At 43.8% G+C, this 144,179-nt stretch overlaps 3 protein-coding genes across 13 annotated transcripts; 2 read left to right on the forward strand and 1 right to left on the reverse strand.

The window, feature by feature from the left end:
• Positions 1 to 6,040: 6,040 nt before the first annotated feature.
• sulf1 (sulfatase 1) lies at positions 6,041 to 49,890 on the forward strand (the record flags this gene model as incomplete). Of its 8 annotated transcripts, none has more annotated exons than XM_080418033.1 (20): positions 6,041 to 6,342; positions 22,028 to 22,313; positions 22,985 to 23,224; positions 24,512 to 24,663; positions 27,726 to 27,895; positions 31,538 to 31,688; positions 32,637 to 32,812; positions 33,112 to 33,240; positions 33,937 to 33,993; positions 36,364 to 36,490; positions 38,777 to 38,993; positions 40,497 to 40,743; positions 41,179 to 41,275; positions 41,682 to 41,776; positions 41,970 to 42,041; positions 42,984 to 43,159; positions 43,317 to 43,459; positions 43,825 to 43,948; positions 45,919 to 45,952; positions 47,945 to 48,118. In XM_080418033.1, exons 2-20 carry the CDS (start codon positions 22,139 to 22,141, stop codon positions 47,976 to 47,978), a joined length of 2,616 nt encoding a protein of 871 aa, XP_080274159.1. In that variant the 5' UTR covers positions 6,041 to 6,342; positions 22,028 to 22,138. The 8 variants fall into 8 exon arrangements, with proteins under 8 accessions (XP_080274159.1, XP_080274160.1, XP_080274155.1 ...); XM_080418034.1 differs by having other exon boundaries at positions 42,987 to 43,159; XM_080418029.1 differs by lacking the exon at positions 45,919 to 45,952 and having other exon boundaries at positions 47,945 to 49,890.
• A 17,691-nt stretch (positions 49,891 to 67,581) lies between these two features.
• slco5a1 (solute carrier organic anion transporter family member 5A1) lies at positions 67,582 to 118,735 on the reverse strand. Its single transcript, XM_080417857.1, has 10 exons — positions 118,683 to 118,735; positions 116,636 to 118,149; positions 87,467 to 87,599; positions 86,616 to 86,836; positions 81,405 to 81,569; positions 76,967 to 77,165; positions 73,077 to 73,236; positions 71,990 to 72,231; positions 70,818 to 70,882; positions 67,582 to 68,274 (listed from the first exon to the last, which is right to left on the reverse strand). The coding sequence occupies exons 2-10, from the start codon at positions 117,603 to 117,605 to the stop codon at positions 67,802 to 67,804; spliced, it is 2,628 nt and encodes an 875-aa protein (XP_080273983.1). The 5' UTR covers positions 117,606 to 118,149; positions 118,683 to 118,735; the 3' UTR covers positions 67,582 to 67,801.
• Positions 118,736 to 130,494: 11,759 nt separating this feature from the next.
• On the forward strand, positions 130,495 to 141,530 carry LOC308076842 (uncharacterized protein). Of its 4 annotated transcripts, XM_080417349.1 has the most exons (10): positions 130,495 to 130,693; positions 132,050 to 132,083; positions 132,439 to 132,842; positions 133,180 to 133,306; positions 133,848 to 133,895; positions 134,041 to 134,137; positions 134,268 to 134,396; positions 134,701 to 134,796; positions 135,002 to 135,198; positions 140,775 to 141,530. In XM_080417349.1, exons 6-10 carry the CDS (start codon positions 134,059 to 134,061, stop codon positions 140,802 to 140,804), a joined length of 531 nt encoding a protein of 176 aa, XP_080273475.1. In that variant the 5' UTR covers positions 130,495 to 130,693; positions 132,050 to 132,083; positions 132,439 to 132,842; positions 133,180 to 133,306; positions 133,848 to 133,895; positions 134,041 to 134,058; the 3' UTR covers positions 140,805 to 141,530. The 4 variants fall into 4 exon arrangements, with proteins under 4 accessions (XP_080273475.1, XP_080273472.1, XP_080273474.1 ...); XM_080417346.1 differs by lacking the exon at positions 140,775 to 141,530 and having other exon boundaries at positions 135,002 to 135,338; XM_080417348.1 differs by lacking the exons at positions 132,050 to 132,083; positions 140,775 to 141,530 and having other exon boundaries at positions 135,002 to 135,338.
• Positions 141,531 to 144,179: the final 2,649 nt, after the last annotated feature.

A 144,179-nucleotide genomic window follows, 5' to 3' on the forward strand; every position in this document is an offset into this window, starting at 1 on the left:
AGGCTACGCTTTAGATAATTTCCGGCATCCTGTGACTCGCGAGATCAGCCGAACGATAATATTTCTCGCGCTATTTATAACTGGCTTCATTAGAAATCCTGCTTGGAATATGTCAATATTGCCTTAAAATGACTCCACTACGGGGGGTCTAAAGGATTCCAAGACAAGTAGATGTATTCTTTTCATTCGGAACGTAACATTTTCAGGCATTTGATGCATTGCCGTGGTGATGGCTGGAGGTGGCGGAGGAATTGGAATGGCTGGGAGGAGAGATAGCCTTGAGAAATGGGTTCCTTGATCCATTTGAAGGCAGCACTGGATATTGGGCCCACAGTTACTGCAATACAGACAGTGTTTGAAGTTCTTGATCAATAAGGGTGTCAGTGTGTTCTTTGTTTGCTGCCTCTGGCAGTCACAAAGGGCCAGTGGATCACAGTGCTGTGACAGTTGTTGTTGTTATTTGGCAAATCTGGATGCACTTATATTTTTTCCGTGCCAATAATCATTTGCTCCAGGCTGCATTCTTCCCCAGCTTGATGTGTGCAAGTGAGTTCCTCATTTGCACCTGTGTAGAATTACCGATGCCGTACAACACATTGTCATTTGATATTTGCGTGGAAATCAGTTCAGTATTTTCCTCTGAACAACAACAGTGACCAGCAAAATAAAAGGATTTAGTTGACACTAGAGTTGGGGTGTGTCTACAGGAAGACATCTGTTATTTCCACACAAGTGACAGGGTCACTTATGGAACCAATTTGCATTCAATGAAGCACATCCCCTGTTGCGCTTTAATGAAACGGAAAGAGGGAGATATGCAGATTGCCACTGCAGTAATGACATGTTGATAACACTTTGATAACCTTTTGTTAACACGTTAACACTTGCTTAAATGACCCGAGATTAAATTAGTTCGGTATCATCTTGGGCTGCTAATGGAAATGGGTTTCCCTTTTTCTGCAGATAAACAAAGCTGATAGTGGTAAACATCCACCAGCTTTCCTCTCACAGGGTTATAACACCTCTGGCTTTTGACTGAAGGCCATTGATGGATGTCTACAACTACAACCCTCTAATCCTATCATCGCTGTCTAACATGTTGCCTCTATTTTCTTTTTGATGGGTCCATTATGTGTTGGTGTATTTCATTTGTTTTGTGTATCTGCCTGTTAGCTTAGAAAACAGAGGGTTTTCCACAATAATTCTCAGCCATCATTTTTTAATCAGTGAACAAATGTCAACTTGTATGGGAGAAAAAACAAATACATACTGTAATATAATGCACAGTAAAATCCTCGTGTTCTTTTTTTTTAACTCTGAGAGTGTAAAAATGGACCGTTACGGGTCAGAGTTGTATTGACACTGAGGATTTTTATTTTGTGTTCTTTGTGTGTCCTGTATACTGTCATTTGAAAGGATCCACACTTATAGAGCACAGGCATAGCGAATTGGCCCTATTCAGGCCATTGTGACAGATGCTGCCGTGCGCGTCTGCTGCGCACGTTGCTTCATGCGTGCTAAGCCACGTGCGTGTGTGGTGTGGTGCAAGAAAGCGAGGGCACATGCGTGCCACAGCAGGAGGTATGGCGTGAGCAGAGCTCCCTCCACATGCGTGTTCTACGTGTTCAGCTGTCACAGAGCCACCAGGGGACGCCAGGAATTTCATGACCCCCGCTCTCTCTCTCTCTCTCTCCCCCTCTCTCCTCCCACACTCCTCCCACATTCCCCCCTTCCTTCTATATTGTCTTCTATATTTTTCCCTCTTATTGTCCCTCATCCCTGTCATCCCATTTTCCTCCCTTCTCCTCCCATTCATTTCTCCTCCTGCTCTCTGACCTTTTCTGTGTGGTACAATCCCAACTAACTGACCCCCCACTCCTTCTACCCCCATCACCCTCTCCACCCATCCCAATACCCCCATTTCTTTCAGCTGTGCCTGCCTGGCATGAACTTGAGATGCTGGTGGTTTGGCCCCCTGGTGTCTGAAGGGTCCTGGGAACCAGCAGCAGAGGGGCCGAGGCTTGATAAACACAGTGACCAGTAAGGGTCCCTCCTGGCTACCATACTGTCAATGACACATGGGCTTAGCTGCAGAATTCACCATAATTCACAGGGCAGCCGCTTTACTCCTACGTGGCGGTATTACCTCCCGTGTGTGATGTCACAACTCAAGGAGCCCGCTGGCAGCTGGCACCTTCAAAGCATTGATCCCTGTGCCGCTCATCTGACATTGGGCAGCCAGCGCCATGTCAGGGAGAGAGCGAGGGGATGGAGGGGGTTAGCATGGCATTAGCCATGTGGTTAGTATTCAGCCTGTGGTGTAGGACAAGACAGGCCAATGTCACCCCAAGGTCTGCATTCCCCCTGCATCGCAGCAGCATTCTCCAGCTCCTGCTCTCTCCACTGACCCAGAGGCAGGATCACAGCTATGACACCTCTCTGTATCTCATTCAGACGGAGAGAATGGGGCAAGTGAACCGAGTAGCCCCCCAACACTGGCCCCTGCCTGCACCTGCGAGCCCTGCTGATGAGTAGCAAGAGAGGAAGGGGAGAATGGGTTCTGAAGATCCTTATTTAAAGGATAAAGCTTGGACTTGGGGCAAGTGTGTTGAAGTGTGAGGGGTTGTTGCAGGGGAGAGCTGTTTGAGGAAACCGATTAGATGTCCGTTATGGTAGGTTATTAATTTCTGAAGGAGGAGGGGGGTGGAAAGGACGTGGGGAGACATCAAGAAAGAGAGCGTATGAGAGAGTGAATGGGGGTTACCACCACTGACCCCCTGCAGGTCATTCAGTCATTCATAGGATGAGGCCATTTTATAGGGCTCCTTCTTCCCTGCCTTTGTTGCTATTCTCCCCATCAGCGGAAGAGAATTTGGAAATCAGAAGATAAGTCTCGTCATGGGAAATGAATGAGGTGTCTGTCAGCAGAGGAGGGGAGGTAACCAGTAGCTATCTCTGAAAAGATTTGGGGGTTACGTTCTCAAAGGCCTTCTACGGGTCCTCGCTTGATAAGACTGCCATCCTTTTTCCTCGAAGAAACCGCAGAGCCTGATAAACCGTTCTGTCTGCGTGGATGTATGATGTTTACAGATGTGCTCAGCTCCTGGGAAAAAAACAGTCCCTCTTCCCTACCGGGGCGGCCATCTTTAATCCGGTAAAGAGCAGGGGGATTTGGTCGCCCCTGGCCTGCCTGACGGCCCTTTGGAAATCTCTCGCCCGTGAGAATGGGGGCTTGGGGGACGGAGGTGTGGGCTGGGGTGTGTGCGTAGCCATGCAGGAGGGGACAGTCTTTGTGAATTTAGTTAATCTAATTTGAGCTTTTTCCCCCGAAGGCTCTCTCTTTCCCTGGCCCCTGCCCCTGTTCCAGACCTCAACCCAAGAAGGCCAAAGTTTCACGTTGTCCTGGTGAAAATAGGCTTTGTTTTGTTTAATCCAATATCCTTATGCAGTAAACCTGGGGTGAGAAAGTCTGATGAAAAGGTGGATGTATCCTTTTACTGTGTGTGCACGGGGCACTCAGATCTGATTGTCAGATTGGAAAGCTGATACACAGTGGAGATTAGAGGGATACACTCAAATAAACATATTTAGCACAACACAGGAAGTGTGGCCTCTCTGCTGCTCTGTAAATAAAGTTTGAATGCAACAACACTTTGATTATTATTTAGCAGGATTAGTGTGACACAGAAATGGAAAGAACTCATCCGATCTCCAAATATCTTAAAATATGTTTTCATACAAACTCCTGCAGAAACCTTTTGTGCTATCTTGTTTATATATCCATACACCACATGGACTGTATCGCTGAATAAAGGCAAGCCCCCTTTCCACTGCAGCTTAAGCACCACACCACACCACACAACACCACACCGCATCAAAATATCTACCGTTTCCATAACACAAAAGTACCCCCTCTCAAATCCACAGGTATGAGTAGCAGACTCCGGTCATTGACACTCATTTGTTATGTAAACATAGATGGAGGTCATTGCTTTTTGTCTAACAATGTAATGTAAATGAGTGGCCAACTGTCCTGTATACAAATGCAAATCACCTGTGCACGTGCGGGTGAACCATTTGGTTCGGTATGAACCAAATGGATCCTTATAATAACTGTGATTATAATACAATATAAATTATAATGTATACACCTATGCGAATTATAATACACTATAATGGATTATAACTGATTATAATACAATGTAAATTATTATAATTTATTACAACTATGGTAATTATAACACACTATAATAGATTACAACTGTGATCATAATACACTATAAAGTAGTATAATGTTTTACAACTATGATAATTATAACACACTATAATAGATTACAACTGTGATCATAATACACTATAAAGTAGTATAATTTATTACAACTATGATAATCATAATACACTATAATAGATTATAACTGTGATTATAATACACTATAAATTATTATAATGTTTTACAACTATGATAATTATAACACACTAGAATAGATTTTAACTGTGATTATAATAATCTATAAAGTATTATAATGTTTTACAACTATATCCTGTTCTAAATAAAAAGTTGGTGAGTGATCAGTCATTATGAAGTGTTTGGCCCTGTTTGGCCTAGCTCAGACCTACCCAGGACTGGGTACTTTATAGGCACCAGTTTAGTACCACCTACACACCACTCTACCCACTTCATTGTAGTGGAAACCGAGGCACAAGTGGACGGTGTGGTGTGGGGTAGGGTGAGGCCATGCATATGGAAAGCCGCCTTAATGGGACATAGCACTGAGTATCAACAAACTTGAGACAGGTGACCATGGTGTGAAAATGTCTTACAAAATGCAAATGCACACATTTAAAAGCATTTCTCTGGTGTTTCACACCTCTGGTGAATACACTGTGATGCTGTTTAGCTGTGAGATGTGTATTCACACATTACACTGGGCCTTTTGATGTTGGCGTGTTGGATATCATCAAGGTCCCGTAATCCATTTGTAATGGTTCAGTGGATGGGGACAGTTTTTTGATTAATGGGCCAGGCTTTGTCACCTAATTGTCCCAGTGTTTAGCGTGAATGAGTGAGTTTGTACATTCATTTGCTCTCACATCAATGGTATCATTGCATTGCATTGAGTAAATAGGAAATGGCCCATTAGAAGTGTTGATGTTGGAACAAGTCTCGCTGATAGCAACTGTTTGTGTATTCATGTAGGCTTTGTATCTTTTCTGTCTCCCTTTTTTGCTCTCTCTCTCTCTCTCTAGCTTCCTCTTCCCTTAGCTATGCAATTTTTAGTGTCTGCTGCACTGCCCTCCTTTTTTAACTTAAGGCAATAGATGGCGAAGGGCAAGAATGCAGCTGTGTTGGATTGCAAGGATTTGTCACACTGGGGTGTGAGGGCTGCTGCCTGCGCTGCTGCCCCTGTAGATGTAACAGTTTAGTGCCAATGGCACTCCCACTGTGGAGCCATTACAGAGGTTTATTGCTTTATTAGTTTGATTCTGCAGACCACATTATTCTGTGGCCACTGTTATACGGATGGGGGGGGGGGGGGTGGTCAGAGAAATAAAGGAATATACTCTGTAAACCTGTGTGTTAAGTAGCATTACCGGTCAATTTGGCATAGTCTGTCCCCTCGGTCTCTCTCTCTCTCTCTCTGTCTGTACTCTCTTTCTGTGCTCTCTCCCCACCCTGCCTCTCAGTCATGCACTCTCTTTGCGCTCTCCTTCTCTCTTTCTCCTCCCATTCCCTCTCTTTTCCCCCTCCTTTCTCTCTCCCTCTCTCCCTTTCTCCCTCTCTGGCTCTCAAGTTACGTTGGACTGGGGGTTTTCTTGCTTGCATCCTATAGAGTGTCGTGTGTGCGTGTGTGTGTGTGTGTGTGTGTGTGTGTGTGTGTGTGTGTGAGTGTGTGTCTCCCCCTGCGCTGTGCCGTGTCCTTGTCCCTGCCTCCTGGCAGCAAGGAGCCACCCAGCAGCCGGGCTGTGATTGGCCAGGGGGAGTGGGGTTTCTTGACACACAGCTCATACGGTGCCGACTCGCACACACCGCTCCCGGGGACGTGTTTCAACAGATGGTCGAGGTTAGAGAGTGTCATCACATCGGAGAGAGGATTAGAGGAGAGAGGTTGTCTTCCAGGAGCTGTGTGGTCCCACAGTCTATAGACCCCCCCCTCTCTATACTCTTCAATCCCAAGCAACCCTCACACCGAAGACGCACTCACTCAACCCCCCCCTCTCCATGAGTGGAGGCAGAAGACTTGCTGCAGAAGAGAAGAGAAGAGTCAAACTCCAAGAGAGAGAGAGAGAGGAATCCTAGCCTTTCCTCTCACCCTGCCAGCGCTCTGCTCTCCTGCCCTCCAGGTACTTTTTTTTTTGTGTGTGCAACTTTCCTTTTCTTTCACTATTTTCTGTTTCTTTTGCTTTGCATTACTGTGAACTGTCCTACTGCTTTTTTTGCCTCTTACACGTCTGCCTGGTGTGGCGTTACACAGAATTAAGAGTGTGGTTTTGACAGCGTGGAGATAAGAGTGCTGTGTGGAGTATCTCTCAGCAGTGATTTGTGGTGTTGCTGTGTTTCTGCACACTTCCAACTGTGTGTGTGTGTGTGTGTGTGTGTGGGGTGTGTGTGTGTGTGTGTGTGTGTGTGTGTGTGTGTGTGTGTGTGTGTGTGTGTGTGTGAGTGTGAGTGTGAGTGAGTGTGTTGCCTGTACACAGCACAGCAGCCCTCTGTGTGCAGAAGTTTTACCCCCTTGAATGACAGGAATTCTCCCCGTCACAAATTCCTCTGTCTCCGGGGATTAGAAGGCAGTACATTCCATTAATCTCATTTTGTTTTGCCTCCTCTGCCCATAAGCAACCACTGAATTTCTCTTGTCTTCTGTTTTTTTTTTTTGTTGTTGTTTTTTTGCTTGGATGTTTTTTGGGCTTGAACACTAATGGTATCAGAGAATCATGCTGTTGACCCCTCTGAAAAGTTAAGTACATGAGCGACTGTGGTGTCAGTCGTGGTTCTCCTACCCATTCTGATGGCTTTACCCAAGCCGTCTGCATGTGACGAATCATATTTACAGTACACCAAGAAGTACACATTTGTGGTAAAAAAAAAATCGTCAGTTTTCAGACTTAAAATAATGGCTTTTTCTCGCATGACCTGAAGAAAACGATTCAGGCTTCTCCTCCTTCATTTTTTATTAGTTTCTTCGAGGGTGCCTAAAATAGAAAACCAAAAACCACTGGTTTGGTTAATGTCCATTCCCCAAACTCAGTGTAGCATTTAACACCCCTTCACATCAGTCCAGTTAAGACTTTTCATAAATCTAATTCAGAGTGCACTCTTGGCAGACGGTGTCAGTGTAGCCTAAATGGATGGGCTGTTGAAGAGCATTTTCCGCACAAACTGTCAGAGCTGCACCAGAGAGAGAGAGAGAGAGAGAGAGAGAGAGAGAGAGAGAGAGAGAGAGAGAGAGAGAGAGAGAGAGAGAGAGAGAGAGACGCAGCGAATGTACGCCTCACTTCAGCTATTTAGCTCAACTCAAGTGAGAAGGGAAACTTGCCAATGGAGTGGGAATATGATGTATAGTATTTATACCCAGCTCCAGGCACTGTGTGTGTGTAGTGTGCGTGCCGTGCATGTATGTGAACCTGTGTGTGTGTGTGTGTGTGTGTGAGTGTGTGTATGTGTGTATTAGGTGTTTGCGAATGGAGATTGTGCAGCTGTGAAAGACTGTGAACAGCAGCGGGACTGAGGAGTGAGGAGGTTGTATGGGTGAAAGCTGCTGTTGTGTGAATATGTGTTTACCTTAGTAAATCAGCCATAGCTACACTTCCTGCCTGTTACTTGAAGAATTTAACGAAACCACTGGTAGATTCTGATAGCTGCTGCTCTTTAGCAAGTGTGTGTGTGTGTGTGTGTGCCTGCGCGTGTGTTGTGATGGTTTGCATGAGCAGGGTAATGACAAATTAATTATAATTTAGCTGATAATGGATAGTAAATAATTATGCTTTTAAGTGATGCTAGACCACTTTCATCCCAGCCCTTCAGCTGGAAAGCGTTTCACCTCCACTTGATATGCGACTAGTGTTTGTTGCAGGAGTCACTGAGTTCAGCCTCAGTTGTTAAAGTCCCGCTGTTATGGAGATCCATGCGAGTGACTTCTCACTGTTCGCATGTGTTGTATGGGCTCTCTGTGCGTACCTACCGGCCCATACGAACTGCACAATCTCTCCCTCTGACCTAGTTTCCCTCCTAAATGGCGAGCTTATGCTGTGGTCGTGTTCAAAGGCTACCGCCAATTGGTTGTACCGGGCACAATTAGCGTAAAACGGAACGGGAATGGTTCAGATTTCCACGCATTGCCAGACCCTGACTCTGCAAAGGTTTTGCAGAGGATCGACAGGCTCTGTGCGCTTTAAGACCTGAACTGAGTCAATCTTTACGTTCTGTATCGTTGAACCTCCCCCCAACCCACCCCACCCGCCTGTCTTGTCTGTCCATCCAAACCCACTGGCACAGGCCAGTTCCAGCCAGCAGTGTTTCAGTGTTTTTTCTGATAGGAGGGCATCGACTTTAAGAACAGCGCCAACTGGTCCTAGAGGGAAGGGAGGTCCTTTCAAGCGTCACTGTGCTGCAAACAACGTGAGCAGCTGGTGCAAATAACGTGAGGGTCCAGGGGGCAGAGGCTTGCCAAGACAAACGTTTTCCCAGTAGCTGCTTTGCCGTCATTCGAATCTACTGAGCTGTGTGTGTGTGTGTGTGTGTGAGTGTGTGTCTGTGTGTCTGTGTGCATGCAAGAGTGTGTTTGAACGCAAAGGCTGGCGTAATAACATTGTTCTGATAGATATGGCATGAGGGAAGAGGTGGAATTTGCGGCCACGTTGTGCAATGCTAAGTGTTATTCCTACAAATGGAAAAGTGTGTGTGTGTGCCTGTGCGAGCGCGCTGGCGCGTGCATGCGTGCGTGTGTGTGTATGTGAATGCCAACCACAGTGAATCAGAGTTCTCAGACATCCTGAATGACCTCATAGGTGCTGACTGATGAACAAGAGCAAAGAAATGTATCTCAAAATAGTCAGACTAAATAAGCTCTATGAGAGGGACATAAAACACAGAGAGTCTATAAGTCTGCATCATGTCAATGCCTGAGTTCTAATATGTATAACTGTCAGAAATACTACAAGCAGATTGATTTAGTACTAAGAGTGTCCTGTGTGCGTGAGCTGGCTAGCGGCGCAGTTCTTCGGAGCAGGCTTAGGAGGCACATATGTAAAGTATTTTACCTCCCCACATCTTTCTCCTTTATGAACTCCAAATCAGGAACATGTTTGACGCGGCACTGCCCTCTTTTTCCATAAGGTTTTCTTCTTTTTCTGCTTCTGCTTCTTCAAGTCACAATTTGATCTTTACAGAATGCCCCTTATGCTCTGCTGTGAGAGATGCCACATATCTAGCATCAGATCCCTGCTCCAGGGTCTCTGTTGGATGCAGTGTAATGGGAAGTCTTTCAAATGACTTTCCATATTCCTGGGAGACTGGAGGGAAAGTGGTGGTCTATAAAAAGCAGAAGAAGAAGTCTGGGGATGTGATGCAGAAATGTTGAAAAAGAGGCACTGATGAATATGCGATGTCAAAACGTTAGTCTTACATTGAGCAATCTTTTGCCACAATTTGTGCTCTGCTCAAACTCAAGTTTACTAATTGTCTTTTTTTCCCCTCTCACTTTTTTGGTTTTGTGAAAGTTTAGTGCGTTTGGGCTTTGTTTTTTGTTTTTTATTTGACATCAGTTGGCGCAAGAGAATATGAATTATGCAAAGCTTTGTGCAAATCATTGTGCAAATCCAAACATGATTCTGTTTATCTTTTAACCACCAGTATCGTGTGTGTGTGTGTGTGTGTGTGTGTGTGTGTGTGTGTGTGTGTGTGTGTGTGTGTGTGTGTGTGTGTGTGTGTGTGTGTGTGTGTGTGTGTGTGTGTGTGTGTGTGTGTGTGTGTGTGTGTGTGTGTGTGTGTGTGTGTGTGTGTGTCACTCTCACCTCACGCATGGAAGAGTGCGTTAAGAAAAGGTTTCCTAAACCACCCTCTGCTCAAAGCTCTTGTTTATCTCAAGGGCTTAATGATAGTGTTGCTCACACAGGACTGATTGCATGGTAGCACTCAGGCAGAATACACAGTCCTATCTCTGCAAATGACCAGTATTTGAGCACTGAGCTCATGGCATGCTTTATTTATGTGGGATCCGGAGAGGCTATCTTTAGATGAGTCAGCCACTTTCTCGGTTGCCTCACTGTGCCTCGCTGTTCAAACAGTGATATGGAGTTAAGATATGCTTCCAAATGCAGGCTGACATAGAGACGAGCGTCCTCTGCTTTTACCAGCACGGCTCAAGGGAAATCTACCTTGCACGCATGAATGCCCACAAGCATGTGCTTTACGCATGTGCACGCGCACATTTACACACAAAGACACACACACGGGCACGCTCGCACTGCAGGGAGCTATTTTGGGGGTGTTTGGGAACTCACAATAGCACCCCCAAGTGTTTGTTCAGTCTCTGTTGGATGCGGTGGAGGTCAGGGCAGGCAAACATCACATCCACCTCATCGCTGGGAGGAATTTGCTAATCCTCCAACACACCTTCACGTGTTAACTAAATGGAGCGAAGTGAGCACACGGCCACTACGTTCTCCCGTGCCAGCATTTCCTCTCTTTTCTACAGCATCAGATCATGGCCAGTTAAGACACACACGCCTGTGTTCTGGAACTCTGGATGGTAGCTCAACCTATGAAGGAACCGGCAACCGTCTTCCAAACGTGCACCCCCAGATCCTTCTTATTCTTATTTCATTTATTTTTTATTTATTAATGGATGGAGTGGAGAAAGTGCAGGAGAGTGGGTGAGAGTGCATGAAATCAAAGAAGAAAACAAAGAGAGAGCAAGTGAGTCTTATTTTCACGGGGTCCGGAGCAGCTCTCATTCAAAGATCACTGCACGTGGATGCAGCATGGGCTGCAAGGGGCGGGGGGCAGAGATGAGAGGAGAGAGAAGGAGGAAAAAAGGGGGAGATGTGAACAAGGAATCGAGGGGGGCTTGGGTGGAGGAGGGAGTGGTAGGAGAGGGAGAGAAAGGGAGAGAGAGAGAGAGGACTCATTGGAGTGCAGTTGCTTACCCAAGTGGTGGTGAGTCAGAGAACGAGCAGGCTTTACTTTCCACACATACTGTCTCGTCACACTCACGTCTCGACACACACACACACACACACACACACACACACACACACACACACACACACACACACACACACACACACACACACACACACACACACACACACACACACACACAGTGTGCTTGAAACGCATGCAATCTCAGTATATTATAATCTTCCTTGCGGCGCAGGCATGCACACGAGAGAGCAACGTAGCAAAACGTGTGTGTGTGTGTGTGTACACACATACACAAAGTATCCCCCCACCCCGGAGGGCTGCACTGTCCCTGCTTTGTCATCCCTCTTGTCCAATAATCCGCTCCCCGGGGAGAAGCAATCTGTTTTAGATTTGAAAGAGAAAGGAGCCCTGCCTGGATCACGTACAATTAAGCAGCCGTCAGAATGCATCGTCCTGAGGTTTGAGGGAGAAGTGCTGCCCCTGGGGGGGGAATGGGGGGGGGGGGGGTCCTCGTCCCTTTCATCTGCCGCTCCCTCCAGAATGGAGATAATGGGGAGGGAGGGATGGAGGGATAGAAAGGGTTTTAGAAGGGGAGGGTTGGGAGGAATGAATAAGTTTCTTCCTCACCCCATCCATCCCCATGCTCCGCGGCTCCGCTAATAGAAGCCAGCATGCGTTTGTTTCAGCTCCTCTGCGCCTTTTCTTCCACCTCTCCCCCGGAGCGGGCAAACACATTCAGCCTCTGCCAAGCTCTCCCCTCCACTGTCTGTCTCTCTGTGCGCGCATGTGTGTGTGTGTGTGTGTGTGTGTGTGTGTGTGTGTGTGTGTGTGTGTGCCTGTGGCCATGTGGTACTAAGAACTACTAAGAACTATAGGAACTAGTAGCCTCTGGTCCTGTTTTTTCTTCTTGACCAGAGCAGTCTCTTTCTCTGTGCGGCGTGGATGCGGCATAATCGTATCTTTGACCGGCTGTTTACTAGTGAGTCGCTGAGCAACTCTCAAGGCAGTTTGTTTATCCTGCCAAGGTCCAGCTTGATGTGTTATCTCTGCTTTGTTTGCCCTGAAATGCCCGCGGTTAGTTCAGCTGAGTTACACTTGTGTTTTCTGGTGCCTCTTGAATATACCGCGGTGCTATATTGACTGCATTCCTCCCAGCTTTGCGTTGGAATGGCAGCATTTTGGAGAGGTAAGCTAAGCTGCATATTTGATGCTTTGTGTAATATATGGGAGCTCTCTAGTAGTCATCAGTTTTTTTTAAGATGTAGAGGAAGGAGCCAGAACTTTTGCCAGGAAAGATAAAGTTAATTGAATTACAAATTACGTTATTGCACGCTTTGGAAAGCCACACACATTGAGCCAAGGGCAATGGAATGAGAGCCCCCTTGAGTACAAATTACAGGTTAGGGATGTCTGTCTGTCTGACTGTGTGTGTGTGTGTGTGTGTGTGTGTGTGTGTGTGTGTGTGTGTGTGTGTGTGTGTGTGTGTGTGTGTGTGTGTGTGTGTGTGTGTGTGTGTCTTACACTTGCATGTTTGTCAGAGAGAGTGAAAGACTCCTATAGGCTAGCATGTACGACATACAGTACACAAGGAGGGCAGGTGCAATCGGTTGGACGCATTTTATGAGCGGTATCATGTGTTGGTGTATGTCACACTCATGGAAGAGTTTGTTTATGGCATCCAGGGTCACACAGCCTAGGTTCTCATGCTCTATGTGTGTCTATGGTTTCCAGAGAATAGGCCTGCACATGCTCTACATTTCGTTGGTGTAGCATTTCACGCTCCAGCTGCGGCAGTACTCTCGCCTGGGGTTTCTGCTGACTGAACTGCTGTCTTCTTTCGCCCGTCGACTGAAAATGCACATCGTTACACACAAACTCACGAAAGAACTCAAACTCTGTCAAGAACGCAATACAAACTTGCTCAAAGCTTCTCTCTGGAACATGAATCAATTGTCTTTTTCAGTCTTTATGTTAAAATTGTCCCCTTTGTGTTTGACTTCAGTCTCTGAAAGCTTTTTTTGCCTTAAGCACCATGTTAGAGTTACAAGAACCCAGTTGAACTTCATTTTTGTGGTATTCGTGGTGTAGTAAGGTGATGTAAACACGCTTCCAGTATACGACTTTTAAAAATGTAACCATATCAGGTTGTCTGTTAAAGACTCACTTTTACACACACACACACACACAAACACACACACACACACACACACACACACACACACACACACACACACACACACACACACACACACACACACACCCTCTCTCTCTCCCAACACACTGGAAGAAACCAAATTTGCTGCATTGTACATGAAAACAATTGCCCTGCCTTTGACAAATCTGTTCAACAAGTGGCCTTAAAGAAGGCCACATTAATCATTGCACCATCCGTGTTGGCCATTAATTCTCTAAACTAATACAGATTGAGTCATCTCTTGTGTTCATTGTCAATGAGTAACCCGGGCCTACAGGCATGCAAGGACCCTGTTTCTTCCTAATGGCTCATTACGGTTTAGGCCTTAAATGCAAAACACAGACCCCCTCCTCTCTGCCTCGAGAAAGAACGTCATGTTGTACATGAAAGGGGATTGAAATGTTGATGCAATGCCACTCTGCCACTCTTTTCAAGTCGGTAGTTGGTATGAAAACATTCCAGGACTATTGAAGTGGGTTAGAACACTGAGCCTGAACCAAAAATAAAAAGATAAATAAAGCAAATCCCCCAAACCCGTTGCACTCGCTCTGTGCTGCTGATTTCATGGAAAAAAAAGAAAAAGTCAATCTCTTTATTCTTGACAATTACCTCAGTGGAAACCCATTGAAGCAATTTGCCATAGTTCTCTTTTGTGGCTGAAAGAATATTTTATCCGCACCATATTTGACATGTGGCAGAGAGACGAGAAAGCCACCCGTGAGCGAGCAGTTCTTTCTCTCTCTCTCTCTCTCTCTCTTCCCCTCCTCTCTCTTTCTTGCCCTGATAGAGTGTTTTCTGATGGGAGTGTGGGGTTCGACAAGAGGGGAGCAGCAGGAATATTAATGACCTGTATTTTATTCATCTCAGGTCCCCTATCTCTAATCGTTTCCATTCATGGCTCAGAATAGAATAGAAACGCTGAGATGTTGGTTCATTCCATTTTTCCATGGCTGCTGTTCCTCAGATTGCGATTCCAGTTATGTCTGTGGTATCACACAGTGAATTGAAATGTCACGTCGCTGGGTGGGTTTCCTTCTCGTTCATCCTTTGATGTGATAAATATGTTTTCCCAACTTGTCAATCCACCTTAAATAATGTAATCAGTCTGCGGCGATACTCTATCATAGAACAAAGAAATAAAGAGATCTGAAAGGTGATGTTGAGGCAATGAGCCGAAGGATAACGCGCCAACTTTATACGTAATACATCACTGTTTTGACTTTACCATCACATGATTTAGCATTAATCCCCATTGGTAAAAGATGCAAACGTGAAAGCTTGTGGTTAGAGGTACCATGTAAAACATGCACGCACACGCACACACACACATACATACAGCCTTTCTGAAATGTGTGTTTTAATTATTTCCCTCTTAGCGTTCCCGAGAAGCCCCTCATGATTCCCAGCAGACCACCTGGTAACCCACAAGCCACTCTTAACTTTGAAGTCTGTGGGACCAGGATTCATTTAATTATATATTTACATGCATCCATAATTAATGATGGCGTGGCCTGGCAGCCTTGGCACTACAAAGGGTTTCTTACCCGCTCAGGGGAGATGGACAAGGGGTTTAACTCAGGGCAAGGCGTGCCCCCGGGCCAGGTTCACATTTCACTGAATCGACGCCATTCTTCTAGCGGCGGAGTGACCACTGGTAAGCACCCAAATCAAGAACCACAGGTCATGGGATCATGATCGCCGTGACGTTTTAATTTTCTGAGGTTGCTTGTTTGAGACATGCAAAGCTTAAGGTTAAGACTCAGATATATGGCCGTCAAATTGAAGAGCAGTGTGTGTGTGTGTGTGTGTGTGTGTGTGTGTGTGTTGCTATGTTTTTTCATATTTTTTTCAGTAAACATCCCCGAAAACAAAGACTCATTGATCTCTCCCTCCCACCACTCCACACTCGCGCTTGAATTTCTCGCTGGAATTTAGTCCGAGTGCCTACACCAATTTGGCCATTTTTTTGGTCAAACAAATCAACGACCTTAAGAGTCTGAAAACACCAAGGTATGAGACCGTTCCCAGTGTGTACACGCGGGCAAGTGAGTGTATCGGGACAGTGCTCTCCTTCAGTGAGCGCGGCGAGGCTGACAGGCGGGTCTTGGCGGGCACATGCGTTCTGCCCCTGGCCTGCCGGGCACGGCGGGTCGCAACACAGGCGCTCCTCAGTGTAAAGGGCCCTCATCAGGTCCCGTGGCGGCAGAGAGGCCAAATTCCCTCGGATTAGAGAAACATTTGGACTAACCTCAATATTAACCTAAGGCCGCTTCGTAATCATTTTTTTTCTCCCTTAGAAATCGAACGAGAGTAATCAGGCCTTAAGCTTCACTTGCCATGAAAACCTTTAGCACTGGTTTGAGGCTAAATCAGGATACCTACACTTGTTTTCCCCACTGCGCCGCATACTTCTACCTCTTCCAACAGTGTTTTCTTTGTCTCTCATTTTACATTCATGCATGTACCCCTCTTTTACCTTTGTCGCTCTTTCTCGCATGACAAAAGGATCTTTGCTGTTACTGGTGGTCTGCTAAACTATAGACTCAGAACAGCCAATAGAATTTGAACTATGCCATCAGGCTTTAATACCCCTCTCATCGCCATTGTTCCTCTGTGACTTGGCCGCCCCGTAGATGGACCGAACAAACAGTGGGAGCGAGAGAGAGAACGAGGGGGAAAGAAAAGAGAGGGGATTTGAGGTGCTTTGAAATGGCCATTGTCCTTAATGGCGAGGGTCTTTATGTATGACTGATTTACTTTAGAGGTCCATTGACCATATTCTGTTTTGGGTTTTGACTAGCATCTTCTTTTAGGAATGTGAAACCCTCTCACATACCAAACCTCAACAAGAACCAATGTCCACAGGCAGAACCATGTACACGGTTGAGGAATTCTACTGCCACCGCAGTTTTCTTTGAGGGTACATACACATTGACATGTGGCCATCAGTCGGTGTTGTTTTACAGAAGAATTCCTCTGGTGTCATCCCTTTACAGCATGTCTCTATTGTTCTTCAACTATGATTGATAATCGCAAAGGACGTGGCGCTGAGCAAACAGCACCCAAAGCCAAAATGCTGTCTTTGTTTGTCGTGTTGCGCACCGTGGCCAGAGAAAAATGCTTCCGTAAAAATTACCCACCTTGCTTTTTAATTGTTGCCCTCCTCTCTCTCTCTCTCTCTCTCTCTCTCTCTCTCTCTCTCTCACTCTCTTTCTGATCCCCCACTATTTTTCTACCCCTGTAGCCCCCCTCTCCCCTCTTAACCCCTGTGTGTGGGTATCCCCAGGTGGCTGAGGTTAGGCTAAACTAGCCACCATCAAAGCCACATTACCACGCGGGTCAGAGGACGGTCAGGGTGCAGAAGGGTGTGTGGTTGGAGGCCCTAACCGCAGGGCACAACCACCAACCAGCCCTGTTCTGAGTGGGTTACACCAACAGCAACTCCTCCTGACTCCAGCATGTTTGATGTTGCAGTACAAGCAAGGCACAGCTGTCAGCATGGCCACACCAAACGACTTTGAGCCCTGCTGTCACGTGCTGCAAGGGAGCCAGTGAATGGGCTTAGAGAGAGAAAACCCCATGAAAGTACCGTAAAGATTACAGGGGTGTTGAGGTGCGCTAAAGGTCGCTTGTTTTTGATGGCCATTAATCTGAAAATTGCGCATTTTTTACCTCTCTGGCAGCTGTGTGTAAGACTGAAAAGTCCATAGTGCCCTTTTTGTTTGGTTCCTTTGAACCCCCCGAGCCCTTTTCTTTCCTCTCGTCCGTCCCCAATATTCTCCCCCCAGCTTAAGCCTGATGAGTACAGTAAGAGCTCATTTAAAGGGTCATTAGCGCTAATCCTCCGAAACAATGAGGAATGAGGAACACTGTGCACCCTAGTCCTCTGACTTGGGCCTCTTGGGCCTCTTGTCTGTTCTCCAGATGTATAGAGGGCTGTTCTGCTGCCATCAAGCTGGATGCTATGAATAAATTCAGCTAAAGAGAATGACCCCAAAATATGAAAAAAATAAATCATGAAAAGACTCTTGAAGTTATTCAGAATTTATTGTTTCTTGCTGTAAAATAAAACTTTGTGTTTAACATTGGGAGCTCTATTTAACTCATCTTTATTGTCACATCACAATGTCACATGTTACAGGTGTCTTTTATTTTTTTTATAAAACAGAAAAACTGATCAGATATCAACATGGCACTGTGAAATAAAATATAAGGTGCATGATATACATAAGATGCTTGTTACAAAATAGCAGTGGGATGAGGCAGTAAAAAAATAGGAGATGTAATGACGCATGCATGGTTTAGTCATATACTGTGTATGCGGTATACACAGAAAAGGCAACAATAGCGTGTGTGTGTGTGTGTGTGTGTGTGTGTGTAATAGCTATCTCTTGTGTCTGACGTCCCTGGCTGAGCCAAAATGCGAGATGCTAGAGGTAAAGTCTTTGACTTTATTGTGTTTTTATCGTTGATGTGTTCTTTTATGTGAAAAGCATGCATACCATGTACTTTTCGTTTAATTATGACGTCTAAATAAATCAAATCAAATGAACATATATGATAGATAGTATAACACTGTCACTCTGTTAATCATACTGTAAGAAATTTATAATCTAAAACCTCTCCTTTACTCGTAGATTTGGGCAAAATCTGTTCCCTAATCTTCATAGTTCATGATATGTCATGATATAGACTGTTTTACAGCCCCCCTCCCCCTCAAAAGGATTTTAGCCAAACGCCAGTAGACCTCTGTCTACTTTAAAGCAGTCACAGTCTGATTGCGATATTTCATCCATACCGGATATGATACGGCTGCTGGTTTTGTGTTGAAGAGACTGTGTTATCCCATAAGTTGTGTGAGCTCCAGAATACCACGGACCATAGCACTCCTGACTGACACATTCTACACCAACCCTCCAGCCAGTGGGATGCTGGCGAAGATATTTGCCTGCATGAGGCAGAGAACGGTCTGGTATGTCAGTCCACTCTGATACCAGGGCACTGCTTTAGGAGGTCCACTGTGTTTAAATATTTGTGCCAGCTCACAATGTGTTGCGACACATTGTTTGCTTGTAGATCAGCTATCTTTGTGTATTAAGTAAGTAAGTAACCGAGTTCATGAAACGAATGGATTACTTGAAATTCTGTAGTTACTGTAAAATAATATTATGTACTTGTAAAAGTAAGCTAGAGATGCTACGGTGAATGAGTAGTGGCATCACCTTGTTGTGTATAATAGCGTACCTGATAGCTGTTGACAATGTAGGTGTACCTTTTCAGGCACGTGTCAGAGAGAGTTTGGGTCAAAGACGAACTTTAGGCGACCCAGAGAGGAAAGTGGAAGAGGATCAGGTCAAATTGAATTAGAACAGGAGACGACCTAGAGGACAGGGAGGCCACAGCTGTATCACTTTGCCTTCGTCACTTCAGCCCATATCACATGGGTCACTCCTTATTTTATTAACCCAGCTATCCAAGTCATTTAAGACAGTGTCACTATTGATATCACTGAGGCTAACCCCATTAGCACCACAAGGTTTGTATCAAATGGCACAATGAAACTCCTTGTCTGTTTTCTCAATTCCACGAGTCACATGAAAAGGCTATTGCTGGGAATCATTGGCATGTCAAATTGAATGTGTGCTGGGTGCTAATATTACACAGGCTGCCTGGCTGACCAGCTTTCCATTGGTTTTAAGGTCTTCCACAGCTTGTCAACGAGAGAGGGAGAGAGAGAGAGACAGATTATGAACTTTTAGTTTCAGTGAGTGGGAATTGTTCAGAGTTATGTAGGAGGAGTCGGCAATGCTCGCTGGCTCACAGCGGGAGTGCGTGTTTTTTTGGGGGGAGTGAGTGGAAGTACAGCCTGCGCATATGTGCGTGTGTGTGTCAGTGTGTGTCAGTGTGTGCCTCGGTGTGTTTGTACAGTAGGTTGTGTAGGATGGGTGTATGTAGGGTGTGTGTTATCCGGTGTGAAGGTCTGTGCACTCTGCCACCCTGTGCTGGAAGGGAGGGGGTTTGGGGGGGGAGTGGAGGGGGTTTGTCCAAACAGCGCCAGTGTTTGCACTGGGCTGTCAGGATGACTGGGCAGGCTGGCCCGGACACTGCCTGTCTGCAAAACTCTCCAAAAAAGCTCTTAAAGCTCCATTTGAAGCAATGCTTATCACGAGAACCCATCAAACTGGAGGAAAAGGTAAAGATAAGAAATGGGAGAGTCTCGTATCTAAGACATGATTTTTCTCACCTAATTTTCATTTTTATATTTGTTTTGGAAGGGTGCCATACGTTTGGGGTGTTCTCACCTGTCATCTCATGACAGGTCCATCTGTTAGACGCATCACTGAGAGCAGGTGTTGCAGGGTTTGCCGATGTAAGCTGCGTCTGTTTAGGGTGTGTGTGTGTGTGTGTGTTGGGACAGACGTTAGACATGTGGAAACGCCAGGACCAGCCCCCTGGTCATGATCTCACTGCCCTTTGCCTTCTGTACAATTTCATTGGCCGTAGCAAATTACCCGTGACCTCATCCATCTTTGCGTGTCTTCCTCAACAGCTTGTTTGAAACAACCTCGTTTTAGTGAAGAAAATAAACCGTTTCATATATATCCAGATTATACTATATTTAAATTATAGAATGATCGACAAATGACATTATATTAAATGTTATACTTTTAAAATGTGTTTTACTTCAGCTGATGCTCTTTTCCAGAATGTCTTAGACATTTGGCGTAGAGTTTGCATAGACAGCAGTATAGTGTAATAAAAGAGCATATTCTGTATTTGTTTAAAATGCAACCTGATGGGTTCCATGTATTCTTATTTTGCATTTGCCAACAAATCAGTCGGGCACCATCCCCTGTGTGCTCAACTTGGACGGAAAGAAAGGGCGGAGGCCGGTCTCAGGTGTTCGTTTTCCATGCCATTAACTCACAATGGAGAAGCGGCATGGTGCCACTGAGTGAGACCACAGCCCATAAGGCACTCATGCAGTAGTCATTAGTACAGTGTGGTTCATCATCCACCCACATGCCACGCTCTGAGATACTCAATAATGTCGTAAACTTTTAATATTGTATGTAATTACTTGTCCTATTTCACCCCGGTCAGAAAACATTTGATACGTGTATAGAGCAATATGGGGGCTAGCATCACCCAAGCATCCCTGCTCCTTATTTCCTTATATCAGCGTTGCCTATTTAGATAGATGCTGGTTTTGATATCCTGATGTACGTTGTTTACTCGTTCATAGATGCTGAGCATATAGATACAGTAGATACATGCTAGGTTTGATGTCTACCTGCTATCATAGTTGCTTTGTAGCACGTGGTTGTTTTCTTGGCATTCTATTTACTTGACCGCTTACCCTGTTGATGGTTTACCAGAGGTCAGGCTGTTTATTTCCATCTTGTAAATTGTAAATTGGCTAAATTAGGTTAAATACAAAAAAATATGGCATGGAGGACTCTGTCTTGGGATCACTATTAAAAAAAAGAGTCTCCTCTTTCTATAGTGAGCTGTGTGTTGAGCCTTGGGTTATTTAGACTTTTTATGACAAGGCATGACATTGAGATGTTGTCCACTGTCCTTGGCTGGCTGGCTATCTCTCTCTCTCTCTCTCTCTCTCTCTCTCTCTGTGCGTGTGTGCGCGCGTGCGTGCGTGCGTCCAAGTGAGGAGAGGGGCCACGAAGGGCTAGGATGACTCAGTGTAAACCTGTGATTGGCGACAGTGGCATGGGGTTAATGTAGCGGAACCCCTCCCTCCCCTGGGACGCCCATCTCCCTTGTCCCCCAACTGTGGTCCCATCCTCCCCACAGGCCCTCTGTCACGCTTGACTCGCCAGGGGGTGACGTTTGAGTGACAGGTGGTGGGCGGACCGCGATTGGCTCTCTCGTGGGTGTTTTGAGTGTGGGCCAGCCAATGGCGTGGCCTCGGCACAAGTTGGGCCCCAAACAAGAGCTCTGCGGTTGATATGATGGGCAGTTGGAGTTAACGTGCACTACTGTGTGGTTGGTTGGTTGTGTGTGTGTGTGTGTGTCTGTGTTTGTGTGTGTCTGTTATCTCGCACAGGAAGAGAGAGTCAGACTCTTGCCTGTCTAGGGTGAATGCGTGCTCATAGAGGAATAATACACAGGAAAGTTGCAACATGAGACTCGTGGAATCCTCCAGGGTGAGATCGGTTTCTTTCTAGACCTTCGTTGCGCTCTGCTGTTTATTGTGTGGAAGTCGGTTTTGATGGTTTGCTGTGGTTTACTTGTTAGTTCAGACTAGGACAGGAGAGTCGAAGATGAGAGATAGTTTTTCGAGTGGCGAGTGTAATTCAGTCAACATGCAACACATGTTGGATACGTTAAGAGACATATTTCTTGGTGGACTTTTAAGGGTCTCTTAACTCGAGGGGGAAACCCTCCCTTTGGTTTCTCTGCTGATTGATATTGTTGAGTTTGAGGGTGATTTGTGAGAAGACGTCATTATTGTCATTGAAGTAAATACGCTGACATACTCTCAGAGGGAATCTGGGAATCTTTTTTACTCCCACTTATAGTTTGATGTTTCCTTTCTTGCTCTTTATTTCCTCTTTGTACCATGCCCCCATCGCACGCAAACCTCTCAACTGCAGAGCTCTGATCTGGATGTGTGGCTCTGACCCGTACTCACCCCCTCCACCCCCGATTCCTCTCCTCTGTCTCCTCAGACGCGGCCGTAAGAGCTCCACCGGCGTGAGCGAGCAACCCTCCATCCAGTCCTCCTCCTCTCCGCTCCATCTTACCATCTGCCTGTGTCCCGCCCTCGGTCTTAGGCCATCATGCTGCTGCAGTGTGTGGCCTGGCTGGTCCTCCTGTCCCTGGACTGGGCCCCAGGCAGTTCGGCCTTCACCACCACCAGAGCCCAGGGCCTGAGGGGTCGCATCCAGAGGGACCGCCGGAACATACGGCCCAACATCATTCTCATCATGACTGACGACCAAGATGTTGAGCTGGGTAAGAGTCACATCTCTGGAACTGGTTTATAAATGTTACATTTTTACATTCTTGCCTCTCTCTCTCTCTCTCTCTCTCTCTCTCTCTCTCTCTCTCTCTCTCTCTCTCTCTCTCTCTCTCTCTCTCTCTCTCTCTCTCTCTCTCTCTCTCTCTCTCCTCTCTTCTCTTCTCTCTCTCTCTCTCTCTCTCTCTCTCATTATCTTCTGTGGGATTCACTCCAAGATTTATGAACGTGTTGTAGCCTTCTTCTGCACATGAAATATTAAATGGAAGCCATAAGCTGGAGCAGAAGGGCCATCTGGGCCTCAGCATAGCTTTATCTGTGTTTACTTCATTCATAATGGATTGTGATTATGTTTACTGCTGTCTATTTTAAGATGCTTTGAGAAAACGTCACCTAGTCGGTGTTTTTTTTCCACAGGAGAATAAAATAAACAGTGTTTCATTTTTAGAAGATTCTTTCCTGTTGAAAAAATACCACAGACAGTAACATTTGGCACAGGGTGCTACGTGTTGGCATATTATCTGGTTTAATTTTGCGGTATTAGTCACAGCTGTGTGGCGAAACTCAAAACAGAAATTCTGCAGAACATTCAAAGCGTTTCCCCAGCGTCAACCTCACTCTCCCCTCTCTCTTTCTCTCTCTCTCTCTCACTCTCTCCAAAACGCAGGTTCTCTTCAGGTGATGAATAAAACTCGCAAGATCATGGAGGACGGGGGCACGAGTTTCACCAACGCTTTCGTCACCACACCCATGTGCTGCCCGTCGCGCTCTTCCATGCTGACGGGGAAGTACGTCCACAACCACAACACCTACACCAACAACGAGAACTGCTCGTCCCCAGCCTGGCAGGCCCAAAACGAGCCACGCTCCTTCGCCGTGTACCTCAACAACACCGGCTACAGGACGGGTAGGTAGACACGCAATGGGAAGACAAAAGCCCCGTATTTTGGTCAGCATATTAAACAATGCATTGAAGGATAGCCCCTTGAGATGAATCATCTCATTTTCAAGGGGTTCCACAAAATACACACAAATGCACACAAGTACAGGCACAATCACATACAAAATACAGTACAACATACACAAAGGCTATTATTTACCCATCCACCTACCCACTCACTCACAGATCACTTCCAATAAACCCACATCACCCACATAAAATAAACACAATAAATTGAGTAAAGACATATAAAGGTAAATAATTGAAGGCCTTACAGGCCAGAAGAGTTGATAAACTAACTAAATAAATAGATAAATAAATAAATGAGGAAATAAATGGCAATTAAATAAATAAGTGACAACAATGTAATAATACAAAAATGATAATAAAACAATAATAATAAATAGTCATTACGAGACTAGAACAAATAACATGATGTTTAAACATCTTTGATAATATCACAAGAAACCAGTTGTAAGAAGTGGCAAAGTCATAATGCGGTTGTGACAGGAAAATAATCCTAATGTAAGGATAGACAAATGCCAGTAGAGTAAGGATGATACAATACGTGACTGAGAAGGAAGAGAGGGTAGGGAGGGAGGGAGACCCTTGAAAAGATGAATTTTCAGGTTATAACAGGTCATCCCACGTTGAACCCCATGTTCCCTTTTTCCACCAGGGTTCCATCAGTCAATGCTGCAGTCGCTCAAATGGCCTGCTTGGCCCACTTATATATACATAAGTAAGTAAGTAGGTCGGAGAGGCTTACTAACAGGACTATTAGTCAATGCAGATTTTTACGGGAAGCCTAGAGAGTCTGCCCTGCCCGCCCTGCCCTGTTCTGCCCGCTGCCCGCCTGTCTGCTGTGAGAAATGCAAACACGGCCAGGGTGCCAGGTCCCTGTCGTGGCTCATCAGCCAGTGTCTGCATGAGTGATGGGCAAGCGCTGGCCTGGGCAGCTCAATGGGGTGCTGTGGGTTGCAGCGTGGCCTGCGGTTTTCGAGCTGATGTGTTAGTCTACAATTAGCCTTCTCCTGGACTGGCTGGCTTCGAGCCCAGCGTACTGGGAAGGGTTGTGTAGTAAAGACCGAGGGGGGGGGACATTATACTCATGCACACAAGTATACCCACACAGCAACATAAAATAAAAAGTGATTGTATGGATAGATGGCACAATGTGCCAAAACCCAGCACACATCGATGTTGACCTTTCTCGAAGCTCTGTTTTTAAAACTTTCCTCTTCTCCTCTGCAGCGTTCTTCGGCAAGTATCTCAACGAATACAACGGCAGCTACATCCCGCCCGGGTGGCGCGAGTGGGTCGGACTGATCAAAAATTCTCGCTTCTATAATTACACCGTCTGTCGAAACGGCTTCAAGGAGAAGCACGGTGCCGATTATGCCAAGGTATGTGCCCGCCGGTGTGTTCCCACAACCCCTTACAAAGGGAGCCGTTAACTCAATCACGTTTTTGTTTTTTACCTTTATGACCCAATGTCAGGTCTTCTCCTGACTAATTGCAGGGTCCCCCCCCCCCCCCCGACTCCCCTGCACTTATAAAAATAGAAATCACAGCCGCTTGGCTTATAAGAGTGTTATGATCCAGACTGGAATTCTCAGGGGAGGATGAAAGGGGAGGTGTTGATATGAAGTGGCGTCTACTTGTTCTGCAGTGCATTAAAGTGTCTCTTTATTACGGTGTGGCTTACCACAACATTTAGACACCTTTATGTTTATAGGGGACCCGAGCTGCATGTGGAAATTACCACCTTGCACCTTGTTACTGTCTCTCTCTCTCTCTCTCTCTCTTTCCACTGTCTCTCTCACTCTCCTCTGCACTATGAGAGTGGCAGAGCGATTCCGTGCTGCCATGGCAGGAAGATGTAGGAGGAAAAGTTCATTTTGCCATTCCAGTGTCAGAGTCCGGGTATGAGCGATGGGATGGCTACGTGTTTGCACTGCAGGGCTTCGCATGGCATCGGGCATCCATCTTCCCGCAATGTTTTTGGAGGAGCTGTCAGGTTCTTTTCCCAGCTCTGTGCCAATGTCCTCCCAGGTAGCGTAGTCCTGGGGGCATGAGGAATGCGCGAGGGGGGGTTTCATGGTTTGGGCACATGTCAAGTCGAGTTTTTAAATGGTCTGCCTGAAGGATGGGCAAACAAATGTTTGGACTGGTACTCCCATGCCAAATGACTTGCTTGTTGAGTTAGACCGAGGTGTAAAGTTACCCACAAGCTGAGGGCAAGGTGTTTACGAGACGTGGGCCCAGTAAGCAGGTTGTGGTTTGAGACCAAATGGACCCACTATGAGCACTCGCCTGCCAGAACCCATTAACCTACCACTAGAATGATGGCTCCCCTTCTCCACACCCGAGTCCCACAGGGTGAGGAGTTCAGCGTGTCACGGTGAGTGCAGTTGGCTCACCGGGTCATTGTGATGTGATGTGGCTGCTCACCCAGTGAGATGATTTCATCCAACTCCATCTAGTTCTCCACCTGTGAGGAGGCTGAGATATTTGAGGTTAGGGTCCTCGCCATAATGCACTGTGTAATGGTTTAGCAGCCTCTCTCCACTTCTAAAGCATTCCTCTCATTCCATGACAGCAGGGAGATGAAACGAAAATCCAGCATGCTAGCATTATCAATGTCAGCGATAACAATTTATTCTTATCAATTTTAAATCCATATGCTTAGTATAAGCAGACAAGGCAATAAATAATATAATTAAGTTAAAACCACTATCTGAATGATGAATGTTGACGGTCAAACATTTAGATAAATGTTTGCGGCATAAATCAGACTGAGAACGTTAAACTGGAAGTGATGAGTTGCTACGTGCTCACCGTAAGTATCCCTTACAGTACTACCAATCATCTACAAATGACGCATGTTTTACTTGGCCAGCCATTGTTTCTCCTCACTCTCACTTCCATTTGCCCTGCCAGAGCCCTTAGCGGCAATGAGTCAGATTATGGCGCATTGGCAGTCCACAGGAAACCAGTATGGCAATGCTTCTTTGCCATGTGCATGTGATACACCAGCCTGTGTGTTGTGTGTGTGTGTGTGTGTTAGTGTGTGCAGCCAGGCCATTAAGGACGGTCATAAAAATGACTATTAATAGACACGGGCTAAATCATCCAAACCCACTCCTGACATTTCAGGGAAATCACCCCCTTTCCCCATTGTCGGTGTCAGCTGTGTGCCAACGTGCAGGTAGAACGCCTAATCAGCCGGTGGAATCTTGGCGAGTGCCGCGTGATTTTAGCCGAGGGTGTAACCCTGTGCAAGTCAAATACTCCTACAGTGCTCCTGGCATCAGGCTTTGATAGGAAGGCAGTCATAAGACAATGCCAAACTTCCTGAGTCTAAGCTCCCCAGAGTTGCCCATAATTCCCAGGTCATACACAAACGTAAACCCAAATGTGACTGTAGTCCTCTCATAATATGGTGTTTTCTGTTTCTTCGAAATGGCCGTAGTGTGGGCATGGCCATTTTACCCTGTATTTACATCATACTGTAGGGGTTGGGTAGCCTGACACTCAGCCTGAATTTTCATTTCGTTTCACTCCATTATTCAGTCTGAAAACCCTCTCAGTGCAGACGTTTTCTGAGGTGGGGGCGTGGCCAAAGTTTGACTCTTTAGCGATTGGTTCATACTGTATTATCCCGATCCCGATTCGTCGTACAGATTTTCAACCGAGAAACCCCCGCCTTCGACACCGTCACCAGACCCTGAATGCGAGGCAAGCGATTCAGGGGGTGGAGCCAGGCTAGGGGTTGGGTGGTTCTCACCCACACTACCGAGTACGACGTAAGAGCAAAGTGGCAGCCATGGGAATGTGGTCAATAGAAATGTACTGTGGGGTCACAGAGACTGCATGCCTTTCTCGTCATCTGCTCTCCTTCTCTCTCCCCACCCCTGGTAAACTCTGAGGCTATTCTAATTAATACATTCCTTCATCTCCCATGCTGGTGCATACAAGAAAGAGAGAGAGATAGAGAGAGAGAGAGAGAGAGCGACATGGTGCAATAGCATGAAGGGAGAGGAGGGGAATGGATAGCATAGATGGAGAGAAGTGGAGGGAGAGATTGTGGTCATAACAGCATACCAGTTGAAAGAGCACCAGACTCCCCCTCGCCATCGAATGGTGTCACATCCAATCCTGCACAGTCACTGATGAGGCAGCAGTTTGCTCATACACATGCACACACACACGTAAGCACACACACACACACACACACACACACACACACACACACACACACACACACACACACACACACACACACACACACACACACACACACACACACACACACACACACACACACACACACACACACGCAAGGCAGATTGGTGCTGTAGTGTACTCAATGGTCCCTCATATCCTTATCAGCCCCTCGTCCATACTAATCTTTTAAGCTAAGCTGTTCTATTTAGTGTTGATCTAGCTCTTTTTGTCCTTCCAGGACTATTTCACAGATCTGATCACCAACGACAGCATCAACTACTTCCGCATGTCCAAGAGGATGTTCCCGCACCGTCCTGTGATGATGGTCATCAGCCACGCTGCCCCGCATGGCCCGGAGGACTCGGCGCCACAGTACTCTGAATTCTTCCCCAATGCCTCACAACACATGTAAGTTACACACAAAACACTTTATGACCCCTGATATGTGTATTTAAGTGTTTATACTGTATGTCTTGACATTTTTTTTACCATCACGATATAAATGGGTTTTAATGTTGAAAGCTCTACACATACAGCACATTTTTAGATCTTGTAGAGTCATTTTCAGTTACAGTGTGTAGGCCTTGTTCCTCTCATAGAGAGTGTAGAACAACATTTAACCCTGCGACACAATGCAGAAGCGTGGGCCTGTAAATTATACACACAGAAATACCCGTTGGACCAGACATTTCACGGAATCTGTCTGGCAACGGTTATGTCTGTTGCTGTTGGGGAATTTTTCTCACTTAAATGCCAATTTGCCTACTTTTATGATTTTGGTGCGCTGCACATCAGGTCTCCATTTTAAGAACGCAGTTACAAGCGTGAAAGCCCCCCATCCGACAAGTGCAGAGGAGCCGCTGGGGAAGACGACTCGGCGAGCGTGAAATCAAAAATGATTTATCATCTAAGAATAGCTATGGGCACACACACCAGGGAGACCATCACGGATGTTTTTGTGTGTGTGTGTGTTATATTTTTTATGGAGCGATGCTCCCATGCCAAGCCCACAGTGGCCTCCCACATCTCTCAACGCCAAGCTGTGGCAGCGTTCCGATGCTGTGGGTCGTTCCATGGCAACGCGCCTTATAGCCCATCCCTACGTCGGCACCTCTACCCCCCGTCTCCCTGGAATCCCTGAGGCCACTGGCTGGGGGGTGGGTGGGGTTGGTGGGAGAAGGGGGAATGGAGTTCAGGAAGGGGGGGGGCCATATGCTCTCACCGCTCCTCTCCGTGTCTCTCTCCGCTTTGCTTATCTTTCCGAGTGTCTTCCTCTTCTTCTCTGTCCTCGCCGTCCGTATCTATTCGCCCCCTTCTCCGTCTTTTTCCTCCGTCTCCTCGTCCCCTTCCTCCTCCCGTTCTCCCCCAAACCCCCCCCCCCCCCATCCTCCTATGTAATTCCCAGAGGACTTCCTGACCCTGTACATATCAATCAGTGGTCTCTCCCTGCGGCTCCCGGGATGTGAGGAATGCATTGTGTGCTCTGGAACACCCTTTGTGACATTATTAATTTATTTTTAGCGCAAGCCTCCGGGCAGAGATGGGTGGAGCCAGGGGCCTTGGGGTGAATGGAGGGCTGCCCCCACTGATCGCTTGCATTTGTACCGTAGGTGCAGTGTGGGTCTGTAAAATGTGGTGCCACCTGAGTGGCAAGACAGATGGCATGGCATGGCAGGTTTACAGGCATAGTTGCTGACTGTGCAGTTTATAACCAAATATGGTGCAAAACTCTTTTCATGGAGAGATGTAATTGGAGCACAGTTTCTGTTTTAAGCACCATTCTATTTGGGGCACTGTTCCATTTCGAGTTAACGTTGGTCCAGGGAGGCTTGGTAACACCCTACAGAAGCCAACCGTGTGCCAGATAAGGTCATCCGCTACCTAACCCCCCAGGTAATGGAAAATTACGATTGGAAGCTCTGTGTGCTCTGTGTCACTTTTCCTCTTGGCTGTAGAAGCTATAATACAAACTAATCTGTAATGCATGTATTTGGGAGGAGGCTGTGTGGCTGTAAAACGGGAGCCAGCTTGTAAATCAAAAAGGCGTCTGTACTTTTGACGGGGAGCAATAGCAGGGGGAGGGTTTGATGTTAATGTCATTAACATTCCTCGCCCCAAAGGTTTTTTTACCAGGTCTACTCAGACGCAAAGGGTAGCTGCTCCACAGTTTTGCTTGGTCAGGCCTCCCTGCAAAGACACTGAATCTTAAATTATATCCTGGATACAGCTGAATGTGTAGCTTTTGGGAAAGGCGGTGAGCCATGTTGAGCGGGAGACCATAACCGCAGCTCTGCCTATCGCTCAAAGTAGTCAGGAGACATTTGTGAAGCGAACACAGGGCCCTCGAGGGTAGAAATCCGTGGCTAATTCCACAAAACGCCAGCCTTATATGCGACAGGTGGCAGGTGTGACCTCCCCCCTATATGGGACTGGCTTCATTCCAGTGACCCCTGCATTCCTGGTTCCCTGGTGCCCGGGACTCCATACCTTGGTGGCCCAGTGCCCAGAGACGGGTCCCTTTGTGGGGCTTATTAGACCGCCCGGTTGGCTGGGTGAAGAGTTCACCCCTTTGCACAATGAGGGCCTGAGCAGCGGAGGGTAGGAAAGGCAGCTCACTCAATCAGATCAGAGCAGCTCCCATAGCAAGTCTTCATTAACCCATTCAATCCGGCAACGCATCTGTGTCGTTTTAGATTTCTTTGGGCTATTCAAAAATAGCAGATGTACAAGCTCATAGATCTACGAGCTTGTAGATCTGCTATTTTCGAAAATGTTTGAAAATTGGTGCAAATCTTTGAATATATATATTGTTTTAAAGCAAGCATTTTTAACTCAAATCTCAGAAGCAAAGATTTGAGTTACAAATGTTCGCTTTAGAAAATATACATTCAACGATTTAAAAAGAAAAATAGCAGATCTGCAAGCTCATAGCGCGGGCACTCGGAGCTTGTATATCTGCAATTTTTGGAATAGCCAAAGTAATGACACAGATGCGTTCCCGGTCTTAATGGGTTAAGTACCTAAGCCTGGGTATGCTGTCTAGAGGTCTGCCACTACAGGGGTGGAATCTGAAGAGCCCACTCCTTTTAATTCATGCATTGTGCTAAGGCCGTGTTTCTAAAAATAAAAAAACGATGTGAATAATTTGCCAGCATTGTAGCATTATTCTAGGAACACTTAAGAAAGCTCTGTGGGTCTAATCTAGATTTGGACTTTGGAACATGCACTATTCATCATTGTATTCCATGACCCGGGAACTGCAGAGCACTTCCAGGCACAAAAGGCAAATTATACTCATGCTGTCTTTTCTGGTCTATGTGGCCCTTCTGGTCCTGACGACCAATACCACAGCAGACAGGTGAACAGCGTCTCTCAGCCACAACTCCACAAACAACACCCTCTCTCCCTCCCACTCGCTGTTTACCCAGCCTTTTTATTCCCTCACTTCAAATGACCATGACTTATTGAGTTTTCGGTCCAGGGGTTGTTGCAAACTTGACTTTGGGGGCCTATTATTTTCTTAAGCATGTGCCAACCCTCAAACGACTCGTCCATGCCAAGAGCGCAGCGGAGCGGGGAGACTCTCGTCTCTGTGCGAGCTGAGAGATGACCGGAGGGAGGCGCGCGGAAAAACAGCTAGCGTGCCGGGCCGCCTGTCCGAGCATTAGGACATTTCCCTCAGCAAACAGGCCCGGTTATTGATGCTTGTCAAACACACCCGACAGCAGGTTAGAAGAACCCACAGGCACCTGTTGCTGAAAAATGGCAGACAGGTGCCCGTTGACATGTTTTAAATGGGTTCTTTATGTCTGTTAGGTGGCATGATGTCTCCCGTGTTTTTGAGAGCGTTCCAGTGAGATAGTTCTTTCTTGCCTGCATGCGACTGTCGGGCACATGGTACATGCTCTGTCAGTTCCAACACTGGCGCCATGACGGCACACATTCTACCACTGCAAACATGCCTCTAGCGTGTTTTCCTAGGGTGAAAGTTGGAATAACGCCAATTTGTACATTCTAATATCTCTCCCCGTCTGTCTTGTTTCTCCCTAGCACCCCTAGCTACAACTACGCCCCCAACATGGACAAACACTGGATCATGCAGTACACAGGGCCGATGAGACCCATACACATGGAGTTTACTAACTTCCTCCACAGGAAACGGCTGCAGACGCTCATGTCCGTGGATGACTCAGTGCAGAAGGTAAATTGTTTTCTTAGTGGAATCGAGTAAATTAGAATCTTGTCCACGCATGTGGAAATTTGCCTTTGGCTTCACCTTGGCAGGGATATCCATGTGTCTTGTCGATGCCAGCCTCACACAACACTTGGATCAGTAATTTTGGATGAGACGCCATGAGCTATCAGCGGTGCCTATTATAGCATGTAGTCCTTCATCGGAATAGCACAGATTTTCCTCTGGAAGGCTCTTGCGTACAGTGATTGAGTTGAAATGCTTCTGTTACAAGTAAAAGTCTTGTATCCAAAATTAAAGTACAAAGTAAAAGTACAAAAGTATTTAAATGTTTATTTAAGTACCGGTATGTTTAAATATACCGGTACTTAAATTACCAAAAGTAAAAGTAGTCACATATGAACTAAAGAGGATTTCCAAAGAAGTACTGCTTGCCAAAAAAGGTGTGAAATGCAGACTTGCAAAGAAAAGAATTCCAAGGTCTCAAGTGAAAAAATACATACATTTATTTAGAGCAAGGCAATTGAGTATGACCGAGTAAAAGTAGTCATTTTGTAGAATGTCCCATTTTACATGTTTTCAAATGTATAAAATGTATTAAAATCTTTTGAACATTTCTCACATGCGACGCATTCCTAGCTTGTAGATCGGCTATTTTCAAATAGCCAAAGTTTAAGGGCTGAAGTTATGTATGTTTTGTAATCTAAATCTACAAAGTACCTAGTAACTAAAGTGGTCAAATAATTGTAGTGGAGTAAAAGTATAATATTTGCCTCTGAGATGTAGTGGAGTAGAAGTAAAAGTATTGAAAATTGGAAATACTCAAGTAAACTTAAGTAAACAAGTAAAGATACCTCAACATTGTACCTAAGTACAGTACTTGAGTACATGTACTTAGTGTCTTTCCATCACTGGTACCTCAGGCTTTCTCAGACATGCTTCTTCGTTATTTTCCAGGTTTATGAGATGCTAGTGGAAACCGGAGAGCTGGACAACACTTACATCATATACACAGCAGACCACGGCTACCACATCGGTCAGTTTGGGCTCGTGAAGGGCAAATCCATGCCTTACGACTTTGACATCCGAGTGCCATTCTTCCTGAGAGGCCCCAATGTGGAACCGGGAGCAGTGTAAGACCATCCAGTCATATTATGTTCATGTAGTCACCAGCAGGTGACATTGTTTCCATGGAGAGCAAACGTGTCCGTTTATGAAAACTTTGGAGCATTGTTGGAGTTACAAGGTTTATTCCAGGACACTGGCAATGTTCCTACAGCGCTCATTAGAGCGGCTCAGTCAATGATTCTGATTAATCCCACATGGTGCTGTCAGTATACTTGTTTTAAATAGCTTTTTGCCACACTACATCATGTGCTATTCAGAGGATGATGTTTAGTTTAATTTGGTGTGTGTGCGTGTGTGTCTTTAGGAACCCTCATCTGGTGCTGAACATTGACCTCGCTCCCACTATTCTTCACATTGCTGGACTGGACACCCCCCCAGACATGGATGGAAAGTCCATCCTTAAGCTGCTGGAACAGGAGAAGACTGGCAACAGGTTTGTCTAGGGGCCAATAATACCATTTTATAATCCAAAACTTTATATACAATAAGAGTTTATTGTGTACCATATGTTACACTCCCATGTATAAGCCCCCTATTTCAGCAAGGTGACTGCTTCAGGTCCAGCTTTGTGGGGAGTATCCAATTGCAAGTTGAACGGATTGCTTTCAGCTTTGAGCTTTGACCGAGATACTTATAAGCTCTAATGAAGTTTCCTGTAGTTAAATTAACTATGTTGAATCGTGCATTTCCCCAGCAACTCATTACCAATGGAAGGTGTTATTAGAACGTCAGACCATTATTCATGTAACATTAGTGATCCACTATTGATTAAAATAACATGCATACTGTGATATAGTACATCACACCAGAATGACTGTAAACAATTTAACTAAGGCATGAGATACTCTCCAATGTTCCTGACCATAAGCATTAGATTGGTATCATAACACAAATAAAAAAATGTTAGATCCTATTGGAAGAGACTGAGAGCAACAGAGAGGACAGAGATATTGACTTTCAAGCTCCAAAAGCAGAGTTTTCAACACATTTTGTTCCCCCATGGTCCATAGCCATACTTGACCCTGCAAAGCTCGCTGTGATCAACTTGCATAATGCTGACTTGTCTTTCTGTCGGCGAGTGCAACAGGCCATATGAATTCTATAAACCTTGTGCGTTTTGTTTTCCCAGATTCAAACCCAACCGGAAACCCAAAGTCTGGAGGGACACATTCCTTGTGGAGCGAGGGTAAACTGGCATTCTTTATTCCCTTTCCACCCCTCAGGCACACATCTCTGTCACTTCAGAACGTGGCTGTGTCGCACAAGCCCGACAGAACTTTACGCTGAACCCGAGACGTGTGAGGCCCAGTGGGTGCTCCCTCACGCAGAATCCCAGCCTCTCTCCCCAGTTATTTGTTATCTGACAGACATTTCCTGACCACAGTCGGCTTGGAAGGCAGCGACGGCATAGGGCGGTTAGAAATATCCTCGGGTTTTTGCTTTTTTCAGTGTGGCTATAAACGGCTGGCACACTGTGACAGTTCACGCAAGAGGCGCTGACACAATGTGTAGCAGGGCATTCTGCCGGTTGCGGGGGAAAAACAAGCCGAGCCTTTGTCCTCCGCGGGGGCCCCCTTCGCTGCATATTCAGCACGCCACCGAGACGCTAAACTTGACATAGCCTGTGCTGTCCTTGCTCTGCCGCAGACAGCCAGAGGATACATTACAGCAACACTGTGGAGCTAGACACGCAGAAAATAAACAAGGGCTGGCCAGGCTCAGGATGATGTTACCTGAGGAATGGCAGGAAGGCTCACACTCGATCCGCTCACAGGACGTGTCACCGTCCCTGCCTCCCCCCACCCCACCCCCCGGTGCGGAATGCATCAGCCGAGCTATCGGCGGCACCTGCCTGTTTCTTCATGACCTGTTTTCTCTAATAGATCATGGCTCTCTCACTATAGCACATCTGTAAACCCGGCAAGTTCCTTTACTTAACCTTTCTTTTGCAGCCATCGGATATCTTTACATGCTTCAAGAACATGACATGTCACATTTCAGCAGCCTCTTTTTTTCACTCAACATGGTAAGCTGCGCTAACCCTAGGAGTGAAATGTGTAAAAAACCTGGCTGCACAAAGAAATTAACTTCTTCATCTGGGTCATTCCGATTGAAAGAGAGGGCAAAGGAGGGCATGTCTCCTATCACTGGTTACGTCCCAGGATGTACTGGCAATGGGCGTAATGATACTGTATATTACGTCTCAGAGAGATACAACCTCAGATAGCTCCTGTTTTCCCATACCCTCCTTTCCTCACAAAGCCATTTTGCTTGCTTGATGCTCCGCCATGATTCCCTTCTCCCTTCCCACATTTTTTTCTTTTTTTCAATGGGTTAGGGTTCACCAGCGCATGAGCAAAGAGCTCATGCACTGGTGAACGCGTCAGCATCTCCAGACACGTGTCCAGGAGGTTAACTGGAGAACCGGTTAGCTCTGCTGCTGCTGCTGGTGATCAGTCTCCCTGCTGGCTTATGTTTGTGTGACAGAGGAAATATCCGGCCCGTGGACTGCTGTGTACGAAATGAAAAGTCCATGACCCTTGACCTGTCGGGGCTTTAGCTTGCTTTAATCCAACCTTCCATTAATCCACAATGTTTATGAAGGCTGTCCACCGGGGCTCCGTTCTCCAAGTGCTGAGATTAGCCTCCGCGGACCTTCCACTCTGTTACTTAGACGCACGCAGAGGTAACGGCAGCATGCAGTGCTCTGCGTCACATGCGGTAGCTAAAGTATTATTTTATCACTCTGTCATCGGCCACGTGCTTGACAGAATCTGTTTTTAATGTCCTCCAGTTACCTTCCAGTGCCGTACAGTCTCAATCAGGCACTGGCTGACAGCTGGGGCCTTGCTCTGCTATTTGAGGAACCAATCATATCTGCATGCAGGGAAAAAAAACAGAAGTGGGCGAGTTAATTCAGTTGCGCAGCCGCTAATGCAGCCGTCGGGGAGTTACACAGAAAACAACTGTTAGCTGTTTAATCACCCTTGGCTGGAAGCTAGAGAAAACAACCAGCCAGTGTGTGAACACTGGCTGGTTTCCCTTTGGCCCAGTGTGTCAGACAGGATGGGACAGGACAGCGGCTCTACTCTTGAAGGGGACAGCTTGTTCTTGTCGTGGTCGTCGCTCTGTCTGTGGGTCTTGAACAGCCAGGACACTTTGGCAGAGAGCTGGCAAGTCTCTGTGTGGTGGGTGGGGAGTTGGCGTGGGATTTACCATAGACTTGGCTGGACCCGGTGGTGAAGGGGGCCAATGTGGTGCCAAGGCGAGGTCAAACAGCTTGGCCTTGGACTTGCACCGGTGAGAGGCTGAGCTGGGCTCCCGGCCTTAGGGGCTGGCACACACAGGCACTGCATAGCCACTCACAGGCTATTATCATGAGAAACACACACACACACACACACACACACACACAACCTATCGTCACGAAACATAGACCTTAGGCCTACTCCTTAGAGTAGACTGCTCAGTATTGTGTAATATGTAATATACAAGCCCCTGATTTAAGTTCATTGTGTCATCACTGATTTCGATTTTTCGCTGTTGTGTTGTGCAGAAAGATCTTGAGAAAGAAGGATGACTCGACGAACACACAGCACACCAACAGTCTTCCCAAATACAAGAAGGTTAAAGAAACCTGCCAACAGGCTGAATTCCAGACGCCCTGTGAGCAGCCAGGACAGGTAAAACAAACAGACAAACTCTCTCTCTCTGTCTATCTCTCTCTCTCTATCTCACACACACACACACACACACACACACACACACACACACACACACACACACACACACACACACACACACACACACACACACACACACACACACACACACACACACACACCTATTTCCTCAAACCTTTGGTAGCCTTTTGTGAAGGGAAGGGAGTTGCCTTCATATCCACCAAGTCAAATTTCCTTGCTTTCTTTTCCAATGGCAGAGAGGTGCAAATCAATCATCCCAAATGTTGGCTTGTTAGCAGCCTGGTGGACCAGCGGTCTACACAACCACAAGTCAAATAGCCACTTACATCAATTGGTCCATAATTGGGCATTTTTGCACTGTTGTGTTGTAGACTAATTTGTTGGGCCTTCCTTTCATCTCTGCCCATTAATTTTGAAACCAGCATTAAGTGGTATGTGGCCAGGGAGCAGGCAGACCTGAACAATACAAATTGTTACAATCTTCAGGTAGCATTAAACGGCACACAGAGGGTGTTTGAGGAGCTAACTAATGCGAACCAGATCCTTTTTATTGCCACGTGCGTGTGTGTACATAACACTCAATCACTTATTAAATGCTACTAAAGTGGCGATTCTAGCTGTGTGTGTGTGTGTGTGTGTGTGTGTGTGTGTGTGTGTGTGTGTGTGTGTGTGTGTGTGTGTGTGTGTGTGTGTGTGTGTGTGTGTGTGTGTGTGTGTGTGTGTGTGTGTGTGTGTGTGTGTGTGTGCTATAAATGATGTAGTGTACTTGTGTACAGTACACACATTAATGTGTTGCTGCATAACATGGGGGTGGGGATTTGGTCATAAAAAGTATTTCTGGCATGATTTAACAGAACCTCCTAGTGAGCAGGCCTAAACTGCAGTCAAGTGTTCCTTACACACACACACACACACACACACACACACACACACACACACACACACACACACACACACACACACACACACACACACACACACACACACACACGGCCAGAAGAGAGGGATGGGGATGTCAGAGAGGTGTGTCTAGGGGTGTGTGTGTGTGTGGGGGGGGGGGGTCAGAAGCGTCCCTCCTTTTGCTCGTACAGTTCCCGTCCCCCCTCGCCCCCGTGTGTGTACGTACATGCGCTCATCTTTGCCAATACCATCTCTTTGCCTGTTTTGCTCGTTTTCTCTCCCTATCTCTCTCCATGTATTACCTCCCTCCATGCAACCCTGACCCATGTTGATATAACAGCTCTGTTGGATCCACAAGTCGTTTGTCAGTGTGTGTGTGTGAGTGTGTGTGTGTGAGAGAGTTACACAGGAAACCCGATCTGCCTTATGGCCTTTTGTTTGGAGCCCTGTTCCCACACTCAACTCACTGATCATCTGCGTCTGGTCCGTTTAAAACTAGCAGCGCTGCTCACAGTAATTAAGCTCCAGTGAGGTTTTTGTTTTTCTATTTTTTTGGGTGGGAATGCACAGTGAGAGGGGGGCAGAGAAGAATGTTACAACAGTGCACGGATGTACATGTACAGAATTACGCTGGTGACGCACTTGGCATCGACGCATCCAGCAGATCAGTGAGAGTGAGAGGGGGTGTGCGTGTGTAGGGGGGTTCCACGTTGTTTACAGACACCAGACAGATCCAATTCATCTCGTGCGGTGGTTTTGGTTTATCTTTCTCACCACTCTTGGAGGCCATTCTTTCCCACAGCCCCGTCTGGGACTAGCCTGATGTGTCTTGTCAAAAGCCCTTTTGTCTCTGGGAGTCAAATCAGAATCCGTGCAAAACAGAGGCCTTGTGATTTGGAAACCTTAGATTGTTTTTTTCCTCTAATATGAGTTACATTCATAGTGCTTTACTGGCTGGTCAAAATATTGTTCATGACCAAACTAGGATAGGTGAATACATTTCTCAAAAGGAGCACTGATTTAACTACTTAAACCATATATACTTCGTTGACCGGGGTCCCTCTTGGTTCTGTACTCGGCCCCCTCTTTTTTCCCCTCTACACCAAATCTCTTGAACCAAAAATAGGCAACCTATAAACGCGACGTGTTCTGAGCTCATAGATCTGATATTTTCACCAAATGAATGCCCAGAATAGGGACACTGCGGTTCACGTGGGTAATGACTCAATTTCAATTCCGAAGGTTTTTGACTTTCCTAGAAATCTACACTTTAAAACAACGGGGCGCACACACATACAACATACAACACACAATATGCACGTGTTCCCCACTGTGCATCAATGCTTTTTGTTTGTGTTTTGACAGAAGTGGCACTGCATAGAGGAGATCACAGGGAAGTGGAGGATCCAGAAGTGTAAGGGCAGTGGCCTGAAGGAGAGCTCCAGGAAACGTGTCCGCAGCCTGAGGCCCCGCAGCAGCTACGACAGCCGGGACGGGGACTGCGACTGCGGGGACGCACTCTACAAGCCTCCCAGGGCCGGTCGCCGCGGCCACCGCCAGTTCGGGCCTTCCTCCGGTCAGCGTAAGTGAAACGCAGAAACTTCAACGCTGCATAAACAAAAATACCAAAAATGCAGAAACCTCTCGCGTTGCAGACAAAAAATGTGTGGGGATGATTGGTCTCTGTGCTTGGTGAAATCTTGATCTTTTGTTGGCTGCCTTTAGCAAATAAACTCCCATGACGTCAATGCAAGGGCTGCGTGAACACAGGTGTGGAATGAAGAATAAAGCCTGTGGTTTTGGTTCAAAGGTACTGCACAGGCCAAGGGGCTTAGGAAGCACTCAATTCGGTATCAAACGTCTAAATCAACCATTCGAATCCAAATGCTCTCAAATCCCTTATCAAATATTTTAAAGATGATTGGTGATGAAAAGAATCTGAATAGTTTTCATTACACTCAGTGTCTAAACGGTAAACCAGTCCAGACTCTTTGGCTGAACTTAAAATACATTTAAATAAAGCCGACATGCAGAAGATTGAATGTGTTTACCCAATGCGTGACTTTTTAAATTATTTTTTTGACTATTTTGTATCCATGTATTATAATTTGTTGTGACAACCTAGTATAGTATGCCATTTTTATAACTATGACTTGAAATTACAACCCAGTATAGTACTATACTGATGACATGGTCTGGCTTTTTGCTGACATATATACATAGTATAGTATGACATTTATTATATTGCGCCTTTTGATAACATAGCATAGGTCTATTTTATTTCTATAGTAGATTTTTATTCTATAGTGTGTTTTTTTGCAACAGTATACTATACTAATATACTGTAATATAGTGTAGTATTTCTTTTTGTAAAAAAAACTTTTATTTTGGATGATTATAGTACAATATATTATTTATTCATTATGATTCTAATGGCCTTTAAAAACAATTTTGATGACATAATATAATTTATTTAATTTTTTTACTGGGTTACAGAGCGTTTATTATTGCACTTTTGGATAACATTGTATAGTATGATACTTGCTTGTTTGACAATTTTGTTTTTAATGCCATATTATAGTATAGTATAGTTCTTTATTTAAATATAGTATAATACAAAGTTATTTTTATATTGTATGGTACGTCTTTCCCCCTTTTTTATTTACATAGAATAAAGTAATGCCATTCGGACAATAAATAGGTATTGCATTTTCCTTAAAGTTTAGTGTAGTATAGACAACAGCTGCATGGGGGGGGGGGATAATTGCATTCTTCTCTTTTGTGGACGTTGGTGTGGTCAAGCTGTATTTTGGTGTGATTGATGCTTTAACGCCATCTAGTGTAGCTTTTAAGTATTGCAACCGAACTACAAGTATCTGACTGAACTTGAACTGAGAATGTTTTTCTCTATGGAGCTTCAGTTGGGTAGGGTTTAGGTCAGGACAATTGAAATAGTGTCAGAAAAGTAATTAACCACATGAACCCTAGCGTCTAGGCTCTTGTTGTAAATGTCCTACTGTATGTCCCATCTTGCACCAAACAATTAATACTTAATCTGTATATATTTCTTAACCTTCTTTTACAGGTTATCGGCCTCGTTTTGTCCATACCAGGCCTGCCCGGTCTTTGTCTGTGGAGTTTGAAGGTCAGATATATGATATCGACCTGCAGGCGGATGACCAGACGGCTGTCCGGCGCCGTGTCATCACAAAGCGCCACTATGAGCCAGAGGACCCAGAATTTGGCCTGGGGACAGATGATGGCTCAGAGGAAATGCTGGCGGATGACACCAATGCTGTGGGATACCCCAACTCAGTCAAGGTCACCCACAAGTAAGATCTCCCTCTCTGTTTAACTCCGATTATACAAATGTCTTCTAAATCCTAACAGTTTTAAGATTTCTATATCAGTGGTTCTCAAACTTTTTCATGTCAAGGACCCCCAAAATTATATGTATTTGGGCGTGGACCCCCATCTCAAACTATTTTGTTCCAGGGACCCCTAGAAGCAAAGATTTGAGTTAAAAAAATATATAATGTAAGTTTCAAAGATTTACACACATTTTCAAGATTTTTCAAAAATAGCAGATCTACTTCGTGCCGCTATGAGCTTGTATATCTGCTATTTTTGAAAGATCGTGACACACACTAAAATGACACAGGTGCTTTCTCGGTCTTGTTGGGTTAACTGCCTTCAGTAGCGATTAAATATTGCTCGATTCTGTCCAGAGAGCTGTGTATTAACAAGCGTGCATGTCTCCATCGCAGGTGCTACATACTGATGAATGACACGGTCCATTGTGAAAGAGAGATCTACCAGTCCTCCAAAGCCTGGAAAGACCATAAGAGCTACGTAGACCAAGAGGTGAGTGAAGCGAACCCAAACCCATTTGCTGCTGTAACGTCACCGAAAGATACACCGCCTCTGGCTGGGCACCGTGGTTTTAGCCCATGCATGCCTTAACCATTGGTTGCTTGTACTTTCCTAATTTAAGTTAGGATTTTCAGATTGATTTGCCTTACATTCACTCCAACTTCCTCTTCAAAGAGCATCCGCTAAATGCTTGAAATGTCAAGCTGTCATTTTGATTACAAAAAGATCTGATTACGTGGAATGAATGGAACAATATAATTCAAACAAGGGTACTTTTACGAGAACTTCAAACAGAATAAATCGAATCAAAGAGACAGGGAGAAGAAATAAGTAGAAAAATCTGTCCTCCTAACTCCTACATGTATAATTATCCTGTTTGTTTCATACTCAATTCCAGATTGAAGCACTTCAAGACAAAATCAAAAACCTCCGCGAAGTAAGAGGACACTTAAAGAGGAGAAGACCAGACGAATGTAACTGTGACAAGAAAAGGTCAGTCATCTACATTGACCTCAGACAAACTCAGTACTTCCCCCACTTCTTCCTATGTGATTTTCTCACAGTATTCCAACTTATTTCGATCTATAGCTTATTTCAGGCCTTGCGCCAGACCCTTTTTAGAGTCCATGATAGATGAAGGTTTTCTCTCGGGACCTTAGTGTCTTTCTCTGTTTATTAAAACCAGCTACTATAGCAAAGGAGAGAGAAACAAGGCAGAGAGATTGAAGAACAAGAATCACCAACTACACCCCTTTAAGTGAGTTCCTTTTCCCCTACAAGTGTTGGTTTGCCCCCGTTCATCGTTGTTCCCCTTCCATGTTAACCACTCTGACCTTCCTGACCGGCTGACCCATAGTAAACACGCGTCACACACCCATCTAATATTCTAACAGCGTCTGACTGTTCCTTCCTGGCTGTAACATTATGTTAACGAGATGACGTGCGATGCCAGTCATACTTTTGCATGGTCAGCGTATGCCGATTTATTCCCCTGTCATCTTGTAAATGTCGTAACTAAACCTCACTTTTGTTTGGATGACCTTGCAGATCCCAGTTTACCTGACTGGTGTAGCGTGTGCGTGTGCGTGTGCGTGTGCATGTGTGTGTGTGCGTGTGTGTGTGTGTGGTGATGTATGAGGTAATGTGCTCTCGGGTAATAAAACTAATTTCTGAAACGCACACGTCGCCCGCAAGTTTACCATGAGCGCCTGTGTCCTCCAGTGGGGCATAAATGCCAAAGCAACCACATAAACGTCCTTGTTGTTTACCTAACCTTTGTATGTGTGTGTTGTGCGCAACGTGACGTGTGCATGTCTGGAAATGATCGGCTGAGCCGCATGGAAAAGACAGAATGAGGGGAAGTCAGTCAAAATGAAGCCCTCAAACATAGTGATCAGCTTGCACTGTGAAACATTGGGAACGGATTATGCCAATACAAAGCAGCTGTTCAAATGCTGTCTCTGGTGTGTTCAGGCAGTGAGGAAGAGGGGACAGTGGCTCGAATGTCAACCCGGAGAACATTGGACATTAGTAAGAGCTTAAACATGAAGTAAACACGCTGTCATGTGCTGGCACACACTTCTGCCTTCTGGAAGTTCCCCCTCCACAAGGTCTGTCTGTGGCTGTGGTTACTGGCATCGCAGGGCATGAGGAAATGATGTCAACATGTTCGGTGATTAGGCCTCCTTCTTCTGTCCAGCAGGGAGGCGGTGCAGGAAGTAGACGGCAAGGCTCAGCTGTACAACGAGATCCGCAGGAAGAAGAAAGAGAGGAAGGAGCGGAAGAGGCAGAAGAAGGGAGACGACTGCAGTCTGCCCGGCCTCACTTGCTTCACCCACAACAATGACCACTGGCAGACTGCCCCCTTCTGGAACTGTACGTAGCTACACTGCACACACTGTCTGAGGCCTGTTTTTAATGTATTAGTGTATACTATAGAATGTAAAACAAAATATGAACTATTAAATTATAATTAAAATACAATGAGCAGTAGGATTTGACAGCAGTGGCTGACCTTTGTTTTTTCCTGCAGTGGGTGGGTTCTGTGCATGCACCAGCTCCAACAACAACACCTACTGGTGCTTGAGGACCATCAATGAGACTCACAACACACTGTTCTGTGAGTTCGCCACCGGCTTCCTGGAGTACTTTGACCTCAACAATGACCCCTACCAGGTGAGACAATTCTTTGATTATCTGTCTTTCTTTCTGTCTGTCTGTCTTGTTCTTGTATCAATACAACATTTTAAGTATTTTTGAAATCTTGTTTGAAATTACCTAAAGATGCAAGTTTCTGAACTTGTCCACAGCCCTCCTTTTAGACAAAGACTGAATAGGCAGAAACGGTACCATCTTATAATGAGCTTTAGTGAGAGGTTAGGTTGAAAATTGGTGAAGTGGTCCCTTAAGAGGTTGGCCTGAGATGGCAGCGGTGTGCCTCCATCCTGTTTTGGTATTTTGACATATTCTGTACAGGTCTGACATGTGTGAGCCTAATCAAACATATATGTGTCCTGTTTGTGTGCGTTGTACATTTGCAGCTGACCAACGCTGTGTACGCAGTCGATCGGGACGTCCTCAACACCCTTCACGCTCAGCTGATGGAGATGAGAAGTTGTCAAGGCCACAAGCAGTGTAACCCTCGTCCTAAAGGCCTGGATACAGGTACAAAATTAACACCTCTTGACTTTTCTGGCTTCCTCCTGTAACCTGCCCTCAAATACACATCCAGACAGGTGGACTCAAAACTCCTGATTATTGTGGTTGTTGTGTAAACTCTCAAGACAGCAAAGACTGAAACGGGTTTAAGAAACAACAAATATAAGTGTTATATAATTACAAAAGAATTCTGGTTAAAAAAGAGAGACATGCTCTGCAGTAATATGAACGTCATAGATATAATGTGCATTGGTCACACATTGGGCATGTAATAATGGTTTGTGTGACGTCAGTGTGGTTTGGTGTGGTACGTTTCCAATCTGGTTCAGTCTATGCAGTGTGTGTTTGCATGCTGCATGTGAATGGGTGTTGTCCACTCAAATGATGTTATGCTGACATTTCAGGTGGAGGTCAAGGGATCATCATTGAGATGTGTGTTTCCCCGGTGTGTCGATGTGTTTGACCCCAACACTCACACACACAATAGAAACACACACACACACACACACGCACACGCACACGCACACGCGCACACACACACACACACACACACACACACACGCACACACACAAACTCATGATTTTACTTTCTCAGCTCTCATTCTAGCACCACCTGATCTCCTGTGACCTGTTGCCTGTCTGCACCACACACACACACGCACAACACACACACACACACGCACAACACACACGCACACACATGCGCGTGCACACATATTTTGAACTGAATTGCACTACACTTTTCCACACAGAGAATCTCCCGAGACAACTTCAAATGTACTGGTGTATGTTATAAAACAAGCGCCTGCTTAGCCCTCGTTATACCATTGTGTGTGTTTGCAGCCGAACCCCCTTCCCCCCACGCTATGACTCACAAGTGTGATGTGATGTTATTTGGAGGTCGCTGTCCACACAGCTATTGAGGCTGTCATTACACATGAGCATCATCGCGTTGATCAGCCACATTATTATTTATTTCTTTAACCGCCATGAGGAACAAGATATCACGCGCCAACAGCGGCAGACCTGTTAATAAGTAACGTTGCCGTGGTGATCTAAACCTGTAAGGCTGAGTGCTGGTGTGTGTGTGTGTGTGTGTGTGTGTGTGTGTGTGTGTGTGTGTGTGTGTGTGTGTGTGTGTGTGTGTGTGTGTGTGTGTGTGTGTGTGTGTGTGTGTGTGTGTGTGTGTGTGTGTGTGTGTGTGTGTGTGTGTGTGTGTGCAGCAAGAGCTGGTGGTCTTGTTTATGTCCAGAGGACCAAAAAAAACCTCCATGTCAGTAATTACGAGCTGGAGAGTGGACAATCGTAGTGGCCAAGCATGTCTCTCAGAGAGACGGCGTGTGTTTGAACACTGGCATGTCGTTTCACGAAACGCTGCCAGCAACGACTCACACGCGGCGGCCCTGAAATCTGTTACCAGCACTGGCTGCGTCTTTGCCTGGGTCACCTGCCAACAACTCCCCCGAACCCATGAAATTGTTATTGCGGTTATACACAGCAGTGTTTTCATTGGAAGGGGAGATTGTCAGAAAGTGAAACGGTCTGGTTGAATTGGATCCAGCAATAACTTCCATCTATTCGTGGCGTGTGACTCACGCACTGGACATCATGGTCACCTGATTGAATAACCCTGTACTTTCTGCCTTCAAGGGAACACCCCCCACACAGTTGAACCTTTCACTGCTCCGATCACTCCCGTCTGATATACGACCTCATCTTTCTGTCCAACCCAATCAAATGAGACTTCATTGTTTCCTCCGTGCAGCCGTATCTCTCTCTCCCTCGCATCCTTATGCCCGTCTCACGCCCTCTCTTCATCCAATAATTGCATTTCTCCGTAGGGAATTGCAGCTGTGCATGACGGAATCCTCAATGTGAATGTCGTATCCTATACCTGCCAACCCCTCCCCCCTGACCACCCACTATCTCTTAGATTCGAAGCATTAACATTCAATTGCTTTTATTTTCCTGATCAGGAGGTAAAGATGGAGGAAGCTATGAGCCACACAGGTATCCAAACCTTTTATATCTCTCTTCAGTGGCTTTCTTTAACACATGCATGGGCCAAGCCTGCCTCACATTCCCACTAATATCCATCCGTTGGAGTTGCCGGCGCTTTTGATCTGTGGCTGCATGCTGGGGACGCACCGCTAACAAATCATAACTGACCTGTTTTGATTCTGTTTTTCTTGTTTGATTGAAGCAGCTTCCATTGTTGCCATTTCTACAGGCATTTTATATCTGCTCTCTTGTGGCAAAGGTTTATTTGAGTCCACTGCAACAGGCAGTACACTCATATCAGCTGGTTCTTTTGTACAGTAAACTCATTCACTACTGCTTTTTATTTATGTATTAATTGCATCGCGGCTCAAGGGAGCCTAGTGTGGACTCAGTAGGGCCTGTGTCGTGGTTTTGGCTAATGTCTGTATAGCATGACTGAAAAATAATAATATATATATATATATCCAGATAAAGTTGCTCTGAAAATGTGCTTTCACCTGAGCGCCACCCTAAACCTAAAATGCACGTGAATGCAAATGCATGGAATCATGGCATCATCTCCGTCATCATCTCCGCATCATTCCACAATTCACACATTGGTCTTTAACATCACCCTTAATGCCAGCCATATCCACAGAACATACATAGCCATCACCATCAACCATCAGAATGACCCTTCATATATTTTTTACTCATGGCATCAGCTAGTGGTAGTACTATGGACACCTGAGTTGCTGTGACCTCTCTGTCCTACCGCTGACCTTTGCCCTTTTGACCTTTGTTTCTGGCACCTGCTTGCCAGGCAACAGCAGCATCGAAAATGGTCAAAGAGGAGACCGAGCTTCTCCTATCTGTGAGTCTCTTGAGTCTATGTCAAACCCTCTCCACTCCTCTTCGTTTTACACTAGACCAGTGGTTCTCAAACTTTTTTTAATTTCAAGGACCTGCATAACTCTGAGAGTGTACATATTTGTACGCTCTCAGAGTTACAGACCCGTAACAGTCCATTTAGAACCCCTCAAGGTAACCTGAGGGTCCCTGGACCCCACTTTGAGAACCACTATATTAGACACTAAAGTAGTTGCAGTAGTTACAAGAACATTGATCAGCCAAGAGACAACATCAGCATTGATTCTCTGTGAGATATATTTTTCCTCTATTGGCTGCTAATCTATTGACATCCAATGTGACTCTAATTTAGCCTTTTGCTTTAATTTTGTTTTAATTTGCCTTCCTCAATATAATTTAGTGTTTGTCTTTTGTTCTTGGGATGAACCACTCAGCAGCCGACATTCTCTTATTTCTCCTGAAAATTCTCCTTTTTTTTGCAGAAGTTCATCATGTTTTTCCCCTTTACTCCCTTTTTGATTCTTTAATTTCAGGTTGCCTAGATGTTTATTTCATTCCTCAGGCCAATAATTGTTACTCATGCCATTACGTGTTCTGTTCTGAAATCGTGCAGCAACACAAAATAACTTGATGGGAAATGGATAATTTTTTTCTGGCTTGATGTTTCTACGGCAGCATGCGTTTGTTGCACTACTCTCGGCTTTGCCATAGTGTGGGTGCTGTGTTTAACTAGTAATGCTGCTTCAAAGTGTGCAAGTATGTGTTAACGTGTGTGTGTGTGTGTGTGTGTGTGTGTGTGTGTGTGTGTGTGTGTGTGTGTGTGTGTGTGTGTGTGTGTGTGTGTGTGTGTGTGTGTGTGTGTGTGTGTGTGTGTGTGTGTGTGTGTGTGTGTGTGTGTGTGTGTGTGTGTGTGTGTGTGTGTGTGTGTGTGTGGTGGGTGTGTTTTTGTGTGTGTGGGTGTGTTTTTGTGTGTGTGTGTGTGTGTGTGTGCGCGCGCATGCATGCCTGTTGGAAGCTGGCTGCCATAGTGAAAGCCAGGAGCTGGACATGACTGCATGCCGTCTGAGCAGACTTTAAAACCAGCTCCCTGTTGTATACTGGTGTACTCTCCCTAACCCTAACTGGTTCTCTGCCATCTCCCTCTCTCCCCAGCACACAGCCAATATGGGACGGACGACAAGGTTAAGCTTCCTAACTTGACGGAGGAGGAGGTGGATTGGCAGGGACTGGAGGATCTGTATAGCATCAACGAGAGCCTATACGAGTACAGGCCCGACTACGGCCCCAACCCGGAAGACTGGGTCAACTTCCAGATGGATATAGATCATATGTTTGCACTGCGACACATTTTAAACAAACTCAACCGAACCCATACGCTTGTCGACGACCCCTCCCTGGCAGAGCTGGGCTCCGGGGCCGGGGGTGGGGGTGGGGGCCTGGAGGAGGGCAGCGGAGGAGGGGAGTGGACCACAGTGAAGGAGGCGTGGCCAGGGACGGTCAGACCAAACCAGGCGAGTGCCGAAGCTGGCCGCACCACCCCCACTCCCAGCACGCCACCGCCAGCCACACCCAGGCCCACACCCACGTCGGAGAGGAGACTGGCATCTGCTGTGAACGACCTTCCCGAGAAGCCGATAGGCAGGCTCGGAGCGTCCGCGGCGACATCGGCACCCAGGAGGGGAGGGGCCGCTGCCGCTCGCGGCGACACGTGGACCCAGCAGCTGGAGGAGATGGACGGAGAGGAAGGGGATTTCAGCGGGAACGGGATGACGGAGCTGGAGACACGGCACGATGGCGTGCTGCGTGCCGCTCACAGCGGCATGCACGACCAGCTGCTGCATCACAGCCTGGAGGCTGAGGATGACGAAGACATATTCCAGTCCCAAGGCTACCTCCCTCTCTCCCCACAGACACTTAGGCCTGAGGTGCCGGCCAGCGCCAACACCCACACACAGACTAGAACCCCACAGAGCGCAGGGGAGACACTGCCCTTGACCCCGGACTATGAGGGCAGTGGCTCCCAGCCTCAGCCCTCCAATCAGACCCTGTGAGGCAGACGCATTGCAGCCATTGGCTGCTCGTCACAGAGACACAGAGACACAGGAATTGGGAGACGAGCTCGCCAAGAGTGACGGCGAGTGATGTCACTCAGTCAAAAGTCAAAGCTGTATAATGAGTATTAAAGTTATTATTGTTTATTTTTTTACAGGCGCTTTCATTCATTAGTAAAAGAACAGTGTTATGTTTTTTCTTCCAAATATATATTTAGAAAAGACAAAAGCCTTAACGCAGCTACAGTACAGATTAAATATTGGAAGTTATTTTAATTCCAGATGGATTACGGCAGTTGCATTATACTGTATATACTGTATACAGTATGTCTGTTATATATGTATGCCATATATACAATGTATATATATGTGTATATACTGTATATAAATATACTGTGTGTGTTTGTGTGTATATATGTATATACCGAACCCTCCCTGGCAGAGGGATATATATATATAGTACACACACACACTGTATATTAGAATGGTGAAACCATTTCAGCATCTGAATGGATAGCATTAGCCTATGTCAGGTACATGTAGCCTTGGAACAGACTATTCATAAATTATATATAAATGTAACCACTCACCATTCAGATGCCAACAGTTGGCCCCCAAATGCACTTTTGAACATTTTGGCTTTCCACGGTGACACTACCCCTTCCACTGTGGCTTATTAATAAAGGTGCCCACTGATTTTTTTGAAATTATTACAATACTATTATTATTACTTTTAACACTAAGAGTAAAACTGGACTGTTTGAAAAACGTTACAAAATGCACAAAAATGTGGAGCATTTATGATTGATTAATATAATACACATTTCCCTTTGTTCACATGGTTTTGTTTGTGCCTGTTTCCTGTCTGAACTAGTATCTGCAAATAGTAATTCTTGGCCTTTCTTCTAATCTGCTTTGAATAATCTGCTTTGAATAATTTCAGACACTCATAGCAAAGTATGTCATTTTAATGTACATTTTGATTGGCAGCCCCCCTGACTCTATTCGAATTGTCCAAATTCTGTAAGCACAGCCCATCAGGGTTAAGAATAAAGGTGTGAGTGCAACAGCACCTTCTTGTTCTGTACGTTTCCATCAGTTATATTTCAATTGAACACATTAACAGATTAGCAGACCTATGCAACCACCACAGTTGAGAAGATACATTGTGTAACTTTTTTTTAATCAGTATTGTGCTGTATGTTGTAGTGCTTTGATAATCAAAAGTAAGATGTTGTTGCACGTGGCCAATTCACTTTGAATGTAAAGGTACAGTATATTTGCATAAACATGTACAGCTTTGTCTATTCGAACATAGCAACTACAGTATATACACAGTGGGAATTGCATGAAACAAAATATTCCAACATTCATCTACTATCGGCTTTCGGTCCTTAATTGTTGCACCATGAACCTGGGGCCTATTACACGAAAGGAGAATTAAACTAGAAAAAGTGCTCCTCGGAGCACAGGTCTCCGCCAGGTCAGGTAGGTTATTGTGGGGCAGCAATGTTCAGAATTTGCCAATCAGGATGGAATATGAAAAATCGGACAGAGCCATCTTGATCACTTGACTATAGAGATAATGGGTACCGATTTGCATGATTGGACAACATTTGTAGGAGTAATATAAAAAAGAAAAGTGTTGCAAAAATCGGACTCCTGGTGGCGCTATAATAGGGCAATGTTAAAAGAGTGTTATTTGTTCTTCAACGTAGTGCGAATGTGCGTGCAAAGTGTCACCGCAATCGGACGCTGCGTTCATGATTTGTGGCATTTTGTTCAAAACGGGCCACTCCTGCAAACTTTAGATGTCAATGTTAGCCAATCAGGATGGAATATGAAAAATCCAGATCCAGCTTGATCACATGACTATAGAGATCATTCGTATCGCTTTGCGTGAAATTTGGATACATTCTGAAGGATTAAATCAAAATATTTGTTTTACATATGTCGGCCTCCTGGTGGCGCTACAAAAGGCAAATGTGAAAAAAGCAGGGCAGATGTTTTTCCTTGGCCTCTAGGGAGTGTGCGTGCAAAGTTTCACGCAGATCGGTGCAGCTATAGTTCAAAACACAAATCGGCCTTTTATAGCGCCACCATGAGGCTGATTTGAAATATTTCAAGTGGCATTTATTCCTCGGCCTAGTGGGAATGTGCGTGTGAAATCTCACAGAAATCGCAAGCTGCGTTCATGATCTGAGGCATTTTGTTTTGCAAAAAGCTACCTCCTGGTGGCGCTATAACAGGCCCATGTGAAAAAATTGGGGCAGAGGTTCTGCTCTGGCATCCAGGGAGTGTGTGTGCACAGTTTCTCTGCGATCAAGCCAACGGTGCCAGAGATAAGCTGTACACAAAATGACAGAATGACGGACGGACACACAGACACACGGACGGACGGACAGGGGGTAAAACATACTCTCGCCATGCCTTTCGGCCTGGCGGAGACAATAAAACAAAAACAAAAAACCACAGGAGAAAGTAAAATCAACTATTAGGAGATAATGATGGAAGAACGTCAAAGAAATTACCACAGATTTTCTGATATATTGCAGGTTTTCTTCTTACATTATAAAATATCTTTTCTGGTGTGCAATAAGATGAAAGTTCATTTAGACAATGTCTCTGTGAAGGCGAATTTTCAGATTTCCAGTTAACTAGAATAACTTTCTTCGCGGCTGCGGCGAGCGACACAACATATTTTTTATTAAAGTTTACATTGAGCAGATTGACGTCCCCCAGTAACCATATTCTTGGGTCATGTGGAATGTCAAATTCTACGACCTCCGAGACACTGGACAAGATGAACTTCCAATAATCATCTAAGTAATGTATGCGCAGCTCCATAACATATGAACCAGGTTACCTTCTGATATTTTACATCTTTGGCACAGAGCAGAAATATTCCCATCAATCTTGTTCAGTCTGAGTGGGGTAAAGTAAGTTCTATGAAAAATGTTAAATTGCATCTGTCTATGTTTTGTAGAAATCAACACTCTCTGAGATCTTTCTAGAATGTTTTGCCAATCCACATCATCATAAGTGCATCCCAAGTCTGTCTCCCATTTATGTTTAAAAGTCATTGCATTATAAATCGGCAGATTTTTGTTTAGAATACTATAAATGGAGGATGTTAGACCTTTGGTAGAGGTAACAAGTGCACTAACCATGTGATCTTCCAAAGGGGATTTATTTGGAAAGTCTTTAGATTTTTCTTGAATCCAATGTCTAATGAACATTGTACTCATTCTAACAAAGTGAATTGGGTCAGTTTGAGGAGTTAGACCCTCAGGAAGTTACATTTTGTGTGGCCATCACTGAAGCACGGGTAATGGATAAAACCACTCAATGTTACAGGACAAGCACTAAGATTGGAGAATTGTATAATTTAATTCAGATAATAATGATCACATCTACATATCGTAGTTTTGTTTATAGAGCGGCATAATGGATATCATTTGTTATACTATTACCTCTACAAGTCTTGATCCAGGTATTTTACCAGGGGGTCCTTACTAAAATGTGTTAATAGCCATCAACATAACTTTAACCACCATAAACCTATACATATTGGCTATTTGAAAATAGTGGAACGTTTATGTGCTTTAAAAAAGTCTAGAAAAAATGTGAAACAAGCCAAATAAATATATATGCACAAGTTGGCGGACATTGACATGAAAAGGTTTGAGGGGTGGGGGCTGGAAGCCCAGGGAGCCCTGGGCTATCCTATCCCCCTCTCCACTTCACTTCAGAGAGATTATGCTGTTGTTAGTTTGGACTCTCTCCTGTGACCAAAACCAGTGTGGTTAAACCTATCATGGTCAACCGCCACCAGCATAGGACCCAGGGTCACTGAATCACTAAGCCTCTCCACCACGGCAAGGTCACAGCAAAAGGAGAGGAAGGTGGTCCTTAAAAGGACCGTTGGGGGGGGGGGGTGCAGGGTCTTGAGATCTCACATGAGGGAATAGAGTTTTGCCAAAGCAGACTCCTCCCATTCCTCCATCTCCACCTTCTCTTCCTCAATGGCCTCCCATTCATCCACCAGAGTCTCTTGCAGCAGAGTCTCCTTCTCCACCTTCCGGAGAGAAAAGAAGTCAGCCTTAAGAGACTCCAATGCCTCCATCCTCTCCTCCTTCTCTTTCTGAATGGCCTCCCACTCATCCTCCTTGATTCTCCACTCCTCTTCCCTGCGCTCCTCCATCTCCACCAGGTCTGACCACAACAGTGTAACTACAGCCATAATAATGGATGAGTCGTCTTCTCTGCTGCTTGGGTTCTGTTCTTTCTCTATGACAAGAAAGAAGGAATGAACTTTTAAGGTACTGTAGACGCTTTATATACTGTTGGCTGCCCGTTGCCCATTGGCTGATGCTTTCTGCACGCGCAACATTAAACACTGGGCTTGCGTATAAATGTGTTGTCATGGCGACATCTCCATACGGCTGTGTTGTTTCTGTTGATAATCTGCAATGACGTCACGTGTTGTCAACGGTCAACCCCCTATGTAACAGTGGCCTATTATTTCCCCTCTTTCTTTCTTTCTTTTTTTCTTTCTTCCTTTCTTTCTTTTTTCTTTCTTTCTTTCTTTCCTTCTTTCTTTCTTTCACACACACACACACACACACACACACACACACACACACACAGAACATGCAGTCCTGCGAGGCGCACCTTTGCAACACATGCGCCACTTAAAGACATGCACACACACACACAGACTGGCCCGCACGTGTGCACACACCCACACACACACACACACACACACACACACACACACACACACACACACACACACACACACACACACACACACACTAAAACGACCGATCTACAATGTGAGTAAAAATTATTGAAAGTAAATAAAGTGAGTACAAATATTTAAAAGTAAATAAAGTGAGTACAAATATTTAAAAGTAAATACCTTGAGTAAAAATACTTCAGAGTACTTAAATTGAGTAAAAATACTTAAAAGTACTCAAAATGAGTAAAAATACTTAAAAGTTGAAAAAAAGAGTAAAAATACTTAAAAGTTGATAAAAAGAGTAAAAATACTTAAAAGTTGTAAAAATGAGTGAAAAATACATTAAAGTTAATAAAGTGATTAAAAATACTTTCAAGTAAATACATTGAGTAACAATACTTAAGAGTACTTAAATTGAGTAAAAATACTCAGTAGTACTTCAAATGAGTAAAATACTTAAACATGGTTAAAATGAATATAAATACTTAAAAGTCGATCAAAAAAGTACAAACACTCTTTTAGTACCGCCTCAATACCAGTCTGAATGCCAGCGACCACACATCAAATAGATTTGTACCAACTGAATGACAGCACACACTCATCAAACAGAGTAGGAACCGCTCACAAACACTGGGTGTGATTTTTTTGTAATGATTTATTTATTGACAATGCACAATGTACATATCATTATCATATTTCTTTTTTTTCTTTTTTGTAAACAAGACATAATAAAAAAGACAAAGAATAAAGGAAAAGACACGATACACAAAAACAGTCCTCCCAGACCCTCCCCCCACCCCTTTCCCAGAATGGTACACTATTTAACCCTCAAGAGTCTCTTATTTTTCTTTTTTCACAACAACTTTCAGACAATATCAAATATAACTAGAAAAAGTGCTCCTCGGAGCACAGGTCTCCGCCAGGTCAGGTAGGTTATTGTGGGGCAGCAATGTTCAGAATTTGCCAATCAGGATGGAATATGAAAAATCGGACAGAGCCATCTTGATCACTTGACTATAGAGATAATGGGTACCGTTTTGCATGATTGGACAACATTTGTAGGAGTAATATAAAAAAGAAAAGTGTTGCAAAAATCGGCCTCCTGGTGGCGCTATAATAGGGCAATGTTAAAAGAGTGTTATTTGTTCTTCAACGTAGTGCGAATGTGTGTGCAAAGTGTCACCGCAATCGGACGCTGCATTCATGATTTGTGGCATTTTGTTCAAAACGGGCCACTCCTGCAAACTTTAGATGTCAATGTTAGCCAATCAGGATGGAATATGAAAAATTAAACAGATCCAGCTTGATCACATGACTATACAGATCATTCGTACCGCTTTGCGTGAAATTTGGATACATTCTGAAGGATTAAATCAAAATATTTGTTTTACATATGTCGGCCTCCTGGTGGCGCTACAAAAGGCAAATGTGAAAAAAGCAGGGCAGATGTTTTTCCTTGGCCTCTAGGGGGTGTGCGTGCAAAGTTTCACGCAGATCGGTGCAGCTATAGTTCAAAACACAAATCGGCCTTTTATAGCGCCACCATGAGGCTGATTTGAAATATTTCAAGTGGCATTTATTCCTCGGCCTAGTGGGAATGTGCGTGTGAAATCTCACAGAAATCGCAAGCTGCGTTCATGATCTGAGGCATTTTGTTGAAAACGGAGCAATCCTGCAAACTTTGGAAGCCAACCTTAGACAATCAGGATAGAATATGGAAAATTGGACAGATCCGTGTTGATCACATGACTATAGAGATACTGTGTACTGAATTGTGTGATGTTTGGATAAAATCTGTAGGAGTACTGTCAAAAAATGTGTTTTGCAAAAAGCGGCCTCCTGGTGGCGCTATAACAGGCCCATGTGAAAAATTTGGGGCAGAGGTTCTGCTCTGGCATCCAGGGAGTGTGTGTGCAGTGAGTGTCTTGTGCAGTCCCAAGACTCAAGACCCAAAATAATCTTGAGTCAAGACCCAGGCTCCCGGGGAGACATCAAATCTCTCTTTTGGGTCTTGAGTCCCAAGACTTGGGTCTTGAGTCCCAAGATTTGATGTCTCCCCGGAATCATACGAGGAAGTAAAATGTATAATTAGCAAGAAAGGAAACACGGCCGCAATAAATGGATCCAGGGAGAAAGCGTGGCAAAGTATTGCCGACAAATTAAATGCACAAGTCGTCCAAAAATATATACAATTTATATACAAGTCCATAAATATATAATTCAGTTAGGCTTAAACATGAGGAGTGTATAGTGAATATTGCAATTATCGCCTACTAATCTACAATGCATAGCCTATTATATGCGCCATGCATCCAACCAATATGTCTGAGTCTGTGATCAGGAATGTGTCAAAAACGAAAAAAATCGACATGAATTCAAGGCTTCATGGAGTGTGTAATTGATAGAAAATAAGTATTTTTGGGGTGAACTAGTCTTTTAAGTGTCTTGTTCAGGGACATTTTAACACGTAGCTGAGGCCTGGGATCGAACCTGGGATGCATAGCATCCCAGGCAGGCTCTGGGATGCTATGCAGGCAGGCTCTCTAACCATTCAGCTATGCCCACATCATCAGTGACGATTCTAAGGCAGTTCTACTCTGTAACAGTAAAAGGTTTTCAGGGGAAACCAGCAAAATGAGGAATAATATAATAAAAGTCTTAGTAAAGCGTCATGTCTCTCATTTTTGGGCAGTGAAACCGCCCCTATAAGTGAGGTTTGGAAATTTGTACAATTATTGGAAATTTGTACAATTATCCTGCGCTGTGATTGGCCAAAAAGTACCCCGCCTAACCCTGCACCGTGATTGGCCAATCACAGTCTATTCAGGACTGTGATTGGCCAGTGTCACATGACACATGTGCATAGCCCTATATAAGAAACCATAACTTGAAAAAAAACATAAGTTGGTTTTTTTCAAGTTATGGTTTCGTCCATCATAAAGAGTGTTTCAATAAATGTATTTATCTTTTGTACATGATTGGTTGACTCCATTCAGTATTGTGATTAGCTAGCAAGACACCGCCCACTTCACACAGGGTGTGATTTTTTACAATGTATTTGATATTACCTTTATATTATTTAATAAATTATGCATTTCATCCTCTATATATTGTCCAGCAACCTTTATGATAAAGGCGAGAAAATATAGTAGACCCGTGGGAGCCAGATTGCTCAGATGCCAAGGTTCCTGTGCTGGGATTCGATGCCATGATCTTGTGAGAGCTCTTCCGACTGAGCTAAAGTTTGGGAACATTGGACTGTAAGGGGGGGGGTGAAGAAGGTGGGAAGAAGAAAAAGGAGAGACATTTGGGGGAAAAGGAAGGGAATGGATGCAATTCTAACTCAGCTTCATGTAAAATCCTGCTGCAAGTAATTATGTATCCGAATATTTTTCAAAAAGCACTGAAATGTTAAAACTAGCGTTTCTAAGAAGGGGAAGTATGGATCCCAAGGTCGCCAGTTCGATCCCCACTTTGACCAAAAGTAACCTGACACTAACAAGTGCTCATGCTGTCTTGCTGTGTTTTAGATAATTTTACACAATGACAAATGTAAATAAGTGTAGAGGGCTGTCCCTCCACACAAAGAACGATAACTGTAAATGGTTCTATGGCTATAGAGTCTATACCACAACTAATGGTAATGACAGTAGACAAGCACACTAAGCTTTGTACATTGACATTACATGAACGTGATGGGTTATTCCCATGTCCCCCCATGTCCATTGCCGCATTGACAATGCATTGGGCGCTTAAAGTTAAATATTTCAAAAACTACAAATCATTTCAAAGTAAAACATCTCAAGGATGCATGTCCACAGTAAGGTGGAATTTCTGAACTGTGAATGGAGTTTCTAGGTGAAAGTGTTTTTTTGAGGTCCCAAAATCTTCCATCGGCCTCCATTATAAATCTCTGAACTTTTAAAGGAGTACAATTCTAAAACTATGAAACATTTCAAAGATTCCTTTTCAGGCAAACATGTCCACATTAAGATGAACATTTTAAAGTTTGAATGGGGGTTCTAGGTGTAAGTACTGTATGTAGGACTAGTAGCCTGCCAAAGTTTGTACGACTTCCAAGCTTCCTTGCGTCGTATCCGGACGTTGTGTGGACGTCTGGGGCCTATTTCACGAAAGCAGAATTAGGGGTCAAGCCTGGATTTAACACCTATCCTGGCATAATTTAGCCAGGATTAGCGATGAATCGGTTTCATGAAAGCTGAATTATCTTGCCAGATTAGCTAAGCCAGAGCACCCTGGATAAGTTTATCTATGACTCGATTTCACGAAAGAAAATTTACGCAATCCTACCTTAGTTACCATGGAAATGTATCTGTGAAGTTAGCCTGGTAGGGACCAGGCTAACAGCCAAGCTTACTTAATCCAGTGCCTTGTTCTTGAAGTTTTTCCACAGTTAATTCAACACATGTGTTTGTATGTGGACTCATTTTAATGACCCTGCATTCAAATAAAATGAAATAAATAGGCTACAATAAGATATAATCAATTTAATCATATTACTGAAATAAATTGTGACCACAATCTGCATAAGAGACAGTGAGAGATGGTGTAATGGGATAGCGATCGGACTCTCTACACAGAGGTTCCATGTTCGAATCACAGTCATCCCATATTTCAATGTTGTAGCACTTTGAAATTTTCAAGGCCAAAATACAAAAAAGCAAGTCAAAACCACTAGAAGACACCTGCTGAGGGCCCAAAGGTGCGTTGACGCAGTGGTGTGGTGTGCTTGACCATTTGCCTTTGCACCAGACAGTTTGCAAGTTCAAGTCCCATGCCATCAACGTACACAGAGGACCTTCGTCCCTGTTTGCTGAGTTAAAGGTTGGGGGTTATAACTGAAAGAACTCTTCCAAGCTGAGGTTTTACTAATTAATTAGTATTAGCTTTATCAGCTAATTAAAGCAGACACACAGGGTTATTGTAATTTCAAGGTGTCCCTGAGCAAGACACCCAACCCCTAACTGCTCCTGTTAATTAATAATACATTTAAATTTGTATGAGGTCATATCATTTATAATAATATAATATAATATAATATAATATAATATAATATAATATAATATAATATAATATAACATAACATAACATAACATAACATAACATAACATAACATAACATAACATAACGTAATGTAATGTAATATAATATAATATAATATAATATAATATAATATAATATAATATAATATAATATAATATAATATAATATAACATAATATAACATAATAAGTATAAAAACACATTAGTTGTAAAAGACGTGTCTTTTCAACAGATATGTCTTTACCCACTGGGCACACACAATACAACGCCCATACGCCGTGCATACGCCGTCCATACGACGTCCGAGTCAGACCTCAGTCAGAAGCTGTTTTGAAAAAAATACGTTGAAACGACGTCGACACACGTCTGACTCGGACCTCGTATGGACAGCGTATGCACAGCGTTTGCGTTTGGTCGTTGTTGTATTGTGTGCCCAGTGTGTAGAGACGTCTGTTGAAAAGACACGTCTTTGTGCAACTTGAATTATGGATTTTTGATTGCATTTTAAGTTTTAGATGGCTTTTCCCAACCCCGTAGCCTAAGTGAACAGTGAACACCAGTGATATTGTAAGTTTATTAAGTGGAATTCATAATTGCCAATTATTGTTTCCCCCCTTTGCCCTTCCTATAAATGTAAGGCAAGTTTTAGATTCATCACGCACAAACCTTACATTTCCCCACCAACATAGGCTGGAAAGAATGCTATCAGTAATTTATCTACATAATGTATACATAATGTATATACATTTTGCTGGGGACCCCCTGGAACCAAATCATTAAATCATTTCTACTTTGGTACTTGGTACTTTTCTTTGAAAAAAAAACAAGACTCACGCAACAAAAATCGGCAAGACACACCATCTCTGGTTAGTTCCCGTCATAGACGCCGGAGGCGGGGTCACACGGTCCTCTGTGTCCCCCCACTTTTCAGCTATCGACTTATTTTTTTATATATATATATATATATTTTTTTTTAAAAGTCTTTTTTTTCTCTACCGGCGCTATAGCAGTAGCTCCGCAGCCTCCGTCCACCCCACCGTTCGCATTGTCAAGCGGCCCCAGCCAGACATGCTAATTCCCTCTAATAAACAAGTCGTGATCTCTGTGGCTGTGCTAAACATGTTCTGCAGGTTTTGGCTCTGCCGTCTGCCCTTATTGAAATGAAGGGTCGCTATGCTGTGTCCCTCGACTCCCTCGTCCTGTGTGCACTAACAATCACTCACTGCATGCACTGAATACCAGTGGTGGAAAAAGTACTCAAATGTTTTACTTAAACAAAAGTATCAATTCTGCGATGTAAAAATACTCTTTTACAAGTAAAAGTAAGGTATTCAAAATGTACTTGAGTAAAAGTAGGAAGGTATTGGTATCAAAATGTATTTAAAGTACCAAAAGTAAAAGTACTCATTATGCAGAAGGTCCCATTTCACAAGTTTTCAAATGTGTAAAATGTATAAAAGTTATTTGAAAATAGCAGATCTACAAGCTCACAACGCGTCGCAAATCTGCTATTTTCAAATTGCCAAAGTATATATACTGTATAAGTAGTTTTGTAATAATAATCAAAATCTACAAAGCAACTATAGTAAATAAAGTTATCAAATAATTGTAGTGGAGTAAAAGTACAATATTTGTCTATATGTTGTGGAGTAGAAGTAAAAGTATTGAAAATTGGAAATACTCCAGTAAAGTAAAAGTACCTCAATTCTTGTATAGGTATTTTATTATTAGGCTATAATATTATTGCAGTTTGTCCAGCTGTGCACAGTTATTTTTTGTATTATTATTAACGCATGGGACACACTGAAGGATGGGTAGAGTGTTGTTAATGTTGTTTTATGGTCATTTAATTAATTAATTAAGCAAAAAAAAAATCGCGCGCGCTTCGCGGATACGGGAACTTCCCGTATCTGCATAGTCTCGCGTCTCGCGTAGATATATCTGCGTGAAGTGGGCGGACGCCTTTTTATGAGACCGGAAGCAAGTTGGCGTCCGGAGATGGTGTGTCTTGCCAAATTATGTTGCGCAAGTCTTGTTTTTTTTGTTCATATGCTGTTTTTGCTATTTTAGAATGTTTATGCTGAAAAGTAACAGTTTTGGCCATAATGAGGTTCCCGCCCGACAGACAATATATTTATATTGTACATGCAAAATTGCTGCTATATACGAAAACGTATTGTTACTGCACTGTTTCTTATTTTTATTTTCATTTGTAATAAAATGTCACTGACATCACAAGGTATTCTTCATTTTGTATGGTCCAGTATATTATTAATTCATATCAGTCACTGTATTCCAGTGGGGCAAGGCAGCCTACTGTAAGTCTTAAACAAAATATATAAAATATAACCCTAACCCTCAACAGTGGGATAAAATCAATATGGTGACGTCTTATGCAAATGAGCCATGCGGTCGAATGTAAACAAATCGCTAGTGCAGTCTGGATCTATCATGACCATCATGGATGAACTTCAACCTGGTGTTTGCACTTTCTCCATTTTTGACCCGTTCATTCCAAGCCCCCAGAACCCAGTGGTTTCATTGAAGCCAAATGGACATGGTGGCCATTCATGGTAGTGCAGGCGCGTGCAGGCCTGGGGCCTCAACACATGAACGCGAAAACGGTTTCGACCAATGGGCTCGACTCACGAGCATGCGCACGAGCTTGCGCACGGGGCTGCGCGCTTCTGTGACGCAAAACGCGTCACAGAAGTGACGCGTTCGGAGCCCCAAATAGGCCGCGCCCACCAAATTTCCAACCCGGAAGAAGGGTTCAATAGAGCGTCGCAGTTCCCGCCCACTTCCTGTTTTTTTTGGTGCCGGAAGAAAAAACTCAATGCATTTTTCCATTGACATTTACAAAAATATTTATATCTATTAATTTAAGCCTCGAATCAAGCCATCACGAGATGACATGAATCATGACCATAAAACGTTTTTTTCTGTGATTTTTTTTTATTTTATATTTAATTATATGATATACTATATTTAATAAATACCCTTTGTTTTGCCGTTTTCAACAAAAAAAAAATCACAGAATCAAACGTTTATGGTCATGATTCATGTCATGTCATGATGGCTTGATTCGAGGCTTAAATTAATAGATATAAATATTTTTGGAAATGTCAATGGAAAAATGCATTGAGTTTTTTCTTCCGGCACCAAAAAAAACAGGAAGTGGGCGGGAACTGCGACGCTCTATTGAGCCCATGCGCTGGGTGAGCAACTCAATGCAAGTGGATGGGAGGAGATTTCTGGTGCCCTCTCTATTATTTTTAACTCTATGGTTCATTCATCTACATAAACGTTCGAATTTCAAATATATAGTTTTTGACCCTGGCGAGGGTGGGAGTTGAAGATGTGACTTCTGCTTATAATGTGGCTGCTCTATCCATAGCTCAGTCGGTAGAACTCTTGACTTCAGACCACAAGATCACGGGTTCGATTCCCAGCACAGGAACCTTGGCATCTGAGCAATCTGGCTCCCACGGGTCTACTATCTTTTTTCGCCTTTATCATAAAGGTTGCTGGACAATATATAGAGGATGAAATGCATAATGTATTAAATAATATAAAGGTAATATCAAATACATTGTAAAAAATTAGAGACATGCCGCTTTATTAGCAAGACAGTCTTTTATTATATTATTCCTCATTTTGCTGGTTTCCCCTGAAACCCCTTTACTGTTACAGAGTAGAAATGCCTTAGAATCTCTGTAGCTGATGATGTGGCCATAGCTGAATGGTTAGAGAGCCTGCCTGGCAAGCGATTCATTCCAAGTTCGATCCCAGGCCTCAACAATGTGTCAAAGTGTCCCTGAATAAGACACTTTAAAGAATAGTTCACCCCAAAAATACTTATTTTCTATCAATTACACACTCCATGAAGCCTTGAATTCATGGAGATTTCTTTGACACATATCTGAGCACAGACATATTGGTTGGATGTATGGCGCATATAATAGGCTATCGCATTGTAGATTAGTAGGCGATAATTCCAATATTCACTATACACTCCTCATGTTTAAGCCTAATTGTATTATATATTTTTGGACGACTTGTGCATTTAATTTGTCGGCAATACTTTGCCACGCTTTCTCCCTGGATCCATTTATTGCGGCCGTGTTTCCTTTCTTGCTTATTATACATTTTACTTCCTTGTATGATTCCGGGGAGACATCAAATTTCTCTTTTGGGTCTTGAGTTAAGACCCCGGCTCCCGGGGAGACATCAAACCATTTCCACTTTTCAATATACTCCTTCATTGCCTCTTTTGCTGGACAATATAGAGGATGAAATGCATAATGTATTAAATAATATAAAGGTAATATCAAATACATTGTCAAAAATGAGAGACAGTGACAGTTTTATTATGATATTAATATTCCTCATTTTGCTGGGGAAACCCCTTTACTGTTACAGAGAACAACTGCCTTAGAGTATCTGATGATGGGGCGGCCATAACTGAATGGTTAGAGAGCCCGCCTGGGAAGCCATAAGTCCCAGGTTCGATCCCAGGCCTCAGCAATGTGTCAAAGTGTCCCTGAGCAAGACACTTAACCCCTAAATCCTCCCAGAGCCAGAGGTGCTGCCCTCGTAGCACCCACTGCTCCTGTTACTTAGGATGGGTTAAATGCAGATGCAGATATTTCATTGTGTATGCAAATATATAGAGATAATATCTATCACTATTATAACACTATACGATTTTCAGGCCAAGGACCCTTTAGCTGACAGAGCGATAAAGCAGGGACCCCAAACTTGCAGATATCGTAGACCACATTGTGTGCTGGCTTGTAGGTAGGTTATTTTTGGTGCAGGACAAGTATAAATCGAGGGCTGGTCGGGCGTCGGGGTAACATTGTCTGGAAGAAATGGTTTTATTGTGATGGACACTTTTCTCCTGCCTCTTCACTTTTTTTCTCTCTTCTTTTCTCTTTTCACGCTTTGTTGTGGTTTGTGTTGTGAAGCATATGTGAACTAGCTTTTACATTTATTTTCTACATCTCCTTATACCAATGGTGTAAGGAGCTCTGCATCCATCACATAGATAGGAGTCCTTCATTCCTCATAGGAATACACAAGAAATGAACCTGTCGACTTCTTATTGGCATAAGAGGTTCGACAGCATCATATCTCTCATAGTGTGTGTTCTTTTATCATATTAGTACAGAGTTGTTGCACAAAAGGAAAAGAGAACCAAGCACCAAGCCCAACTCCGTGGAGTCTGCCTGTAATGTCTGTACATTCTTCAGCGGGGAAAAAAACAACAAGTCAGAATAGTTTTTTCCATTTTTAATGACAAATATCAAGTATTCAAGGCATTTGTAAACCAAGTGTTCACAAACATTGTTTAGACTTCTGCTCCTGAGGAACACAAAGCAAAGTAGAGCTCGACCTTCAGAATACAGCTTCAGTCCATGAAATGAATACACTTTCAGTTCAAAGTTACAAGAAGAAGACGTTAAAGCAAATCTACGGTCTACCTGCAGTTGTCTGTATCAGAGCAATAGTAGTCCAGGCATTTGGATAGTGGGGCATTTAAGTCCCAGTTTGTATACAGTACAGGGGAAGGAACCCTTAACCCTAGGAACACATCAACCCCTGCCCCTCGCGTATCCGACCAGGGCAGACACGCCAAGTCAATCACCCTCAAGCCGGATTTATACTTAAGTTATCCATCTGTATCACGCACCGAGAATATTTACATAGACATTTTCGGTGTACGACACCATGCGCAACAAAGTATATCAAGCCCTTCACTGTCAAATAAGTGTGCTGTTCAATGTTTATGGTTCTCTACCCTTCGCTACCAATTGTGCACTTTTTGTCCAGTTCATTTTTGAATCACTGTTTAGCTGCTCTGTGGTGCTGCAGAGGTCCATTCCCTAGCTGTAGTACACGAGTTTTCCATGAGGTGCAGTGAATGCTTCTTTGAGTACGTTGCCTGATTTATGCTTTGTCGACAAAAATAAAGTGTCGAGTCAACTAGCCTCCTGCAGTTGAAAATACCTGACACTGTCGCGGAGGCATACATCAGGCATTAGGCCTTCCAGTCAGGATTTAAGCAGTCCCTGATCAGTGCTAACTTGTTTAAATAATGGGGCAGTGAAAAGGGTAGAGAATCATGACAAATTGAGATAAGGGCATTCTGCGTAGCATTACTAGATCAATCAACTCAAATGTAGTCCTCTTAAAGAAAAAAAAAGACATTTCAGTAAAAACAACTCCCCCATTTCATGAGTTGAGCACAACCCTTCCAATGCAAATACTGTTCAGGCACAGAGAAAAGAAATACAGTTTCCTTGATTTTTGTAGTTTTAAATCTTGATTTCTATTTATTCTCTTGTTGACTACAATGTTACTGGTTAATTCATAAATAGGCTTCTAACTAAGTGTGAGCTCTATAATATGCTTCAGTTTCTGTCATTATTTACATCATTTAGGAATATGTAATTTGAGGTACTCATTAAAGATAATACTAAGATTGAATCCCATAATTTGGCATTATTCACCCAAACGCCATATGGTAATCTTTATCTGGCATGATACTGTGAAAGCTATTGACAAAGAAGTTAACCGTTGAAACTTAATCACTGCATACAAATGTCAATTTCTTAAAACAATGGCCGTCGGAATGTCATGTGTATCATTTTGACAGCCCAGTTCTTTCCATATTCCAAGTCTGTGAATCATTACATGATCCTGTCTCACTTCATCACAGATAATTACCATTCCGCAAAATAAAGTAGTCCGCAGTAATAAATGTAGCTACTGTATAGGACAGCGGAAGACGTTTATAACTGTGGTATAAGACAGTATATGAAAGCCCCTGGCACCTCATACCTAAAAATATTTCAGCTCCATTATTTTGTGTACCTAAATCGGTAAACAAAATTTTGATGAAGCTGGACCTCAAGGCTTGAAAATTATTCAAACAAGCTTTAATTCTGCTTAATTTCCTCCACTGTTGTACAAACCTTGCTCTCTTTGGTAACTAACTGAGAACAATTTTCAAGTAAGCAATGTTTCAATAAATTATGTATCACCTATCATGTAATGGTCACGCCAGCAGTTATAACATACTTCTATATGGGCTGAGTAGAGAAAAAACGAGAGAAATTCCAGACTCACAATAATTCTTTTTTAAATACCTATTGGTCTACAATGTAATGATAACTTGTGCTTTGTTTTGATGATTTTGTAAATATGATAACATCTTGCAGTAGACTTAAATTCATAGCAGTGATTAAGTTTAATAATTAACCTTTAACCAACAGCTCCATAGTACTGTCGGTCTGCTTACCACAACATTCACTGGCCTTCTCACAATTACAGTTTGTGTCCACTAGAGGCCCTCAAACACCCATAAAACGAATAATCAAAATGGATTACTCTCTTGATAAAATGGGTTTCATCATTTACATGCTTGCTGCACTAATTCTTAAAAGCCTAAATGCCTAATATTATAAGTACTATGTACATCTGATGACCAATAGTATGTAGCAGCCATTACAATACAAAGCCAAAATGATGCGTGCTTTGACCGGTTGATTAATGTAATGGATCAGATCAAATCACTTTACTTTCAAGAAATCTAAAGAAACAACAAATGTTGCCACATTTGTTAGAATACAGCAGTGTTCAAACATTACAGTACTTCTTGTGTCCAAGAGTTTAGATTCACTTTTCTTGCGTCTCCTTGGTCGTTCCCGTTTCAGGTGTGTGCTGACAACCTTTTAGGACTAAAGCCTAAAGCCTATACGTCATCAAACGGTAATGGTAGTTTGAGTGCAGACTCAAGACAAGGCGCCTCGCTGCTTGGCTAATTCTGTGGCACAGCATACTGAGAAAGAGATTTCTTATTCATTGACTACATTGATCTTTCTTTTTTTGTACAATACATCACCAATAGGAGGCTTCAAGATCGGTGGAGGCTGTTCCCGAAAAGAGAAGAGCAGAATTGTGTCTCTCAACTGAGCAGACAGCGGATTGGCTATTGGGTAGCTAGCTATATACTGGACTGGCCAAGACGGCCCGAGAGGCACTGTTACGAAAAAAGGAGTAAGAGGAGGTTCGCAGGACAAAAACAAATGTACTTTTGTCCATATTGAAGATATACAAACAACACGAGATCTTAGCCAGAGACCTACACCGACAAGAACGACACAAAGAACTGGTGGAACGGCTCATAATGTACAACTTAGAGGGCCCGCCATGTTCACACCTCTTCCAACTGTATGGGAAAGTAGGATTTGCAGCTATTAACATTCAATGAGGTTGGTGTGCCCGACCATGACCGTTGGTGGCATGGATGGTGAATGAACACGGGGTACAGTAAGGGTACATAATACGGAACACATACAGTGAGCTGTACAGTACTGAGGAGGACAGAGGAGCTGTACACTTGGATCTTGCATAGTACAGGTTGGTCAGTTGTGCTTTTGACGCAGTGTTTGACGAGTCCTTTTTGTCTTTTTCCCACTGGTCAGTTATAGAGATTATAATGCCCCGTCCCTTTTACAGTAGCACCATGTAACGTTCACACACACCTTGAAATGCAGAGCTGACCTTCTGTGATGTTGTGTGGCTGCAGCGCATGATATGCAGATCAAAAAAACAAACTAAAAAAACAAGTCTGCCGGAGCATCTGACAGTCCCCCTCCTCATTGACCATGACGGCCAGCCCTTTTTTTCCTTTTCTTCTTTTTTAACCCATTAATACCTGGAACGCATCTGTGTCACTTTTAGATTTCTTTAGGCTATTCAAAAATAGCAGATATACAAGCTCATAGCGCGGCACCGAGTGCCGCGCTACGAGCTTGTAGATCTGCTATTTTTGAAAAATCGTGAATTTTTTTTTTTACATTTTTTTCAGAAAAACTGTTAGGATCTAGAAAATGTTTAGAAGCGGCCTCAGGTCTTAATGGGTTAAGTATGGCGGACGTGCTTGTGAGTGTGTCGGCCTCGCAGCCTCTCAGGTCAAGAGCTTCAGACCGCTGCTCTGAAAGCAGCGCCTGGTTGTTTTTTTTGTCGTGTGATAAAAGCACACACGGTGTGGCGGCGTGGTGCTGAAACAAGGGTGCAGGAAGGCACGTGTCACTGTGGAAACCCCCCCCCTGACAGGAGGTCGCGCGGGGAGGCCTTTCGCTTAGACGTGGGCGGAGCCTCCGTGTTGCTGCGGCAACAGGAGGGGCGGGGTTATTGCTTTGAGGCCGTTGCCGCCGGGGCAACTGAGACTGCTGTGCCCGCGGTTGAGCAGCAGGGCGGCGGGCGGCTCGGCGGCGCGCGGCGGGATGAACACGGGGCAGGAGCGCGTGCGGGCGTGGCTCTTCTGACCGCCCACGTGGCATATGAGCTCGCTGACGGTGCCCGTCAGCGGCGGCGGCAGCCGCCGCTGGCGCCAGAGCTCGGCGCGGTCCTCCTTGTGCTTGATGGAGTACCAGGTGAGGAAGATGAAGACGAAGCCCACGAACTTGAGGCTGGCGGCCAGGCCGAAGTAGACGAAGCGGAAGGAGGTGACGTCGTACTCCCAGCAGGAGCCGTGGACGCCGCAGTCCTGCTGCCACAGCATGCACGTGGTGTCGATCACGGCGCCGAAGTAGATGGGCGTGGGGATGTAGGCTGAGGAGGGAGAGACATTATTACAGGATGTTAAGTAGATGGGCGTGGGGATGTAAGGCCGAGGAGAGTGAGACATTATTACAGGCTGTTAGGTCGGTGATTCTCCACCTTTTATACTTCAATGACGCCCCAGTTTGATATGCATTAGGCCAGTGATTCCCAAAACGTTTAGCTCGAGACTCAAAACTGAAATTTGATGTCTCCCCAGGACCTAAACTAGTGAAAATAGCTGATCTAAAAGCTCACAACGCACCACAATGTGACCCGTTGAGAGATTGAACATCTACTTTTTTTCTGAAATTCTTGCAAATGTTTGCATTTGTTTTTAATTTATGAAAAAAATTGTAATTCAAAACAAAATGTAGGAAACGAAAAATAAAGGGATATTTATCTGGGACCCAACCTAGAGTTTGGGAACCACTGCATTAGGCCAGTGGTTTTCCAACTTCAGTTTCAAGGACCCCCACAACTCTGAAAGTGTACAAATGGAACCAAATAGACCCTTTGGGATCCATTAAGTCACTGATGAATCAAGGCGCATAAAAAAAACATGCTTGTTTTACTGGTCTTTTTCCTGTCTTCGACTTCCTGACTTGTACCTTTACACATTTTCTATTGCATTGAATTCAATTAGCTGGTAAGATAGCAGCTAATTGAGTACACCACCACTGCACTGGGTGGCACCATACATTTAGAATTGGAAAGGAGCCAGCACTGCCAAGGTGGCAGGAAACAAAGCTTGCTATTTATGCAGCGGTACAGCTGACTTTAACACCTGGTTACATACGTATGTACTTCACAAAGAACGCTTCAGAACGACCTCAATTTAACATGCACTCCTAAGCATGCACAAACACAAGCAGAGGCATGCAGGATCCTGAGGTTTTATGGGAAAGGTGACATCGTCGCCGTCAGGCAGAGAAACCTTGTATCTCTCAACATTTCATTTTTCATTAATGCCCTACTTTGCTGTACGAGAGTGTCAAGCAAAAGTGGCGAAAACAACGATCTGCAAGCTCACTATATGATTCATAGCGACGCAGTGTGTGCTATTTTTGAAGAATTTTAGTGTAAGTGGTGAAGGGTATCTGTAGGTTTCATAAATATTGAACCAATGAAAAGTACTAATAATGAAGAGCTTGTGACAAAATAACCTGGATCCATTGGAACACAGGTTATTTTTTTCCATTTAGTAAACATACAAGGACATACAAGGTTTCCACCCGACAGCGACGATACGATGGTTAGACTGTGTGCTCCCATAACCAAACCAAGAAGGTCAGAGGCATGTTGGGGCAAAGCCGCATGTAACCTTTAAGCCTGCTCTACCCCCATCTGAAATAAATCCAACAGAAACGCACTTCTCTGCTATAATTCCATTTCTGGACAGAAGGGCGGTAGAGGAGAGAAAAGAGAACAGAGGGCTGAGAGGACAGGGAAATACAACAGCCTTAAAAAGGTTCAAGACAGGGTTCCCAAAAAAAAAATTAACAATGACTTTTCAAAACTTTTCCATAACTTCCATAAGTATTCTACCCCATTTCCAGGCCTATAGCAATAATATGGTGCAATAATGAGGCTATACACCAGTGTTCTATCAATGCCCCAAGACAGACTTGAGCAAAGGTGTCAATTGACAAAAAGAACAGATCTACAAGCGAATAACGGATCACGGTGCAACATGTTGTTAGCTTGTAGATCTATTATTTTTGTCACGTGACTCCCTGTATACATTAAGCCACACGTATATCACGTAACGCTAAACACGTTTTGTTACATGTTTTTTTTTATGAACAAAATTAATAGCCAAACACTATGTAAATTATATCCAAACAATTTTTCAAAAACATTTGATTAATTTCAAACATTTTCCAGGCCTGGAAAACAGTTTTTGGAATTGCTAAATATTTCCAGGAATTTCATGACCGTGGGAACCCTGTAAAGAAGTGGGCCTTCGACAGGATCACATCCCCAAAGCAGATGGCAAAATAAAAAAAGGGTGGCAAATGAATAAGCAACACTCTTCAACACTTCAACAGCTACAGTTGAGATGTCCTTGACATTTTTAGGAACTCCTCCTTCCTAATATCACAGCCTCTTTTTCCACATCACACGATTCAAGGCTTGAACCTCTCCCCCAGCCATCTGCAGCTACACTAAATGTACTGGCTGGAGTCAGTTTTTTTTTTTTTTCTATGTAAAGATGGCTTTACATAGAATGGCTTTCTATGGCTTTCTTCCTTTAGGTCAGTGATTCCCAAACAATGGGTCCAGCCCATTTTTGGGTTGCGGATCCACTTTTGGAATATATATATTACTTTTATTATTATTATATTATTATTTATTATTTTCTTTTCATTATTATTAAAAAAAGAAAGAAAAATAAGTAGTGAAAATAGTAGTGCAAACAATTTACAAGCTCAAAAGCTTATAGATCTGCTATTTTCACTACTAAATAATGCGTAAGTGGTGCATTCATAATGTAAGTACAGTATATAGGGTTAGGGTCTGGTAACCGACGGCGTAGCTCATTTGGAACATACCCAACGTTCGGAGCAGGACAAACTGCATCCCCAGAGCGAAAGGCCTCTCCTGTTCATCAACAGACCTGCGGAAGGAAGAACACAGTGTGTTAGCACAGTGGTTCTCATACCTGTGTGGGGTCCCCCAGTTCAAATAGGATTATTTTGGGGGGGTCACGGCCTGAAAAGATACATTTCACTAGCTGGGGACTTTTTAACCCATTCGATACGGGAACGCACGTCATTTTAACTCATTCAGTGCCAATGAAATAAAAAAATAATTGCGAACTGTGCCAGCAATTTTGCAATGTCCTTATACCTTTTTCAAGTAGAATATTTATCTCCAGTATAATCGATCCCCTGATGGGTGCTAATCACTGAGGGTTGCACTGTGTGGTTTCACAAATGTCAACGAGGTCATTGGACCTGGTTGACAATAATTGTCTGCCTTTTGAAAATAACATAACATTGAAAAATACATAGTAAAAAAAAAGTGCTCAGGAGCCGAGATACAGCCTTTTTCAGTAATTAAAGTAGTTAAACAAGAAGTGAATGGAGCAGCAAATCTTCAAATGATGATATCTTGGGTTCTGAACGTTTTTTCCCAAAAACTTCTGTGGCTATTCAAAAATGGCAGATCTACAAGCTCATAGCGTGGCCGCGCTATGAGCTTGCAGAGCTGCTATTTTTGAATAGGCCAAAGTATAAAATAATGGTTATGGCAAAAAATCTAAAATGACACAGTATATGCGTTCTCGGATTGAATGGGTTAAGAAGAAGACACACTGACAGAGAGGAAGTGCCAGCAGGTGGCACGGAGAGATAAGACGGCAGCCAGCTCTGGTCTAGCCTTCAACAGTGTGTCCGGGACCCCAAGGGGGTTTCTCAGAGTTACTACAGGGGGGGGGCCACCAAATCTTTGTGTGATAGGAACTTTTTTTTGTTGTTGTTGATTAACCACATCCCTATTTTAGGGGGGATATGTGCCGAAAATAGCCGACCTACAAGCTCACAATGTTTTGCATGGTGACACGTTGTGAGCTTGTAGATCGGATATTTGTGCGCTTTTTTTTTTAATTCTAAAAAAAAATTATAATTATTTTTATAAATGATTAAATTGATTAGTCTGATTAACTGTTGCACCCGTAAAGAAGACCAAGGAGGGATAGACTCCTCCGTCCCCGGGGCCTTACCTGAGCGTGACGATGATGGCGGAGGGCTGGGCGCAGGCGGTGATGAGCGTGACGATGAAGAGGAAGATGAGGAAGGGGATGAGGGTGTTGCAGGTGCGGTCGCACTTCCCCGACACGGCATAGCCGTTCTCGTTCAGGTAGGTCTTGACGATGACCAGCTGCAGCTGGTTGACCTGGCCGCCCGTGTTGGGAGTGATGACCTGTCTGCTCGACACACAGCCGCAGTCCGTGTAGTTTCTGATCTGTGGGCAGGGAATCAACAGACATGGCATTTACCTAAATGGACATATTGATGCCGTGTGTGTGTGTGGTTGTTTTAAACGCTTTCTTAGCTATATATTATAGTTGACCATTGATCAGAATTGTATTCATTTCATTGTTTTTATTAGTATTATTGTTCATTCTTTTTTATTTTGTATTGAAATGTAGCACTTTGAGATTTGGTTCAAATATAAAGTGCGTTACACATAAAATGTATTATTATTATTAGACATGATCCGAGTCCTTTTGTGTGTGTGCGTGCGTGTGTGCACACACACACGTGTGCGTGTGCACACACACACACACACACACACACACACACACACACACACACACACAGAGGGTGGTACAATGGGTGTAGTTCAATCAGTCAAGTGATCTAACCAGAATCTAAACATTTACTTGTGTAATTCTGTTTTGATTTCCTGTCCGACATTGTTTCGGATCTAAACATTTCCTGTGCAAAAAGGCACTTGCAGGGATATGGGCGGGGCCTGTATATTATTATTGCAAAGACTGTCGCCTGGAGGCCAGACAGTGAGTTCACATCCCATAATAGTCGGAGACACTCTGGCTTCAGGGCAGACCATGCACCACAATATTAGCTCAGTTCTTTAATGTAAGCCCTAAGGCACTGGGCTTTGCTCTCAAGAGGGTTCACAGAAAAATAATAATGTAAATTGAAAGAAACCCAGTGAAGCCTGGGTCACATATCTGAATTATACATGAGTTCATGTGCGAGATTACGTGAATTTTACATACCCGGCACAATGCAAGTGTGTGTGTGTGTGTGTTTTTGTGTGCATGCACGTGTGCGCGCACTCACCCCCGTGCTGTCATTGCCCACGGTGCTGCAACCAGCCAGGCAAGGGTTGAAATAGGTGATGCCGTCAGAGCCGCACACAGGCGCGTACTCATGGATCTTACAGCCACAGTTGACGTTGCAACTGCCTGTCAGGTTCCTGTGAGCCATTGTCAGAGTAGGGCTGCAGAAAGAGAGAGAGAGAAAGACAGAGGATATTCATATAACTTTTTTACATTACATGCTAAAACAAAATGTGAAATGGTATAATGTAGGCTACTAGGCCTCCCCCAGGATGCACAACACATTGTGTTAATATGGTAGTGGCTGCGGAACTGGCAGTATATCACACCCATGATGCATTGTGAGAACAGCCAGAGCCGAGCTTGTTTAAACTTAAAAAGGTTGTGTTTAGGCATTTGGTTAGAGATAATAATAACTATATTTATTCACTCCATCTCCTACTGAGATCAAATGATTCTTTCATGAATGAATGATTCAACAGAAGCACATTTTAGTTACAGACACAACAATAGCTTCATTAATGTGAGGACCCAGCCTTCCTCCAAGCTAGGGCAGTGCGAAGGAAAGAAGAGAGGACAAACACAGAGAGAGAGAGAGAGAGAGAGAGAGAGAGAGCAGATATGAAGGAAGGGAGTGAAAGTGAGAGGTGCACTGGGTCAACAGGCGGTGTGGGAACCAGCTCTCTAAAGCCAACAGGTCTGCTGTTCTGTCTACATGGGGGGCAGTGAGGCACGGCCTGGTTGTCTCTGTGAGGCCCTGCAATGAGGCCCAGCAGGGGACACACTAACACAACACACACACACACTTTCTGACACATATTCTGACACTCACACATACAGTACATACGCACTTATTGAGAATAAGAACACACACTACTGCCAGTGTTAACACTACAAGGTGAGGGAAGTTTGTAATCAGAGCATCAGAGCATCTTGTAATGTAAAAGATGCTCTGAAGAGATTACACCATTACAACAGAAAATGCAGCCTCTGAATGCTTTTAATTATCCCGAAAAGCAGGGACAAAGCTTTTTACACTATTTTACATTTGACTACTTAGTCGGCGGGCCATCGTGTACTAAAAGCCTGTATTGGTGGTAGCGGTCCTAAATGTCATCACAGCGGTCACAGGAGGAACGAGTTCAGTTATCGGGTCAGTTCAGGTTAAGAGCAGCATTACTCTGCAAACAATAGCTGGACTCCTGCTGACACAACATAGCCACATTCCGGGACAATGTGTGTGTATGTGTGTGTGTGTGTGTGTGTGCGCGCGCTCGCAGGTGCACTCGTGCATGTGAAATGGCATCTATTTCAACACAGACCCAGACGTGCTGCACTGACTGCAGTGTACGTGACCTTCTTTTTACCCTCCCCCCCCCAATCGAAGCCCCACCCCTCACAGAGCCCTCCAGATGCTGTGGTGCGTCATGAAGACCGCATCGCTTCAAAATCCCAAAAGCTGGGACCAGGAGGAGACAACGGAAAAGAGCTTAATCTGCTTTAACACTGCAGGACAGAGCATGTTGCTCTGCACGGGACTTGATGAAAGGATCAGGCTTTGTCTGAGGCACGGTGCATTAAACTCAGATGTACATGTTATTTTCTTGAAATATCAAATCGCCCCGGCTCATACAGGTTAATGTATTGCGGGGTTGCTGTTACACATGCTGGCTTTTGGGATCATAGACTGTTATTTAATTATTTATTTAATTATTTGGGGGGGGGGGGGGGGTGGGGGCATTTGTATGCGTTATTTCAGATAACAGTGTATCTGTTCAGTGTAGAGGCAGGAAATAAAGGGCAGAGACGAGAGAGATGCGAGAAAGACAGGGGTCAGATTGGAACGCGAGTCGTCGCGCTCACAAGGAGCATAATGGTCTGGCAGAGCCACCAGGCAACCCCGGTGATATTTGTCCATCTAGAACTTGGTGTATGTTTTTGCCAATGTGTTGCTTGGCTCTTAACAAACAGACAAACTCAATCATTAAGCAAATAAACATATTATAAATAAATGAAAGCACCAGAAATATGATACAGAAATCATACTTTTCTGCATGACGTTGCCATGTGGAGATTTCCGGTGGACAAGCTAAACAATGCGTCGCATTGCAATACATTGTGAGCTTAATTTTTTTTTTTTATCTTGGAATAATTGAGACAATTTTAAAACACAAATCTGTGGGTTTGGGGGTCCCGGTATAAAAGTTTTTCAGATGGGGTCCGTGAACAAATGCATAATAAATGTGGTGGTCCCTGACATGAAAGCGTTTGAGAGCCACTGGTCACGGAGCGTGAGTACAGATAAGTAGAACAAAGAGAGGACTATACAAATTCCTCATGTGGGCGATAGCAGTGGCAGGTCCCGGTCATAATGACGGTTCCTTCCAGTTCACAGGATGCTGCTGAATGCTCGACAAACACCATGGTCATTAATAAGTCGCGGTGGCACAATTTGAGAGACAGACCTTAAACAAACTCTTCTACAGGCAGCGAGGGGACAAGCTGCAGGCCGGGAGAACTCCATCAGTCGCCTAGAGAAATAAGCTGTAGCATAACGTCTTGTTGAATAGATGTGCAACCTTAAAATGTGTTGTTTTTTATGTCCACTTCCAGAGGGAACAGAAGCCATCATATAGATCAAGCTACAAGCCAGCCTAAATCACAAGCAAACTAGGAGAGATGTCTCCGCAGGATTTAAATTGATACACCAATTAAAATTCCTGCCCGTAAAGACACATTTGTACAAGTCTGGGCTAAACAGTATCTCCATGCGTTAGTAGGCTAGTAAAATCCTATTCCCGCGGGACTATTGAGCTGTCAGTACATCTACCCTGTAAAATAAATTAATTGGTTCACCCCCCATCTAAAGGGAGTAAAATACCCAGCGCAGCTTAATTACTTGTGAATATGCCTTTAAGATGAGCCAATTAAACGTTGTACTGATAAAATGGGAGAATAAAAAGACCATATGGAATCTAATGTGTGTAACTACAGAACGTAAAATAGTCATTTGTACGGCCTTAACCACTTGTCACACCTCAGGTGTCATCAGGCATCACTCATAGCATTCCTCCGTATGTGTCTGTATATTCACAAACGTGACTGCCGCGCCATGTCAGTGGCACGGCTGTGATACACTGGATGATGACTGGTGCCTATGTGTGCATGTGGTACGCCTCCCTCTGCGTATGATATGTGTGGTGTTGATGGCAGGCTTCAGAAATAGAGGTGGCAGCGTGATTCATTGCATCCACTAGAACAGATGCTAGAGTGGCAAATTAATGACTCACACTCCACACCGAGACGCCACAGTGGATGATGTTGATGTGAACGGTGACAGCATCCCTGGACTCAAAACCTTCCACTACAGTGAGTGAGTTTACGTGCGTTTTCTTTTCTTCTTCTTTTTTTCTGAGCGCTTCAGATATACTGTGTATTTCACATGTTGCGTAACTCAGAACATTGCAACACATGTGCGAAAATACAACATACTGTAGATGTTTGGCCTCCTTTCACTGAAAACACATTGCAGTGGGATTGGTCATCTACAGTTACTATACAAGGACTTCAGCTCATCAAGAATCATCAAGCACAACACAGAACCTGCATTTACATCCCACAACATCTGTCTGTGAGACTCGCCACGACTCCTGCTCTCATTATCTGTGGTATGTTAACGCCCCTTAAACCCTATGTTGACAGGGGTCCCCAGGGGATACTTAAGACTATACTTCTACTATACCTCCTTTTTTCCCTGTGTACACCAAATCTCTGATGCTACATGCTCGCGATACATTGTGAGCTCCATCTTCGCCGAACGTTTGCTTATCGTGACACGCCCAGAAGAATAGGGACGCTAGGGTTAACGCGGGTTAAGAGAACCGTCCTCACCCGGTAGTGTACGGTATGTTGATGCCTCCCAGGTTGATGCTCTCACAGCCCACGATGAAGAGCGTGGAGAAGCAGAGCAGCGACACGCCGCTGCAGATCATGGCCAGCTTGGCAGACTCCCTGGCACCCAGCTTCAGCTTCTTGATGATGTAACCGCCCAGCACGATGCCAACGCCAGCACTGGGCACGATGATCACACCTGGAAGAGGGGGGAAAGGACCCAGATGGACTCGGGTTACTATGGTTAAATAAAACGAAATGACGGAAACTAAAACGATTTTAGTTAACAAAAATAAAAACGAGGCATTACAAAAAACGATAACTGTGCGTTTACTGAAACCATAGAGAAAATGGCCTTAGTTTTAGTCTTTGTCAATATTTCATACATCTGTATAAGCCTAATATTTTAACACAATCTATATATATATATATTTTTTTAAATAGCAGATCTGTACTTGCACTGTTTTTTACATTTCTACCTAATAAAAAATATCCAAACAAAGACAATACAAATTTAAATAAAGCACTTCACAGGGCCATGTTGTGTTATATGAATAGTATGACAGTAAAGCTCAGCAGGGCTAGGCCAGGCCGTGGGGGCTAGCAGTGAGCTGTGCTAGAGCTAGCTTAATTGACAACGGCATTGAAGTCAACGCCGAGCTGTTGGGCCGGATGGACAGTGTGGACATGGTCAGTGTACACATCCACCAGAGGAGGGAGCAAAGGCCCCCCCCCCCCCCCGTCAGGCTGCACACGCCTGTCCCTGTACATCCCAGTCACAGGCTCTCACGGCTGGATAACGACACAACGAGATCCAGGCAGCCGGGATGGAGATGTCCCCGAGACATGTCGCAGGGTATGCAGTGATAAGTGTACATCCACTTGTGTACACACACACACACGCACTCGCATAAAACATACATATGCCTACGCACACACTCACACTCCATTCATCTCCTGGAGCACTCTCAGCAGGGGGCCAGTTATCACACAGCTGTAGCTTGTGATTATCCTATAAGTACATGTGTTTGTGTGGTACAAGCTCATGCTTTAGCCCAGGATTAAAGCAGACATGCGTGCACACATAGCCTATATGCACACTTCATATCACAGTGATTTGTACAGACTGCTTCGCCCGGGTTGCTGAACGCTTGATAGCTACAACATGCGGCCGTACGCCATCTGACATGATTCTGTACAAAACGCTGAAACTTCCAAAGAGTTCCAAGAGCTCAACCAACCGGGGAAAGAGGTTCTGCCATGAAAGAAGTGAAAATCCATGTCGCTGCTGTCAGGTGGAAACCACATATGTCCAAAACTGCTACTTTTCAGAATTCCAGAATAGCTAAAATAGCAGATCTACAAGCTCAAAATGCATTGCAAGCTTGTAGATCTGCTATTTTTGCTACTTTTTTTGTGACTCCAATATGACGGAGAAATGCATTCATTTATGAAAAAAACATAAGTTAAAATATGTAGATATGAAGTTTCTGCCCGGCAGCAACGATATGGAAATCCATTACTAAAAATGTGTTGACATTATCTAAAATATAAGGTAAGGTGTTGTTACCAGTCCCAAAGACCTTCATAAGAACCAAAACATTGGCAGGAATAATGCAGAGAATGTGCAGGTTAGGATAGAATTTAAGTGTGTGTGTGGGTGTTCTGTATGCATGTGCAGGTGCGTGTGTGTGTGTGTCCAGTCATATTTCTTAGATTCTACAGCAGAAAAGTCACGACTAGTGTGACCTTTCTGAACTGTAGCTTGTGATCCAGTGAAACGCTGCTGGATGTAGCAGAGGATAAGATGGAAACATATATATATATATTCAAAGTCATTGGAAAAGGTTAGAGAAAAAGCTAAAGATGACTGTGGAGAGCAGAGGTGTGAACTACAGTAGGTGCGAAAAAAAGAGTTGGGAAGAAAAGAGGATGCATTGCCCTGGAAGAAGAAAAAAAAATGGGGAACTCTCAGCTGAGAGGTGTGCGTGTGTGTGTGTGTGTGTGTGTGTGTGTGTGTGTGTGTGTGTTAGGTCTATTTCTGTAGCAACCGCTAATGAGCATGGTGCGGTGACATCTCTTGCAAGATAAAGTCTAAACTTAAAGGAGTAGTTCACCCCAAAAAAATACTTATTTTCTATCAATTACACACCCTATGAAGCATTGATTTTTTTTGTCAAAAACAAAAAAAATCTCCATGAATTCAATGCTTCATGGGGAGAGTAATTGATAGAAAATAAGTCATTTTTTGGGTGGACTACTCCTTTAACACACACACACGCTTGCACATGTACATGCTTAAACACACTTAAAACACACCTGAATGGTTATGCTGGCACACACACACACAAACAGCCTGGTCATTTTTAAAGCATGAGCTGTCCAGTGAATCTCTGTCTTGGTCAGGGAGGATGTAACTGTTGTCCCAGAGAACCACCGATGTGACATCCACAGGAGTTGCCCTCTCCTCCCTTTAATTACTTCCACACAGCCTGGCATCGTTTGGGTAGCCATGGCAACTGTAACACCCGTTTGCCTTTCCCCCCTTGTATCCTGGCAACAGGCAGATGAGATTGAGGCAATGCCAGTTTGTGTGCGTGTGTGTGTGTGTGTGTGCGTGCGACCACAGCTATTTCACAGCCATTCGAGTCAATTGAGCTTTCAAATCAATCCCCAACTCGCATTTATAACCCTGATGCCAGATTAGCCGCACATTATCCTTACAGATTATCATCACTAGACTGATTGATGAAATAGAGCGGTCCCTTGTGCAATGTACTGGATGGACTGAACACATATTACAACATGAAACTGCCAGGAATGTGGAATGTGTCCTTATGTGTGTGTGTGTGTGTGTGTGTGTGTGCGTGAGTGCAAGTTGGCGGATGCTTACTGACAACGGTCGCAATTATTTGAGATGATTGCAATCGCTTTGCATAATTGTCCGAATCGTTTCAATGTTGAAAAATGTTCATGCATTTTCAAACATAGATCGGCTATTTCCACTATGTAACCCGTTAAGACCTGAGGCTGATTCTACAAATGCCTTCTAAAAATCAGTGGCTCTCAAACTTTTTTCGTGCCAAGGACTCCCAAATTGATGACCGCGGACCTCCATCTGACAATGTTTTGTGCCGAAATTCAAACACTTTCAAGATTTTTATAAAAAAAAAAAAGCAGATGTACAAGCTTGCGCACTGAGCTTGTAGATCTTCTATTTTCGAAATAACCAACGCTGAAATCTAAAAGACAAAAATTGAAAATTATTGAACGCCTAAAAGCCAGAATTCAAACCCCAAAACACAATGAAATCGTTCATCACAATTTCTTTTTTGTATGACAATGAATCGTCAAGTGCAATTTCATGATCTCAACAGCCCTATACTGACAACACAGACTGGTACGTTGCAGTAGCTCTCTGAACGAAAGCCAGCGGGTCACAATGAGTCAGAGTGTTGCTCTCTGTCTGCGTGCGTCTGTGCTTACGTGTGTGCACGTAGTGAAGAACAAGAAGAGGGGAGGCAGGGACGGAGGAAGATACAGGAACAGTGGGGGAGTGAGTGAACAAAATGCCATACATTCACTTTGTATTCACAGACTTATTATTCACTTAGTATTTGCTGACTTAGTATTCACCGACTTGGTATTGACTTAGTATTGACTTAGTATTCACCGACTTGGTATTGACTTAGTATTCACTGACTTAGTATTCTTTGACTTAGTAGGCTATTCACCGTCTTAGTATTCACTGACTTAGTATTCACTGACTTAGTATTCACCGTCTTAGTATTCACTTACTGTAGTATTCACTGACTTAGTATTCACTTATTATTCCCCTACTTAGTATTCACTGACTTAGTATTCACTTAGTATTCATTGACTTAGTATTCACTTGATATTCACTGACTTGGTATTCACTTAGTATTCACTGACTTAGTATTCACTTACTGTAGTATTCACTGACTTAGTATTCACCGTCTTAGTATTCACTTACTGTAGTATTCACTGACTTAGTATTCACTGACTTAGTATTCACTTAGTATTCACTGACTTAGTATTCACTTAGTATTCATTGACTTAGTATTCACTTGATATTCACTGACTTAGTATTCACCTAGTATTCACTGACTTGGTATTCAGTCCACTTAGTATTCACTCACTTAGTATTCACCCAGTATTCACTGACTTGGTATTCAGTCCACTTAGTATTCACTGACTTAGTATTAATATTATAGCTCTGGCTGGATATCAGTGGGATGTGTAACACCCATGGGCATGCTCACTTTTACCATAGAGTCTGGGGTTAAAAAAAAATCAAAAAGGATATTTTCAGGAGAAATTACAATTCAGTAGCACAGCAGGAGAAATGGCAAAAATTCAGGAGAGTTGGCCGGCCGGCATGCAAAAGGCGATGTCCCGGTGTGAGCCGTATCATTACCTGTGTATATGCTGGCATTGGAGGCGGGGATGCCGAACTGGGACTCGATGAACTTTGGGATGAAGGTGATGAAGGCGGTGACGATGGCGCACTCTGCCGTATAGGACAGGCTGACGAAGAGGAAGGTCATGTTACTCAGGATCCTCACCGCGGCCTTGGGCAGGTCTGAGGACACAGAGAGCAGGGGAGGGGCATCGTTAGTGGGCTGCTGCAGTGGTGGAAAGTAACTTAAGTACATTTACTCAAGTACAAGTTTGAGGTACTTTTACTTTACTGGAGTATTTCCGATTTTCAATAAGTACTTCTACTCCACTAAATCTCAGAGGCAAATATTTTCAAAAGATTATTATACATTTTATACCTTCTGAAACGGGACATTCTGCATAATGAGTACTTTTACTTTTGGTACTTTAAGTACGTTTTGATGCCATTACTTTTGTACTTTTACTTAAGTACATTTTGATTACCGGACTTTTACTTGTAACAGAGTGTTTCTACATTGCAGTATCTCTGTCTCGCTCACAAACACACAAGCATGTGCATTCTTTGTCACACACACACACACACACACACACACACACACACCACATACACACACTTAAAGGACCACTTCACACATTTTCAACCTATCTTCATACAATGAGTCCTCACAAATGCTCTATAATATGGTACCATTTTTGTCTCCTCTGCCTGTGTCTCAAACGAGGGCTGTGCACAGTTCAGAAACCCGCCTACCAGTGACATCATCGATGGGGAATCCAGGCTAATAGGTGCAGGCTTTCTATTCCTGGAAAGTTAGCATGCTATAATAGAAGCCATTGTTCTCACATAGAAATAAATAAAATCGAAATCTTGTTAGAAATGACCAAACCTGCGTACCGATGATGTCACTGGACTGTCCACAGCCCTCCTCTGAGACACAGTGAGTAGACAGAAACGGTGCCATCTTGTAATGAATGAGAACCAAATATGTGAAGATAGGCTGAAAATGGGTGATGAGGCTGAAAATGGGTGATGTGGTCCTTTAGGTACAGTATGCAAAGCTATAATTAACAACAGACACAGAAAATGTGGTGCATGAGTTGTGTAAATCTTCTCGTAACTGCATATCAGAATCTTGCACAAAATCCAACTCATTGTGTGTGTGAAATCATTAGTGTGTTGTTAGCTGCACCGCGACCCAGATGGCCTGTAACGTTATCTAAGTTGTGGGCTAAAACCCGCAAAACGGAGCGTCACAAAACTAGATTTGAGCCTAATTTATACTTTGTTGCGCAACGATGTCACTTGTCAAAACTAACTGCTAGAAAATCTGCGGCTTTAGAGTCAACATCCTAGGCAACATCCTCTAAGGGCGTGGTGTGGTCATAATATCAACTTCCAAAACACGTGGACATTCTTGCAAACAGAGCCTAGTCAAATTAATCAGTTATTGCGAGCAGTGGTGGTTAAAGTACTCAAATGTAAAAGTATCAATACCGCAATGTAGAAGTACTCCGTAACAAGTAAGACTGGAAATAAAAATGTACTTGAGTAAAAGCACAAAAGTATTGGTATCAAAATGTACTTAAAGTACCAAAAGTAAAAGTACAAAAATGTTTGAAAATAGCAGCTCTTCAAGCTCACAACGCGTCGCGATGCGACGCGCTGTGAACTTGTAGATCGGCTATTTTCAAATAGCCTAGGTATAAAACAGGGCTAAAGTGATTAATGTATGTTTTATAATAATAATTTATATCTGCGAAGTAACTAGTAACTAAAGTTTTCAAATAATTGTAGAAATAATTGTAAAAGTACAATATTTGCCTCTGAGATGTAGTGGAGTATAAGTAAAGTATAGACAATTGGAAATACTCCAATAAAGTAAAAGTAACTCAAAATTGTAAAGGTACAGTACTTCAGTAAATGTACTTAGTTACTTTACACCACGGATTGTGAGTAAGAAAATATTGCACAATTCAAATTCAAATTAGATTTAATTAATCAGTCATAATCACAATATTTGAGGCACACTTTAACAGTGCTGGTAATGAGCCTTGGACCCAAAGTCACAGCCCTGCAAACAGATATCATTGAAAATTTGAGTTTGAGTTATTTTTTTGGTTCAAGGTTTCTTTATTTTATATTTTCACATACAGGTCAATAACAAAAGGCATACAAAAACAGTGGGAGTTTGAGTTTTAACGAGTCCTAATAAGGTGATATATATGTATGCGTGCGTGCTCGCCATGATTTTGTGAATGTAACCTTACTGCACCTATAATATTTGTGTCCTTGTATGCTCTCCTTTGTGTGGACATAAATAAATGGTTAAAATGTGTGGGGGATTCGGCTGAGTGTCATTTATGTGTACGTTTGTAAATTATACATGACTTCTAAAGAACATCAAAAGGTTTTTTCTTTGGACTCATGTCCTCCTCACTCAGATGTCTCACAGAAAAAGAAGGAACTAACAAAGGGCCGGAATTAGGTTGGTGCTTATTTATTTAAAAGCACCGCTCAAAGTGTTGGTTATGCGGATAACTGTTCCCTCGCTGGGTGGCATAGCGGTTTGTTCTGGGGGATAGCTCCTCAGTGCTAATTCAGCTAATCTTGTTCTGGGCGGAGAAAGTGCTAGCATCTGTCAGTGTTAGCTGGGATCAGAGGTAGGAATAGCACGGTGATGCTAATTATTTCAGTCATGGTAGGGCTGGACCATACGGTAATCTGGTACGGAGGGGGACAGATGGTGAGGTCCTGTTGATGTCTAAAGCCTTTTTCCACTGCACCATAGAACGGTTCTGAGAACAGGTAACAACCGTTCCAATTGCATTCCCATTTGCACACAGTTTGGCACGGTTTGGCGTGGAATGCTTTAAACTGTGCCCAGTTGGCAATGGCTGTTGCGTAACCAAGCTCAGCTCAGCCAAATCAATCTCGTAGGAGGGCTCAAGAACGTAGGTTTTCAATTATTGGAGTGCGGTGGGAAAAGCACTCTGAGAGTTAACACAAAATGCATGTCTGAATATTTACTACTGCCAAGACAGCAGAGGAGAGACAGCAATACATTTCCAAATCCATAGCAGACTACAGCCGTCGTCACCTTTAGCATTGCTGTCAGTGTCAACTTGTGTAGCCATAACCCTGATGTCATTAGTAATATGTTGTCATCACACGACTAAACTACATTGACGCGATGTCACTATCGTTTTTCGAGGGGAGATCCCACTTCTGATTCTCGCACCCACTGCAGTGGAAAGACAAATCTGTTCACACAACTACGTCACAGAACGGAGTGGTGCGTCATGGAAAAGAGGTATAAAGCAGCTGCTCTCGTACTAAGACAAACCACTGGACTCACAGTAGTCCTCGGACCTGCCTAATGTACGAATGACTTTGATTGATTGAGTCAAATCAATACTTTCTCAATCAATAGTTGATCACCATACACGTTTTGCATCTTGGCTTTTCTGCAGACGTTGATGATTCGATCAAAACTTTTTCAAAATTTCAAATCAATACATTTTGTCTACCAAGCTTTTTCCTAGGAAACGAAGTATCGAAGTAGCTTAGTATGTATACATCATAAGTCAATAGTTGCAATAGCACTGGATTTGTATACACTGTGTATACCTGTATGTCTAAGTAGTTAGTCACAGCTAATTCTGTTGAATTATTTTGGTTAGAAGTTAGTTAGAAGAGCAATTGCAACATGAATCCATCAACAGATAACAAAAATAAGTCAACAGAAAATAAATAATTAGAAAGGAGCCCACCAGCAAGAAATCTTAGCACTGTGGTTGAATTTAAACGTTAACTGCCTGCGGCTATCATAAGAGAATAATGATCTAATAATAACTAGATGCGCTTTCCTGTGGCTGTCGAATGTTTCTGGTGTTATAGAGCGAAACCCATCTATAAAGACATTTTTTACTATTGTGGTGGTAGCCAGGTTGGGATCCAAGGTCAGATATACAAGGTGTTCTTTTCTCCTTTTCAGGTGGATCATCAATTTCATCCAAAGAGATTCAATGAGAGAACAGAATCAGTTAAACATTTATAGCCGTTCCAATTCCAATTCTGTCAGATCATTTTTGTTTAAATCACTTCCACTTCTAAAATAAATGATATACACAGCAACAACAAAACACTTGTGTATAAAATGGCTGAAACCAAATTTGCATTAAATCTCATGGCAGACTATTACAGAATCCTATTATGCATAGTCACAATGTGTTGGCTCTGCTTAAAGCATCTGGTTTGCAATGGGTGTGGCGGATGAATAATGGGCCAGGGTCTATGCATGTGTGTGTTCACGAGTTTGTGCCCATGCAATCTGTTTGCATTCATGTTACCACGATTATGTGCAATAAAGAAGTGTGTGTGTGTGTGTGTGTGTGTGTGTGTGTGTGCTGCCATGGTTGTCAGCTACGTTGTCAGCTGCGTGAGTGGAAACGTGACTGCATCCCCCTGACAGCTCATTTAAGGAGAAGGGAGCCGACTGACTGAGAAAGAAAATGCTTTATAAAAAGGCAGAAGAGAGATGGGGAAACCACTGCAGCACGGAGCCAGGGAACTCTCTCTTCCAAGGAAAATAAGGACACGTATGACTTATCTAGAGCAGCACATGAACAATGATCTACAGTAGTCCATAGATCCACTTGTACAGGACTTTATGGTGTAGAAATGATGATTTTATGGGTTGCTACCAATTACCTGCACTGCGTTTATTGTCACATAATACAATTATTGTTCAACTCAAAGTCCTTGTCGGCCATTTCGAATAAAGCACTTGCATCATTAAGCAACCGCTCGGACAGCGTCCTCCATCACAAATCAATAGAGTCCTTACATGAGGTCTCAAATAGACCGTCCACTAAAAAGATAAGAAGACTAATCCTGGAACATTGATTGAATTATGGCCCATTTACACATCGATACCACATGGTTCCCGCATGAACGGCTTTTACAATGTATAGGATTCCAGCAGTAGAAGGGGGAGAGCAGTAAATGAACGCATCGCGTCTAGTGATTCACACTCACATGGGGAGAAATTAGAAATATTGCAGAGACGCATTTCCATTGAACTCACATTTAACAAGAGGAAAGTTTATGGCCACGGGAATTAAGTATACGTTTTTTTCCCGCAAGACCTAGTACAACCTCGACCTAGTACAACCTCGACCTAAAACCACAGTCCTAATTGCGGGTTCACATCATTATCATCCTCACCTTTGATGTCCTTTCCAAAGCCCATGGTGGAGGGGACGTTCTGGCCCTTGCTGTTGGACTTCTCCTTCATGATGTCGTCGTCGTCGCTCGACACGTCGCTGGAAGAGCTCATCTTTTTCCTCTTCCTCTTCTTGTGGCGCGGGGGCAGCTTCTTGGGGAAGGCGAACATGGGGAAGATGACCAGGAGCATGGCAATGGCGCACAGGAGGAAGCCACTCCACCTATAAGAGGAACAAAACCACAGCGGTTTAGGCTTGAAGTCAACGAAGTACAGGGACAAATATGGCACAGCGGACAATGAACAATGAAGAATATCTTTTTTTATCCTTGAAATATACAATGTATCTAGGGCTGTCACGATTCGAAAAATATGTTGACGATTAATTGTCACTCAAATAATTGCGATTAACGATTTAATTGTGTGTTTGGCATTGAACATATGAATACAAATAACATTTCTGTTTGCCTTTTAGGCTTCATAATAAAAAAATTGCACAGGGATATGACAAATAATTTAAATATACAAGAAATTATTGAAAGATTTAACCATTTTATACATGTAAAATAACAGAAATAGCTGATCTACAAGCTTACAACGTTGTAAGCTTGAAGATCAGCTATTTGTGCTTTTTTAAATATTTGAAAAATTTCAACATGAAGACGATTATGCAAAAATGATTGCGATTATCTCAAATAATTGCGATTAGAGATTATGTAATAATTGTGACAGGCCTAAATACGTATCGTATTGGAGGATTGAATACTATTGCCCAGCGTTAGACACATGTTGATACATGATGCACAGGATCACGCACACACACACACACACACACACACACACACACTCTTACCAGTTGCCAACAAAGCGAGGGTCGCTCTGGTCTATGTTGACTACCGTTTTGGGGTCGACGTAGAAGCCGATGAGAACTCCTCCCAGGAGGTAGCCAGCTGCTGGTCCCAGTGCTCCCATTACATACATGACAGCTGGAAGAGAGACGGGAATAACCAGTCACAACTATGAATGATACATCTGTATTTTGTAACCAGATCGGCCATTTTAGTTGCGAGACACTTGCGTGCAACCAAGTATAAATCAGGCGATAGTGTGGCACTTACGCTGGACTAATTACACATACTATATACATGTATGTAGCGTTTACTGTACGTACATGCAGCTGTGTGTACTTGCATGCACAGTTGCACACACACAAATGCATCTTTTCGTTACCTTGGAGAAAACATTGGTAAAGGTTGGTTAATGTCAATCCAAATGACCTGATCTTTAAGGGTCTTTGGAAAAAGTGGGAAGTGAAGTGTTCTTCATTTACACACGCACACACAACTACGTATTTCTCCAGGGACCAGCGGGAACGGTTCATTAGCCCTGAAGTGTGTGCCTCTACATTCATAACAAGTGCACTCAGGCCAGCGAGGGCCCCTGGCCTGCCCTGGGCTGAAGAGGGTCATGGCTTATGAGGTCTAAAAGGACTGACCCCTAGCGCTGCAGGGGTTTGACATCTGCTGGAGGGGATGCCTGCAGCACGGCAATAACGACTCACTTTAAGTCCATGTTGGAGCTAACCATTAACAGGGGTGTGGGGGGCCACATGCACCGTCACTTTGCCACAGGAGGGGAAAAACAAATTAAAGTTAGATAACGTCCCATAGGCATCCAGTGGAGAGGAAAGTCAAATGCAGTTACAAGTCGAAGTCAGAGGGCACACATTCTTTAATTACACCTGGGACATGCTGTGTGTGTGTATACATTTACACATCTGTGAGAATGGCAGAATTCTCACCTACAAGAAAAGCTAACACACACACACACCAAAATGTGTCTGTCTGCATGCGTGTCTGTTTGTGATTTCGTAGCAGGTGTGCCCAGACCAATGCTCTCTAATCGTGCTCTCTAATCCTTGATCTCTCCTCTGAGACCTCTGGAATACTTCCTCCACGTATTACATAACACACACACACACACACACACACACACACACACACACACACACACACACACACACACACACACACACACACACACACACACACACACACACACACACACACACACACACGTCTTCCATTAACAAAATGTGTTTTTGTCAGAAAGTAAAAGCTAAAAATCCTTTCATCTCAGTGGTAACATGGTGAACATTTCTACTCCTCTGGGAACCGGATTACAAGGCCTTCCTAAAAGAATGCCTTGTAATCCGCTGTTAGTCACTGTTTTACCCTCAACTGTATAGTGACTCAGGGCACCGCCGATGGCCTAGTGGTTAAGGCGCACACCACATATACAGTAGGCTCTAATGCAGTCTGACAGCAGGTTCAATTCCTGAGCACGACGGACTTCGCTGCGAGTCACTCCCTGTCTCTCTCTCCCCGTTTCCTGTCTCTCTCCACTATACTATCCAAAAATAAAGCAGAAAACCCCCAAAAATATCTTAAAGAAAAGAATGTACTGCGACTCGACGAGCATGGTGATGAGGCAGTCATTTTATATGAAAGCGCTCTTGGAGCTCAGGTGGCGCAGCGGGAAAGTACCTGCCCGCCGCCGGAGGCTGGGGGTTCAAATCCACCGCGGTGCATCAGGCTTTGTCGAGTGTCTATACGAACACAATTGGCCCGTGTTCAGGGGAGGGAAGCCGGGTGGGGAGGGTGATATTTGTCACTGCACGTATTCCTACGGTCTGGGGGCGGCACCTGTCAGCAGGGAGTGTTGGGCGGGAGGAGTAAACGAAGGCTCTATGTCCTCCCGGTGGGGGCTCCTCGCTGGCAGGTCAGGAGCCAGTAGGATACAACAGCAGTGACAACACACACCAATGTGCGTGGGGAGGAATCAATTGGCATAATGACTGAATTAGGGAGAAAAAGGGCTAAAAAGAAGGGGGAAAAAAGGGAAAGCCCGCTTTCCTCCAAGTCGGTCAATACATTAGGAACACGCCTGTGTGTGATCCAGGAGGGAGGTTCCAGCCACAGCCTGCCGCCCAAATCCTTATCTCAGGCTAATTACATCAAAGCCTCCTTCAACGGGACCACAGGGGAGGATGAGGAAGAGAGGAAATCATTCTTTAAACACAAAAGGGCCCTTCGACAAATCCTCTTATCAGCCTCTGGCAGGCGCACCAACACGCATGGATCGTGCACACAGACACACACACACACACACACACACACACACAACTGTGCACGTGTTCAAACGGATAATTCATTTGGCTGCTGCAGAGCACGCAGATGCAAACGTACACATTATGTGTATGTATACCCTGAGATAGATATTTATGTTGTCCAGGCATTTTTGATTTTTTGGGCGGTGAAACCGCCCCTATAAGTGAGGTTTGGACATCGACCACCCATTGCACCCCCCCAACCCTGCGCTGTGATTGGCCACCAGTGTACCCCCCTAACCCTGCACCGTGATTGGCCAATCACAGTCTATTCAGGACTGTGATTGGCTAGTGAAACATGACACATGTGCATAGCCCTATAAATAGGACTATGCACTTAAAAAAAACACATTTATGGGTTTTTTTAAGTTAGGGGTGTACAATGGTTGGTCCACAATATTACTTTTCTTTAAGTGAACTTCCATCACTGTGATGACCACTGTGACCACACCGCCCACTTCACACTGGGTGTGATTAAAATTGGCGTAAGGGAGGAGCAGCGGGCCAGCGGGCCAAGTCTTCACTATGACTCAGACATAACCATATAAGGAGTTCCCAATGCAGCTACGCCCAAATATGGAGTGTATTGTCTAACCTCAATGTGTCGTCATGGCATCAGGGCATTGGGCATATCGGTCGGATCGGCGGTGCGACAAAGGCGCGAGGGCTGCATAGCCGCCCGAACCTCTAGCTTGTCATAAATAGCAGAAATAACCGATCTACAAGCTCACAAGCTTGTAGGTTGGCTATTATTTTTATTTGTTGTACAGCACACTTTTTTTCACACTCCTAGAGCATATCCATCGTCACAATGAGATATACAGTAATTAATGATAGATGCCAAAACCAATTTAAGACATCCATTTGTATTTGTTATGTCAAAAGTCCAATCCCAATGACTTCCTGTGTGTGTTTGTGTGTGGAGGTCTGGAGGAATGGAAAGCGATGTGCACACTGCACAAACAACATACCTTTAAGAAGACCTGCACACACATGTTCTGCGTTTGAGCTGGAGGGTGAATGACACTTATACGGCTATACATTTACAGAGACTCTGAATGCGACAAAAACTAATGGTCTCCCTGGGTAAAGGTCTTCCTCTGCACTATTCTATATTGCAGCTTTAAAAGTCAATTCACAGTATTCGTAATCGTTAAACTGCCTGGTAGCCACAGTATAGACGTTACCGGATGTTACCACCCAGAGACAATGAATAGACATGAGACAATCAATCAGACATGGCAAGGACAGTGAGGACTAATTTTATGATCTGGATCTTGATTAAAAGGCTATATCTCTGAAAGGCGAGCTGGCGGATCATGTTCCTGAGGCTGCGCTGCAAATTAATTTTGCTGGGTGAGGAAATGTGACCAATAAAAGCAGCCTGTTAATGTTAGTGGGATTATGAGATACTCGCAACCAGTCAGGCTGTGATTAACTCACTGAAAAGGTTATGTTATGTGTGTGTGTGTGTGTGTGTGTGTGGGTGTGTGTGTGTGTGTGTGTGTGTGTGGTGCTGAGAGAGAAGGACAGATTGAACAAGCTTCACTAGCTTCACAGAACCGTACAGAAGTGGTTTCAACCGATCGATGTAGCCATCCAAGAATCCTATATGCTCTCACAAAAAAAAAAGGTAACAGCACAAAAGTATTGTAAACCAGTAGTTCTCAAACTTTTTGGTGCCAAGGACCCCCAAATTGGTATATATCTGAAAACGTTTTGTGCCAGGGACCCCCAGAAGAGAAGATGCGTTAACAAAATTCAAGATGTACGTGCTGTGAGCTTGCTATTTTTGAATATCCAATGTATAAGGCTAAAATATGGATAAAGGGGTTAAAATGATTGTGATGCTGTATTAACAAAAACAAATTTGCCATCCAAAAAGACCAAGAATGTAAGTGTGTTTGTGTGCATGTGTACTTCCAGCTATGATAATGGAAACTGTGTAAAGTGAGGACAATTTGCTGGTCCTCCCTTTTCAAGGAGCTAATTTGAGTTCATGGCTGAGGTTTAGGGGTATATATGTACGGTTTACATTTACGCATCATGTAGTGGTGCACACTTAGGTTAGTAGTCAAGGAATGAATGGAGTCAGTCAACCAACGTGCTCTGGCACAAGATTGGAGTCCGAGTGGTGGCCCCGCCCGTACAACATGAAAATAATCACTAATCATCACGTCCCCTTGTGGACCGGGTGCCCTGCTTGCCTCGCGCCATCAATTCACCCGTTCCATATGGCTTCAGCCAGGTGAGCCGGACCCAAGCTAGCTGAGGTCCCTCCCTCAGTCCCCGAAGGCAAAGGCGCCAGGCCATATCTCACATAGCTCCGTGGCCGTTGTGTAAGCACCCGTCATGATGCCATACCCATCCATCACATTTACAGTGTTCTGCCTGATCGGAGGGTGAAGAGGGTCGTAAACCGCGCCCCCCCCCACGCCCTGTTTGGCACCAAGCCACAGTGACTTACGTGCCCCGGGCTGGGATGGAAGGGAATATGAGGGTTGTCCCTACAGTGAAGGGCATTGTCGTCTAGTTGAGGATTATGCTGGCTCGGCAAACAGCTCTCCATCACATACACACACATGCGCTGGTTAGGGCAAACATCAATGGAGAGCATTGGAGACCAGAGGGTGCATGCCAATGAGGAGGACTGCATGGCGCACCGCAGGCTCACTTTACTCAATTACGCAATAGACCTTCACCGGCGGCACGTGAAGGACGTTACATTATAGCTTTCATATAGCCACACGCACACGTGAGTAGGTAATGGATTAGGAGCCCTCCATTGCAGTTATTGGCTTTTCCTCCTCTTCTATTATACAGAGTCAGCATCTAAGTACGCAGTGAAATCCTGAGCGTTCATTTAACTCTGTTAAGTGTAAAGACGGACCCCTAAGAGTAGATTTTTACACTCAAGAGTTAAATTAACACTCAGGAATTTTTTGTTCCATTCGGCCCGCCTTCAAATATGTTGTGCTGGCATTGTGCTGACTCTCTTCTGGAACGCTACGACACGCATGAAAGGAAATGAATTGAGGGTGAAGTCAGGGAGCGTGCAAAGTTAACATATTACAAAACAGAAATGAATATCGGCAGCGAGGGATTAATGAGGTGCGAGGCGGAAAGCACGTTTATTTGCGAGAGCTCCTGTACCACGGCTCAGACACAAAAAAAACCTGCATCTACCTGGATAAAACGGCTTTGTATCTTTTACACTTCAGTGTCCTCAAAGTCAACTGCCCTCCCCCATCCCCGCACCCCACCGGGCGTTATGTGCAGTTGTGCACACAATATGGGGGGGGGGGGCACAAGGTCAAGGGCGCCAGTGGCGAGTGGAGGAGGATCGGAGAAGGCTGGGAGAAAATTTACGTGTGTGTCGTTGACCCCCGTTTAGCTCCTCAATCGCGATATCGATGATGGATGGACAGGCGGCATGCCTCTGTGATACAAGGGCACAGAGGAAGAGGAGATTTACTGGATGAAGATGGCAACGCAGGGAGGGGGGGACGGGGACGGAGGGAAGAGGAGATAAAACAAAGAAGCAGTAGGGCAGAGGATGAGAAAAATGATACATTGACTAAAAGAAAGTAGGGGGAAAATAAATGCAGGCAGAAATGATATTAACCCATTAAGATCGGGAACGCATCTGTGTGTCATTTTTAGATTTCTTTGGCTATTCAAAAATAGCAGATCTACAAGCTCGTAGCGCGGCACTGAGTGCCGCACTATGAGCTTGTAGATCTGCTATTTTTTTGAAAAAATCGTGAACATTTGTGCAAATCTTTGAATACATATATATGTTTTAAAGCTAAAAAAAATTACTCCGAGCTGTGCTTCCGGGGGGTCCCTGGAACAACATATTTTGAGATGATGGTCCGGGGCCAAATACATATAATTTTGGGGGTCCTTGACATGAAAAAGTTTGAGAACCACTGATTATAGAATAAGTTCTTTAAAAAAAAAAAAAAAAGGGATTTTGAAGACATTTGTAGAATCCCCAGAAGCAAAGATTTTAGTTAAAATGTTTGCTTTAAAAAACATATATATTCAAGGATTTGCACACATATTCAAAAAATCTGTGCTGCGCTATGAGCTTGTAGATCTGCTATTTTTGAAGAAATCAAAAAATGACAATAAGGTCTTATTGGGTTAAGAGGAAGAGAATAGCGGTGGAGGAAGGAGCCGAGCTGCAGTGTGCTGTGTAATGGAGGAGGGATACGGCTGGCTCAGCAACATCCCGCTCATTATGCGACCTTCCAGGACCATCTCCTCCCGGAGCCCCGGCTCCTCCAGCCTGCTCCTTCTGTTGTCTCTTGTCACAAACCACTGATTCGGGCCGCAAGCCAGCCGAACGGGAAGAAAGAGTTGCTGAGAAGAGAGGATGTGTGTAAACAGTGCTGTCGCGAGCACTGAACAGGTTTGTGAGCGCCAATAGAATAGAATACATTTCTCTCCATCACAGACACAAAAATAAATTAAATATATATATACTGTATATATATACACACACATAAATACAATACTGTGTGAGATATATATACACACACACACACACACACACGGGTGGTGGTACTCATTTTTGAATCACAAAAGAAAGATTATCGCAATAGCTGCATAACGCATAGGTTAGGCTCTAAAAGGCCATCTGATCCTCACATCAACTGGCTTTTCATGTTGATGTCACATTTTTATACGTTAAAAGAACGCCTTCAGCACAAAACGCAATATCATTGCTCGACAGCTCGATACATACAAACCAAGGCAAAACGCCTTCTTCCAAAGTGACCTTGAGTGTGAATGTACTTTTGGACATAATGAGAAACAGATTTTTGCCTTGCTCAACCCCCCCCTAACCTCTCTTCTCGAGCCCCCCCAAGCGAGCCACCCTTGGGGACCAGCCAGTCCAGCTGAGACTGAGAGCGCAAATGAGAAGGTGAGGAACAAGCCAAGAGCCTTGGGGATCACCTTGAACCTAATGAAGCAACCCTCCAGTGGCCGAAATAATTACAACAGATTAATTGATTGATTTAATTATGCATGCAAAGCATAGGATGGGACTTTCACGCCTTGTCAGCCCACCGCGGGATTAGGAGTCTAAAACTCACAACGTTACAGAATTAGCAGTCTAAGGCCACTATTACGTCCCATCTGCTACTGAACCCACGATGAAACGAGGTGTGTGTATGTGAGTGCATACATCACATACACACATGCATACATATATACGCAGCATCTGTGTTTAGCAAGTCTCATTAAGCCCCCATTTCAGAAATAGCTAAAATAGCCAATCTACAACTCACAACGTATAGCATCGTAATCCGTTGTGGGAGCCCGTAGATCTGCTATTTTCGAAGATTAAATAAATAAAAAAGATCTATTAAAAAGGTAGGGTAAGTGATTTGCTTTGGTTAAAATAAGTGTTAAATAGCTCTATATTCTGATAGTACTCATTGCTATAGCTATAGAGCACCGAAGTCCTGACGTCACTCGTTCATCCCCAGGTTTGCGGAAGTAATTTCTCTATGGAGAATAACATTGGGTCATCTTAGAATCGTCTCATATAAGAATTGTGGTCCAAAAATAAACACCGCGTGTCGGCGTTATTGTCAGGGAGGAGGTTCTGTATCGTTTATGATAGTCAGTCACTTATATTTGATACAGTCTGTTTCTGGCGAAAATGTAACTAATTTGGCGGAAGTAACATTAGCGTTTTCTCACCGTCAGTTGATGCTTCATATCCATAAGAGTCAACCCGCCGGGGTCATTTGTTTATTTTTGGAACACAGTTCTTATTTGACGCGATATTAAATACGTCTATGGGATTCAGAACGGGGGTGGAAAACTGCGAACCAGGTAGACAAACAAAGGATGTGTAAATGACGTCAGACTTCGGCGGTCTATAGAGTGTTTGTTCAGTATTAGGAGTCTCCTTGTCTCTCCACCTCTTTATTGAACAGAAAATGCATTTTCGTTTCAGTTTCATTTCCAATTTTATCCAAATCAGGACAGAGAACTCAATCAGGATACAGATTAAACAAGTGAGATTGGAAGGGATGACACTTAAGAAATGAGCAGACAAATTGGAACTGGAACACTACAAATTAAGCTTAAAAATTGGTACTTTTTATTAAAAGAGCTGGAGAGACAGGGAGACATCTTTTACTGAAAAAACACTCTATAGCAATGATTAACATCAGAATATAGTATTTTAACCTTTTAACAAAATACTTTTTGTTTTAACCAAAAAATATCACTTACCCTACCTTTAACTTTTCATTTGTATTGTATTTTTGGATTTTTTTGCCTATAATGACATGCCCAAAATAGGGACACTCAATTAAATGAGGTTCTTTGGTCATTTCTCTCTCGCCTGTCATCGTCCCACGTTGTCCCTTCTCCACACTCTCCCAGGGAAACTCACTTTCAATGAATTATGTAATGCTCTACTTGGCCAATACCCTCATAAAGTCAGTTTCCAAAACAAGTCCAGGGAAAGGAATGTATGCCAAGCACGCAGGGGAAAATCTCTAGGGTTAAATTAACACGCTGGATTTTTACTGTGCATGAAGACACACACGGAGGCGTTGACCTCGCATTGTGTATTAGAAGGTAACATGTTACACATGGGAGCGGCCGTTCCGATCTCTCCTCGCCACAGACTTTGTCATCTTCCTGTGTTGCTTGCCGCGTCGAACTGATTAACGCAGCATCACACGCAAAAAAACATCAGCACAAGACGTTTATTATGCCTCAGTCACTCTGACTGGGCATAATTGTTCCGATTCCTTCCAGAGCAGCAGCGGCGCCGGCACCACAGAATGGCTCAGAGTGAGCTACTGTATCTGGTTTTGAGGGTATGAAAACACCGGGCCTGCTCCAATGTAATTAGACCTGTCAGCCTCAGCCAGCCGCAACCGTTGCACTGCAGCATTGAAAACCTACATTCATACAGTGCTGCATTTTCTTTTTTTCTGTACAGTAAAGTACTGTACTGTACTATACTGCAGTAGTTCTCAAACGTGGATCTGAAAAGGTTTTGTGCCAGGGACCCCCAGAAGAGAAGTACAAAAAAAAAGTAAATTATGCAAAAAAACATTTTAAATATTTTTCAAATATTTTCTAAATTAGCAGATGAGAAGCGTGGCACAAAGTGACGCTCTGTAAGCTTGTAGATCTGCACATTTTTTTATAGCCAACATATGAATAAATAAAGTGGTTACAATGATAACGTGGTTACGTGACGCTATATTAATATTAGTGTCCCCCCCCCCAGGATCCCTGGGGGTCCCCAGACCCCAATTTGAGAACCAATGCTGTACTGTACTGTCCATTGCAACGCCTAGAGCTATTTGGAAACGAGTGCCGCAGGTGACGGCTGTATGATAGATGATCTATGCGGCTGCCGGTTTCACAAAAGAGAAAGAAAGCGAGAGAGAGAGAGAGCTCTATACATCCCCTGTGCACTGGGAATCAATTCGACCATGTGACCTTCCCCCCTCCGGGACAAGAGGAGGCAAAAGACAATGAAAAAAAGGGGGGAATGACGGCATTGTCATGGCAACGTGCTGATACAGCAGTGTCTTCTTACAAGTCCTAAGCTTACAGTTTTTACCCAGAGGGCACGCGCGGGGAATGTCGACTGACATTACACCGCATATTATACGGCCCACCCGCACTCGCACAGAAAGTCACAAACATCATGACGCCAAAGAAACGGGACAAAATGGGTGCATGAGGGAGGCGTTGTGTTGTCTTATGATGACTTGTCAAGACAAGGACCTGCACCGTGTGCAGCTGATCAAGAGTCTCTCTCATGTCGGGGCATGCTGCTCAGTGCTCGACACACACAGGTTCGCTTTAGGAACGAGTGTCGAAAGCGTGTCATTGTCATATAAATAAGTGTGACTCCTTGCTTGTGGTTCCGGTGGCTTGGGCGTCATTGATTGGATATGGGGACATGTTTTTTTTTCCTTTCACATAATGCATCTGGTGGATAAGGGCGTAAGGGAATATTAAGAGACTGGGGTCAGTAAGAGGCCGTCATACTAGGTGGGAGGGGAATGATAGTGAAGTGTGTACAGTGGTGGACAACGTACACAACAGCAGTACTTGAGTCAAAAGTATAGAATCAAATAACAGGAGGAAGGAATTATCAAAACATAATTGGTGAACGCTTCCAGGTTTTGAAGTCTGGGTCAAGATGAGGTTGAACTCACACAAATACCCTAAACCAAAATAATTTACACACCACCCACCCACACAGCGATTATTACCATGTTGTGGGGAGGCAGAGGATTGGTGTGATGAGATTGGGATTGATGGTGTGGATCAGGGTCTTGCATCTGGAATGGGCTGCTCATTGACCCCCTTAACGGGCAGTGGAGCACATGCAGATTACACACGTACAAATTCACAGACGTACACACACATAATGACTCACTGATACTATGGCCAAAGTAATCCACTCACAAATCCTGTTTTGTAGGCCTCATAACTTTTAACAGTGGCCCCAGAAAGCTCATTCGGCATCACCTGGTTTGGCTCAGGCATCCAAATCAAATACAAGCACTGCTAATGACTGATCTCAGGCAGATGTGTGTGTGTGTGTGTGTGTGTGTGTGTGTGTGTGTGTGTGTGTGTGTGTGTGTGTGTGTGTGTGTGTGTGTGTGTGTGTGTGTGTGTGTGTACATGTCACCGTCACCTCCGATCTATGTCACAGACGGACAGATATAATATTCTGTGTGACAGGAGAAACAGGCCTGCCCATGTGAGAGCAATGACTCCACTGGATATAATGATATAGATTGTACTGTGCAGAAAAGCATGTGGTGAAAATCCTAACACTAAATACTGTGTAACAGGCATGCACGTTACAATCCTCAGACCTTTACAGTTCAATTTTTACACTTAAAGAGTTATATACTAAGTTGACCGGGATCCCCCAGGGCTCTATACTTGGCTCCTTTTTCCCAGAATAGGGTTCATGTGGTTAGTCGAACACTGAGGATTTTACTGTGTATATGGGTAAGTACTGTCTTTAATAGCCAAGAGAACCTGCCTGAACAAGTCTTAATCATCTCCTTGAAAGCACCGGCAACAACAAAGCGCTTTGTGTCTTGGAAGTCAACAGTCTGGCTCCATTGGTCTTTCTACCCCTTTACCTCCTAAAGCCCCTTAAGTAAAGTCACACCGCAAGGCACCCAGAGAACTGATCCGCATGTGAAGTCTACCATTCACCCCTCTCACCCACCCACACCTCCTCAGCCCCCCACTACTCCTCCTCCTCCTCCTCAGCTATCCACCACCTCGTGACCCAGCGAGCCACTCCTTCTATACCCCAGATACAAGTCATGTGATGGTGATCAAGTAGATGATTGATGGTGCCTTCAAACAGGCAAGAGACCCAGATCCAATTCAGAGAACATAAGAAATAAATATGGGAATCAAATTGTACATGCTCCACAAGAGTGATTGTAAATACTGTTGATCTTTGAAGAAGAAAAAGAGAGAGAGGGAAAAGCCCATTACATTCCATCTCAAGGCAAAGAACAGAATGCCATTTATCCTGATATGTCCTTATACATAAACACTTTAATACAAATCGTCATAACGATAAAATGGCGCATATTTTTAGCTGTAAATACTTGTTTGTTAGTTGTTAATTTGAACTCTCCCAATGCATGACAACGAAAAGCCCAACTCCCTAATCGGCCATTAAATTTCAGCCAAAGCCCAAGGAAAAAAAACCAAACTGTGTATTGTGATGAATGTTTCAGTGCCAGCAGCATTCCGTTCCATGCAGGGGGTCCCCAAGCTGACTTTCACTAAATCAAATATTTAGAAAAACCCACAGAAAAAGGAGAATGGAGGGAGTCTTTCTCTATATTTAGCCGTTCCACAGATGGCTGGAGCCGAGGCCCCCGGTACAGTAGTCTGACAGTGTGTCTCTGCCAGCCGCGAACAAGTTTTTATTCGGTTTGGGGAGAAACAAGTCTCTGCTCTCACAGAACACTGCGTTCACTGAAACAAAGCGTGACAGCAACAAGACAATTTAAAGAAGGGAGTGCACCAAGGCCTTCCCCCATTCATAGGCATAGTCATCCAGTACATACAGCACAGGTAGACCTCAAGAAGAAAAAAAGCCCTAGCAAAGCTGTTTTGTTTTTGCAGGAACATTTTTACGAGCTAAATCCATTGTGGCGTCTCGCATACAAATGGAGTTATTGGTCGAAAAGCAATCCCATGGGACTCGATCCGCCCAAATCTTGCGAAGTAATGCCTTTGTGTGCGTCAGTAGGGGTCAAAGAGGTCCCATAACGTTTTTTTCTGCTGATTCCAATGCTAGGTTAGGGCTTCTGAAGCCGTGCAAATGGCTAAAAGGAACTCAAGTGCTTCTGCTGATGTTTAAATAGGATCCACTGAGGATGCAAACACAGAGAAATATAGCTGAATTGAGAGAAACACACACACAGACACACACACACACACACACACAAATTCCACTAGAAACGCTGAATGCTGTAGAACTGCCAAACAATGATGTCAGTGTCCATCACTATCTGCCAGGTGAAACCATCCGTTAGGGGCAACACATTCAGAATGGGTGACATTCGTCAAGCCTAAACCGGGTGCGTCTTGAGAGGAAGTAGGTGATGAGGGGTGAGTTGTTAGAGAAGTTTGTCTAGAGTCCAATATCTGACTGGTTTGTCTGACCAATATATCGGCCCTTTTTTTACGACATCGGCAATTATGCAGCCGACGTGTGCCCCCTTTTAACCACTAGTTTCAACCTGGCATCCATATTTTGGGCATGTCATATGTCATTCTAGGAGAAAATGTTCAAAGGTTTTCAAAATAGCAGATTCACAAAGCTCACAATAAGACACGTTGTGAGCTTGTAGATCGACAATTTTCTTTAGAATTCTTTATAGGGCTTAAGTGGTACTTCAGCCCGGGCACTTAGGCTCTAATGTAGCCTGACAGCGCATTACGGGTTCAAGTCCCGTTTCCGACGATCTTTGCTGCATGTCTCTCCACATCTCTCTCTCTCCCCGTTTCCTGTCCATCTCCACTGTAAAATATCAATTAAGGCAGAAAAGCCCCAAAAAAAAATATATATATATTGTTTAAACACGGTAACCTGTGGTTTAGGACTCCCCAAACATTTGACATCAGTTGGGCTCTTATGTTGTGTGCTCTACTTTCTCTCATTTTCTTCTGGCTCTCTCTCTTCCCATCTTTCCACATGACAAGCTGATCAAAGCGTCACAACGCTCCTTAACTGGCTTAGCGATGGAATGCCATTAAAGAGGCACAGCCAAAGAGTATTGTGCTAATCCCTCTGTACCACCACTCTCCCTTTCTCACTCAGTCTCTCTATTGGCTCCTTCAGTCTTGTCATGAGGGCCTGCCCCTCAGCACGCAACCCAGTAAGCAGAAAGACGTTCAGCCTCTCCATAAAACACTATAATCTATCTATCCTGGTGGAATTACACCCCAAAACATACCCCTTTATTCTTTAAATATTTCAACTTTATTCTCAAAATAGCCTAGAAGTTTGCAGACTTTAACCATAACATTTCGGTCTAAAGGCAGAACAACAGATAACAATAATAATTCAAATAACATGAATTAACCGTAATTCTCATAAACAAACATGTTTCATAAAATGTTGGAAATCTGTGTCTGAAGTGAACAGGTAAATCTGCACTGCCCCCAACATTCAATAATTGTGCAGTTGAGCAGTTTTGTCTGGTCAGGAGGAGTGGAAGAAGATCCACCCTGGTGAACTCACCCAAACTCTGTATACACAAATACAACAAAACATATAATCATTAACTTCACAGTAGAACTAGAAAGGCCTCCAGAGCATTGCAAATATATCTGCTTTTGTATCTGCGGTCAAGCGTTAACAGTGGTCTGTACCATCGAGTTCTAATATCACCATCATGAATTATACTATCACAAGCAATTCTAATACTGTATAAATGAGATGCTATGAAGGGTCATTAAAGTACAACTCAACTGCTGGCAAAATTATTTTTAAAGAAACACATTGCAGTTACAGTATAATGATCTAGTCTCTACTGGGCGGTACAATTGGCGAGTTGGCAAATTGAAGTATTTATCTAGCTGTGAAGGATGCCTTTCAGACAGCGAGGTACATGGCCGTGTTCGTGCCGTTGTATAGAACACGCTGCACAAACCTCCATAGAGAGCCTCTCTGTTTGACTTGCCCCCCCCCCCCCCCCCCACCACTTACTGGTGAAATTGAAAAGAGATGTGAAAATCTATGAACGAAGAAAACATGTTTTTCTGCCTCAAGGTCCCAAATGACTCATCCACACAGTATTTCAGGTGGACATTACATTGATTTCAGGCTTTTCAGCGTGGCTGGGAAGTAACAATTATAACCAACACACAGATGGAAACCGACATAAATGGGTAGTTTCAGCTGACTTGCACATCATGCAGTTATTATCTCCACCAGCGGAAATAATATTTTCGCCCGTGAGTGTGTGTCCGTTAGTCTGTCTTTGTATAGCTAATCTCGAACACCAATACTCCCATTAGGCCAAGGAAGAACCTCCCCAAGTCTTTCAATTTGACTGTGTTTTGGCTGCACCCCACGACTGACACAGCCCTGGGTAGGTAACCCAGCCTGGTGGAGATTTTTGCTCTGAGGAGCACACTTTTCTCGTTATTATTGTATTTGGATGATTACCAGTCCTGATCAAAGCCGTCTTCTAATGAGCCTGAGTAGAGAGTTACACAGGCCTAGACACATCCTTGTAAGTATGCACCCAAATGTACACCAAAAAGGAGTCAACAAAACAGTGGATCTGTGTGTGTGTGTGTGAGTTGAAAGGGAATAATTCCCCCAGTATTTCAGTGGGTGTTAGATAATCTGGTGGCTGGACAAGGGGGCCACGGTGTTGGCTGCTCTCACAGGGGTTGGGGGGCATCTGGAATGGATCGTGGGCAGACCCACATTAAGCTGCAGAAGGACTTGTGCGTGTGTGTGTGTGTGTGTGTGTGTGTGTGTGTGTGTATGTGTGTGCGCGCACGCGTGAGTGTGTGCACATGTGTGAGAGAGAGGCGGAGGGAGAGAGAGAGACAGAGAGAGCGCGGAATGGGTAGAGCAGAGTGTGTGATTTCGTACTTAACTTTCTCAGTCACAAGCTTGCACCTGCAGCTTTTCAGGCTGTGCCATTGACAGACATGGCACAGCAATCTGTCGTCTCCCCCCACCCCCCCGCCTAACCCACCCCCCACGCCTCTTTCACCCAGTGCCAAGCATTAGTTCCATTCAAAAGCACATCCTCCACTACCCAACCCCTGGGCACCTCCACTGCAGGACTTGGAAACCAGAAAACAAAGTAAGCCTGAAGGGTCTGCAGAGCCCATTGCAAGCGTGAAGGAATTCTCTTAAAAGTGTGCATTAACACGTACAGTAAGTGTTACTTGGGATATGCAAATGTGTTTTTTTTTACTTGTTTTATTCATAACATCAATGAATGATGGCGAGGGTATCCAGACACATATGAAACCACCTATACTATCCCCTCATGTTAACTATGAACCAATATCTAGAACAGTGATTCTCAACCTGTGGGCTTGGGTAGACCATGAGGATACTGCAATTCTAATACTGCCAAATAATGGCAAAACAATAAGATTTTGATAATATAACACAGATTTGTTTAAATATATGAAATAAGGAAATGAAATGGTATTTTTTTTTAAACCTCGAATATTTTGTTTTCATTATATGAAAAAAATAGGAACTTCTATAGTACATACTGTATAGTATGTTAATGTGGTTAACGAACGAATTATTCAGCACCATACTGTTTTCGTTCACAACATCTTTGGTGTATGAAGGCCACTGTACTGCAGCACACTCAGTGAGTGCGCGTGCGTGCGTGCGTGCGTGCGTGCGTGCGTGCGTGCGTGCGTGCGTGCGTGCGTGCGTGCGTGCGTGCGTGCGTGCGTGCGTGCGTGCGTGCGTGCGTGCGTGCGTGCGTGCGTGCGTCCTCAAAGTCGATGTCCATAGGCTTCTCTGCAGTCTCTACGCAGGCATTGATGCTCAAATACCACTGTTGGCTCGCAGGCAAACCAACGCTATGGTCTGCAACACAGACTCTCTGCTCTTGCAATCTTTCACACACAAACAGTAGTGTTCTCTCCCAAAGGTACTCACACATGCACAGCCCCATGGGTGCCCGCACACGCACACGCACACGCACACACACACACACACACACCCTCTGAAGGTGCAAGCACACCGTCAGCTTTCCACAACAGCTGTGCTTTCTGCATTTGGGGCCTTATAAACCATCCACCAGCAATACGGCCCCCAAGACACTGCGAGAGCAGACGATGAAGAGAGAAAATACGAGGACCAAGGTTTGGACTGAAAACTAATTAAAGTCATTAAAAAAAAGCTTATTAAGTGTATATCCGTTGTTTCTTGCAACTACTCATGCACCATGTACTTTAGCTGACCAGAGGTTGTGATTTCTTCATTTCCCTGTGCTGAGCAAACTCTCAGTTAGCGAACATCTGCTGACGGCGCTCGTCAATATCCTGGTTGTATGTTAGCCCGTTAGCCTATATGTTACATAACACACCATCAGCTTTACCCCCTGATTTACACTTGGTTGCACATCGAAAATTGCCAATCTACAAGCTCACAACATGCCCCGCTGAGCGTATAGATCTGCTCATTAACTCGCACTACACACTGGTGCGAGTTACCAAGTATAATCCAGGCTTTACAGTACATTTGCAGGCATAACCGACCGTGCCTGGCAGGCAGGGGCACTATGACACACACCGATACATTTGCACAGTAGAATCGGCCGCCAGTCTGCACGCCTTTGGGGATTTATCTCTGGTCTCGCTGCATAATTCCCTGTGGCACGTGTGTGTGTGTGTGTATGCGTGTGCGTGTGCACACACACACACTTGCATTTATGTCTGTGTGTGTGTGCATGGTGACTAACCCACAGGCTGAGGTGAGAAAGCATCTCTGGAGTCATCCATCTCTTTCAGAGTGGGCTGCTGTCCCTCCAGGGAGCTCTACCCACATGAGGCTAGTCAGAGTGCGGCCAGCACTCGCTGGCGTGCCGCGTACAGCCGACACAGCAGAACAACTACTGAAGGTCACTACTGGATAATATGAACATTTCATGTCAGTATAATTTTGGCCAAAATAACTGCAATTTACAATATTATTGCGATAATAAAAAAAATGGGCTTCAAACTCTTAAAATGGCACTAAAAACACTGGAATCACTGTCTGGACATGACATTGTTTTGAGACAAACATTTTTATTATCTCATGGGGCGTAGTTTGTGAACATCCCTTTAACTACAAAACAAGGACTATCGCCAAGAACCAGCAGTTAATTACAATGAAGATTAGTAGTACTTATTTTTATTATTCAGCTGTAATCAAAGATGCCCGCCCTCTCTACACATGTTCACTGTTTGTAGGTGCTTTTAATGAAAAATGTAATAGTCAGACTCTCTACAACACACAGCAGGTAATCACATTTAGAGATAATTTATTTTATTATTCAGCGGTAATCAAAGATGCCCGCTCTACATGTTCATTGTATGTACCTACGCATGTATGTTTTCTTTTCACCGAGCCCCTTCTAATGAATTCCACCACTCAAAAGAACCAATCATTTGGTATTAACCGACTGGATTGGATAGCGTTTTGTAATATATACAGATCCATATGAATATTATTTACCATGACAATATACAACAGAGCAGTGTCTTGCAGGCAGCGATGGAAAGGCTGCAGAATAATGGGCATTTTTAATACAGCGGCCTATGAAATAATCAAAACTGTGCAAACAAGAGAGTTGCCCGAGTGTGGGAAAAAGGAAATGGTTAAGGCTTTCCAGCTCTCCGAAGATTACCGTCAAATCCTTGCACTTCTGTAAAGACCATTAACACATACACCTTCCTGCTGTAGCCACCTCCCACAGCAGGCACAGAGTCCATCAAGAAGAACAATAGGCAGTAAACAGCTCAGAGGGCACAACTGGTCTAAAAGCCTTATACAGTATATATACTTGTATATTATACTTATTCGTGTGATGTGTTGCTCGATGAAAATCGGCTTTTATAGACTTAACCCATTAAGGCCGGGAACGCATCTGTGTGTCATTTTACGATTACTTTGGCTATTCAAAAATAGCAGATAGACAAGCTCATAGCGCGGCACCGAGCACTATGAGCTTGTAGATCTGCTCTTTTTGAAAAATGTTGAAGATTTGTGCAAATCTTTGAATACATATATATTTTTAAGCGTTGGGATTTAGGATTTTTAAAAAAGAATCTGCCTCAGGTCTTAATGGGTTAAGGGGTACACCTGCTAAATATACCCGGGGTATTAATCGACTTGGTGAGCCAAATCGGTGAACGGTGTTGGTATCACTGAGGAGAAGAGTGTGACCGTGTAGAGGGTAGATCTCTGTTCAGGGTCATGTGCTGATGTGCTTTGTGATACATAAAATAGAATGACCCACACACCGTCTACAGTTGCACTATGAAGACAACTTGTTGCCTGAAGAAGGTCCATGATCGAAACATAAGTTGTCTTTATTGTGCAAGACAAGTGTAGATGGTGTGCGGGTCATTCTATTTTATACTACACGTCTGCAACTTCCCCCAAGCAACCGTCCCTAAGCTGACAAGGTGTGCAAAAGGCTTTGCTTCTCCGGTGCTTTGTGATAAGGAAAAAAAAAGAAAAAGAAAACTAAAGTGCTGACGCTGGCAAGAGCAGGCGACTCGGACGACTGTTTCAATCAAGAGATTCATTGCCTTTCTCTAAAAACACAGCATTCAATGGCTTCAACAGTAGACACACTGACTGCATCACAGCACAGGACACTCTGTGCCCATTGTTACAAGATAGTCCTGGACGATAACTAATTTCCTGCCCACACACATCAAGCATAAGCCATCTCATGACTTTGTGACACTCAACACTGATTAACTGAGTGTTTGTCATGATTGCTGTCGTTTGAGATGGAGATGGGGGGCATAGTCACTGTGGAAGACTGTCGATGATGGAAAGCAAACACATTAATTGAAGTGGCTTCTCATTTTTATCTATCGGAGCCGGAGGCATGAATCACTTTGAAAAGCTCAGCAGGATGCGGCAGTTCATTGAGATTTCAATGCCGTTTAAGCTACTTGGAACACACCCAGTAGATGTCAGTGAGGTTACAGTGATGTTGAAATTTGGTAAAACCTTGCGTTATATACACAGTAGCTAACTGGGCATAATATACGTCCAAACATTGCCAATAATATTTATGTGGGTGCTCTGTGATCGAGGATCTACCGATGTTCAAGATCTGCTGAATGAATTGGGCTGGGTATTTTTTTGAGATACAGTTTGCCATGACATCAACATTTTGTAAAATATTTTGGAACTTTATTAGCTGTACTGTTTACAATAACATATTTTGATGCAATGTGGGCTACATGTTTTGTCAAATTAGGTAAAAAATGTGAGAGTAGAATAGGTCCTGCCAGCTCAAAGCATCTGAACGTTACATTTGTGCTTACTAAGGCCTACATTTTGGTTAAAGTTACAAAGTGATGTATGCATGTCAAAGTGATTTGTTATAAATTTGAAACTTTATGCAGTTGCTGTAGCACCACCATTAGGGCCATTAGCTCACAATTCCAGCTGAGGAAGTTTGGATTGGACTGGTCCTGTGAGCAAAGTTCTGTTTATTTTCATGCATTAAGACAGATTTTCGAATGGCAAATACAAGAGGGACCAGCAGTAGAGCTGCCCAGCCCCTAATTAGTCTAACATAGCACCAGAGACCGTAAAGATAACGCTAGAGAAAGCATAAAGCTATCAGTGCTAAATGGCACTTCAATGGCTCTGTAATTTCGGAATTAACCTGTGTAATTTGTTCAACCTCACAGATGATTTCTAATGTCTCGAATTTGATGTAGCCTATTAAAACACCACATGAACCCTGGCATCCCTATTCTGGGGGCGAACATTACGCCAAAATAGCCCCCCCCCCTCTTTTTTTGTTCCTACTCTGTACATGGTGTTTTATATTTGTGATGATATTGAATGTTTGGTGCTATTTTTTATATGTTAATGAATTGAATACCTAGGACCCCAATGGAAACAAGAACGCAAGGACTTTTTTGGTGTTATCCTTTTAGACAAAGCGTTTGACTGTACTCGTGCCGTTTTACATTTCTGTCTAATAAAATATTCAATCAAATCGATCAATCAATCAATCTACAAGATCACAATGCGTGGCCGTGAACTTGTAAATTGGTCAGGGTTTGGGTTAAGGACCCGCTGCAATGGCCTCAAGAGAAGGTTCCTATACGCTGAATTCACAACAGCAGCATCGACCCATGTTCCGAGGTGTGTCTGCTACCAAGATGAAGAAACGGACTGTATGGAAGTAGCACATTTTGATTAAGCTTTAAACTAGCAGCTGTAGATGTGAAATGAATCAAGATTGAGCAACTACGTGACCCATTTATTGTCCAAAATCAATACGTTGTTTACAAACAAGCTGCCAGAGAGAAGCAACGATTGTCTCTACTTCGTGCTGACAGCTGGCTGGGCAGAGAAGCTGACATGAGCAGCTCAGAACACCAGCAGCACCAGAGCTGTCCTTGCCCTCTACTTCCAATACTGAGGCTAGATTGTTTATGTATGTTGTTTAGTTAGTCTATCCATCTAAAACTTTAATATGCACTACTTCCATACAGCACTCCGTTTCTGTCCATCTCAAGTGGTGCAGAGTGTGTGCCTTGTCCACGCCCAGGGAGAGCACCCGGTAGTTTGAGGGGGGATCAAAGCCAATAGATGCGCCTAGATGGGGATCTCACAGACAGAGAAGAGAAGAAGAGAGGCTTGATGCTCGTCTCTGGCAGCTTGTTTGTAAAGGATTTAAACATTTCAGGAAATAAATATGCTGTGTAGTTGCTCATTCTTGATTAATTCCACACCTGCAACTTTTATTTGACAGTTCTGCTATCAATAAGTCTCGTCTCATTAGACTCATCGACGCATTCTAGAATGTGCCAGTGTGTGAATTTAGTGATACAGTGACAAGTTCAACTAACATACCAGAGTTAAGCGACTGTACCAGTGTCACATATTTAATTTTAATGTGAGCAACAGGAGCCAAGCATCAAAGAGGCTTTGAGAGGCGATGACGAATGGAGGCAGTGAGAACAAAGAAAGAATGTGACCTCTTTTTTTTCCCACAGTGCTGAAAACAAAAGGCTTCTCTGCCGGCCGACTTTCACACATGCAAAGGTCTCTTGGCATTTCCTTCAGATTGCCTGCCTGCCCCCCCCCCCTCCTCCCCATCAACACGATACTGTCATGAGGCTCATGGCCTGGAGGTTAGCTAATGGTGATAAAGATGCTTGGTGGTCAATTGGTCAGTGAGGTTCATACCACATGCCTATGGTATGTGCTCTGCTAAGACCTGTTGCAGTGGGTGGGGCACCACATGTTCCCACCACTGGGCTGGACAATGCAGTCCCAGCAGGAATTTTGTGTCTCTGAATCATCTGCACAGCAGCCATAGAGAGCACATTATGGTAAACGCCTTGTACGAAAAGCATCATTAGTTCACGGGGGGGATGGCGGTGGGTGGCATGTCTGGACATCAGCTGAAGCATCAGCTGTGGTTTACATAGCTGGCAGCCACGCAGTCTGCTGCCTAGAAAGAAAGGTCAGCTACTGCTGAGTAACCCTACGAAGCACTGTAGCCAGCAGGCCTACACGGATGGAGAGCAGGGCAGGGATATTTTTAAAGCCTACACAAGGGATATGGATGGGCTGGGGGTGTTTTTTTGTATTGGCTGTGGGGGGTGGAAGGGGGGGGGGGTGATGGCAGTGAGGAAGCAGGACCAGCTCTATCTGTGCCAGCCTCTGAGAAGGGCAAACACGCACCCTGTCTCATCCTGAAACGTGATCTGTCAACCTAGAGGGCCAGAGTGCAGTGGGAGGCAGACAGGATTGCAAGGGACGCGTGTGCGTGTGCGTGCGTGCGTGCGTGTACATGTGTGTGTACGTGTGCACGCACCCACACATGTGCAGTACAGTTCACAATTGGCTTTGACTGTTGCTAGGCTGAACAGGGCACAGCAGCACACAATGTAACGAAATTGCGTGCGTGAGCAGAGCCAGCAATACACAAGGTCACTGACCAATACTCTTCTGTCAAAAATGTTTAAGACATAAGTAAAAGGGTAAAACCACGTAACTTTTCAAAACAAATCTTTATCTGAACAGCCAATCTACGGGGTAGATAGGTATTGCATAGAAGACAGTACTTCTGGAAGCAGGAGAGCAGCTGTTCTCTTTCTAAATTTATCAGAGCAGAGCACACATGGTGCAAGAGCGTGCATGAGTGTGAGTGTGTGTGTGTATGTGTGCAAACGAGACCGGTGTTCAAGCAGTCTCTGGGGGTGTGGTTGAACGGCCCCTTTTTTCCCCTCAGCTGAGCATTCCCTGTCTTCCTCCTCTCCAGTAAATAAACAGTCTCCTCTACAGCCCCACTGTGTAACGCAGGGGCTAAGTCAGACGCCCGTGGTCGTGTTCCAACTTCCAAGAGCCTCTTATTAAAACATTAATAATGCAAAAGCACCAATAGCACACAGTCGGACACTAGCCTCAGAACCATCTCCACAACAAAACCAGGTAAGAGAAACCAAAGACTAGTGAAAACAGCAGGGATTAAAGGAGTAGTTCACCCCAAAAATGACTTATTTTCTATCAAAATTACACACCCCATGAAGCATTGAATTTTTGTTTTTGGCCCATTCCTAAGCCAATAATTTGATTACCGGCAGAGAGATGCTAATGTATCCGGTAGGAGACTCAAAGCTCCAATCGGAAATACACCGGGTCATCAAATTATTGGCTTGCGGAATACGACAAAAACCAAAAAAATCTACATGACTTCAATGCTTCATGGGGGGTGTAATTGATAGAAAATTAGTAATTTTTTCGGTGAACTATTCCTTTAACAAACCTTATTCTGCACTGTATGTCTTGGGATTGGTTTTAACGCCTGTCGCAACATAAATGTCGGCTACTCTGTACTACCCGGTACAAAAAAAAAAGAGTTTTACAAGGAGGCATATTGCAGTCCAGCATGGAAAAGATTATCTATGCAAAAGCATAATAAAGATCTATTTAATTATCCAAATGTCTATGGTAGGGTCAAGTGAAATGTGGCACTGTACGCCTTCACGAAAGAATGCATCACGAAGGATGATCCCGTGAGCGAGTGGTGGCCCTCATGGTGGTCATGCACACAGCAATCTAATCAGCCCGCCTGGACACACATCCTCCCCCCCAGTCAATAACAGCTTCACAGCATCATTAGCTTGCGAATCACAGAGGGCACAAGTGGACAACCCTGCGCCCTACCATGACCTCACTGATGATGGCTGCGGCTCTCTAAAGCTTCACTCGAAATGTCAAGAAACAGGATTATTGATCGTCTCTAGATCTATGGGTCATTGTGTCGCCCAAACGGGGACGATGACGTTAGAGAGCAGGGATGTTTTAGTTTCACTCGTTTGGCAATATGTCTGCAGTCTCTGCACCTTTTGATTGTGCGGGTATAAAAAGGAGAAACACACCAATGCCCTTTCATGAACTCCCTTGAGAAGTCAGAATTTGCGTCGAGAGATAAGACTAAAACGAGAGAGATTAAAGGCATTAAATTTAAGGTTTTAAGTCCAGTTTTGTCTTTGGATAAGAAGGAACGTTGCTCAACCGAAAAAACTAATCATCTAATAAGACTAGGCGGCCTCACACAAGGTGGAGTGGCTTGTAAGAGAAGGACACAGACAAACGCTCACCATAGTAACGTCAGGAATGGTATGTAGTAAATCTGTCCAAGGAGCGAGGGAGAGGTGCAGATTTGCATATACTGGCAGTTTCGAGACTAGCGCTTCCAGCTGCTGCCAAAAATTGCCTTTCAGCTCCCTGGAGGGCTAGTACTGCTAAACCACACAACACAGAAAATACTGAAGAAAAGTCAGAAACGTGTGTGTGTGTGTGTGTGTGTGTGTGTGTGTGTGTGTGTGTGTGTGAGAGAAATAGAGGAAGAGAGATATGCCCACAAGGAACTGTACACAGACTATTAAATACATTCCTGAATTTGCATAGTAAAGGAGGTTTAAAACTCTCCATCCATACCCCTATATCATTACCAACATGATGGGAGGCCTTCCCTAGAAATGGGGAGTACAGAAGAGGGAATGCCCCTGCTGTGTACGCATGCATACACACAGACAAGTAGTTAACTACACACTCACACACACATTAGGGGCACCAGGGCTATACCTCAGAGTCAACCTCACTGTCCTACAAAAACAATGACACCTCCCTTCTGTGTCAGTGCAAATTTAGATGGGGGGGGTTTACACACTAATGGGTAAGCACCTCTAGGCTGGCCTACTACTGCTCCGCAAAATTAACTTGGTAGAATAATATTATTTATTGTTTCCACATCTATCACTTAGTTTTCCACATAGTTTGGGTAAGCATGGAGTACAAGAATTTCACTGCCTGCAATGTTGCTAGCTACCTGCTGTAATGTTGCATGTGACAATAAAAAAACATTTCCATTTCCACTCGTTAATTTTAAAGGGTGAAAGCAGGTGTGAAGGAATTAAGGTTTTAATACACGGTTGTTTGAAGCAATGCTGGAATTGTGTGTGTGCATGTGTATATTTTCTATGTGCTGACACTATTCGTCTGTCGGGTGGAAACTTAACATAATTATGTCCAAAACTTACTTTTCAGGATTACAAATTCAAAAATAACAAAAGTAGCAGATCTACAAGCTCAAAACGTGTCGCTTCGCGATCTGCTACTTTCGCTGCAGATCTGCTACTTTAATACTTTTGTGTGACGCTATAGTATGATCACGTCAGGCATTAATTTACCAAAAAAACACAAAAAGTTAAAATATGGAGATAGGAGGTTTCTGCCCGACAGCAACGTATTATTAACTAATGCAAAAGTGATTAGCCTATACTGTAGCTGGCTGTAAAGCCGCCACAAGCATACATATCTCACTTATGGAGACCACACACTGTAAAATAATGCAGCAACTCAGACCTAACTTCCTGGCAAAATTGTTCATCGTAATTTTCTTGAGTCGTTCACTATGAAAGGGTCAAGGAACAGACATTGTAGCAGACATTATAGCAGTGTCTGACGTTTTTGGCTACGTTTGTGCAGTGGTTGGTACTAAAATGATAGTCAAGCAAGTTGCAACATGAGACCATTATACGACAGCTACTAACATATCATAAGTTGTAAATAAAGGGAACTCTGTTGTTTGCGTCAACAGAAACTGCTACTGTACCTGAACTGGAAATAATACCGCCCAACAATTAATAGGGAATCTAAGGCTATCTGCTAGTCTATGGGCACATAGTTTTGTCCCTTTGGAGAATTGGCAACCCACGTTGTCTTCTTCTGCCAAGCATAGGCTGCGTCCAAATCTTCCCGACCTCTTTTTCTTTTTAATAGCATGGCCGAAGGCCAAGCAGTCTAGAACAGGATTCATCTATTCTGTATGGCTGTATGCATGTCTGTCCCCTCATCCCGTTATGTGCATAATGTCACAAAATAGAAACGCCTCCAGCAATAAATACATGTGGCATGAACACACGGCACAACCAGGAAAATTAACCCGGTTAAGTTAAGGTGTCACTGTGGGAATGATGCCATCCGGATTGTTCCTGTTCAGTGTGGCTTTGCCACTGAACACTGCATTGCAATTTATGTGGCGTAGTTCACAAACTGGACACAAAGTAACTTACAACCAATAGCAAAACATTTGCAGCCCTACATGCATGTAGTCGTGGAGGATGGAGAATTTCAGCATTCTTAGTGAGACGCGCCGACACTCTCCCGTCAACATTTCAGCAACATGTAAACAAGTGAACAAAAAATTATTATTATAACTATATAAACAGACATGACTAGGAATCGTCAAATTAAGACGTTTACTTTAATTCAAGCGTTTCATTTTTTAAACTATGGCCTTGAAACATTGTGGCTTTGCCGCAAATTCCGATCATGATGGTGGAAGTAAAAAGAAAATATATTTTTCAATTATTTCTGTCAAATAATTAATTTGAAAAAATCCCTAATGACAGTAGACTTAAGTTAACTTGCACACATTGATAAGGTGGGTATTGGGTAATCAAGATTTCCCCTTTTTTTTGCACAGTATGAACATATATTAGACTATAATTTAGGCCACCTTTAGGCCAAGGCTGTTTGACACACTATGTATCACAACATCCCTGGGAGAAAGTGAAAGATAGAACCTGTAGTCACAACAACACTGCCTTACAACATCAATCTCAAGTCCCTGCATGTATTACTTCTTTAAGGCCAGTCAATGAAAATGTAAACCACTTATCACATCACTCCGACATATTGAATAAGGACAAGTTTCTACACACAAAACTTTGCAGAAATTATTATCCCTCCGTGAGCCATCTGAAAATAACCTCCAAGGTCAAAGGAGCGAGTGGCTTGTGCCATTGCTCACTACTGCTTTGACAGACACCTAGAGGAGCCGATGCCTTGTCTGTCACAACGCAGTGACCCTTTACAGGGGTGATGCATTTGTTATTGAGTACGCTACCTGGGCGAGGGCAAAGTGCCAGCCGATATTGGAGGTGGAGATTTCTTTCCCCTCCTTGTTTTTCCCAGTCTGGCTCGATGCTGGCTATGCTGCATTGGCTCCTTGCGACGCAGGCTGCTTGTGATCAATACTCGTTCTTAAGGGCAGCGGAGCAGGCAGTGTAAGTGGGCTCAATGGCCAATGTATAGCCTCTTCCATAGGGCTGTGTAATGTGATGAACAGCCAGTGTCACCACCCTGCCTCCCTCATACTGTGCAGCCATTCTCAAAGAACACATATGCTGGGAGTGCTCACCACATGCACACAAACCAGCACAAATCCTGTGCAGCCCCACTGAGCATGAAAATAGAAGTTTTTCTTTGTATATACAGGAAGCCGCCAATCAGCCAGCGTTGTTCCATTTTGTAACCTATTGAATTCTGTGATTTCCGTAGTGTAGGATGTGACAACCAACCAACGTGATAATAATTAGATTTAAAACAAAATCTATTTACAAAATAGCCTGGGTGACACACGCACAGTTTCTGTATGAAGCAGGACCAGAACGTGCTACAACATATTAACAGCATCCCTTTTATTGAGACTGCTATCTATCTACTACTTTTCATGGGATATCATGGTCCACCTGGTGTCCATGAATGAGTGACTGACCACAATATGCAACGGTTTGTCAACGGTAGCAGTCTGCTGCACTGTCGGGAATAAGTCCTAGCCTGCGAATCCAGACAGCCAAGCAACAGACAAACACAAATCAACACACAGTGTGTGAGCACGATACATTGAGCCGCTATGAGATCAGATTGAGAGGTGCGTGCAAGTAGGACCTGGATGAATCAACTAAGAAGTACAGACAGGCAGGCAGATTGCCTTTTAAATTATGACCTTATCCATGAGGTATTCACTGTATGTGTGTGCTATGAACTGCCAACTGCTCTGAGCAAAAACCATTAGAAAGATTATCCTACTGATAGGCCTTGCATACCAGGAAAATGACAGGCTGCCACTGTGAAAACATCCTGACGGATGCCTGGTAGCTCAACCACTTAGGACCACATGCTCCTTGTGAGTTGCTAGGACCAGAGTTCGAATCCGTCTCCCGTCTTGTCTCGCATGTCTTCTCTCTCTCTGCTCTCTCAGTTTCTAATATGCTCGCGCATCTAAAGAAATAAGAAAATGTAATGAGAGCTTAAATAAAAAATAAAAAAAGCTCTAGAGGATTTAAGGAGGAATACAGCTCTGCTAATGATGAGACGTACGTAGACCCTGAGCTTTCCTGCAGGACTGTGTTGCTTTAATGCTAACAGTCGTACACACTAAAGAGAAAACATGTCTATAGACATATTCACTTACTCACAGTACTGCCCTAGTACACACACACACACACACACACACACACACACACACACACACACACACACACACACACACACACACACACACACACACACACACACACACACACACACACACACACACACACACACACACACACACACACACACACACACACACACACACACACAAATCTGGATCATTAATCACAAGCAACTCAGCTCCCCGTCAACTCCTCTTACATGTGCTTCAGAGCCAAGGTTGACTTTGTAGGCTCTGTATTTACCCAACATGCTGCAGGGGTTGCATACCTTGGGAGATTAAATCAAAAGGACTGGAGAGATGAGGGACAAGATCATCTCTGGTCTGTGCACCGTATGCACATACATAATACACATCGACTCCTGGAACGCAGCTGCAAGACACCCTCAAGCCTGCATCCGTTCTCTAATTTCATCAGGTCAACCTCATTTAAAACGTAGAACAAAAATCAGCTTGGCTAATTGACACTAATTCTGTTGGCAAACACTAATTCCATACCCCCAGAGGTCTGTGTCCTTCCGGTCACACATCAAACCTGCATAGTTTGTAAACAGCAAGACCCAAAAAACATGACCGAATTATTACAAGTAATTTTGATGCTTAAAAAAAGGACAAGTATAGCGTAAAATCATGCAATTTGTCTTCCAGGCCAGCATAAACACAATGTTTTAACTGAAAACATCTCACTGAGATGACCTACAATTGCCCTTAATGTATCGTACTGACAGTGGCTGATCCTGGAGCTGCAGAGATGGCTTACCCAGGTAAAGTGAAGCGTTCTCCTTCTTCACATTGTCATCGAGGTAGGTGGGCCCCAGGGTGTAGATTGGCGTTGACCCCATGCCCACTAGGATTTGGGCACAGATGAACAGTGTCACATACAGGTTGTGTTCATTGCCCTCCTGGTCGCGGGGGCACGACGCCACGTCCAGCGGCTCGCGCCCGCTGGCGTTGCTGCTGAGGCACAGGCCCTCGCGGCCCAGCGAGGAGTTCAACTCCTGGATCTTATAGGGTGGGGAGATGAAGTGTGGCAGGGCGAACAGCCCCGCCCCCAAGGCGATGAAGACTGCGCCGACGGCCAGCCAGCGTGGCCTTTGACCTCTGCCCCCAAAGTAGGAGATGAAGACCACCACCAGCAGGCTGCCGATGTCGAAGCAGCTCACCAGCAGGCCAGACTCGGAGCTTCGGAGGCTGTAGCGCTTCTCGATGGTGGTGATGACACTGCTCAAGTAGCCCGACACCATCAGCGACTGGATGAAGGTCAGGTAGCACATGCAGAACAGGAAGCAACGCGAGTCCCTCAGGATCTTGCGCACGTACTTCCTGACCGGGATGCGGATGAAGCGGGTAAGAGAGAATCCAAGCTTTTTACCCCTGTTGCCCGCGGACCGGTGGCCGTCCACGCGCATGGAGCTGCTCAGCCCCACCATGCTGGAGGCCGAGGGAGAGAAGTCAGTCCTGGAACACGGGGACTCTGCCTGGCTGGAGTCTGGGGTCTTGGGCTGGAGCTCGCTGCACTCGTCCGCGGCCACAGAGGCGCGGGCGGTTTTGACCAGCCGAGTGTCCAGGTCCTCGCACTCGTGCCGGCAGGGCCCGTTCAGGATAGGCAAGCTTTTGGACTTGAAGCCAGTACGATGACCCGGGTCAACGTACTGGCAGTCCTGGAGGTCGTGGACGTCCAGAGACTCGGACACGTCGCTCCCCGTCTCATCATTGTCGGACGACGCCATGGCACGGTCCGTTGCTGGGCTCCGGGCTATGTTGACAGGTCAGTCACTCAGTAGCGGCTACCACATGAGGACACGCTGGAGGAGTCACTGCAAGGCTGGGCGTTGGGAGCAAAGCTTCTGCCCTGACAGTAGAAATGGGGAGGACTGATCCCCCTCTGGCTATGGGCATGTTTTGTCCATACTGCCATTCGCAGCAGGGTTGCTTTTAGCACAGAAAGCCTCTCTCCAAGCACAACATCTGGGCTAAAGATTTCTGGCAAGCTAACAAATTCTGATAGTCGTATCTTGACTTAACAGACAGAAACATTACTCACGTCCATTAGGCGTTTAAGAATGATTATCTAGGATATAATCTGCAAGAAATGGACTGAATGGGGGCGAAACTAAGTACAGGACTAAAACTAGTTATCAATAATAAACAATTCCTTATGTTTACTGTCCCTCCTGTTCAGTGTTCAGTGTTGTCATGATTTTATGGCTCTTTGTTATAAGTCTTCATAGCATTTCTGTTCCTTTTTGTCCCGATGGCTATGCAGCAAGCAACCTATAACAGAAACAAGAAACAATGTGACAATTATTATCAACGTTACTGTCTGCTACACGCATAGTTTCTATACAAAATATAGGCTGAACCATCATCTCACACCCGTTGACACTCCAACAGGGGCAGAACAAAAATCCTATTTAGAATAATACACACACATGATGACATCACTAAATAACTAAACGAGCAGCGAGATATCCGACACAAAGCCCCATCCACACAAACAAAATCACTGTCAAACTGAACATTAGAGCAAAAAATAACGATACAGCCCCTCTTTGTCAGACGAGAAATGATAGAGAACCAGAACAATGAAAAGACCACGCTCTCAGTCCACAAAACGTTTCAGGCGTGACTTTGAAAAGAATTGCCTAAACCATAAAGAAAGACGGGACATATCGGACAAAAAAAGACACACTTGTTAAAATCTCCCACCGTTATTTCACATAACTTCTATACGCGTAGCAGCGAGACTAAACCAAACCCCCCCGGAGGAACGCTGTGTCTTTCTGACGGCTGAATTTAGTACTCACGCAGGACAGACTAGAGGGAGGGAGCCTGTTGTTGTCTGTGGAGCTCAGCGGCCACTCACTGAATGAGCTGGTGGGTTTGATGGTTGATGGTTGGTAGTGGTGGAGGGCAGTGTTGCCAGACTTTGTGAGAGAAACAAGCAACCAGTTCTAGGAAAACAAGCCCGAAAGGAGCAACTGGGCACTAGGCCATTATTAGCCCTAGAATGTCTGTGATCTTACATACATTTCAAGTATTCCAAATACACAGTCATAGATCGCTCTCGGCTCCCCACTGTGTAGTGCCAATCTGCGCGGCCATAACAGTGCTCTAAACTCCGTCTGTACTCACCCAATAATTAATTCCTAAGACGTGTAGTCATATTTTGTCCTCTAGTTTCATATCCATGTGAAAGTTCTGCCAGAAAACGTGTGTTTAGTCAAATATCTCCACTTTTTCACGAGCTGCACACGGACGACTTTTTGTACGACGCGAGGGGCCAGGAATGATTGCAGGACTGAATATACGTAACTTCCTTTAGGACGCACAAATGTTTGGGACACACAATTGACAGGTGCTTGTGATTGGTGCGGGGTAATGAATCATCACCTGCCAATTGTGTGTCCCAAACATTTGTGCATCCTAAAGGAAGTTACGTATATTCAGTCCTGCAATCATTCCTGGCCCCTTGCGTCGTACAAAAAGTCGTCCGTGTGCAGCTCGTGAAAAAGTGGAGATATTTGACTAAACACACGTTTTCTGGCAGAACTTTCACATGGATATGAAACTAGAGGACAAAATATGACTACACGTCTTAGGAATTAATTATTGGGTGGGTACAGACGGAGTTTAGAGCACTGTTATGGCCGCGCAGATTGGCACTACACAGTGGGGAGCCGAGAGCGATCTATGACTGTGTATTTGGAATACTTGAAATGTATGTAAGATCACAGACATTCTAGGGCTAGGCCATTATGAGCACTTTAAAGGTGGGGTAAGTGATTTTCTTTGGTTAAAATAAGTGTTAAATAGCTCTATAGTATCTTCTGATTGTACTCATTGCAAACTCATTGCTAAAGCGTATAAAAACAGGAGTCTCCATCACTCCATGTCTCTCCGTCCACCTCTTTATTAAACAGAAAATGCATTTTCAGGTCGGGATACCAATTTCATCCAATCAGGATAGAGAACTCAGTCAGGATGCAGATTAGACAAGTGAAATTGGAAGTGATGACACTAAGAAATGAGCAGACAAAATTGGAACTGGAACACTATAAAAATGAAGCTGACAAATGGGTACTCTCCTGATTGGCTGAGATTTTGTCACCTACCTGAACATTTATTTTCTGTTTATCAAAGAGCTGGAGAGACAGGGAGACAGACTGGAGAGACTGGAGAGACAGGGAGACAGACTTACTGAACAAACATTCTATAGTCAATTACTATCAAAATATAGTGCTTTAACCTTTTAACAAAACACTTTTTGCAACCCGCAACCGGCAACCACCAATATTTACAAGCAACTTTACAGAGGAATAAGCCCCAACTGAAAGTCGCTTATAATAAGCGGACGTGGCAACACTGGTGGCGGGGGGGAGACGAATCTTTTTTTCTTTTCAAACGGATTCCCGGGATTTGTAGTCCTTTCCCTGAATGCTCCCGCGTCTAAATCACGTTCTAACCGCGTGTGGAATGCATGCAAACGAATGAAGACATATTAACCGATACAGACACAAGAACAAGAACCAGTGAAGTTCGTTTAAATACGGATTTTCTTTCGAGCCAATCACGGCTGGCTCTGGGACTACAAGTCCCATAATGCTCCTCGTCCTCGCTTTGGTTTATAGCCAAGAGGAAAATAGCAAGAGGCGCATTCTCCGGTTTACTTCCCGTTTCTCCTATTTTCTGCGTGACGTAGGTGGACACCTTTTTAGGAGACAGGAAGCAAGTTGGAGTCTATTTGATTCCAATGGAAGAGTCAACGTGAACACAGCTTCTGAACCATTCTTTAGCTCCATGGTCACTGAACTAAATATTGGACCCGATCGTCACAAGACACAAAATATGCACGATTTTCATACTAAAATGGCTTTTTTTTTTGTGACACAAATTAGGAGAAAATCTACTTTGTTATCCACCTTTCTCTATCCTAGCAACACACTCTCGCGAGATCTGGGAAGATATCTGAAGAGTCCATCTGCAGTCTGACGGACGAGACATAGAGGGCTCTGTCTGTCCCTTATTAAGGGCGCGTTCGAAAATTACGCACCGGAGCACACTCGCCTATTAGTTTGTATTGGCCAGTGCGCTCAGTGCTGTATTTTCGAACGCACCCATATAATATATTGTATTATTATATTAGATTTGAACTCTATGCTCTGTCCCCATAAGATGTTCTAAAAACTAATAAACTGAGATAGATTCTATATGTGAATGTGGTAGGCCTACGTGAAATCATTATGGACATTTCAAAAATTAAATAAAATGTGTGTTCCAATGCTCAATATCATTTTCCATTATTAACTGTCTTGGTTGATGGGTATGATTTGGGAATCATGACATTTTGCTAAACATTCATGCTAAACACATTATAGTCTATAGTGGTAAAATATATAACTTATAAATAAAAGGACCTGTTACAATGTTGAGCAGAATTAGGAGCATATCTAGCAGAAGATAAGACTGAATAATACGTGTGAGTTTGTGGTGGGATTTTTTTGGGGTTTCTTTAAAATCATCTTTGCCAATAACAGTGCACTTTCAAACATGTAAAGCATTTATTTTCTTTAATGAAGAGAATACACAAATACACAATCCACATGACGTTGTCAGCCAGGGAGAGGGGAGGGTGGTGGGATGGTCGGGGGAGACAACCACGCCTACTTAGGAGACCATTTGTAGGATTTGTGTACTACTTCGCCTCTAGTGCTCCAATGGAGAATGTGTATCTTTCTATATTAACAATCTTTGTTTATAGCAATCTTTCTCAACCTTTACCCTGATATTTACCCCCCCCCCCCCCCCCCCCCCACCCCTGGGACACAAAAAGCACTTGGAATTGTAGGAGTTGAGGCATTACATTTTGTTTGACTCGGTTCAGATACATATTGTGAAAATAGCTGATCTACAAGCTCACAACGGCTCGCAACACAAGGCGTTGTGAGCGGCTATTTCCAACTACAAAAAAATGCTCTTTCTTATGTTATTTGACAATTTGGCCAATGTTTGACCAGTTTTTATAGTATACATGTTTTGAGGTATTAAAAAGGTCTTAAAAGTCATTAAATTGTCACTTCACTGTCATCTGGGGACCCCCCCCAAAATCATGTAGGGACCCCCTGAGGGTCCTGACCCATAGGTTGAGAACCACTGGTCTATGACAGCTTGTTGCGTGAACTGTGCATTCTTGACAGCTGGGACCTTTGCTGACCCCACTAGTGTGATTGACTGACTGACCATGGCCTTTTAAAGTAGATAATCGACTCGTTCTCTGTTCTTCAAAGTCTCTCTCGGCTAAAGCGTAAATCTGAACTGTAAAATGTCTCATGAATCGAGTCACAGCAAAGTATTCTGAAAGCATTACTTTTTTATGTTACTTGCCATATTGTTGAAAGTTCACATGAAAGTGAACCAATTCTGGAAAATAATGATGTTGATTCTACAATTCAACACAGAACTTTGAAATGTATGAATTTACTACTGATAATGCATGCGTTGACTTCGTTGAGTCAGCTATGCAGCAATAATATTACTATCTTTAAAAATAGTTGTATTACATTTATAATTGGCTACAGGAATTATGCAACATTAGTATTACCCCACTCCCCACACAAATTGCAACAGAAACTCTTCTGACTGTTCTAGTCTTATAAATATGCCATTTATGACAAATCCAAAGTGTTAAAAAAGTTAAAGTGGTGGAAGGTGTTGAACAAGAAAGAGTGCTCCTCGGAGCACAGGTCTCCGCCAGGTCAGGTAGGAGTCAGGACTGGAAATTGAAAAAAACCTTTAGAAAATGACATGGTAGGCATTTTTTAGGAAAAGTACATACTGTATTGTTTCTATAACATTGTTATGTGCTGAATCTGCCGTATGCCGAGTGTCACGAGTCACCGTTTTGTCATAAATTGAGCAATTAGCATAATGAGCAAATGTAATATCACTTAAATCCAAAGAAACTGATACAAAAGGTTTTTCAAATGATTCTGGTACATCAGGTGTGCTTAAGAACAAACTGAAAATCTAGGAAAATTGGACTGCTGCAAAAGTAATTTTCAAGATGAAGCTTAAAGGAGCTTAAAATTGTGGTCATTTTCAATAAAAATAGGTTAATTTGTTGTTATTTTACAATGTATTACAATAGGACATCACCTTGGGATGGAAGCCATCTTAGATTTGGCAATGAAGGAATAACTAATGGTAATTTCAATGATTCAGTCGCATTCCCTGAGCCTCAAAACCTAGGGTTAGACGACAAAACCACCTTTTTATATAGTAATAGATATAGCCATTTTAAGCTCCTGTCAGTCATCTGGATGCTATCTTCAAAATGACACTTTTGCGGCAGTTCGCTTTTCCTAGATTTTTAGTATGTTCTTAAGTACACCTAGATGTACCAGAATCAATTGAAAACACTTTGTATCAGTTTCTTTGGGTTTAAGTGATATTACATTTGGTCATTATGCTAATTGCTCAATTCATGACGAAACAGTGACACGTAGCACTCGGCATACGGCAGAAATGGATTCAGCACATAAAAATCATGTGGAAACAACACATGAAGTACTTTTCCTCAAAAATGCCTACCACCAAAGGTTTTTTTCAATAGTGCAAAAGTGAAATTGCACGCTGTGTTCATGATTTGAGGCATTTTGTTTAAAACGGAGCACTCCTGCAAATTTTGGAAGCCAATCTTAGTCAATCATGACATGACATCAGCATGACTCGGCTCTCCTGGTCTCGGACAAGGACAAATTGCAGGTTGAAAAAAACCTTTGCTCTGAACTCTGTAAAATCTGCACCTGGCTCGCTGATAACAAACTATCATTACACCTGGGAAAAGAGGAAATGTCTTTTAGAGGCAAATCTTTCCAGTAAAAAAATGGCAACAAAAGTAATCAAAAAAGTCAGCCAAAGAACAAGAGTTTTGTACAGGATCTCCTCACTGGTCAGTAGGAATACATTGCGGATTCTAGCTGGAGCACTCATCCAATGTCACTATGACTATGCATGCACCTCATGGTACCATAGTACCACAAAGGCCTTAAAAACAAGGCTCCAGACATCCCAAAACAAACTGGTCAGGTTGCTACTTGGCCTCACACCTAAAACTCATCTAACCCCTGCTCATTTTGCTAGGGTGGATATGGCTCATGGTAGAGGACAGAGTACAGCAACTTGCAATGCGCCTGGTCTACAAGATACACTACACCTCAAACACAAAGACACCCACGTACCTGTCAAACTACTGTCAAAAACGTTACAGACGTCCACAAACACAACACGGGAGGGAGCTCCACAAATCACGTTCAACACAGATTTGGCTCAAACAAGGGCTTAAATTTGTTCTACTGCTATGCCACTAAAATGTGGAATGCCCTACCAACAGTAAAAAAGTGTGAATCCTTACTCTCCTTCCAAACCGCTCTAAAAGAGCACTTACAGGTGGCTGCAATTCGGAACTGGTCCCTGTAAAGAAATCCCTACATTAACTGTATAATTTGTCACATAGCAACTAATTCATTGGGATAAAATCAGGAGAGCAATAAACACCTTTGCACGTCCCCTATAGTTTTTCTATTGTCACAGTTTGTTTATTTGATTTCTAAAGAGGGTCTGTTGAAATATCAACGGACAAAAAAATGGGTCAACACTGATTTCACCAAGCTTGCTTGTGTTATAAGCACCACACAATCATAAACACAGAAAAATATATATAAACTAGAAAAAGTGCTCCTCAGAGCGCAGGTCTCCGCCAGGTCAGGTAGGTTATTGTGGTCTCCTGGTGGCGCTATAATAGGCCAATGTGAAATTCATGATTTGAGGCATTTTGTTCAAAAATGTGTATTGCTAAGTTGTATGGATTTAAACTTGTAACAGAGTATTTCTATATTGCAATATTGGTACTTAACTTAAGTAACGACTTTGAGTACTTTTTCCACCACTGCCAAAATACATCGCCTATACAGTAAACTATAATAGCTGTTCAAACGGCTTTTCAGGTAATAATGCTGCTTCAAGGTGATGCCTTCCTGTAATATTGAAGTGTATGCTAATCACAGCATATGGAAGTTTCGAAGTAATTCACACGTCTATTTACCAATAGATATGTCACACTTAATCAGTATTCACATTCCACGTACATCACCAGCGCAATAGAGATGGGATGTATGGCTCTTTTAAGGGATTCGTTCCTTTCACAGAGCCGTTCAAAAGACTGGCTCATTTATGGCTCATTTGTATATTTATATATTTAAAAAACATAAGAAATGTATATAAATATATATAAATATTTTTATATTTATATCTCATAACATTATTTATATTTATATTATATGAATATGATCTAATTGATGTTATATCATATATACAATAATACAACATATAACATTATAATAATATATTATTATATTTAAAAATATATAATAATATAATAGATTACATCATTAATACAATATTTATTATATTATAATATATCATATACATTATAATACATAATTATTATAATATATAAAATTATAATCTAACATTTTATTACAATAATTCATTTAATATATCTCTGCTGTCCAGCAGCAACCTAGCCTGGTAAACACCCCCTCCCTCCGGAAATCTCATGCATTGCATTGCATTTGGTTTCAGGAAGGAGGGTCTGGGATTGCTCACAGAGTAAAGCTGCCCGAACCGCTGCGCATACGAACCAATCAGCGGCTGCTAGGGGCGGGATCATCCAATCACCTGCCTAGTAGCTTGAAAAAATGAAACTCCGTCTGTCATCGATTCTGCGCCCGAAGTCTCAGATGCAAGTACGCTGTGAAACAAAAGGTGTGTCGCAAGCTTCTTCCATTTGACGGAGTGAGGTTAGCAGCAACCAGCTACCTCCAAAACGCTCATTTTTCAGGAAATGAAACAACAAAATATACGTTTTTCAGGAAATGAAGAAAACCTTATATTTTTCAAAAAAATACATATATAATAATATAATAGATTACATCATTCATACAATATTTATTATATTATAATATATCATATACATTATAATACATATTATTATAATATATAAAATTATAATCTAACATTGTTTTCCAATAATTAATTTAATATATCTCTGCTGTCCAGCAGCAACCAGCTACCTCCAAAACGTTCATTTTTCAGGAAATGAAACAACAAAATATACGTTTTTTAGGAAATGAAGAAAACCTTATATTTAAAAAAAAAAAAAGCAGTACAGCCTCATCAAAGTTGGTATAGTGACTTTATATATTGTCAGATACTTGCATGTGTCATTATATTATCACCACTTTACCCAAATCCAGCTCAAGTGGAGTTAGGAATCCGAAAAGCTGACAATAGCTCCAATCGCTGCTGAGGGAGAGGTTTCAAATGGGGCTAAATTCCTAAAAGCTAATAATCGATCTCCAAGCTCACAATGCATCACAACGTGTGAATTAATGCCCTGATGCTTCATGACACTTATTATATAGGCCTACAATAATAAACAGGACTTTAAATATTATAATAACGTTTGCAAAGAGGGGTTCACACAGTTGGAGTTTGCGTAGAAATAGCGAGATAAATGGTCTGAACTCATTTCTTGTCACATTGCTCTCCTCATTAAATACTTCATAGCTTTTAGAAATAGAATTACTTGTTTTCATAACATTAGCGTCAGTGCTAAGTTTGATAAAGATACAGGTACACTGCATAGTTTTAACAGACTACGGGGAGAAAAACCCTGCCGTTTAGTTTGTTTATGTGCTGCTCCTCCTCTGTCTGTGTTCGCTCACTGCGCAGTGCGCTCTGCTGTGCAACAGCAGCAGGAGAGGAGAGGGGGCAGTTTGAGGAATTAGGGAGTTTTTGTCAGAGGCGCGTTTTAATACTTTTCATTAGTTCATTCATTAGTCCATTTTTTTACACAGACGTAAAGGGTGTTCAATAGCGCTGAAAATGGAGTTAGCTGGTTCCTGCTGGACAGCGACAATATAATAAATGTATATATAATATATAACTTATGCATAATATACTATGTTATAACTACCAATGCCAAACACATCAATCACCTACAGTACATAGCAGAAATCACACACCCTCACAAACCCGCATCCTACAAATATCCAGCCACTGCCAACTCTCTGTCCACCATGACATCTACAGTATGTCATTCTTTCTTGTTTCAATATATGACATACTTCATTCTGAAAATAGCCAATCTCAAAACTTTTCAGATAGCAATGTGTTCCTGAGGAGACGTACAATTTCTCCATTGGTAAATGGCTTGTGAACGAGTGATCTTAGTTTTAGTGAAACAAGGGCTTGGTTCATGACAGAAGGCAAGAGTTTATGATCTTCAACAGACAACATCAGCCTGGACAAAGCTATAGCACTATAGGTAGTGTTGCAGCCTGTCAGTCCGAAGGTTGAGAGTTAGATTCCTGTTAATGGCAATAGGTTGAGATGTCCAATCAATCCATTCTGATTCCATCTCTCTCTCTCTTCAATCTATTCCGTTTACATGTCTCTCTCTCTTCAATCTATTCCGTTTCCATGTCTCTCTCTCTCTCTTCAATCTATTTCGTTTCCATGTCTCTCTCTCTCTCTCTCTCTCTCTCTCTCTCTCTCTCTCTCTCTCTCTCTCTCTCTCTCTCTCTCTCTCTCTCTCTCTCTCTCTCTCTCTCTCTCTCTCTCTCTCTCTCTCTCTCTCTCTCTCTCTCTCTCTCTCAATCTATTCCGTTTCCATGTCTCTCTCTCTCTCTCTCTCTCTGTTCGATCTATTCTGTTTCCATGTCTCTCTCTCTCTCTCTCTCTCTCTCTCTCTCTCTCTCTCTCTCTCTCTCTCTCTCTCTCCCGTTTCCATCTCTCTCTCTCTCTCTCTCTCTCTCTCTCTCTCTCTCTCTCTCTCTCTCTCTCTCTCTCTCTCTCTCTCTTCAATCTATTCCGTTTCCATCTCTCTCTCTCTCTCTCTCTCTCTCTCTTCAATCTATTCCGTTTCCATCTCTCTCTCTCTCTCTCTCTCTCTCTCTCTCTCTCTCTCTCTCTCTCTCTCTCTCTCTCTCTCTATTCGCCCCAGAATAGGATGCTAGGGGTTCATATGGTTAAATAATGGGCTGTTTTGCTATACACCCCAGATAGCAAAATATGGTTATTCAACGTTGAATTATAGTCGTTAGGGTTGATTTTTGGTTACGATTGAAGACTGATGGTTTTTCAACATTGAATCACTGTTGTATTGCAGTGCAAAATTCAATGATTGAAATGCCAACATTGAATCAGCGTTGAATCTATGGTGCAAATTCAATGATTGAAATGCCAACATTGAATCAGCATTGAATCTATGCTGTTTGCCTTTTTCTTTTCTTTTTTCTTGATGGGGGGAGGGGGGGAGGCACACCCCTCCTCACACCCCCCCTCCCCCCATTTAATGATTGAAATGACAACATTGATTCAACGTTTTATCCATGCAGTTTGCCGTTTTCTTTTCTTTTTTTCTTGTTGGGGGGAGGGGGGCAACCCCCTCCTCCCCCCTCCTCCCATTTAATTATTGAAATACCAACATTGATTCAATGTTGAATCTATGACATTTGCCTTATTCTTTTTTTGACGGGTGAGGGAGGGGGGATGCCTTCGCCTCCCCTCCCCTCCTCCCCCTACCTTCGCTAACCCTAACCTTAGCTGCCCTTGGGTTAGGGTTAGCCTTCTGGAGCCCATGGAGTGAATCCGAAATCAGATTCTCGATCAGTGCGTGTCCGATTCGCCCAATATAAGTTTCCTTCCACACAGACCTACGGTTTACAACCTAGGCTCTTAATTGCCTAGTGCAGCGATTCTCAAACTATGGGTCGCAACCCAAAGTGGAAGGAAAAAAAGACGATGTCCTTCACTCGGATTTTACACCAGGCAGTCGTTTGTGTATTTGTCCTGTCTCGCGCATCAACTGAGGCCGATAGGCTGTGCTTCAATACACATCATGCATGTATAATTTGGGGGGGCTGCGTCCACGACCAACGTGAAACCTCTCTCTCTCTCTCTCTCTCACACACCCCGACACCACACACACACACCCCGACACGACACTGACACTGCACACAATGCACACAGCGTAGCAACAACACAGGAGGACACAGATGATTTAGCTGAGCTCTTCAAAACGATTTACTTAGTCCGTAAGCGAGAGGGTACAAAATACAAGAACCGCGGATCCATGTGGTTTCATCTGTAGCCCTCGCACAGAGTTTAACTTAGACTGCGTCGTAACGTTACCGTCAGACAACAATTACAGACAACCAGAGACCACCAGTAGCCTACTACCAACAGCTGCACCGCTATGTCGGATAAAGAAATGATGTGGTTCTAGCGAGATATTTTGGGGGCGGTTTGCTGGGGTCGCCAAAAGATTTCCCTTATTATATGGGGTCGTGGTATGAAAAAGTTTGAGAACCCCTGGCCTAGTGTTACCGCTTCACTTCAACGTGCTTTAACTTGATAATGTATTACGGGCCCATCTTTTGATATGTTGTAGAGCTTGTCCATGCGAACACGTGGATATGTGTCTAATTTCTTTGACACTTTTATGGCGAAGATCTCCACTTTCACTATGGTCCTAAGAATCTAAAACCCTAAGACCATTTTGAGTGGTCTTAGGGTTGAATGGTCTTGTAGTGTCTTACATGGACGTGTTTCCCAGAGGAAAGCATAAGAATGCGATTCAACTTCCCTAGGCTCTAGGCCTACTAGGCCTAGGGAACCAGCTTAAAGTTGGGGTGCCTGCGACCTTATACAGGGATTTTAATTCAGACCTCAATAGCTTCGACTACATACCTGGACAAGGAAAGTGGTGCTGTGAGGATATTATTTTTTGATTTTCGAAGCGCCTTTAACACCATACAGCCCCCCCCCCCCCTCCTTCCCCTTCTGAAAGACAAACTGAACAGCATGCATGTTGGCCCACACCTTGTGTCCTGGATCATGGACTACCTCACTGACAGACCACCATACGTCAGGTTGAGGGACTTTACATCTGACACTGTGACCTGCAGCACAAGAGTCCCCCAGGGGACTGTGCTGGCCTCCCTTCTCTTCACCCTTTACACGGCAGAGCTCAGACACTGCACAGAGATGTGCCACCTGCAGACATTCTCAGTAATGTAAAGTATACATAATAATAGTAATAATAATATTAATAATAATAATAAAAAAATAATAATAATACATTTTATTTATAGCACACTTTACATTTTTGGAAATCAGGTTAAAAAACAACAGGTTAAAAAACAAAAGGCACAAAAATGTTAAATGTTTTTACATGATGTGAACATCATCATTAATATCAGTTATTATTATCATTATTAATTTTATCCTTCAACTTCAGCCGATCTACAAGCTCACAACTTGCAGATCGGCTGTTTGCCTCTTTCTTATATTATTTGAGAATTTGGCCAATGTTTGACACATTTTTTTTTGTATAGTTTGTTGATTACTCTTGATGCAGCAATGGTCTTTTTATTTGCTATATTTTTACTTTTTCATTTATTAAAAAGGTTACTTAAATTGTCCCTTCACTGTCATCTGGGGACCCCCCCCCCCCCCCCCCCCCCAGAAAAAAAAATCATGTGGGGACCCCTGGCTGGTCCCGATCCACAGGTTGAGTACCACTGACCCAAAATTGCGTCAACATTACAAAGGGGTTAGGCGGAGGCGGAGCTTATCCGTTTTGAACACACACTCAGACGGACCGGGGAGCTGCAGGAAGTCGAACTAACGGCTCAGGAGGAGCGAACCTTACAGACATGGATGTTTCCATGCTTCTAATCTACTATAACAGGTAAATTGAATTAGTTTATGGAATTAAAATGTTGTCCAACTTGTTAGTTCATGACCGTGGCGTGTATTTGCCCGAGTATAGCCCTGAAACATGACTGTCATATATGATATGATAGTCATGACGAAACTTCAACCTGGTGTTTGCACTTTCAACTTTACGGTCCTTACATCTAAATAAACGTTCATATTTCAAATATAAAGTGCTTAACCCATGGCCACGGATGTTACAATTATATATGGTATCTCAGAAGTACCCGTATTTTCCGTATTGTTTAATAAAAAGCATTTTCATCCGATCGATGGCCATTTCCTCATAGAGTTATAACGTATGTAGAGTGCAATACACTTCCCAACCGATAGGGTCACAGTTAGCATATGGCGAAAAACCTAAGAAAATGGCCACCGATCGGATTAAAATGCTTTTTATTGAACAATACGGAAGATACGTGTACATCTGAGGGTCCGTACATATTTGTAACATTCGTGGCCATGAGGTCAGCACTTTATATTTGGAATCTGAACGTTTATGTGGATGTACGGGCTATAAATGGAGAAAGTGCAAACACTAGTTTGCAGTTTATCCATGACGCTCGTGATCCATGGCTAGGCCTGACTCGCAAATTTTGAAACTAGTCGTTGGTAGAAACATATTTAAACACGATTAAAATATAATTGTATCCAAGTGATGTTTATAATTAGTAAATCAATAAGTCTGATTAAGTACTTTAGCCCTATTTTATACTTTTGTCGTACAACAGCGTTGCTTAAAAAAATCGCCAATCTACAAGCTCACAACCTGTTGATTTTACTATTTTTATTAAGAAGAAAACCCCGACTGGATCTGTGGATCCGGATCTTCAAATAGTAAAATCAGCAGGAAGTTGACATTTTTATTCAAAAAATAAACAGTACTGGGTTTGGTGATGTTCTATATTGTCTGAATTAGCTTTGATTGTGTTTGTTTATGTGCTAAAATAGTGACTTTGAGAGCTGTTTCAGCGTACAATGTAAGTCAATGAGGAGCATATTTTGAATGATCAATTTCTAATCAATGGAGCAATTATTTTTGATTTCTTGTCCTCCTTTGGAGTTACATCATGGCAAGGTAAATACACAACACAAACCTCTACCAAAGTGGTCTTGCCCTTTTAAGCACTATCGCTTTAAACATGGAAGCCATGCCAGAACCACGCAATTTAAAAAACATAATTTACCATTATAAATCCTAACCAAACAGTAAAGAAATACCACATCACACTGGGCAGAAAAAAGTGTTACACTGGCATTCACCTCATTAGAGCTATTTGGATGCAGTAACCTATGTTAAACCTATGTTAAATCTGTGCTCCTTCTCCAGGTGTTTTTGGGTCTTCCTCTGCTCCGTTTGCCTGGTGCGTTCCATGTTAATGTTTAATTATTGCTGTTTTGTTTCTCCTGAATGTGTGACTAATCCTGCTCCACTTTCTCCTTATCAGCTGTACCTCCACTGTTAAGTTTCTAAGATACAAAGTCATCCCTCCATAGACTGCCCTATTCATGATAATTAAAACTTGTATCTGATTGCATTTAATGGCATTCTCCCACTATGCTTTCAAAAACTAAATGATAAAACAAATGTCATTTATCTATAGACACAGGTATCTGTACACCTTCACTTGTCTTTATGAGGGGATCTACTAATATTTCCTATAACTAATTAATTAAAGTCTAACACATCAATCTTCTTCTTCTTGCGTATGTCATCAGATCCTCAGCTCCGTTGCAGCAAGCCAGTCCAGCGTCTCGTCATCCAGGTTCATCAGGCCTAGGTCGCCATGTGGTGGGCGGTGTTTCGGGCAGCTGGTCATGATGTGTTCCACAGTCTTTAGGGGGTCTCCAGGTTCACAGTGGGCACTGTCCGAGAGGCCCCACTGTTGCATTGCTTCACCGAAGCGTCCCACGCTTGTCCTCAGGCGGTTGAGGGTTGTCCACTGCTTACGGGGCAGGTGCTGGCCAGGGACATCTGTGGGATCCTCGATGTAGTTGTGAAGCCTAGATGGTTCTGCTGCTTTCCACTGTTCCCTCCACCTTGCCTTGCTAGTCTGCAGTCTAACACATCAATGTTAGACTGTTTCTCTTCAAACAACATCAACACTTCACTGATACTCTTGGTAAATAAGTTTGCTATACTATTTGAAAATGGTGCCAACATGACAACTGTTTAGTTCAGGACATGGCTATGTTTAACAACGTGATACACTATCTGGTCATAATAGATCTTGGGATAACAACTCTACTTTCAAGCAGACAGAATGTTTACAGCTGTCTAAATGTACTTAAATCATTAATTGATCTGTTAATTATTTATGCGTGTACAGTATTTACAGTCTGTTCTTTCTATTGAATATAGTCATTCCAGAATTTTACTTCCCCTTAGTGGGTGTGTATTGTGTTTTCTACCATATAAAAAGGCGACATTTGACATGTAATTGTGGTTGTGGTTGTTAGGACACCGATGACCTTCCAGACATGTCCCACCTCTCCATTGGGATCCTGACCGTGGTTCCTGAAGACAGCCCGGCTTCTCCTCACTCACTGCACTTGGACTCTTCACTATCATGCATCGTCTTGGAAGGTACAACAGTGATGACCTTCAAAGTCTCCCACATGCCATCTGCCTACTGTTTGGACTGATTTACGCACTGAATTTGGAGTACCCCAAATCAATGAAGAACACCTTTGATTTTATTCAAAGAGTTCTTCTCTCACTTGGACATAAATCCCTAAAACCCAAAATACAATCTCTCAAAAACTGATGGAGTTAGTGATTGTTAAGATTAGAATAACCACTGGATTAATGCAGGCACTTTGATTGTTTAGCTTTGAATAACCATCAATTTAATGCAGACACTTTAATTTTGATTGTTACGGTTATAATAACCATTGATTTATTGCACTCATTTTGATTTTTGTATTGCTAAGGTTATAATTGAATATAAATTGAATTTATTTGTGACTTGTATTACATTCCACATTACTTTTGATTGGTCTATCTAAAATCCACAATGCATTGCATAAAGGCATAGCTATTTTTTAAAGATCTTTGACAGACTACAAACTAAGGTTACTTTTCTATGTCTCTGCAACCTTGTGATACCTTCTACCCCGATTTACAGCCATACCCTCCAGCCTCTTCTACACAGGCCTGCCGACCTGTTGATGAGGTATGTTTTCTTTAGATTTAACCCATGTAGACCTACAAGCTCTTAGCACAGCACTCGGTGCTGCGCTATGAGCTTGTATAGTAGCCTATAGTTTTGATGATTTTTGACCAAGTACAATTAAGGGCCTTTTGTCTTTTCTGCACAGCCGTATGCAGCTACATATATGGACTTGGATCAGTGGAACCAAGAAACACCCAGTGTACTGCAACCTCCATCTCCGTCCAGTGATGCTCCAGTAGAAGGTGTGGTTCCTCAGCTAAGTGTCAGCAGACTTGGCACTGTTGTCCTTCAAATTCAGGATTCATAGATGAGTTTTGCTTTTTTTTAAAAAACTTTTCTTTACAGTTTTTGACGTGCTTTCAATCTTTCTAGGTCAACCAAATCCATCTGACCAGAGCATACCAGAGGGTCAAGGGTGGCAGCCTTGCGACTCTTGTCGGTCTGAGGTGGAGAAGCTCCAGCTCCAGTTGAGGAGGATAACCACTGTGCTCTCCAGTATCAGTACGTTTTATTGCCTGTAATGTTGCAGTTTTCAGTTGTCTGCTAATTTCTTTGTCTCACTTGAAACTTTACTTTATCCTGTACCTCTTTTGTGAGTTCTCTGACATGACTGGAAAACATTGGTATCCCAAAATAAAACTGTTTTCTGTTTACTGAAGAGCTGGGGAGATCGACCCCTGCTACTGAACAAATACTCATCAATGACTGCTATCAGAATATACTGTAGAGCTTTGTAGAACAGTACTCAATCTTATTGTTTTACAAATACACTCAGTAGACTCAGATTTTTTTGTCTTTGTTCTAGGCTCTGAGAAACTAGACGCACTGAAGGGCTTTATCACCCTGGTCGGTGACCTAGAGTCTGGAGTGTCCAGTCTCGGGCAGCAGGAGCTATATCCAGGTATGGATGTATACGTTTGCCATACATTTCACACTGAACCTGACGTTCTTGGTAGCGAGTGATCCGTGTTGTGAGCTGCAACTAGATAGTGAAGTTTTCAGAAGGTCACAGTTGTCTGTTTTCATGGTGCACTGAGCGCAGAAAGGGGTCAATGTAGCTGATGTCTTAAAATGCAGTTTGTTAATTGCTCGCTCTCTATTCACAGGCTGTGGACAGATGATTTCATCTGTGCAGCTGGCAGCCATACACCAGCGTGCCAGGAAGGACTGCAAGAGGCTATTCCACGCCTTGTTCGAGGTGTTCTTCACCCATGAGGAGTGCCGCAATGCCGTCGTATACGGAAAGCATGGTGTCATCCCAGAGGGGAAGAACAAACTGGATGAGGCGAAGAGGCACTGTTCAGTAAGTATTTGTCACACCACTAGTTCCTCAGAGTAGTGTTATAGATGGCCAGTCAGTGGAGTTGGTAACCACTTATAGACAGACATGCAAAAGTGTCACTTTTCAGCTACAGTCACCTTTTTGAACTCAAATAGGGCAATTGTGTGACACCTGACCCGAAAGAAAACAACATGTTGTCACCTTTTTCACCTCGGGCTGTTTGCATGCCTGTGTATACCACCTGTATACCACCCATAGACCACCTATAGACCACCTGTATACCACCTGTATACCACCTATAGTCCACCTGTATACCACCTATAGACCACCCGTATACCACCCATAGACCACCTAGAGACCACCTATAGTCCACCCGTATACCACCTAGAGACCACCTGTATACCACCTGTATACCACCTATAGACCACCCATAGACCACCTAGAGACCACCTATAGTCCACCCGTATACCACCTAGAGACCACCTAGAGACCACCTAGAGACCACCTGTATACCACCTGTATACCACCCATAGACTCACCTCTTCAGACTCCACCTCAGCCCGTAGCACTTGCCCTCCTAGCCTTGATGACCTTGCAGGATTATGCAAAGGACAGATACCAGGTCATTGTTGACCTGGCATCCTATAAATGCTGAGTCCACCTAGAGTCCACCTAGAGTCCACCTAGAGTCCACCTAGAGTCCACCTAGAGTCCACCTAGAGTCCACCTAGAGTCCACCTCTAGACCACCCGTATACCACCTGTATACCACCTAGAGACCACCCATAGACCACCTAGAGACCACCTGTATACCACCCATAGACCACCCGTATACCACCTAGAGACCACCTAGAGACCACCTGTATACCACCTGTATACCACCTGTAGACCACCTGTAGACCACCTGTAGACCACCTGTATACCACCTGTATACCACCCATAGACCACCTATAGACCACCTGTATACCACCCGTATACCACCCGTATACCACCCGTAGACCACCTATAGACCACCTGTATACCACCCGTAGACCACCCATAGACCACCTATAGACCACCTATAGTCCACCTGTATACCACCTCTAGACCACCTGTATACCACCACCTGTATACCACCCGTATACCACCTGTATACCACCTATAGACCACCCGTATACCACCTAGAGACCACCTAGAGACCACCTGTAGACCACCTGTATACCACCTGTATACCACCTAGAGACCACCTATAGTCCACCTGTATACCACCTGTATACCACCTGTAGACCACCCATAGACCACCTATAGACCACCTGTATACCACCTGTATACCACCCATAGACCACCTATAGACCACCTGTATACCACCTGTATACCACCCGTATACCACCTATAGTCCACCTGTATACCACCTATAGACCACCTGTATACCACCCGTATACCACCCATAGACCACCTAGAGACCACCTATAGTCCACCCGTATACCACCTAGAGACCACCTATAGTCCACCCGTATACCACCTAGAGACCACCTGTATACCACCTAGAGACCACCTATAGTCCACCCGTATACCACCTAGAGACCACCTATAGTCCACCCGTATACCACCTAGAGACCACCTGTATACCACCTAGAGACCACCTATAGTCCACCCGTATACCACCTAGAGACCACCTGTATACCACCTAGAGACCACCTAGAGACCACCTATAGTCCACCTGTATACCACCCGTATACCACCTATAGACCACCTGTATACCACCTGTATACCACCTATAGACCACCCGTATACCACCTATAGTCCACCTGTGTACCACCTATAGACCACCTGTATACCACCCGTATACCACCCATAGACCACCTAGAGACCACCTATAGTCCACCCGTATACCACCTAGAGACCACCTATAGTCCACCCGTATACCACCTAGAGACCACCTGTATACCACCTAGAGACCACCTATAGTCCACCTGTATACCACCTGTATACCACCCGTATACCACCCATAGACCACCTATAGACCACCTGTATACCACCTGTATACCACCTGTATACCACCTATAGACCACCTGTATACCACCCATAGACCACCTAGAGACCACCTAGAGACCACCTAGAGACCACCTAGAGACCACCTGTATACCACCCGTATACCACCCGTATACCACCCGTAGACCACCTGTAGACCACCTAGAGACCACCTAGAGTCCACCTAGAGACCACCTAGAGTCCACCTATAGACCACCTGTATACCACCCGTATACCACCTGTATACCACCCATAGACCACCCGTATACCACCCATAGACCACCTAGAGACCACCTGTATACCACCTATAGACCACCTGTATACCACCTAGAGACCACCTGTATACCACCTGTATACCACCTATAGACCACCTGTATACCACCTATAGACCACCTGTATACCACCTATAGACCACCTGTATACCACCTATAGACCACCCGTATACCACCTATAGTCCACCTGTATACCACCTATAGACCACCCGTATACCACCCATAGACCACCTCGAGACCACCTATAGTCCACCCGTATACCACCTAGAGACCACCTATAGTCCACCCGTATACCACCTATAGACCACCCGTATACCACCCATAGACCACCTAGAGACCACCTATAGTCCACCCGTATACCACCTAGAGACCACCTATAGTCCACCCGTATACCACCTGTATACCACCTAGAGACCACCTATAGTCCACCTGTATACCACCCATAGACCACCTATAGACCACCTGTATACCACCTATAGACCACCTGTATACCACCCATAGACCACCCATAGACCACCTAGAGACCACCTAGAGACCACCTAGAGACCACCTAGAGACCACCTATAGACCACCTGTATACCACCCGTATACCACCCGTATACCACCTAGAGACCACCTGTAGACCACCTAGAGTCCACCTAGAGACCACCTAGAGTCCACCTATAGACCACCTGTATACCACCCGTATACCACCTGTATACCACCTAGAGACCACCCATAGACCACCTAGAGACCACCTGTATACCACCCATAGACCACCCGTATACCACCCGTATACCACCTGTAGACCACCTAGAGACCACCTAGAGTCCACCCGTATACCACCTGTATACCACCTAGAGAACACCCATAGACCACCTAGAGACCACCTGTATACCACCTATAGACCACCTGTATACCACCTGTATACCACCTAGAGAACACCCATAGACCACCTAGAGACCACCTGTATACCACCTATAGACCACCTGTATACCACCTAGAGACCACCTGTATACCACCTATAGACCACCTGTATACCACCTGTATACCACCTATAGACCACCTGTATACCAACTATAGACCACCCGTATACCGCCTATAGTCCACCTGTATACCACCTATAGACCACCCGTATACCACCCATAGACCACCTCGAGACCACCTAGAGACCACCTATAGTCCACCCGTATACCACCTAGAGACCACCTGTATACCACCTAGAGACCACCTATAGTCCACCTGTATACCACCCATAGACCACCTATAGACCACCCATATACCACCTATAGACCACCTGTATACCACCCATAGACCACCTAGAGACCACCTAGAGACCACCTAGAGACCACCTATAGACCACCTGTATACCACCCGTATACCACCCGTATACCACCTAGAGACCACCTGTAGACCACCTAGAGACCACCTAGAGACCACCTAGAGACCACCTAGAGTCCACCTATAGACCACCTGTATACCACCCGTATACCACCTGTATACCACCTAGAGACCACCCATAGACCACCTAGAGACCACCTGTATACCACCCATAGACCACCCGTATACCACCCGTATACCACCTGTAGACCACCTAGAGACCACCTAGAGTCCACCTAGAGACCACCTAGAGTCCACCTATAGACCACCTGTATACCACCCGTATACCACCCGTATACCACCTAGAGAACACCCATAGACCACCTAGAGACCACCTGTATACCACCTGTATACCACCTGTATACCACCTATAGACCACCTGTATACCACCTATAGACCACCTGTATACCACCTAGAGACCACCTGTATACCACCTATAGACCACCTGTATACCACCTGTATACCACCTATAGACCACCTGTATACCACCTATAGACCACCTGTATACCAACTATAGACCACCCGTATACCGCCTATAGTCCACCTGTATACCACCTATAGACCACCCGTATACCACCCATAGACCACCTCGAGACCACCTAGAGACCACCTATAGTCCACCCGTATACCACCTAGAGACCACCTATAGTCCACCCGTATACCACCTAGAGACCACCTGTATACCACCTAGAGTCCACCTAGAGTCCACCTGTATACCACCCGTATACCACCTGTATACCACCCATAGACCACCTAGAGACCACCCATAGACCACCCGTAGACCACCCGTAGACCACCCGTATACCACCTAGAGACCACCCATAGACCACCCATAGACCACCCATAGACCACCCATATACCACCCATAGACCACCTAGAGACCACCCATAGACCACCCGTATACCACCCGTATACCACCCGTATACCACCCGTATACCACCCAGAGACCACCTAGAGACCACCTAGAGACCACCTGTATACCACCCATACACCACCCATAGACCACCCATAGACCACCTATAGTCCACCTGTATACCACCTGTAGACCACCTGTATACCACCTGTATACCACCTATAGACCACCCGTATACCACCTAGAGACCACCTAGAGACCACCTAGAGACCACCTGTAGACCACCTATAGACCACCTGTATACCACCTAGAGACCACCTAGAGACCACCTATAGTCCACCTGTATGCCACCCGTATACCACCCATAGACCACCTATAGACCACCTGTATACCACCTAGAGACCACCTATAGACCACCTGTATACCACCTGTATACCACCTGTATACCACCCGTATACCACCCATAGACCACCTATAGTCCAAGATATATATCTTGGGGTATCTTGTGACAATGTATACACATGTCTGTCTTACTGTGTTGTGTTTTTAGGGCTTTTATTTCAGGGGACGGGCGTGCTATAACAATTAAACTTAAAAATATGATACATTCGGAATAAATAGCCTCCAAGTAAAATTTGCAGAGAGCAAGGAGGCTGCCAAGGGCCCCTCCCCTCCCCTCATAACCAGTTGATCAGCTGTAAACTCTGTCTACACAGACTGTGGCAGGCACAGGGCTCCAGAGTGCGACCTGCCTATTGTGCTGTATGTGCGAGTTAAATCTGATTTCGAACCACCTCTGGAGGTGGTTTCAAATCAGATTTCAACTCAGATTTCAACTCGGATGTGTGCATTTAGACTGATTTAACCAGAATCTCCTGTTGACTAGTTGAGCACAATTTCCTAAATTAATATTTAAAAAAAGTTTAGGTTGGAGTCAGGTGCTGGTGAAAGTGTATGCAATGCTTTAGATGCTCATTTCAAATTCCAGTCCAGTCTTTTAGCCAACCCGCACTGGCTGCTGCAGATTAAGTGTCTTTGTGTTTTATATGTATACAAAATTGAGTGTTTAAATCCCATGTGCTTTCTTGTTATCTTATCTTTCAGCTGCTGCTCAACGATCGGACCGAAAATTAACCCAGTTGAACTATGAAAAGACGGTCAAGTCTTGGCTGCAGTTTGCGCCTGGCCGTCAGGGAGGCATCCCGAGGAATGCTCTGGAGCAGCAGGGACCGGATCTGGAGGCAGGTGGCACCTCTGCAGGTTCCCTCCCTCCCTGAAGGGATTAACCCATTACAACCGGGACAGCGTTTTGCGTTTGAACTTCAACCATTTTTTCTTTTCTTTAACCCATCTAGACCGGGACAGCGTTTTGCGTTTGAACTTGGACCTTTTTTTCTTTTCTTTTTATAAAAAACAACTAAAAAAAAATCGTGAAAATGAATATTTTGTCCCCGATTCTGTCTTCTAAATACTTCTTCCAAATCTGTGGTTCTCAAATTTTTCCATGTCAAGGACCCCCAAAATCACATGTATTTGGACGCAGACCCCCACCTAGAAAAATATCTTTCCAGGGACCCCCAGAAACAGATTTCAGTTACAAAAGTTTCCTTTGAAAAATATATATTCAAAGATTTGAACAAATGTTTACGATTTTTCAAAAATAGCAGATCTATCATTTAGAAGACATTCACAGAATCGGGTCAAAATATCCAAATGCTTGCAGACATTTTCACGATTTCTTTCATAAATAGCAGATCTACAATCTTGTATATGTTCTATATTTCATCTGTTAAAGCATAAAAACAATGGTTAAAGCAGTTCAACGCAGGTCTAAATGCCTTGGTTCAATAAATGTGAAGATTCAAATCATATTGTCTGTCTTTATTTTTATATTTTCACATTTTGGGAAATGTAAGGTAATTTTGAACAAGATGTAGCCTTACAGTATATCAGCATACATAATTTAAAATGTACATGCAGATTACCATTAGGTTGTTGGATGATCAGGATCAATATTGATTCCTAATATGATTCAGTATAATCCAATTAATAAATTAAATCAGTGTTCGATTCCTGATGTTGATTCAACATAAAATCAACTAAAATGTGCATGCAGATTACCATTTAGATGATGGTTGAATCAATGTTGATTCCTAATGTTGATTCAACATTAAATCAACTAAAATGTGCATGCAGATTACCATTTAGATGATGGTTGAATCAATATTGAGTCATAACGTTGATTCAACATAAAATCAACTAAAATCAGCATGCAGAATACCATTTAGATGATGGTTGAATCAACGTTGATATAGTGTTAGTTAGTGGTTGAAACCCAACGTTGAATCAAATAATAATGGCGTTGTGATTTCAGTACAGTTTCAACGTTGAGATTGAACGTTGAGTCAACCGTTATGGCCGACTATTTTTCAACGTTGATTCACCCATATTTTGCTATCTGGGACATCTCTCAGGTACTCTGGCAGGTACTCTGGCACGCACACTGAGCACAAAGCCACAATGTCCTGGGTTTGAATCATGTAACACGTGGTTACACCAACTCCCTATCCTTCACTGTACACTGCTACATCCTCACTGTTCATTTGTATGTTTACTCTCTCAGAGTTACATTAAGCCTCATGGTTTCCACAGATCCACAGTCAAACCCATATATAGTCGAGCGCACATCTCCGCCAGGCCGGGTGGAACTCCATAATTGGACAAGACTGATGTCATCAACATGACATCAGTAATTGGACCAATATAAGTGGCAGAACACACAATATAACTGTATTCAACAACACTTGACACGTCTGTTTGTGAAATGTTGAGGTGGACCTTATGTCAGAAAGGAGGACCAGAACATTATTTAAATGCTGCTGTTCCCGTGGAACTCAAGATTTACGTCTTTGGAAATAGCAGTAACATGAATTACAGTGATCCGATTGAAGTCCATATCTTCAATATAGTGTCTTTACGCTGGAGGAAGTTGCCTCCAGTGACGACTGGAAGAGGAGAATGTCCCCTTGAGGTTCCCTCCATGCGCCACGGACACACAGCTGTACTGCTAGAAGATACTATATACATATGGGGAGGGAGGCCTAACTGCAACGTGCTTTATGCATTTGATGTCGACACCCACAGGTGGTTCAAACCCAGGGTTTCTGGGACTGTTCCAGAGGCAAAGGGGGAACACTCAGCCTGTGTCTTGGAGAAGGTTATGTATATCTATGGAGGATCCGCCCAGCTGACTGGATACACTAATGACATCTACAAGTTGGACACCACCACAATGGTCTGGTCTTTAATTAACACCAGAGGAACTCCACCACCTGTTTCATCACATCACTCTGCCACCATCATCAGGACAAAGATGTTTGTATTTGGGGGCTATGGGGGGGTCGTCTACAACAACATCACAGTGTTTGACACAGAGACCAACTGCTGGCTGAACACACCTTCTGCACAGCCTTTCCCAGAAGGACGCTTTGGTCATTCAGCCTTTGCCTACAATGGAGAGCTGTACATATATGGTGGATACAGCGGGAAACAATTCATTGATCTGTGGAAATTCAACCCAGTGACCTTCACCTGGAAGAAGGTTCAACTCAAAGGAAACGGCCCTTCTCACTGTAATATGTGCTGTTGCATGGTGGGAGATCGTATCATCCTCTTTGGAGGACTAGACATGCACTACACACCCACTGACACCTACACACCCACTGATGGTCTGTACATCTTAGATTTAAGTCCAACACTGAAGACACTATGCAAGCTAGCAGTTATTCAGTACGGTGCAAAGCAGTCAGAACTCCCACATGATATCAGGTGGGAACTGGCAGCCATGACTAAAAACCACTAGAAAGGTTCACATGCTCAGTGGAGCGCACATCTCTGCCAGGAAGTGTGACCAGTCTGGAGTTTGACTCGGTCGCAGACGGATGTGACCGACAAACAGGGATGTCTGGTCAAAATAGACTGTTGTGTATTTTCCCTTACAGTCAGATGTGCACTATTAGCCCACGGGTTCTCAACATGGGGTCCGGGGACCACCAGGGGTCCAAATGGACTGAGATTGCACAAATGGAACCAAATGGACCCTCAAAGTTGAATGAACACTGAGGATTTTACAGTGTAGATGGGGTTCCAGTATAGTTTAGTTCAGTGAATTCCAGGGACCCCTAGTTTGATACTATTAGGCCACGGACTTTTTTTTTTAGCTTTTTACTGACTCACCTGCCAGTGAGGAGCCCCTACCGGGAGGACATAGAGCCTCCATCCTACTCCTCCCGCTCAACACTCCCTGCTGACAGGTTCCATCCCAGCCTGTAGGAATACATACAGTGACACATATCACCCTCCCTGCCCGGCTTACCTTCCCCGAACACGGGCCAATTGTGTTTGTATTGAGCTCGACAAAACCGGATGCACCACGGTGGATTCGATTTTTACTGTTTTTCATATAATTCAAAATGGTGGGAAATCTAAAGGTCAGAGGTCAAAAGTCAT

This window comes from Gymnoscopelus braueri (genome assembly GCF_963280865.1).
Source record: "Gymnoscopelus braueri genome assembly, chromosome: 21".
NCBI classification, from domain to species: domain Eukaryota; kingdom Metazoa; phylum Chordata; class Actinopteri; order Myctophiformes; family Myctophidae; genus Gymnoscopelus; species Gymnoscopelus braueri.

Bases quoted from the DNA above. Each gene is read 5' to 3' on its own strand.
- slco5a1 (XM_080417857.1), bottom strand. From the start codon at position 117,605: ATGGCGTCGTCCGACAATGATGAGACGGGGAGCGACGTGTCCGAGTCT. The intron at 87,600-116,635 runs GTAAGCCATCTC...TCTCTCTTCCAG, and splicing joins GAACGCTTCACTTTACCTGG to CTGTCATGTATGTAATGGGA. The intron at 77,166-81,404 runs GTAATGATACGG...CCCCTCTTCCAG, and splicing joins CAATGCCAGCATATACACAG to GTGTGATCATCGTGCCCAGT.
- LOC308076842 (XM_080417346.1), top strand. From the start codon at position 134,059: ATGGACTTGGATCAGTGGAACCAAGAAACACCCAGTGTACTGCAACCT. The intron at 134,138-134,267 runs GTGTGGTTCCTC...CAATCTTTCTAG, and splicing joins CAGTGATGCTCCAGTAGAAG to GTCAACCAAATCCATCTGAC. The intron at 134,797-135,001 runs GTATGGATGTAT...CTCTATTCACAG, and splicing joins GCAGCAGGAGCTATATCCAG to GCTGTGGACAGATGATTTCA.